This window comes from Oryx dammah, unplaced genomic scaffold (assembly GCF_014754425.2).
Source record: "Oryx dammah isolate SB20612 unplaced genomic scaffold, SCBI_Odam_1.1 HiC_scaffold_11050, whole genome shotgun sequence".
Classification (NCBI taxonomy): Eukaryota; Metazoa; Chordata; class Mammalia; order Artiodactyla; family Bovidae; genus Oryx; species Oryx dammah.
The window spans coordinates 11,331,761-11,475,939 of NW_024080444.1; the positions used below are offsets into that span (position 1 = coordinate 11,331,761).

General features: G+C 39.3%; 3 protein-coding genes across 5 annotated transcripts in view; 2 read left to right on the forward strand and 1 right to left on the reverse strand.

The window, feature by feature from the left end:
- Positions 1–6,870: 6,870 nt before the first annotated feature.
- Positions 6,871–23,922, reverse strand: LOC120860225 (programmed cell death 1 ligand 1-like). 2 transcript variants are annotated; one of them, XM_040236008.1, is made up of 7 exons: positions 23,880–23,922; positions 19,226–19,291; positions 17,784–18,125; positions 12,045–12,329; positions 9,758–9,865; positions 8,305–8,364; positions 6,871–7,270 (listed from the first exon to the last, which is right to left on the reverse strand). In XM_040236008.1, exons 2-7 carry the CDS (start codon positions 19,275–19,277, stop codon positions 7,248–7,250), a joined length of 870 nt encoding a protein of 289 aa, XP_040091942.1. In that variant the 5' UTR covers positions 19,278–19,291; positions 23,880–23,922; the 3' UTR covers positions 6,871–7,247. The 2 variants fall into 2 exon arrangements, with proteins under 2 accessions (XP_040091942.1, XP_040091941.1); XM_040236007.1 differs by lacking the exon at positions 6,871–7,270 and having other exon boundaries at positions 7,671–8,364.
- Positions 23,923–39,783: 15,861 nt separating this feature from the next.
- On the forward strand, positions 39,784–75,828 carry LOC120860226 (plasminogen receptor (KT)). Of its 2 annotated transcripts, XM_040236009.1 has the most exons (7): positions 40,069–40,175; positions 40,339–40,502; positions 45,456–45,583; positions 48,071–48,157; positions 69,983–70,113; positions 70,694–70,803; positions 75,440–75,828. In XM_040236009.1, exons 4-7 carry the CDS (start codon positions 48,077–48,079, stop codon positions 75,559–75,561), a joined length of 444 nt encoding a protein of 147 aa, XP_040091943.1. In that variant the 5' UTR covers positions 40,069–40,175; positions 40,339–40,502; positions 45,456–45,583; positions 48,071–48,076; the 3' UTR covers positions 75,562–75,828. The 2 variants fall into 2 exon arrangements, with proteins under 2 accessions (XP_040091944.1, XP_040091943.1); XM_040236010.1 differs by lacking the exon at positions 40,339–40,502 and having other exon boundaries at positions 39,784–40,175.
- A 60,794-nt stretch (positions 75,829–136,622) lies between these two features.
- LOC120860227 (insulin-like peptide INSL6) overlaps positions 136,623–144,179 on the forward strand; it is an 18,070-nt gene continuing 10,513 nt past the window's right edge. Inside the window, exon 1 of the mRNA XM_040236011.1 lies at positions 136,623–136,896. Coding sequence (XP_040091945.1) covers positions 136,623–136,896 — 274 coding nt within the window. The remainder of the gene's footprint in view (positions 136,897–144,179) is intronic.

Sequence of the window (144,179 nt, forward strand, 5' to 3'; positions counted from 1 at the left end):
TTGACCTCCTTTCCCTCTCTGGGTCATCCCTTGGTTTCCCACCTGGACCAAAAAACTCTGATGAGGAACTGAATCCTGGGGCTGTGGGTGAGATTTCACTCCACACTCTAGGCTGCTGCCGATCTCCCTTCTTGGTGAGGTAGTATAAGCCACTCTCATTTTCTATAAAAAGAGATATCCTAGAGAGGGCACATCGACTGAAAAGTGGAGATCAGTGATCTGTTTACTGATCATATTTACTTGAGTGCAAATAGATATTCAGAACTTCCTGTCCATCCAACTGCATTGTTATACTATAGAATCAGCATTCAGATCACAAATTGGTGGAAAACAGTCAAAATACAATAGTTTCACAACAGTAAGAAACTGAGAAGTGTATATCTTAGCCAATGTTCCACAACTTACTCTCCATTAAAAATTAATGTTACAGTCTTTTATATATATATATATAAAACACTTGAATGACCATTGTATTTTTCTCTCAAGGGAAAATAATTAAGTAAATAACCAGCAAGAAATATAACACAAATTCTTTCAAAAAAAACCACACATTCCCATAATATCACTGCAATTATGAAGTTATTTATTTTTGCCTTAAAAAATTATTTTTGTCTGTGCTGGTTCTTCATTGCTCCATGTGGGTTTTCTCTAGTTGCAGCAAGCTGGGGCTACTCTTTGTTGAGGTGCTCAGGCTTCTCACTGCAGTGACCTCTCTTGTTGAGGAGCATGGGCTCTAGATGCAGGGGCTTCAGGAGTTGCAGCATGCAGTCTCAGCAGTTGTGGCACACAGGTTTAGTTGCTCCACAGAACATAGAATCTCCCTGGAGCAGGGATCAAACTCATGTCCCCTGCATTGGCAGGCAAATTCTTATCCACTGTACCACCAGGGAATTCCATGCCTTATGAACGCTCCAGTTTTTCTTAACTTTCCTGATTTGGTAGCTTTCCAGGTAAATGTGGTGCACTTTTGTGGCACACCTCATCACAAGGCCATGACATTAAATGAGATAATGTGTGTAATCCTAGTGCCTGACACAGAGTACATGCTCAATAAATAGTAATTATCATAATTATTTTATTTTCTTGGGCTCCAAAAACACTGTGGATGGTGACTGCAACCATGAAATTAAGACACCTGCTCCTTGCAAGAAAGCTATGACAAATGTAGACAGTATATTAAAAAGCAGAGCTATCACTTTGCTGAGAAAGATCCATATAATCAAAGCTACAGTTTTTCCAGTAGTCATGTACCCCTTGCCTGGAGAATCCCAGGGATGGGGAAGCCAGGTGGGCTGCCGTCTATGGGGTCGCACAGAGTCGGACACGACTGAAGCAACTCAGCAGCAGCAGCAGCATCATGTACAGATGTGAGAGTTGGACCATAAAGAAGGCTGAGCACCGAAGAATTGATGCTTTTGAACTGTGGTGTTGGAGAAGACTCTTGAGAGTCCCTTGGACTGAAAGGAGATCCAACCAGTGAATCCTAAAGGAAATCAGTCCTGAATATTCATTGGAAGAACTGATGCTAAAGCTGAAACTCTACTACTTTGGCCACCTGATGTGAACAGTCAACTCACTGTAAAAGCAACTGATGCTGGGAAAGATGGAGGGCAGGAGGAGAAGGGGGCAACAAAGGCTGAGATGGTTGGATGGCATCACCGACTCAATGGACATGAGTCTGAGAAAACTCTGGGAGACAGTGAAGGCCTGGCCTGCTGCAGTCCATAGTGTCACAAAGAATCGGACACAACTGAGCAACAGAATGATAACTGCTTCAATTTGGTTAAAATTTAACCTCTTAAAAATATTTATTTATCTGGTTGCACCAAGTCTTAGTTGCGGCATATAGAATCTCCCATCTTTGTTGCAGCATGCAGGATCTTTGGTGGCAGCATGCAAACCCTTAATTGTGGCATATGGGATCTAGCTCCCTGATCAGGGATTAAACCCAGGCCTCCTACATTGAGAGCACTGAGTCTCAGCCAGTAGATCACCAGGAAAGGCCCTAATCTCTTTTAAAATACAGATAATTCTGAAAATATTTAAATTATAATAGGAAAAATTTGGTTTCTAATATTAATTTCCTTGAAACTTAGGGGGCCTGGAATAGGGAAAAATTATAAAAATGAAATGTATTTATCTTCACAAATTTGGTTTTATATATATATATATATATATATATAGTGAAAAAGTTAATTCTGAATTCTAAGTTTTAAAATAGTAGTAACCTATAGATGACACCACCCTTATAGCAGAAAGTGAATAGGAACTAAAAAGCCTCTGGATGAAAGTGAAAGAGGAGAGTGAAAAAGTTGGCTTAAAGCTCAACATTCAGAAAATGAAGATCATGGCATCTGGTCCCATCACTTCATGGCAAATAGATGGGGAAACAGTGGAAACAGTGTCAGACTTTATTTTGGGGGGCTCCAAAATCACTACAGATGGTGATTGCAGCCATGAAATTAGAAGACACTTACTCCTTGGAAGGAAAGTTATGACCAACCTAGATAGCATATTTAAAAGTAGAGATATTACTTTGCCATCAAAGGTCTGTCTCTAGTCAAGGCTATGGTTTTTCCAGTGGTCATGAATGGATGTGAGAGTTGGACTGTGAAGAAAACTGAGTGCCAAAGAATTGATGCTTTTGAACTATGGTGTTGGAGAAGACTCTTGAGAGTCCCTTGGACTGCAAGGAGATCCAACCAGTCCATTCTAAAGGAGATCAGTCCTGGGATTTTTTGGGAAGGAATGATGCTAAAGCTGAAGCTCCAGTACTTTGGCCACCTCATGCGAAGAGTTGACTCATTGGAAAAGACCCTGATGCTGGGAGGGATTGGGGGCAGGAGGAGAAGGGGACGGCAGAGGATGAGATGGCTGGATGGTATCACCGACTCGCTGGACATGAGTTTGAGTAAACTCTGGGAGTTGGTGATGGACAGGGAGGCCTGGCATGCTGCAATTCTTGGGGTCACAAAGAGGCGGACATGACTGAGTGACTGAACTGAACTGATATGTTTCTAAAATATTTAGATAAAAATATATTTGGTCCACTTGTGGCAGACAGTCACATGCTTATAAATGGGACTGGAGTAAAACCATAATGAAAGCTCATGGTCCATTTTCAGGCTAACTTTCCTACAGTATAGACCCTTCCAATGTCACAAAATTTCATCCAGAACCATGACCACCAAAGCCAGCCAGGAAGTCTGGTCAGAAAGGTGAAATATTCTGATGTTAGCTAAAGATTTTTATTGCTTTCATTTCCCAGCAGTAGCATTAACATTATATCACCATTCTACAAAGATACTGATGCTTTTTCATTAGAATCATCTATAATCTGTCATATATTCTTAGAAATAGTCATCATTATCTTTTAAGAGTGTCTGATTTAGAGAAATGATTAAAAGTCTCTTTAAAGTAAGATTGATGACTACATAAGTTAGTTGACACATTAAATCTTACTGTCCCACCCTGTGCCAGGCCTTAATCCTCAACTTTGTTCTAGGTTTCTCACTTCCTTTTCAGAACCTGATGACTGAATAAATCCAGCTTCACATGCATGGGCTTGCATAGCCATGTCTACTGATCTGAGAAGAGTACTCTTGTAAAGGAAAGTCCCTTCATTTCCTTATAGTTCTCTCGAAGATCACTTTTCTGTCATCTCCCTTCCCTCAGATCTTCACAATAGTGATCTGAACATCACAATTTTGACTCTCTTCTTGGTACTATCCTAAAGGAAGCTATCGAGTGAGAGAGGATGAAAATTTTCAATACATTCTTTAAAACATGCTTTTGATATTTTTTATCATATGGGTTGCAAGAGTATACTGTGTAAACATAGAAGCTATGTTTACGTAGCTATGAAAAACAGAACTAAGAACGTAGCTGAAGATATTCCAAGTAATTGTTTGCATCGCAATGTTAAACTCAGTATGTTTTTATAAAACATGTAGGAAACAAGAAAATCGATATGCAGATGAACTGAGGAACAAAATAAATAAGAACATTTTATTAAATTAATGCATGTGTAAACAATGACAAATGCAGAATTAGATATCATCTCTGCCTATATCATTTACAATGAAACACAAGACAAAGGAATAAAGTGCCTTACAAATCCAACACCACAAAAAGGCATTAAGATTTAGGAATGGAATAAACAGACTTCACAACTTGCTGAACCAAAATTCTTGCTTGTACTTCACACAAAACAAAGGATACTGTCACCCAAACAAGGGATATTGTGCAAATGAACATGTATAAAAAGATAACAGGAAAATTGCTGTTGGAGATTCTGTTTCTTCAGCCTTAATATATGGCAAAGCAAAGAATACTTTCCTTGTCATTGATCCAGGTAAGTGAGGAGGGAAGAAATATTCTGGGATCTCCTTGGAGGGCATCTGAACCTTTGGAAAGCAATATCTTAGGAGACCTGTGTAGTGGTAAGAACTGGTTGGATTCAAGGGTTCAGACAGCTCACAGGCCTCATAAGCCTTTTCTGGCACAAATGAGGATCTAGGGTCAAGGTTCTTGACTGGAATCCAAAAAGAACACATATTTTGCAAGTGCAACATCAAAGTCAAGTTTATACTCAAGAGGAAAAAAAAAAACAACCAAGTTCCAGACATGATTCTGTCAAACAGACTTAGCAATAAAGTAATCCTTTAAGGCCAGGTTGACATGGTATATTCTGGAAAATCCATTGTGAGAAACACATTCTCTCTTTGAGAAACACAAAATAAACCAAATCCAAACACAGTCACAGAGCAAGTACTCAACAAAGGCTGGTTGTCTAAATGTAGTAACTATTTGGTATGTACTGCCCTGGGACTGTAGCCTGCCAGGCTTCTCTGTCCATGGAATTCTCCAGGCAAGAATACTGGAATGGGTTGCCCTGCCCTCTTCCAGGTGATCTTCCCGACCTAGGGATCGAACCCACTTCTTTTATGTCTCCCATAAGATCAAACGTGGACTTGATCCTTGGGATGGGGAGATCGGAGAAGAGCAGGGCAACTCACTCCAGTATTCTCGCCTGGAGCATTCCATGGACCGAGAAGCCTGGCAGGCTACAGTCCATAGGGTCGCACAGGGACATGACTGGTGACTCAGCATGCACACACATCTTCTGAAAGACACTAAGAGGCTATGGGAAAGATGACCTAGAACAAACAAGACAGTGCCCAGCCTCTGGGGACTTCACATTTCTTCTATCTACTACATAAGAAATAGTATATTAAATAAAAATAGCAAAGTGCACAGCAGATGCATAATGCATTACCACTTATGTGGAAAAGAGCAAAAATCAAAAATATGTACACATTTTACAAGTATTTCCACATATATTCACAGAATATCTTTAGAAGACAAATGAACAAAAGATCAGTGGTTGCTTCTGGAAAGGGAAACTAGATGAGTAGGAGGATGGAATGGAGACTTTTTAATGTCTCCTCCAGGACTTTTTGCATTTCGAATCATGAACAAGTATAAATTCAAAATTCAGTTGCATTTAAATAAAAAAGAAACCTGCTATTAACAATACCAGGCCCTATATAAATAAGCATCAAATTTCATGGCAAAGGCAAACAAATCAGGGGTAAATACAGTGATAGAAAAGGATTTCCAGAGCCATTTTCCATGGTTTTAAAGAATACTGACATCTCATAAACTGAAGTCACTTTTATTTTTAAAATATTTATGCTTTTCAACTGTCCAGGAACACACTGGCTGGCTACCTAGAGAATCCCCTCCTCCTTTGGAAGCTTTCTAAACTTTCCGCCTCACAACATTTTTCTCCTCTTATACCTTGTGCTATAATGGACCATATTGTAGCATACATTTTCTTACTGATGTCCTTATTACACTATGAGCTCCTAGAGGGAAGTTTCCTTATTTTGCTCATATCTGTAGACTCTGCCTGGCATGGTGATTGAGACGTTAGGGCACTTCCCAAATGTTTGCTGAATGAACATGTCTTAAAGTAAAGCATAGCTGTCAATTATATTCTAAAAGGACGGAAGGTTTAAAAAGTGTTTTTATTAATTCTTTAATGGAGAAGGAAGTGGCAACCCACTCCAGTGTTCTTGCCTGGAGAATCCCAGGGACAGGGGAGCCTGGTGGGCTGCCGTCTATGGGGTCACACAGAGTCGGACACGACTGAAGTGACTTAGCAGTAGCGTTAGCATTAATTCTTTAATAATTAAAAAAGAACATATATATATATATATATATATATAAAACAGAGTTATTTTGCTTAAGAGCAGAGATTGGCACAACACTGTAAATCAACTATACCTAAACTTAAATAAATAAATAAATAAAAGGATGAAGGGTAACAGCTTTGGAAATCTGAAGTCTGCTATGTATTGCCTTGGTCAAGTTTCTGTATCTCCACTCCCTCAGCTGTGAAACAGGCAGAATAATAGTGCTTACCACAACACAGTTGCTACAGGGATGAAACGAGATTATGTGCACACATAGTTGTAAAGCTGATATTTAAATGTAAGAGATATTTTGGTAACTTATCTTATTTTGAGGTCTGAAAATAAGATTATCCAAGTCAATTGAAGTATCAGTGGGTTAAACAAGGTATTAAAATATCTTATACAAACTAATGGTTTGTTCTCTATGATTCTTAAGTACTGACAGTTATAGAGGATATCAAGTACTTTACAAATACTACATTTTACTTGACATGCACAAGTCACTGAGCAGTAAATTTGGTCTGGTGACAAAGTGTTAATTTCTACTACAGCATATCTTCAAAAGAAATCACTCATAGCCACACTCACATGACAAGACCCCACAGACTCAAAATAAATAAAAATAAATCATACTCAAATACTGTGGCAACACTGGGACACTCAATCAACCAGAAGACAAATCAAGACACTGAGTAAAGACAAAGGGCACTTCTGTAGGAACTGACCATTAAATCAGGGAATCTCAACCTGTTTTCCTAAGATGAGTGATGGATAATGTGTATGGAGGTTCATCATTTAGAAGTGTCCTTTCTCCTTTTCACATGTATTGATGAGTCTTCCACCATTTGGAAGTACCAATGTTTCCTTCCACAGTACCTTTATTCCTTCTTCCTTTGTCCTCTTCTTTCTCAGCTTCTGTTTTCAGAGCTTGGGCTTTCTAAGTTCTACATCATCTGCAGCCCCTGGCCCACTGCATATCTCTGGTCTGATAAATCCAAACCACAGGCTGAGAATCCCTGTTTTAAGATCAGAAGTTTCAACACTGGATTACGTCTCCTCAAGCTGTGTAGCTGGAGAGTGAAAATGAGAAACATAAGGTATATTTGCTAGGGGATATAATAAGCTTTCAACAAGACAAAGAATCATTATACTTATGCCCAATTCCCTTTACATGATAGACTGTAACCATCTACCATGGTTTGCCAGGAACTGTCCTGGTTATGAAACTGAAAGACTCATGCTCTGAGAAAACCCTTACCTCTTGGCAAATTGGGATGGTCTGTCACTCTAAGAAGCTCCAAACAACACTCACTAATTAGCTTTACAACACAAATGAGTGTTATGGACTATAGGGTAATTAGACTAACGTTAAACCTGGGCTTATTGTGAAGTTTGGTTTCGAATTACATAAGAAGAATCAGAAACCTTAATATAGTTTTTTTCTTGGTTCAATGATCTTGATTGGGTGAGGTCTTTCTGGACTTCTACAAATGTAGACATTTGTGGTGAAACAGATTTAAGTAAACAGGTTAAGAGTTAGGTTCCATGGTCAGGTTAGCAAGCTTCAAAGCCTGATTTTTGTCAAGACTTGTGTTCTTGAGCAATTCATATTATCTTCTTGATTCTTTGCTTTCTCCACTATAAAACAGGATAATCTAGTATTATCCTGGGATAATAAAAAAATAAATCTTCTTTGATATTGCGGAGGGAGAAGATTGAGGTATTGTACATGAAGCAGTACACACAGTGCCCAATATAAAAGTTTTATCTATCTACCCATCCATTCATCTATCACCCATCCACATAAATCAACTTGGTCCCCTAATGCAGGGAGATGTTAGGATGCAAAGCAAAGGACCTAGCAGAGAGAAGCTGCCTCCTTCTCCCACCTCCCCAAAGGGCCATCCCTCTACTCCCCTCTGCTATCCCTAAATCTCAGACTGTGGGAACTGTTCTTATATCAGAGTCGTGAAACAAATAGGAGCTAGTAGTTCCAACACTCAGCATTCAGTAAAATAAGGGGAGATTATAATGATAGCTTTCCCCTTGTTCTTTAACTTTTTGTTTCCTTTCTTCAACTTCCAATCCCTGCTAAAATTCTTACCATTTTGTTGCTCTGAATTCGTATCTTGGGTGCCACATTTTTCTACATCCATCTTTCTCACTTGAAGAAAAAAGTTATTTTTATTTTCATGTAATACAACTATACATCCCACACAGTGACCCAAGTTTAAATCCTAGGTTCCTATGAAATATTTCTAATTCCTTAGGAAATCTGGTAGACTTCCTTTTTCCAGGGGTCCCAACAGTTTAGAACACATACTTTTGTTTCTAAATTTTCTTCAGGGGTATATACTTTTATTTTTTAATCTTCCCCCACAGATGTACCATATCCTGAGACACTTTATTATACTTTAGTTTTCTAGCCCTTTCTAATGCCAGTTAATGATTTTTCACATGGAAATGCAAGTTGTGGTCACAGCCACTTCCTTGGACAAATCAACACCACCTCAGGATCTTCCTATCACTGAAACTAGTCTGGCTGTCTCAGTTCTCTGTTCATTAAAAGAAGCTGACCTCCACTCCCTCAATTACACCACTTTCCCAGATCCACCCACCTCTTAAGGGGTTGTAGGGAATTTCTCAACAACTTTTGGAATTCCCTTCCATTTTCCACTTCCCTATTTGCCATCAGATAACTCTATACACAGATCATCATCGGATCCTTTGGTATACTTCTCAAAGTATTAGGGAAATGTTTACTCTGAATCATCTTAAAATGAAAGGAAATTATTTGAATAGACACATTTTCCTGAATTTTAATTGTCCCCTTGGGTAAATAGAGAAATATACACATTAAAATTACTTTGAAAACTATATAATACCTTCAGCAAACTGCTCTGTGGTAAAAGTACCACTGTTCTACATAAGGAACTATTTTTATTATTTAAAGCTCCCAGAAGCCAGCTCAATATAACAGTATAACTAACTCAAGACAAATTCAACTGAAACCAACAGGAATTTTAACTCTTTCCTGTAAGTCTGTGGTTATTTGCATGATAGAAAGAAACTGTTTAACACTTGGTCTTCTTCAACCTCCATGCACACCCTTTTTCTCCTGATCTTCACCCTGCAATCCTGCACAGCTTCACTATAACTGCTGTGAAACAGTGGAGTATCTTTGTGCTACCTTGCAGAGGCAAGTCAGGTTTGCCTGCAGCCATGATCCAACTCTCAACCCCTTAGAAATGTTACTACAAGTGTTTACTGCCACCCTCCAATTCAAATGATGCTACAGAACAGTAGCTAAAAATATACTTTGCATAATTGAAAGTTGGCCCTGGAAGGGAAGGCTAATAGAAAGGCATTTTATAAATCACTGTTTCCTGTTAGGGGCACCTGGGGGTAGAGTAGTTTCCTGATACATGGGACTGTCCTGCACATTACAGGAGATGTACCATCCCTGGCTCTGCCCGGCAAGTGCCACTGTGACAACAGTAGCACTCTCATACATTTTTCCACAACCCCACCAGAGACTGTCACAATAAAGGAGATACCATTTCTTTTCAGGCAGAAGATGACTGCCAGGGTCACATGCAGGAACAAGAAGAGAGCTCCCAGAATCACCAAGTGATTCCTCGTTTTTGCTGGATCTAGATATGGTTCTGAAAAACAAAATAAAATGAAACTGACTAAAGATAAAATTTTCTTTGGGAGGGACCAAGAGAATAATCATCTTTGAAGTTTAATTTAGGTTAGCATTTTCTTAAGTACCAAAATTCCTTTCCAGTGAGTGGCTGGAATGGTGAAATACCTCAGATATGAAAATGGGGGCAACATGGAAAACTGGAAGCAGCCCAGGTGTTGGACAGGTGGACCTGGGGTGAAGTTTTGCTGCTACTCACTAGCTTTGAGTTCTCTGGCAAATCATTTAACCAGTCTACAAAATGGAAATGATACTGAAATTTTTGTGAGGCTAAATGTTAATAAAATGCTTTTCATAGGGAGTGGCAGCTCAGTATTCTATGATAGCCTTGATTATTTCACTTCTTGCATTCCTTAATATAAAAGCTAGCAGCCTACTGCACATGGCAAAGATGCAATGTGATGGCTAACTGGCACTCCCAAAAGAGCTCCTTCTTCCCCCATCTGTGGCCATGATTGTAGATCACGGTTTGGTTTTTTTCTCTCCACCGTTTGAACACCTTGGGACATCTAATCACTGGTACTTTTCACTAATCTATCTCCAGCCCCCTGCAGGAAGAAAAGCGGTCTTATGGCACATGCTGCTCAGAGACGAACTCCCACCTCCCACCATTAGCTATGCTTCGTGATTACCTAGTTCAAGTTTTAAAGCCACAATCATAGTCAGTCTTTCTTCTGTAGCTGTCAGTTTACAAAGTCTGGTAATAACTTTATGAATTAGGTGTGCCAAGTATTAAAGAAAAAACCCCCAGGTGACAGGTGAGAACACATATTTCAAACAGTTAGGTGAGTTAACCCTAGGTCTTCCCACAAATAAGTTGTTAAAAAACAGCTTTTAAATGGCAGAGAAATACTAATGCAGCTCCTCCCAAAGTGACTCTTTAATTTTCTAAACTGCTTTTGTTCTTTTTGTTCTTAGGGCTACCTTGGATTGTCTTTTCCTATTGTTTGCCTTTCTATTCAATTTTTGGGTTGTTCTCTCTGAAGTATCAGAGCTTTACTGTCAACATCTAGTGGGGGTGAGGAGAGTGTGGTGAGAAGTGCCTCTGAGAAGACCTCTGGGTTTATATTAACATCATGCTCTCAAGGCTCACCTTCTCTAAAGGTCTGAGCCTCTCACCAGATTAAATCCTGCCTTACCCACTTCTGTAGGAAAGTGAGATAAAAAACATAGCTGATTCTGTGCAAACAAGAGTCTCAAATCATTTTCATGCATTGTAGCCCATGTATTTCCAGGATACTGTTGCCCAATAGGTTATAACTATGTAAGAAAAGTGAAAAGCACAGAAGAAATCAAGTCGCTTGCCCAGAGGAACACTGATTTATGCACTAAGAAGACTACCTCGGAGGAGACAGAATGGGCAGGAAGGCACTCTCCCATCTGGAATAAGGTAGAAAAGTACATCCTATTTGTTTCCTGCCACAGAAACTCTGGAAAGAAGGAAACAGCTGTGACGCACTCAGATCTGGATTCCTAAAACATGGCCTGAGTTGAGTCTTCCTCTCAGGTGCTCCTCTGGATCCCCCTGGCCACAAGAGCATTTCTAACATGAAAAAAGACTGCCTGTTTTATTATCCATTTCCTGCAGAGTGTTAACTGTTTTTTACTTTTCTATGAGCTTCTAATGCCTGGAATGTACAGCATATTGAATAAATGCTTGCTTAATGTTTCAGTTCAGTTCAGTCACTCAGTCGTGTCCGACTCTTTGTGACCCCATGAATCGCAGCACGCCAGGCCTCCCTGTCCATCACCAACTCCTGGAGTTTACTCAAACTCATGTCCATCGAGTTGGTGATGCCATCCAGCCATCTCATCCTCTGTCATCCCCTTCTCCTCCTACCCCCAATCCCTCCCAGCATCAGAGTCTTTTCCAGTGAGTCAACTCTTTGCATGAGGTGGCCAAAGTACTGGAGTTTCAGCTTTAGCATCAGTCCTGAATGTTTACTAAGTAGAAATATGACTCAGATGAATGGAGGTGAGGAAGAAGAATGCATTTTATAAATGTAGTTCATTCATATAAATAGAGTTTATTCATTCATTCATTCAACAAACAATGAAAGTTTATGATGAGCAGGCATCAGGCTACATACCAAGAGACAATACTAGGCACATTTTAATTGAGATGTTCAAAATATTACCTGGGATGACCAACTCAGCTGTGTTGTTTTCCTCATGACCTAATCTCCGAAAAGTGCAGTAGAAAATTTTGTCAGCTGTTGTGTTGATTCTCAGTGTGCTGGTCACATTGAAAAGCTTTTCCTCCCTCTTAGAATTGGTGATGCTGGTTTTGCCACTCAGGACTTGGTGATCGCTACTTGTCCAGATGACATCAGCTTCAGGGTAACCCTCAGCCTGACACGTTAATTCATGTTCAGAGGTGACTGGATCCACAGAAATTGTGTGGTAGATTTTGCGGTATGGAGCTAGGTCATGAACAAAAAGAAGGCATGGCTTTCATTTAACACAGAACTAGACATGTGGCTTTTTGGTCTTGTCAACCTTAGATAGAATACCAATCCAGGCTGTTCTCAGAGAAATAATCTTAAAGCTCAGATGTCTCAGCAGTGGGGAATGTCTGGTAGTTTGGCCTCAACTCTTCCAGTCATACTTGGGCCAAGTTTGGGCTTAAAGGAATACCTATCTTGCTATAAAAAGTATATTGCTATTTTTATTGAGGTCAAAGTAAATGTACAGATTGTTTTAAAAGAGAACTTTCAACTTTAAACCAGTAGTCTTTCTATCCAAATATAAAACATCTCTGTTCATTTGTTCAAGTCTTTATATGTTTCTCAGTAAAGTTTTATAGTTTTTATAAAGGACCAAATTCTTAAATTTATTCCTGGACATTTTCCCTTTGTTTGTAAAGGTGTCTTCATAAATACAAACCTCTCCAGCTGTTCAGCACTGTTTTCTTACATTTTATTTAATAAACAGAAAATTTCTTTTTGATATGCCATTCACTTTTTCAACATTAGGTGAATGATCAGAAATTAGGAATGAAAATAGTATTATGTCATTGTAAAAGTTGATACATGTTCCTGAATGGTACTTTTAAAAGTTTAAGTGCATTTATAGGATTTTAGAATAGTTTTAGATTTACAGAAAAGTTGCAAAGATAGTATAGGGTACCTGTGTACCTCTTCCCCAGTTTCCCCTACTGTCACCACCTTACATTACCATGGTACTTTGTCCTAACTAAGGAGCCAACAGTAGAACAATACTATTAACTAAATCTTATACTTTGTTCCATTTCACTAGATTTTCCCTACTGTCCTTTTGCTGTTCTAGGATTTCATCTAGAATACTATTATGATACTTATTTTTTAAACTTTTTAGCTGGTTATTTTAATAAATCATTTAACTTCGATTAAATTTTAGATCACTAATTTGGGATGCTTTTAGGATTAAGATATCCAATGTACTGAATATTTTAGTAGATTAGTGCACTTATATCGCTTAAGAGCTTTATTTCATGTTTATTCATTATAACTATGTTAACATGTTATTATTCTGTTGGCATAGTTTTTACTCCTAATAGTTTAGTGTTACCACTAATGGTATAAGAATAAAATATTAGAACTTATATGTATTTTTATCATAACAATTAAGAAATAATCTAAGCTTAACAAATTTTACTGACTGACACTGCCCCTCACTTCATGCGCCTCATGAGGGTCTTAAAGGAATAGAGGAATTTTATAACACCAAAGGGAGGACAGTGACTTGTTTGAGATTATTACAGATATTCAGGTTCTCTTATCTAATTTTAACTAAACTAACCTGCTTACAAAATGAACAACTAATAAAAAGGTTTCCCACAAAGAAGATGAGCATTGAAGATATTACCAATAATTTAAGCAAAAACCAAAAGGAAATGGCAGGAGTGATACTTCTTACCACAACTTGATGAAGTAAAACAAGTACCTAACTCTACAGGACAAGGCATTGGTTAAAAAAAAAAACTTCAAGATTGTCAAGACCATCCACTTTGGGTATTGATGAATTTCACCGGAGATACACTCTGCTTTGAAATTAGCTGATGATAGCGAAGCATCATAATTAGTAAGACGTTGAAAATAATGTTTATTAAATTCTCATGTCATCTTTTTAAAATTTGTATTTTTTATATTTATAGATTGTCCAGTGTATTTTCATATGAACCATATGAAATTGGTGGTGTTCAATTTCTTTTGCCTTTAAAATTGTTAATTTCCTATGACATAACCCATATACTAACACAAATATATTCTTTATAAACACACACACACACATAAATATATTAATTTAACATGCTTTCCTGATGGGATAGTTAATCAAAAACATTTGCAGATGAGTGGTTTACTAGATCTGGAGTACACATGTGCTAATCCAGACCATGAAAAGTTAATAGTAGTTTTAAGTCAACATATTAATATAGCTCAATACACACTTTGGAGGTAAAAACACAGAAAATAAAACTTGGCTGTTAAGGGCAGACCTCAGAGCCAAATTGCTTGAGTTTAGAACCTGGCTTCACCACTTAATAGTTGAATGAACTTGGCAAATTACTTACATTTCTTTGGATCTCAGTTTCCTCATCGATGAAATGAGGAGAGGAACACCACATGTCACTGACTCTAAGCTGTTACCTACTCAAAGATACACTCAGATTTCAGAGCTAGTAAAATGTGAAAAATATGCATTTTTAACATGATAAGCTCTGACTCCATAGAGTCATTTGAGGATTAAATGTGGTAGTACAGGCCAAGTGCTTAGAGTGGGGCCTGGCCCTTAAGTACTACAGAATTACTGCTAGAGTTGCTCTTCCTCTTCTTACTGCTACCAAAGTGCACTCACGTGGTATTCTTTAGGAAGTACTGACAGCTCCTGACAAACAGCCTTGGAAATAAATTTTTATATATCCAAACATGTTCAAGTTTCAAAAATTTTAGATTTATCCGATTTGAGGAAATACATCATTCATTCATTCAAGAAAAAATTTTTATGTGTTCCTGTCTTACTACTACTCTTATATGCCAAGTCCTAGGAAAACAGCAATAAATATAACAGACCAAAGTCTCTGTCTTTGTGGACTGTATGTTCTAAAAGAAGAGAGATAGTAACAAAATATATAGGTACATTTATATGATATGTTACACAATATGGGGTCAAATGCTACAGAAAAAACTTAAACAAGACTGGTTGGTGAATTTGGGGGAGAGATGGGGGTGGTAAAGCAGTTAATCCTTGGTCCCTACAAACAAATTAGCTTTATCAGGCTAACTACACTTACTTTGTTCTTTCAGTTGCCTAGTCCTATTTAAGTTCTTGAAAGTATAAATGGGCTCTTCATTTTCCTGGCTATAGGGTTCAGTGTTTAAGGAGAAAATAACATTTTCAACTGAAAAGTCAAATGTCTGAGAATCTGGTATTTAAACAAAAATGAAAGGTGCAATAATACCAAAGTGATAATAATAATTGAGTTAATCTAAAACTAAACTCAAATTTTAGTTTTGAAATGCTTCACCTTTAAAATCCCATGGTGACTGAACTCCCTGGGGGGAAGCTGTGAGACCACATGTTTGCAGTGATGGGAAGAGAAGCTCGACAGCTTTACTCGTGAAATTATTTGCATATGGAGATGACTCAGGAGTTACACTTCCCTGAGTTGTAAAGCTCATGTAAGCCAGCAATGGTTCAGTGCAATGAAAGCTTGGTGTCTGGCTTGCTTTCAGTGCAGCTCAACGTAACCTCCAAGACCACTGTGTGCAAATGACAATGAGATGTTCTGGGACTAGGATGCCAATTTAGTAATTTACAATATGAAATGGAATGGTCAAACAAATCACATCCTCAAATCTGGCTGGTCATCTGTTTTGCTCCATCAAGGACCCCACCTTGGAAAAACCATCAATGCTGAAAGGTTTTCTACTGTGTTAAACTACAGCAAAGAAAATCACAAATCCACAAGGGACATTACAGAGCCCAGAAAAACTGGAAGAACAACTTTACAACAGGGACAGCTTTCCCACTCTCTGCATACTCCCTACAAGCTGATGAGAGACTCTTCTTATGGAAGCAGAAGCTTATACTCTGCACTTCCTTCTAATCTACTTATGCCAGGCTGATACTCTTCCTACCCACCCAAGATCTAACAATGCTGGCTGTTCATAGAGCTAAGTCTTGATCATTTCTTTAATACCTTGAAATATAGTATGCCTGATAGACTGAAGAAAAGTTAAAAAGTTAAAAATCTCAACCTGGGATCCCATCAGCTTGTTTTTATAAATATCTGCTCTGGAGAAACATATGGTAAGATACAATTAAATTAAATCTATTTCATAAGACAAGTGAGATTTTGACAACAGTAGCATTAACTGAGCCAAATTCAGAGGCCCAGTGATACACCATGAAATAAGACACATTCCTATATAAATTTTATTTTGAATGTATAATGATTAGTTACTCTTTTATGATAAACGTAAACTTTTCTTATTCATATTACAGATCTTTGGACTGATGCTTAGGTCAGGAATAGAAACTCCAAGGAACACTAACTCTAGTCACATATTAAAAGGTCACCATGTGAAAGAAAGAAGCAAGTAGATACTCTCAAAACTGTGACTATAGATGGCAGATTCCAACTCAGTATCTGAAAGAAATTACAAAAGGCTATGGAAAGGAGGTCCAAATGACAAGGGTATCATTGCAGTAAGTATGTGAATAGAAGATCCTTTGTGGAGATTTCTTTGGGTGTTTGAACTAGCTGCTCTCGTCTGGGATTCTTTCAGCTCTCAATTTTGTGGATCTTAACAGTGAAAGCAGAGGTGGTCAGCTAAGGTGTTTTCCTTTATTTAGCTAGCTGCTGCTGCTAAGTTGCTTCAGTCGTGTCCGACTCTGTGCGACCCCATAGACGGCAGCCCACCAGGCTCTGCCATCCCCGGGATTCTCCAGGCAAAAACACTGGAGTGGGTTGCCATTGCCTTCTCCAATGCATGAAAGTAAAAAATGAAAGTGAAGTTGCTCAGTCGTGTCTGACCCTTAGTGACCCCATGTACTGCAGCCTACCAGGCTCCTCGGTCCATGGGATTTTCCAGGCAAGAGTACTGGAGTGGGTTGCCATTTCCTTCTCCGTATTTAGCTAGAAGCTATCCCAAATTTTGAACCCAGGTGGCCAGATATCATATTTATAGGTCAGTACCTAGGAATTGGACACTCACAGTTCTTCTTCAAGGCTCTAACATAATATTGGCACAGATTTTTAAGATGAAAGTGTGCCCAGTGAGCACAGTTCATACACTCTTCATTTATTCAATACTTGACATGATTATTTTTTGCCTTCATAGATTGACTTCAAGTCTTTTTGAATGTGAACTTTACAATGGGATTTGTTTTTAATATATGTATTTACATTTGACATAGAGAGTTTCCAAGGAAGGAAAATGCAGGCAGACCTCATAAAACTGAGAAATAGGTACTAAATTTAAAAATTCCTGGAGGAACATACAAATAGTGATTATTACCTTTGCATGCCATGGAAGATATAGTGGCGAAGGGAGGAGAGACATTTTTGTAGTTCATTGTATCCTTTTCCATAGTATGTGAATTATTTGCAAGTATGTGTATACATATTACTTTTATAATAATAAAAAAGTGAAGATTAGGAATTTTTAGGAAAACTGAATGTACTGTGCAACTTGACTGTCATGTTTGGCTCTAGATCTCTGGGGACTATCAAATGAGATGTGCTCAAGCAACACTCATTGGATGAGTGTGCAAATGAATGAATAACAGACTGCTGCTGTGGAAAGTGAAGCTGGACTTCCAAGAACAAAAAGTTCAACACTGAGATATGGTTTTAACAAAGGTTGTGCCTTATTATCTATAATAAATCTTACCATTGACTTTCAAAGTAATCCGCTTGTAGTCGGCACCGCCATAGCTGATCAAGCAACAGTAAACCCCTGCATCCTGCAATTTCACATCTGTTATCTGAAGTGCAGCCTTTCCCAAGGAGAGCTGGTCCTTCAACAGCTGGGCCCTCCCATGGTAGCTACTGTGTTGAACGTTCAGGTCTTCCTTCCCATTCACAAACTGAATAATTTTCTTATCCTCCATTTCCCAGTAAACAACTAACACAAGCAGGTTTAATTGTTTGTCTACTGGAAATCTGCATTCCAACGTCACATTGCTGCCATATTCTACCACATACAGGTCCTTGGGAACTGTGATAGTAAATGCTGAAAAGAAAGATAACCAATCTTTAGAAGATGGAAAACTCCTCAAAAAATTTATAGAATGAGTCCAGGATTTACAGAAGCTTTATCTGGTCACTTACATGATAATTACACTTACGGACTTACTTCCCTGAAATATTTATTTTATCCAGTGAGCCTGAGACATATCTCACTCCCAAGTTAGAATAATAAAATTAGCTAAACAAGTTGTCCCAAAATTCATAAACATACACTACTGTAGAACTAGTGCATGGTAAAGGGGTATTTATAACCAGGAAGACTTTGTTTCATGTGGACATCCCCAGAATGTCCTTTGACTGGACACTTATTTGCCTTTTACATAGTCTAAATCATAGATTCCAATGGATCTCTCTACTTATTGCCCCAAACTCTTAATCAGTTGTCTGGCCAGATGAGTACAGAGATTTAGGGAGCATCTCAGGCTGATGCAGGTACTGTGTTACCCTGACATTCCATGTAAGCTACAATTCTTCCTTAGAATATACTTATTGGATAAAACAGGTCATAGAGCAAGGTGGATAGAATGATCCTGTCCTTATTTAAAACAAATATGTAAAAGTATACACATAGGCCATTTCCCCAGATATTTTCAGTAATTATTCTTGGGAAATAGATAATGGATAATGAGTAATAGATGGGCTTCTCAGGTGGCACTAGTAGTAAAGAATCTGCCTGCAAATGCAGGAGATGTAAGAGATGCAAGTTCAATTCCTGGGTTGGGAAAATCCCCTGGAGGAGGACCTGGAAATCCACTCCAGTATTCTTGCCTGGAGAATCTCCATGGACAGAGGAACTTGGCGGGCTATAGTCTATAGTGTTGCAAAGAATCAGACATGACTGAAGCAACTTAGCATGCACACAAGGAGTAATGGATAGGGGTTAATTTTGTTTCTTTCAGTGTGTCCATACTCCTTATATCTTTGTCCAGTGAAACAGGTTTATGAATTATGTTTATCAACTATAATGAAGGAAGAATAAAAAGTCCTCTCTATAAAAATTATATCCATTTTATTATTTCACTTTTGATCTTATAGTTAAAATATTTAAAATATAGAACCTAATGGAAGGATTTTGTGTCTTACCTTTCAGCAAACAACAGTAAGCCATGAATGTTAAGACACTATATATCCTCATCTTTCTGGAATGACCTAATTATGGAAAACAGAAAAAAGGAAACTCCTTTATTCAATAATTGAATACCCAGACATTATGGGACTTGGCAGTTCTAATTGAAACTGTCTACTGATAACCAGACAATGACTGATTTGTAAGTGTTAAAATGCAGCAGGGAATCTAGAAGTTCAATACCTTCACATAATATCCCACAGTCATATAAATCTAAGTGAAAAAAAAAAAAGATACTATGATGAGACTTTAAAAATTTAATTACAAGGCCTGGAAAAAACTTGTACACACAAAGAAAACCAAGATGAAAATATTGCACCAAAATCCTCTCAAATATCTTATGGGTTTTTTTCTACAGTGTAACATCTCTAGAAATCCAAGCCTGCCCTATACAAAATTTCAAAGCAAGCAGAATCTGACTTCCACGTCTCCCACCCTTCAGTGCCTTTTCCCCTCAGCAGCTGAATACCTTCATCCTGCTGCTACTGCTGCTGCTGCTAAGTTGCTTCAGTCATGTCCGACTCTGTGTGACCCCATAGATGGCAGCCCGCCAGGCTCCCCCGTTCCTGGGATTCTCCAGGCAAGAACACTGGAGTGGGTTGCCATTTCCTTCTCCAATGCATGAAAGTGAAAAGTGAAAGTGAAGTCACTCAGTCATGTCTAACTCTTAGGGACCCCATGGACTGCAGCCCACCAGGCTCCTCCATCCATGGGATTTTCCAGGCAAGAGTACTGGAGTGGGGTGCCATTGCCTTCTCCAACCCTCATCCTACTCTTTAACTATTCAACTCTTCCAGATTATTATCCAAACCATGCCAGTTCTCATCAAGGTGCCGTCTTTCCAAAATCTGTTCTTTTGTCCTTTGCTTATTCCAAATTATAAATTATATTATATTCCCTCAATAAACTGATTCCACTAGTAGCAGGGGGAGTGAGAAGGAGAAACATTTGGCTTCAACCACTTCATACTAAGACGTGACTCACTCACAGCCTTTTTTCAGTGGTATCTGCCTCGATTCTACTCTTCATCGTGTCATCCTGCTTGAAATTCTACCAATTCTTTAATTTAGCAAACATTAATTGAATACCTTTTCTGTGCCTGGCACTATTTTAGGCACTAGAGATATAGCAGTGAACAGGAAAGAAAAATCACTCTCTTTCTTCTAGGAGCATATATTCAGTAAATAGAGAAGATTTGGGTTATAGTTCAGCAAATCTGTTTACTTATTAACATTTTCTCATGATATACATATATTTACACACTTTGAAGAGAAAGCCAGTTTTCCCCCTTAAGAATTTCTGTGACCTTTGTATATATACAAAAAATCACAATTGATCAATTAATCAATGCTACACATATGTAAGGCAGAAGATTTATGCCATATATATATAAATAGCTCTAAAAATCAGTAAGAAAACTACATACAACCCAACAGGAAAATGAGCCAAAGGTTCTACTATACAGTTCAGAGAATAAGAAATACAAATGACATCTAAACAAAGGGAAGGATTCTCTATCTTACCAATGAAGAAAAGATAATAGTTTAAGACACGAGACATAATTTTTCACTTATTTGCTTGATTAAGACTATAAGTATTCCTAATATTTAGTGTTTATGAGGATATGAACAAATGGGTTTCCTTAACAACTACTGATAGGAATGTGAAGTTACATAACCTTTTTTTTTCGGAGGGCAATTTGGTAATCTCCATTAAAATTTTAAATGTATATGCCATTTAGCTTTCACTTCCTCTCTAAGAAATATATCTTACAAAAACAAAAACACAAGCATATGACAACAGACATCAAAAGATTTTAGAGGCCCTATCTGCTACTATCTAGTAGTAAAGTAGTAAAGGCCAGAGATGCTGCTAAACATCCTAGAGTGCCCATGACAACCCCTGCAGCAAAGATACATCTGGTCCCAAATGTCAACAATGACAAGGTTGAGAAACCTTGCAACCACTGTGAGTATTTCAGTATATATTTTTCTTCTAGATTTTCCCCTATGAAGCTTTTAAAAACAATCAGACACATAACACCCACTTTTTAAATTTAATATTTTGATGAATATTTTCCATTTTGCCACACAATATTTATAAGTATCTTATTTAGTGGCCCCATTATGTTTAGTTTCCCTGTTGTTAGGTATAGTATTGTGTTCAGTTTTTAAAATAACATAAGTATTTGTGTATTCAGAAAATATTTGTTAAGTGCCTACTGTGTACCAGGTCCCAGGCTAGGCCCTGAGGATAGATTTTCCCCAAGTAGAACTGCTGATCAAGGAGAAACAGCATTTTCCTAGTTTCTGACACATGTGGATGACTGGTGCCAGTTACACTGTGTCTTCACCTAGCACTTATTTTACATATATGTACACACATATGTGCATATATATATTCTAATTTAATTATTAAAAAAACAAGCAAAGAACTATTGCATAAAACAGAGGCACATTAAATCCACTCACAGATTTCAATTAATTTTTCCAGTGTTTATGACATTCCTTGATGGAGTTCCTATCTCTTGACGAATCTGGTTGAAAATTTTAGAGGTAATGAAAGTTTACTGGAAGGTGAGGGATTAGATCTGATGTTTACCTAAGTCCTCATTATACCTCCTCTTCCAGGGCTCCATTCCTTTGAAGTACAGCTATTGTTAGTGAGGGAATAGTAGGGGGAAGGTAAGAGACCCTGTAAGTAGACATGGTCTTTGACCTCTAACAGTTACCTGGTGTTCAGAAGGTAAAGTGTTTGCCTGCAATCCGGGAGACCTGAGTTTGATCCCTGGGTCTGGAAGATCCCCTGGAGTATGAAATAGCAACCCACTATAGTATTCTTGCCTGGAAAATCCCATGGATGGAGGAGCCTGGCGGGCTACATACAGTCCATTGCGTTGCAAGGAGACAGACACGACTGAGCAACTTCAGTTTCTTTCTTTCTTGACCTCTAAACCCCACATCAGGGCAGTTGGTCTAAGATAAGAACACTAACATTGTCTTCAGATAAGAAACTCAGTATAACTAAATTCCCAGAACAAGAACTGAGACATTCAAAGGGTAAGAAAATGTGAACTAGGAAAGAAGTGATGGTTCATTCAGGACGGGGAAGCAGGTTTGTCCCTGGGGGAACCCAGTATACCAATATGGAACTGATACTACTTCTCTATCTCACCAAGGTAGGGCAGACACGACAGAAAGTCAGGGAAAAGAACTCAGGTTTTCTTAAAAGCAAGGACTGTCGTGTTACCTGTTAGTTCAGGGTTTCCTTTGATTTTTATCTGATGTATATGAACGATTTGATTTTAAAAAATTCCTAGAGTTTGAAAATGTCTCCAAGCAAGGGGAAAACCGACTCAATTAACAGATCAAGATAGTTGATCTAGTAAACCTCTGTGCTCATATTCAGTCTCTTTAGTTGTGTGCGACTCTTTGCGAGCCTTTGTTGTCAAACTCTATTAAACCCAACTAAATCCTGTGCCCTGCCTCCCTCCCTTTAGTCACACTGAGCTATTCTGCGTTTCCCAGGTGTGGCTTCAGTTCCACAGTATTTCTGTGGCTTCCTTTAAGAACACACTCTAACTATTGTCCTGTAACCTCTGCCTACTCTATTCCACTGGGGGGAAAAATGTTGATTATTATTATGAATTTTTTTTAAAGTGTCACAGTTCTAATAAACTGCTGGGCAACTGTCAATATGAACTGGCACAACCTTTCTGGAAGGCAATTTTCAATCTGTATCAAAGGCTCTTAAGTCATTCAGAGTTTGATTAGTAGTTATACTTCTAAGAGTTCATCTGAAGGAAATAATCACCAATGTTCTAGCTTTTATAAGCAATGAAGCTGGGTGAGTGGCTAAAATAGTGAACCTCTAAATAATCTTGACATCCAGCATGAGGGGATTAATTTTGTTTGGTTATCCAGCATCATGGAATGTAGCCATAAAAAAAAATCACATTTTTAGAAAGCAATTTTAGAAAGCTTAGAAACTCATCCACATTAAGCCCCCCAAAACAAGGTGTAATATTGATATGACATCCCTATAAGACAAATCCAAACTCAACTTTGACATAGGCTAGGCTCAAAGTGTTAAGAAATGCTTTAACATTTTTTTCCTCAGGCTCCTCATTCCCTCCTTCAGGACTCCTTTAGTCCTCAGAGCAGACAGACCCCAGAACTCGGGTTCAGGTATCCCGGCTCTTACAGCAGGAAGGGGCCTCAGGAGATGCTGCGGGTGTGAGGACTTACCCAGATCAGACTGCTAGTGAGCGGCTGAAAGTGTACTAGGACTCAGGTGTCCTGACCTCCAGCCCAGAAATTTCCCTCTAGACCCGTTTACCCACCTCAGGACCACAGTCATGAACGCGCAGAAACATGTATGTACTTACAAGATAAGCAAAACAAAATCTCACCTAACGAAAAGCTAAATTTGTTACTTGTTCTTATTAAGTTAGACAAGTAATCGGCTCTACATCACCGAGACCAGCACATGCTCTCCCTTTCCCTTCTCCTCTCTCCATCCCAAAGAAAGGGTCTCTGTGGCAGTCCCGTTTTAAAGTGCCAAGCGAGTGAGGCCGCCAGACACTGGCCAGTGAGCAAGAACGCTCCCTACCTGCCGGGGGGAGAGTCGCGGCTGGCGTTGAGACTTCGGCGCTGTGCCCGGACTGCCAGGGCCCCCCGCAGCTATTGAGCTCCCATGGGTGTTTCTCCTCCCACTTTCTGGCCCGCTGCGTAAGCGCTCACGTGACTGGATTTTCTCGCCCGGAGCCAAGTATGTGAGTTGGGAAATAAGTGTTTTTTCCATTCTTGGAATAAAAAAAGATAGATAAAAGAAACCAAAAGTGAAACTTAAATTCGGCTTCCCGTAAATCAGCTTTTTAAAAGAAAAGTTTCAAAAATGAAAACAAATCATTATCTGACGTTTTAAACAGTATTTAGAAACAAACCAACGTCGGAAATCATCACAGATGTCCGACGTTGGTTTTGCCTTGAGAATCCACACTAAATTCTGCCATAAGGTTTCCCCTTTCTGATAAAAGCTCTTTTACAAGATGTCGGATCATCCTGACATAACTCGATCTACAACATACAGAAAGTAAAACGATATTTCCCTAATTACTCATTATACCTCCTCTTCCAGGCCTGGATGGCGTTGATTTTTTTATTTAGAAAGTAGGTGTATGTGTATGATAGGAAATGTTATTTTTATAACGTGGATTTTGTCACTTCCTCAAAGTTCCTCGACATAGTGAAACCATAACTGCCTTGTCATTAAAATAACTTCCCATCAGGACTGACACCTTTTAAGAATGCTCTGGGGATCCTGCTATTTTGCCTCTTTGAGATCCAGGTTAGGGTAGCACATTCTAGGTATGGGTTGAGAAAATCCTCTGGTAACTCCGGATCACTGGCTGAGGGCAAGCTGAAACCACGTGACTCACACTGAGGAGGCCAGGATTGTTTTAAGCACCACCGAACTTCTGGGTGCGTCTCTCTTGCTCTTTCGTTCTGGCTCTCTAGGGCAGTCTCACTATCCGTCCCTCCCTCCTTTCTTTCTTTTTATAACAATTTTAAATTGATAAATTGGACTCTTCATTGCTTGCCTTTCCTGTTTATTCATCTCATTGGGCAATTCAAAATAGGGATAATGAATGAATATTGAGATGTTCATTGTCATGGTTAGGCACCTGCTTCCCAAGTAAGGCCTTTCACATTCTTAGAATATCACATATTTATTATATTTTTTTTTAACTTGGAAAAATACACAAGATGATGCTACCTTTAAAATCTGGTGGGGGGGGTATGGAATTCTCTTTAGCCTTAATAAAACTGTAATAGACTTGGAGATTTAGCTCAAATCTCTTTGAGACCACATGATGGAATAGAATCATGTTTTTTCAACTTAATCCCCTGTGATATTTTCTATTTAACCACTTTTCATTTTTCTGAAAATGACAGTTAAGACCCAGGATTTTCAAGACCTGCTATTGGGGTCATGATTGTCACACAGGAAAAAGCTGGCTCTAGAGCCACCTACCACTAACTCACTGAGTTTTCTGGAGCAAATAATTTACTGAGTAGGCAGATAAGTAATATCCTCTTAGACAGCCTCTATGATGCATGAATAATTTTTTAAAACTGAGGGCCAGAGGGATTGTTTATTTGTTTTACCAAAGCAGTGTTCAGGGTCTACATAATGATCAGCAGGGAAGGCAGGAGGTGAGTGAAATTTGTCTTTCTCTGAAGCTATTGATGGGAATGGAAGGTATTTACTCAGCTTTCTGCTCGATGATTTACATATTGGTAATCTGAGTAATTAGTAATCTAAGGGTTTGTGATTTTGTTCATCTCACCCACCTGTTTCCACCCTTCAACCATTCATATTTTCCCATACCATTTATTAAGCTTAATGGAGTTTGTATATCTTCTGGAGTTAGAAAAACAGGATGAGTTAAGAAAAAAATAGATTTTTATCACCCCAAAGAAGCCTATGAAAATTTAACAACCAGGGGGGCATTACTCCCAAAACCTTGTTCAGGTTTTGTGATTTGGGGGAAGTGGATAGAGGAGTGCTGAGACAGGAGATGAGCAGTGGGAAGCCACAGCTGTAGAAGTAGTCACCTACCTGATCGTCTCTAGAATCACCATGTTCTGTTCACACCTCTCCTCATTCTGTTCATCTTTAGAGGTGAAAAACTCATCATTGCCAATATCCTGTTTCTCAGAGCATTTCTGAGAGTCACTTGCATCACAGTTGACTTGGGATAGTCATTTAAACACAGATTCCAGGTCTCTGCCACAGGCCTGTTAAATCTGGGGGTGGTCCTGAGAGTCTACATTTCAACACCATCCCCACATGATTTACATGCACACTGAAGTTTTTAAAACTGATAGCATAATGTTTAAGGAAAAAAACTGAATGAAGAATTCTTTGCAATTACAATATAAACCCCCTTCCTTCATTTAGATTGGTTAATTGTTATCAACACTACTCTTCCCTCTACCTCTGCCCTCTCTACTTTCACTCTTGCCCCTGAAACAAGCAACATGATCTATGCTTGTCCTATCCTTAGAGAGATAGATTTCAGGATCTTACAAGGGGGCCTGAAGTGATGCTAGCAATTTCCTGGTGAAGGAGCAATTTCCAGTAAACTTTCTTGATCATTAAGAACAGTACATAATAAAGATACTTAAAAATAATTGACAAACTGCTTTGTTTTCACTAACAATGTAGATAATGAATTTTATTATTATATATAAAGACAACATCCAGATTTTGCCTCATGTTCTATTTCTTGATTACCTAGATTTATAAGCCACAGTTGTATGCTATGCCCATTCTCTCTCTGTCTCACCAACTGTTGCCTCCACCTTTGACAGCTATTCATACTCCCATAGTGAAAGTCAAAGTGAAGTTGCTCAGTTGTGTCCGACTCTTTGTGACCCCATGGACTGTAGCCCACCAGGCTCCTCCATCCATGGAATCTTCCAGGCAAGAGTACTGGAGTAGGTTGTCATTTCCTTCTCCAGGGGATCTTCCTGACCCAGGGATGGAACCCAGGTCTCTGGCATTGCAGGCAGACACTTTACCGTCTGAGTCACCAGGGAAGCCCCATAGGCTGGCGCCAAGCAGATCTCATGGAGCAGAACACTTTAGCCTGGTTATATGATTTGTTGTTGAGTGGCTAAGTAGTGTCCAACCCTCTTGCGACCCCATGGCTGTAGCCCGCCAGGCTCCTCTGTCCATGGAATTTTCCAGGCAATTTTTTGAAGCTGTTGCCATTTCCTACTCCAGGGGACTCTTCCTGACCAAGGCATGGAACCCACATCTCTGGCACCTCCTGCATTGGGAGGCAGATTCTTTACCACTGCACATGACCTGGGAAGCCCTGGTTATATAACTGTTTAAAATACAGGGGCAATTAATATGTGTAGATGCCCTAGGGGTAGCAGCTGTCATCACCTGACACCCATACTCATATGCTTCTCTTACTTAACAATGACTGTTTTTGTCTCCTTCCTTCCTGTCCTGAACTGGAGAAGAGCTGGTCAGGTGAAGAGCTCTTGGCTCCAAAGGGTAGCTCCCAGATCATGGATACTTTAAAAGAAAGACAAGGCCTCCAAAAATGTCCCTTATCCTCAAGGAATTCACAAACACAGATATAGATAATTATGACTCAGATAAGTGTGGTGGAAAGTTGGGAACACTCTATGGTAAATAATTCCAAAGAATCTCGATAAATGAACTGAAGACTGCTAAAAACAGAATCGACAATAGGGAAATATCCTTTCAGAGGATACTGGGAAATATTTTATAGATTTAATATCTTTATAACTAAGTAGCCTAAGTGAATATTGAACAAATGAAAAACTCCCCTAGTGAGTCATTTCACTTGGTTTGAGGACATGATTTAGTTCAAACATCTCTGTGGAATTGCCTCTATATTATTTTATACTGATTCTTGATTTTAAATTAAGAAAAATATGAGTTCTAAAAGTCTAAAAGTCTTCAAAATCTCTACTTGAAAGGGAAAAACTGACTGTTGTTTTCTGGTATGAGTAAATGGTTGTTATTCAAAGGCCAGTTATAGTCACATCCAGGTTACTGGATCTAGAACATAATTAATCTGCCATTCATGATTATAGACTCAGTATAAAAGAATGGGAAGTAGTCTTTTTCTTTTCCCCCACCCTATCCTGAAAGGATAGCCAGACCTTTCAATTCTTGGAGACAGAGACAGAGAGAGATGGGGGGTGGGGGTGGGGCTGGTGGTTCCAAACATAAACTAATAAACAGAAATTCCAGATACTGGAAAGTACTATGAAAAACAAAAAAATAAAGAAAATGAGGAGACAATATACCAGAATGCCTTGATGTGAGTCTCCTTTAGTGTAGTGGCCAGGGAAGACTCCTCAAAGAGGTGATATTTGAGAAATGAATTATGAAGACCAACATGAAATGACTTGCAGGAAGAACATTCCTGGTAGAATGGTCAAGATATGGAAAAACTGAAAAACCAAGGTTTTTCCATCTGTAGCAAAAAACTTGGCAAGTTCTTGGAATGAAGGTCACTGTGGCTGGAGCACAGAGTGAAGTAGGGCTGGTGATCAGATCATGAAGGGTTCTGAACACCAAAGGAAGAAGGTTGGATTCTAATTGCAATGGAAAGCCACTGGATAATTTAAAGCAGGAGGGTTACCTGATTCCAAAACCCATGCTGTGGTCTGAAGTATGGAGTACCGAGGGGCTAGCATGGAAGTTGGGAGACCTTAGGAGCTACTGCCATAGACTACATTCTAAATATAATTTGGAAGTAAAATTAATAGAATTTGTTGATGGATATTAGTGGTAAGAAAGAAAAGGGAATCAGGGATGATAGATATGAGGTAATATGCTGTTCCAGAGTAGGATATTATACCCAGAGTTACAGGTTTTCAAATATTTGTGAGCTCTTTAAGGAAGTCTAAAGATAAAACACAAACTCTTCCATTAAATTATCACTGGAAACTGGTCATAACCTATCAAGAGACTCATAATTTTTTAAGAAGAAATTACAATCCCTTCCAGAAATGGAAAGTTGGTAGTATGCTGAACTGGTCCAAGGCCTTGGTCCTGCTCATGGGACTTAATCAGGGTACAACATGACTGGTCTAGATAATTTTCTATCATAAGCTGAAGAAATTAACTGGGAACACTATGCCAGAGATGAGAGGAAAAATTCTGAGTTATAGGTAGAGCATTCCTTTGACAAGTATGCAGAGGAAAAGTCTCGGAGGTTGAGAAAGACCATCAGCTAAGGCATTAGCATTAAGGTGTGGATGCGTGTCTGTGTGTGCATGCATGTGTGTTCTTTAGGGATGAACTGCTTTACTGCCTACAGGATACGGCAGTGTGGAAAGTAAGGGGAAAGCATAGGTTTCATACGTGCTTGTGGAAGAACAAGCCAACTAGAAACATGTGAAATATGTTAGATAGCATATTCAAAAGCAGAGACATTACTTTGCCAACAAAGGTCTGTCTAGTCAAGGCTTTGTTTTTTCCAGTGGTCATGTATGGATGTGAGAGTTGGACTGTGAAGAAAGCTGAGCACTGAAGAATTGATGCTTTTGAACTGTGGTGTTGGAGAAGACTCTTGAGAGTCCCTTGGACTGCAAGGAGATCCAACTAGTCCATTCTAAAGGAGATCAGTCCTGGGATTTCTTTGGAAGGACTGATGCTAAAGCTGAAACTCCAGTACTTTGGCCACCTCATGAGAAGAGTTGACTCATTGGAAAAAACTCTGATGCTGGGAGGGATAGGGGGCAGGAGGAGAAGGGGATGACAGAGGATGAGATGGCTGGATGGCATCACCGACTTGACGGACATGAGTGATGGACAGGGAGGCCTGGTGTGCTGTGATCGATGAGGTCGCAAAGAGTCGGACACGACTGAGCGACTGAACTGAACTGAACTGAACGACATTTTACAACCCCATGCAGAGGCCCCTGACTCAGAAACTCTTGCTAATTTTGTGTTCATCAGAGTTGACAAAGCCAAAAGAGAAGACCATAGCAGCATTTTAAGAGTAAGATAAGAAAAAAAAAAAAAAAAAAGAGTAAGATAGGATAGTGACACTCTGATCTCAAACACTGAGGTAGACTTGGAAAGTCAGAAGCAACATGGGCATACTTCTACCCCTTGAAGTCCAGCTCTCTCAAGGCAAGGCCCCAGCAGGTGAAGATAAGCAGTTTCCACAAACCCAGTGAGGCCTTATGAGGTGTGAGTTGGAAAAGGTGGTTTTAGTTTGCAGCTGGTATATAGTAGGGTTGATATCAAGCAAAATTATTGGGTATCCTTACTCTGTATGTCACAGACTCCAACAGTTATGAAGATAACCCTCATTTGCTATGTTTTGATAAGGGGATAATTAATGCCTGCTGTAACCAAAAAAAATATTAACCCAGTGAACTCATCAGTTTTCATATGTTCTTGGAGGTCCTAAGAAGAAGATGAGGGAGTTGGCATGGGGAAAATAAAGTCTAATATTGACATGTTGCTCCCAGGTCTGCTTGGAAGAAGTTTAATAGACACTGTTAGGCCAGGCTGTATAGCATTTCCAGGGATCCTTGCCACAGAAGAAAGAGAAAAAGAATAAAGAATGAAACCTGGGAATGGTTTTTTGATGTCTCTGGACGGCCCAAACAGATGTTGTGTCCCTCTTGTGAAGAGCTGCAAAAGAGAAGGAATATATAATAAGTTAGACCATTTTATTCATCAGATTTCAGGGAATGTTTTCAATTTTTTTAAAAAGGGGGTGGGGGGTAGGAGAAATTCCAGGTAGGAGACCAGGCTGAATTTCTCAGAGGTACAGGAGCTGAGAGTCAGTGGCAAGGAACAGGGTTATGTGAGTGGCATAGGCTGTAGGGGAAGGAAGTTATCAGGGATTTAACTACTTCCATAACAGTGATATGGAAACCCCATGTTTGAGAAGTAGGAAAAATATAAGCAGCTACTGTTAGTGGAAAAATACTTGGAAAGAAAGCAATATGTAGAGAAGATTTTAGGAATTTCCTGTTAAATATGCTGTGCAGATCATTTCCAGGGACTGCTTGAGAAAGTTTATGTACTATTCTTAAATGCTTTAGCAGTCTGTTGCTGTTTTCTTAGAATGCTATTACATGCTTGGAGTGAACCATGTGAAGCCTCAGTTTTATTCAGGTTACACTCAAATATAACTCCTCACTGCTCGAAAAAGCTTTACTTGACTTGGCTGAATTACTGTCCTCTAATTATCCCATTTCAACGGCAAACCTCAAAAAATGATTTCTTCATCACTTTTTTCAACTATCAAGTTAACAAAACAAAATGCAGTAATTATAATAAATATTAAAAGTAACAATAATAGTAAAACATGTATCATTTTTTAATATGTCAGACACCATATCTTGGTGATTCACTGCACTGCTGTTGCTGTTTAGTCGCTCAGTCATCTCCGACTCTTTGCGACTCCATGGACTGCAGTCTGCCAGGTTCCTCTGTCCTTGGGATTTCTCAAGCAAGAATACTGGAGTGAGTTGCCACTTCCTTCTCCAGAGGAATCTTCCCAACCTAGGGATCAAACCTGCGTTTCCTGCTTGGTATACAGATTTTTTACCACTGAGTCACCTGGGAAGCCCTCACCATTAGCTAGCTTTAATTTTACAACAATCCTATAAAAAAGATACTATTATTGCCACTATTTTAGAGATGTGGATACTGAGGCACAGAACTTATGTAACTTATCTAATTTTACATAACTAGGAAGTGGTACAAGTGAGATTCAAACCCAGGTACTCTGGTTTCAGAATTCAGCCCAGTTCAGTTGCTCAGTTGTGTCTGACTCTTTGTGACCCCATGAACTGCAGCATGCCAGGCCTCCTTATCCATCGCCAACTCCCAGAGTTTCCCCAAACTCATGTCCATTGAGTCGGTGATGCCATCCAACCATCTCATCCTCTGTCGTTCTCTTCTCCTCCTGCCCCCAATCTCTCCCAGCATCAAGGTCTTTTCAAATGAGTCAGCTCTTCGCATCAGGTGGCCAAACTACTGGAGTTTCAGCCTCAACATCAGACCTTCCAATGAACACCCAGGACTGATCTCCTTTAGGATAGACTGGTTGGATCTCCTTGGTGTCCAAGAGACTCTCAAGAGTCTTCTCCAACACCATAGTTCAAACGCATCAATTCTTCAGTGCTCAGCTTTCTTTATAGTCCAACTCTCACATCCATATGTGATTACTGGAAAAACCATAGCCTTGACTAGATGGACCTTTGTGGACAAAGTAATGTCTCTGCTTTTTAATATGCTGTCTATGTTGGTCATAACTTTCCTTCCAAGGAGTAAGCGTCTTTTAATTTCATGGCTGCAGTCACCATCTGCAGTGATTTTGGAGCCCCCAAAAATAAAGTCTGACACTGTTTCCACTGTTTCCCCATCTATTTCCCATGAAGTGATGGGACCAGATGCCATGATCTTCATTTTCTGAATGTTGAGTTTTAAGCCAACTTTTTCACTCTCCTCTTTCACTTTCATCAGGAGGCTCTTCAGTTCTTCACTTTCTGCCATAAGGGTGGTGTCATCTGCATATCTGAGGTTATTGATATTTCTCCTGGCAACCTTGATTCCAGCTTCTGCTTCTTCCAGCCCAGTGTTTCTCATGATGTACTCTGCAAGTAAGTTAAATAAGCAGGGTGACAATATACAGCCTTGACATACTCCTTTCCCGATTTAGAACCAGTCTGTTGTTCCATGTCCAGTTCTAAACTGTTGCTTCCTGACCTGCATACAGGTTTCTCAAGAGGCAGGTCAGGTGGTCTGGTATTCTCATTTCTTTCAGAATTTTCCACAGTTTATTGTGATCCACACAGTCAAAGGCTTTGGCATTGTCAATACAACAGATATAGATGTTTTTCTGGAACCCTCTTGCTTTTTTGATGATCTAATAGATGTTGGCAGTTTGATCTCTGGTTCCTCTGCCTTTTCTAAAACCAGCTGGAACATCTGGAAGCTCATGGTTCACATATTGCTGAAGCTTGGCTTGGAGAATTTTGAGCATTACTTTACTAGCATGTGAGATGAGTGCAATTGTGTGGTAGTTTGAGCATTCTTTGGCATTGTCTCTCTTTGGGATTGGAATGAAAACTGACATTTTCCAGTCCTGTGGCCACGGCTGAGTTTTCCAAATTTGCTGACATACTGAGTGCAGCACTTTCACAGCATCATCTTTTAGGATTTGAAATAGCTCAACTGGACTTCCATCACCTCCACTAGCTTTGTTCATAGTGATGCTTCCTAATGACTTCACATTCCAGGATGTCTGGCTCTAGGTGAGTGATCACATCATCATGATTATCTGGGTCATGAAGATCTTTTTTTGTACAGTTCTTCTGTGTATTCTTGCCACCTCTTCTTAATATCCTCTGCTTCTGTTAGGTCCATACCATTTCTGTCCTTTATCGAGCTCATCTTTGCATGAAATGTTCCCTTGGTATCTCTAATTTTCCTGAAGAGATCTCTAGTCTTTCCCATTCTATTGTTTTCCTCTATTTCTTTGCATTGATTGCTAGGAAGGCTTTCTTATCTCTCCTTGCTGTTCTTTGGAACTCTGCATTCAAATGGATATATCTTTCCTTTTCTCCTTTGCTTTTCACTTCTCTTCCTTTCACAGCTATTTGTAAGGCCTCCCCAGACAGCCATTTTGCTTTTTTGCATTTCTTCTTCTTGGGGATGGTCTTGATCCCTGTCTCCTGTACAATGTCACGAACCTCCGTCCATAGTTCACCAGGCACTCTATCTATCAGATCTAGGCCCTTAAATCTATTTCTCACTTCCACTGTATAATCATAAGGGATTTGATTTAGGTCATACCTGAATGGTCTAGCGGTTTTCCCTACTTTCTTCAATTGAAGTCTGAATTTGGTAATAAGGAGTTCATGATCTGAGCCACAGTCAGCTCCCAGTCCTATTTCTGCTGACTGTATAGAACTTCTCCATCTTTGGCTGCAAAGAATATAATCAATCTGATTTCAGTATTGACCATCTGGTGGTGTCCATGTGTAGAGTCTTCTCTTGTGTTGTTGGAAGAGGGTGTTTGCTATGACCAGTATGTTCTCTTTGCAAAACCCTATTACCCTTTGCCCTGATTCATTCCGTACTCCAAGGCCAAATTTGCCTGTTACTCCAGGTGTTTCTTGACTTCCTGCTTTTGCATTCCAGTCCCCTATAATGAAAAGGGCATCTTTTTTGGGTGTTAGTTCTAAAAGGTCTTGTAGGTCTTCATAGAACCATTCAACTTCATCTTCTTCAGCATTACTGATCGGGGCATAGACTTGGATTACCGTGATATTGAATGGTTTGCGTTGGAAATGAACAGAGATCATTCTGTCGTCTTTGAGATTGCATCCAAGTACTGCATTTCTTTTGTTGACTATGATGGCTACTCCATTTTTTCTAAGAGAGTACTGCCCACAGTAGTAGATGTAATGGTCATCTGAGTTAAATTCACCCATTCCAGTCCATTTTAGTTTGCTGATTCTTAGAATGTTGATGTTCACTCTTGCCATCTCCTGTTTGACCACTTCCAATTTGCCTCGATACATGGACCTAACATTCCAGGTTCTTATGCAATATTGCTCTTTACAGCACTGGATCTTGCTTTTATCACCCATCACATTTCAGAGTCTACGTCCATACAAGTGTGCTGTGAAATTAGTATTCTTATTCATTACTTTGCCGACTAAGGTCCGTCTAGTCAAGGCTATGGTTTTTCCTGTGGTCATGTATGGATGTGAGAGTTGGACTGTGCAGAAGGCTGAGCACCAAAGAATTGATGCTTTTCAACTGTGGTGTTGGAGAAGACTCTTGAGAGTCCCTTGGACTGCAAGGAGATCCAACCAGTCCATTCTGAAGGAGATCAACCCTGGGATTTCTTTGGAAGGAATGATGCTAAAGTTGAAACTCCAGTACTTTGGCCACCTCATGAGAAGAGTTGACTCATTGGAAAAAACTCTGATGCTGGGAGGGATTAGGGCCAGGAGGAGAAGGGTACGACCCAGGATGAGATGGCTGGATGGCATCACTGACTCGACGGACGTGAGTCTGAGTGAACTCCGGGAGATGGTGATGAACAGGGAGGCCTGGCGTGCTGCGATTCATGGGGTCGCAAAGAGTCGGACTCGACTGAGCGACTGAACTGAACTGAACTGATTCACTGCTGATGAAAACACAGGTACAGAAACTGGTATGAAATGTTCATCTCAGCACTGTCCATAAGAGCAAAACATAGGAACAATCCAAATGTTCATCAATTTTGAATGGATAAACAAAATTTGGTACATCCATGCAATGAAATATTATTCCACCATTAAAAGGAATGAAGTGCTGATAGATGTTACAACTTGGATGTACCCTGAAAACAGTATGCTATTAAAAAAAAAAAAGACTTATGCTATGTGAAAGAAGTCACATACAAAAGGTCATATATTGTATGATTCTATTCATATAAAATGTCTAGAATAGGCAAATCTGTTGAGACAGACAGGAGGAAAGGGGGGTTAACAGAAGAGGGCGACAGAGGATGAGGTGGTTGGATGGCAACATCGACTCAATAGACATGAGTTTGAGCAAACTCCAGGAGACAGTGAAGGAAAGAGAAGCCTGGGATGCTGGAGTCCATGGGGTTGCAAAGAGTCAGACGTGACTGAGTAACTGAAGAACAGCACTGAGACTGAAAGAGATTAAGATATGCCAGAGGCCAGAGGAGAAGTGACACAATGAGGAGTGACTGCTAATGTGTATGGGGTTTCTTTGGGGGGTGATGAAAATGTTATAGAATTAGATAGAGGTAATAGTTGAACAACATTTTGAATAAACTAAAAGCTACTAAACTGTATAATCTTAAATGGTAAATTTTATGATATGTGAATTATATCTCAATTTAAAGTTTTCTAGGCAGGTAGACAATAAGTCCATTGTTGTCATTATATTACAGGGCCACATGATGTCACTAGAAGAATGGACAAAGTCCAAAGTAGGCTGCACAAAGCTCAGTGATGCTCTGCTGCTTCAGATTGTGCCCGGTCTACATTTGAATCAACAGGGTGCCCCATGAATGAAATCTAAGGTTAAAATTCAGAATACAGTCAGAATACAGACAACATAATTCCAGAATAGCTTAATACTGAAGAGTTTCTATCCTTAGCCAACACAATTCCAGAATAGCTTAATACTGAAGAGTTTCTATCGTTAGCCCCATGCTCTCCTTCACAGACTGAAGTTCTTGGCTAAACTTGGTTCCCATTGTAATGGAGAAAGAAATTCATACTCCTTTAGAAAGCATCTCTTTAAAAGGAAATACATCTGAGTACACCCTGAACTTTGTTTGATCTACAATTCTGTGCCAGCTTCAAGTGCACAGCAAAGTGAATCAGCTACATATACACACATGCACACTCTCCCTTAGATTTTCCTCCCACATAAGCCACCATGGAACGCTAAATAGAGTTCCCTGTGCCACACAGTAGGTACTTGTCAGTTGGTCCTCGTCAGTTGGTCCTCATTCCATACATAGTAGTGTTGAATATGTCAATCCAAATTCTCCAATTAAAAACTTTAAAAAACTAATTTATGGGTATACAGGGAAATATTGAGTAATTTTATTGTCCTGAGGTAGGGGGTTTTTCAGTGAGTTATGGATTTTATGCATTTTACGTCAATTCTTTCAAAATATGTATACTATTTAATTCAGTACTTCCAATCAAAATATTAAAAAGCTATATACATATACACACATATATATGAAGGTGATTATCATGATGTTATTTTTTAAGGCTCTGGGAAGTCACTTAATTCTATTTTATAAAGTTTTACATTGGAGCATAGTTGATTAACAATGATGTTACTGACAGAAGCAAAAAAATCAGAAATATCCAATGATGAAAACTGTATACATACTTGCTGAAAATCTTATATATGTTAAAAATGGTATATATGAATGCCATTTAATAACATGAAAATTCTTATGCTATAATGCAAACTGATTTTTAAAAGTACCTGTCTGTATGTGTGCATAGAGCATATACACATACTTTCACAATTCATAAAATCGGAAATAATGCACACACTAGTTAAGGTTATATGTCATTTGGTATTGAAATAATTTTCCTTTAATCTTTTCATCCCACATTCTATGTCTTCAATACCTATGCCAATATTTCTCTCAATTCCCAGAGTAGATATTCTTATGGTCACTTTTTTCACTTATATTTTTAAATACATACAAGAATATTTATAATGTATGTGTATAAAGTGTATCCATTGGGTTTCCATTGGGAATTGGAATTCTACTCAGTTAGTTTGACTAAAGAGATCTTAAACATTAATTAGAAGGCAATTAAAGGGAGTAGGATTAAGAGAACCATCCAGTTGAGGCATCTCAACTACCAATTTGGGGTGAAGAACCATCAGGTTGAGAGTAACAGCAATGGCAAGAAACCCATACCATCTCTAGGCCAAAAAGTAAGGGAAGAGAGCATTCCCAGAGCTCAAGCCACAGAGGAGGGGCTGCTGATCAAGAGCTTCAGTGGTGAAAAGACACTACCACTGCAAGATCCTAAAACAGAGAAAGAATGTATAAAATGTACCCTATTTCTCTTTCCTCCTGCCTCCTGTCTCCTGTGGATGCCTCCATAGTCCAAAACCAAATATAAATCAGCTGAGAAGAGCCCAGGTGATGTTTTCCAAAGAGGTCAACTTCTGGGGTATAGAATAAGGCAGGCAAGAGAGGAGAATAGGTATGAAGGGAGGCAAAAAGAAGACCCAGATAGTTCACCTGTTTTGCCACCCAAGATTTATTTTTCCCTTTGTTCAGATGGAGAGAAACTCATTCCCTAAACATGAGAATCAGAGAGTCCTATCAACTACTGTGTTGCTTTGAAGAGATGTCAATACTCTGACCTAGAAACTAAATTATAATGTTTGTCTCCACCACTACTGTTTATACAAGGAAACAGAGAAAGCAAGGGCATGGAATAAATAATCAATTAACATTTTATATACAGAGCTGAGCCTCCCAGGTGGCTCAGATGGTAAAGAATCTGCCTGCAATGCAGGAGACCTGGGTTTGGTCCAATAATCCCTGCCTCTATAGCTTATTGCTAGGTTAAAAAAGATAAATTGATAATCATAATTTCCTACTTCATTCACTTATGTTTTTCCTGCCCTATACAGTATCTTAGTAGATTGTGATTTTTTTTTTTTAACCTGGTGCGGTGATACAACACTTCAATTCCTCCATGGTCTGAAATTGAAGTGCTCCCAATATTATCAGGTTACTGTAGTTATCTTATGATCATCATTGCACATGGGAGTATTAAGATGTGCCCAGTTAATCCTTGGGTGTCATGCACATTTCTCCTTGCTCTCATTATATAGCTGTAACCCAGTTTCCTCATGGAATTCTAGTTCCATGAGGAACCAAAATGAACAGAGGGCAGTTTCAGCCTCCAATTCAGTGGCACCATGGCTGGGTCCTCTAGTGAAAGCATTTCTTCCTTTTGAACTAAGACTTCAAAATATGATAAACCCAAGGTTGTAGAAATGGTATGCTGGATATTTTCATTTGTCAGAGGTCTTTGTGCCTAGCAAGCTGACTGCTATAGACTATACAGACCTGGCCTCCTTCATCTTCAGGCTTTCTAGTGGATCCAGAAATCCACCAGATTTTTCTGATGAAAGATTTCAGCAGGATATCAGAACATAGAAGGACAGGGGGATGTGTCTTTCTTTTCCACTCTGTCCCCATTTGGAGTTGAGGTGCTAGCAGTGGCTGCAGCTATTGAATCTTACCCTGTTGGGCCAAAGGTCAGCATCTACTGCTTTCCTCTCCTGAACAATATAGCTCCTGTCGGGTAGCCCTCTCATACAGGTACAGCTATGGCTCTCGCCTGGTTTTAGTAACTGCTCCCTTCCATTTGTCTCTTCTGTGAAGGTTCTGCGAGGCAAGGCCCAGTCCTTGTTGCCATCTCGGGGGACTTCAGAGTTAGTAACAGGTTCCCACTGTTGTTGTTTACTACTGTTAATGCTGCGTGCTAGACATGGTGCTAAGTGCTTGAATATAGAATTATCTCAGTTAGTCTTCATAATCCAATAAATTAGATGGCTTTAGACCCATTGCAGAGATGATAAAATTAAGTTTTGCAGAGGATGAAGAGTGACAGTGATGGAGTTGGAGATCAAATCAAATGTAGGTATGCTTATGGCAGAATCTGTGCACTCAGATACTATCGTTATCAGTTGTTATCCTATCTTAAAGGGCCAAAATTCCAAATGGCTTTGCTCTTGTGGTTCCCAGGTCACTCTGGCAGGAGGTCAGTGAGGTGTGCTGCCATAGAGAGCCTGGGAAGGTTAGATGCCTTCTCCACTGATGTGATGGCAGCCAGGACTAAGGGCAGGAACTTTTCTCTTAGACCTTAAAGGCCAGAACCTGGTGAAGTCCATGCTATTTTTCTAAATTATTTAATAACAAAGAACAGAATGCCAACAACTCCTCAAGTATTCTTTCAATGAAGCTGGGAAAGAGGGTGGCTTACTCAAGACAGAAATCAATGGTGGGGGTGAGAAGAAATGAATATCTCTCAGAGCATAAGTTGAGAAAGATGGCTGTTAAAAAAAAAATTTTTTTTTTTTTTGGTTGGTAACTCTGGTCAAGTCTTCTCTGTTTCTTTTCATGTCCTAACCTTTCCCCTGCTTTGATGGTGGGCAATTTAACAGCCAGAGGAGGCTGAGGCTCTAACGAATTAAATAAACTATGTCAGTGTTGAGATTCAAACGGGTGAGGGGAGAGTCCATCCTCAACATAAACCTAATCTATAAGAAGAAAGGCCCTTACAAATATTTATAACTATGGATTATATGTTCAAGTGACAACTTCTCGAAAGATACATTTTCTTCTAGAAATAGACCTTACAAATGGTGGTTGACATCATATGTAGAGTACTGTGAGATGGCTCATTAAGCTGTATGGAGGTTTTAGTTCTACAAGGGAGCATGATTGCTCAGGTTCCTCATGGGTAACTGACAAACCTCAGTGAGGCCTTTACGTGAGATTTTCATTCTGCTTCCTCTGCCCACTTCCCTCAAAATTTGAGTCGCTGGATTTTGAATTTGCCTCTTTGACCTGCCCCTCCCATGGCCTGTCGGAAAGAAAACACCAGGCCGCCTTGGTCAGGGGCGCGGGCCCTTTAAGGAAGCCAAGAGTTGCGCTGTTTGGCTGCCGTGGCCAGCCAGTCCGGAGGTTCTGCGGGGCGAGTCCCGGTCCTCGTCGCCGTCTCGGGGAGCTTCAGGCCTGGAGGCCTTGGCTGTGATCAGTGTCTCCCGCACCTCCACGGTCCAGTGAGTGAGCGCCGGCTGGGCAGGCCAGGCCAGCCGCAGGCTGTTGGGGGAAGGGCGGGTCCTCGTGGCAGCGTCTGCCGGCGCCGAGCTCCGGGTCTTCGGGCTTGCTGGGCCGCTCTGGGTGCCCTTTCCTTGTGAGCGCCCTTGGCTCTCCGGCTTCTAGTGCCAACCTGTATCGCCAACCTTGTTTCGGAGGAGCCAGTTCTCCTCTCAAAGACTCCAGGCCGCTCCCATATCGTAATTAAAGTGGGGGAAGTGGGCAAAGCGTTGTCAACGGAAATCAGCATAACCTTGCAGGAATTCCCAACTGCTGTAATTCGGTCCAAGGTAAGCGGGTGGAGTTTTAAATTAGGGAAAAATCTCCCGGAAGCTGTAGGTTCTGGGCTGGAATTTGCAGGGGAAATGGGCTAGTTTGAATGGAACTCAGAGCTAGAATTTGCTGGGGAAGTGACCTAATTTGAATGAAACCCAAAGATGTATTGAAATGATTGTAATCATGCAACCAGTCATATATATAGGTAGTTGATGCGTCATTCGATCAGGAAATGAGTCACTGCAGAAACTTGGATAACAGAAGTTATAGGTCATGGAATTATTCTTTTTTTTTTTCCAAGTAAAATCAAATACCAGTTCTTAGATGTGACCTGAGGAGGACAGCCCCAACACTTCCTCCTCAGAAATACCCGTACCTGTTGTAATGTGTAGCACAGCTGAGGCAAGGCTGGCGCAAAGAGCCCTTTATAAGATCTCAGGAGTAAATGAGGGAAAAATGAAGGCAGAAGGGACCCAAATCAGGATTCTTAGCCTTCTGAAACACAGTGGTGTCAAAGTTGTAAGTAGCAAGGTATTTGTCACCAATGACAAAGTATTGGCATTTTTTAAAGACTTGCCTTATACAATTGAGTGAATTCAAAATTATTCCTATTGCAAGGTCACTCTTATTTTCTGATACAATGAGTGAGTGAGTCAAAGTCACTCAGTAGTGTCCGACTCTTTTCGACTTCAAGAACTATACAGTCTATGGAATTCTCCAGGCTAGAATACTGGAGTGGGTAACCTTTCCCTTCTCCAGGCGATCTTCCCAACCCAGGGATCAAACCCAGGTCTCCCACATTGCAAGCAAATTCTTTACCACAGCTGAGCCACAAGGGAAAGCCCTCTGATATAATAAGTTCCCTACATATGAACCTTCAAGTTGGCAACTTTCAAAGATGTGAATGGCATGCTTGCATCTTCAATCATGTAAGTTAGTTAATGTATCTGCCATACCTTGTCACGTGTGTACATCCTCTACAAGTAGTTGTGCTTTTGTGTACTTACTGTACAGTACTTTATAGAATACAGGAGTATAGTATCTTTTTTCAAACCCCAGATGTCCGGAAGCAAGCATTACAGAAGCAGTAATACAGCTAGCTGGTACTGTTACCAGCCTCTGTATGTCAGCTGCTGTGCTATATCCTTTTCAAGGTACTGTACTATAAGATTAAAAAAGGTTTATTTTTGGTTTGTTTTTCATGTATTTTATTTAAACCTGGAATCAGTTCAGTTCAGTCGCTCTGTCGTGTCCAACTCTTTTCAACCCCATGGACGGCAGCACGCCAGGCTTCCCTGTCCATCGCCAGCTCCCAGAGCTTACTCAAACTCATGTCCATTGAGTCAGTGATGTCATCCAACCATCTCATCCTCTATTGTTCCCTTCTCCTCCTGCCTTCAATCTTTCCCAGCATCAGGGACTTTCCAAGTGAGTCATTTCTCATTAGGTGGCCAAAGTATTGCAGTTTCAGCTTCAGCATCAGTCTTTCCAATGAATATTCAGGACTGGTTTCCTTTAGGATGGACTGGTTGCCTTTAGGGTGGACTGGTTGGATCTCCTTGCAGTCCAAGGGACTCTCAAGAGTCTTCTCCAATGCCACAGTTCAAAAGCATCAGTTCTTCAGTGCTCAGCTTTCTTTATAGTCCAATTCTTACATCCATACATGACTACTGGAAAAACCACAGCTTTGACTGGACAGACCTTTGTTGGCAAGGTAATGTCTCTGCTTTTTAATATGATGTCTAGGTTGGTCATAGCTTTTCTTCCAAGGAGTAAGCGTCTTTTAATTTCATGGCTGCAGTGATTGTGGAGCCCAAAAAAATAAAGTCTCTCACTGTTTTCATTGTTTCCCCATCTATTTGCCGTGAAGGGATAGGACCAGATGCCATGATCTTAGTTTTCTGAATGTTGAGTTTTAAACTGACTTTTTCACTCTCCTCTTTCACTTTCATCAAGAAGCTCTTCAGTTCTTCTTCACTTTCTGCCTTAAGAGTGATGTTATCTGCATATCTGAAGTTATTGATATTTCTCCCAGCAATCTTGATTCTAGCTTGTGCTTCATCCGGCCCAGATGTAAATTCACATGATGTACTCTTTGGGCTTCCCTGGTGGTGCAGAGGTTAAAGTGTCTGCCTGCAATGTGGGAGACCTGGGTTCGATCCCTAGGTTGGGAAGATCCCCTGGAGAAGGAAATGGCAACCCACTCCAGTATTCTTGCCTGGAGAATCCCATGGACGGAGGAGCTTGGTGGGCTATAGTCCACGGGTCGCAAAGAATCAGACACAACTGAGCGACTTCACTTTCACTTTCTTTCACTTTCACTCTGCATATAAGTTAAATAAGCAGGGTGACAATATACAGCCTTGACGTACTCATTTCCCGATTTGGAACTAGTCTGTTGTTCCATGTCCAGTTCGAACTGTTGATTCTTGACCTGCATACAGATTTCTCAGGAGGCAGGTCAGGTATTGTGGTATTCCCATCTCTGGAAGAATTTTCCACAGTTGATTGTGATCCACAGAGTCAAAGGCTTTGGCATAGTCAATAAGGAAGAAATAGATGTTTTTCTGGAACTCTCTTGCCTTTTTGATGATCCAGTGGATGTTGGCAATTTGATCTCTGGTTCCTCTGACTTTTCTAAATCTGTCTTGAACATCTGGAAGTTCACGGTTCATGTACTGTTGAAGCTTGGCTTGGAGTTACGAGCATTACTTTGCTAGCGTGTGAGATGAGTGCAATTGTGCGGTAGTTTGAACATTCTTTGGCTTTGCCTTTCTTTGGGATTGGAATGAAAGCTGACCTTTTCCAGTCCTGTGGCCACTGCTGAGTTTTCCAAATTTGCTGACATATTGAGTGCAGCACTTTAACAGCATCATCTTTTAGGATTTGAGATAGCTCGACTGGAATTCCATCACCTCCACTAGCTTTGTTCGTAGTGATGCTTTCTAAGGCCCACTTGACTTCACATTCCAAGATGTCTGGCTCTAGATGAGTGATTACACCATCATGGTTATCTGGGTCATGAAGATCATTTTTGTACAGTTCTTCTGTGTATTGTTGCCACCCCTTCTTAACATCTTCTGCTTCTGTTAGGTCCATACCATTTCTGTCCTTTATTGTGCCCATCTTTGCATGAAATATTCCCTCGGTATCTCTCATTTTCTTGAAGAGAGCTCTAGTCTTTCCCATTCTATTATTTTCCTTTATTTCTTTGCATTGATCACTGAGGAAGGCTTTCTTATCTCTCCTTGCTATTCTTTGGAACTCTGCATTTAAATGCGTATATCTTTTCCTTTTCTCCTTTGCCTTTCACTTCTCATCTTTCCTCAGCTATTTCTAAGACCTCCTCAGACAACCATTTTGCCTTTTTGCATTTCTTTTTCTTGGGGATGGTCTTCATCACTGCCTCCTGTACAATGTCACAAACCTCTATCCACAGTTCTTTAGGCACTCTATCAGATCTAATCCCTTGTATCTATTTTTCACTTCCACTGTATAATCTTAAGGGTTTTGATTTCAGTCATACCAGAATGGTCTTAGTGGTTTTCCCTACTTTCTTCAATTTAACTCTGAATTTGGCAATAAAGAGTTCATGATCTGAGCCACAGTCAGTTCCCAATCTTGTTTCTGCTGACTGTATAGAACTTCTCCATCTTTGGCTGCAAAGAATATAATCAGGCTGATTTCAGTATTGACCATCTGGTGATATCCATGTGTAGAGTCTTCTCTTGTATTGTTGGAAGAGGGTGTTTGCTATGACCAGTGTGTTCTCTTGGCAAAACTCTGTTAGCCTTTGACCTGCTTCATTTTGTACTCCAAGGCCAAATTTGCCTGTTACTCTAGGTATCTCTTGAGTTCCTACTTTTGCATTCCAGTCCCCTATAATGAAAAGGACATCTTTTTTGTACATTAATTCTAGAAGGTCTTGTAGATCTTCATAGAACCGTTCAACTTCAGCTTCTTCGGCATTACTGGTTGGGGCATAGACTTGCATTACTGTGATATTGAATGGTTTGCCTTGGAAATGAACAGAGATTATTCTGTTGTTTTTGAGATTGCATCCAAGTACTACTGCATTTCGGACTCTCTTGTTTACTATGATGGCTACTCCATTTCTTCTGAGGAATTCTTGCCCACAGTAGTAGATATAATGGTCATCTGAGTTAAATTCACCCATTCCAGTCCATTTTAGTTCACTGATTCCTAAAATGTTGATGTTCACTCTTGCCATCTCCTGTTTGACCCCTTCCAATTTGCCTTGATTCATGGACCTAACATTCCAGGTTCCTATGCAATATTGCTCTTTATACCATCAGACTTAACTTCCATCACCAGTCACATCCACAACTGGGTGTTATTTTGGCTTTGGCTCTGTCTCTTCATTCTTTCTGGAGTTATTTCTCCACTGATCCCCGTAGCATACTGGGTACCTACTGACCTGGGGAGTTCATCTTTCAGTGTCCTATCTTTTCGGCTTTTCATGCTATTCGTGGGGTTCTCAAGGCAAGAATATTGAAGTGGTTTGCCATTCCCTTTTCCAGTGGACCATCTTTGTCAGAACTCTCCCCCATGACCTGTCCATCTTGGGTGGCCCTACACAGCCTGGCTCATAGTTTCATTGAGTTAGACAGGGCTGTGTCCATGAGGTCATCACATCAGTCCATGTGTACCTAGTATAGTACAGTACTATATACCTGATCATGTTAGTTGGATACCTAGGCTAACTCTGTTGGACTTACAAACAAATTGGACTTACAAACGTCCTCTTGGGATGGAATCTGTTTGTATGTAGGGGACATACCGTATATATTTTGTGAGTTGGAGAATGAAAGCTGAGAATATTCTGGAAACCTTAAGGAACCTGCCAGACTTTGGAAAATGGCTTTGTTAGGGTCAGAAAAGAGGGGAAGGTTGAGAACACTGAACTCCAGGGCACAGTTCACAAGGTGTGGTGTACTCGTTTTCAGGTGTGGTCTCCTTTGGGAACTTCAAGGAAGCTATTCTTCCTGATTAGCTTCTACCTGTAACCTGTGGGAATATCCCCTGATATACCCAAACTACAATCCAGACTGAAGAAGGCAAGGCCAAGAAAGAGGTAAGCCGAAGTCCTAACTTTCCAGATAGTTTCTCTTCCCTAGATGAGGATTGTAACTCCACTTCAGAGGAGAGTCCACCCCCTTATAAATAGAAGCACTCTATGGGACCCAACTCTGACATACAGGGTGTGTGTGTGGGTGGGTGTGGGTGTGTATGTGTGTGTGTGTAAATAGGATTAGAGGACAGCTATTTTCTTTATAAATGTTTGCTGCATATGTAAAAATTCAATTATCTACTCCTACATGCAAAAGAAAAATAAGAAATGGCAACTGTTTGAGCTACAGTTTCTCTTGTATCATGCTTTCTGCAACATTTGTGGGAAAGAGACACCCTCAGTTCAGTTCAGTTCAGTCGCTCAGTCGTGTCCGACTCTTTGCGACCCCATGAATCGCAGCATGCCAGGCCTCCTGTCCATCACCAACTCCTGGAGTTCACTCAGATTCACGTCCATCGAGTCAGTGATGCCATCCAGCCATCTCATCCTCTGTCGTCCCCTTCTCCTCCTGCCCCCAATCCCTCCCAGCATCAAAGTCTTTTCCAATGAGTCAACTCTTCGCATGAGGTGGCCAAAATACTGGAGTTTCAGCTTTAGCATCATTCCTTCCAAAGAAATCCCAGGGCTGATCTCCTTCAGAATGGACTGGTTGGATCTCCTTGCAGTCCAAGGAACTCTCAATATTGTAAAGTAAAATAAAGTAAAAATAAAAATTAAAAAAAGAAAAAAGAGTCTTCTCCAACACCACAGTTCAAAAGCATCAATTCTTTGGCGCTCAGCCTTCTTCACAGTCCAACTGTCACATCCATACATAACTACTGGAAAAACCATAGCCTTGACTAGACGCACCTTAGTCGGCAAAGTAATGTCTCTGCTTTTGAATATGCTATCTAGAGACACCCTGGGGACTGCCAAAATGGGTAATATATTGCTTCTGCCTTCAGGCAAGTTCTGCTCTGCTGTTGGAGACAATGGACATGGGCCTGTGAAAGTGGAGAACGGAGAGAACTTCTGCTAGATCTTTCCACCTTACTGGGTGGCTGTGCCTCTGGTCACAGAATGGAGTAGAACAGCAGCTGAGGGATGGGGTGGGTAGGGAAATCTTGACTTCCCAGGCCTGTTCAGGATTGTGCCTCTCCTCCTCTGGTTCAGCTTCTTATGCCTAACATTGAAGCTGACTCTGGCTTGGAGCCTCCTATAAATCCATGGTGTGTCTCTGGCCAAAATACAGGGAAGCCACTGATGTCTGGCGTGTAATATCCACTCACTTGGAGTCCCATTAGCGGGGATAACCCATTATGTCTGGCATGAAATGCCCTCCCTCTTCCTTCATCTTCTTACCAGTTAAGCTAGAACCCACGATTTTTTTTTTTTTTGGCTGCGGGTATGGAAAATAGGAGCCCTCCCCAGGGTTCCCACAGAATATTGTGAATCCTGGGTAGAAAGCATTAAGAATGACCGCTCTGAGCTGAGGTTCACAAAGTGCTCAATGGCTTACCGAAGAGAATCAGCAACATTGTTGAGGAGGGTAGAGGAGTCATAACTTTCTTGAGCTTTGTAGTGTTCTGAAGGCAGAATCAACAACTAACTGAGGTCTTCTGTACCTACCCAGTTGACTTAAGGACAAAATACTGAGTTCTGGACCATCTAGAATTGCCAGCCCATTTAAGAACTTCTTAAGTAAGATAAATAGGATAGACGATACCAAGTATTCATTTAAAATTTGTGTTTCCCAAGACACTTAAGTATCCTTGGGTTTTCCCCATTTTGAGAACTTTAATAGTAGTTTAATAAGAAAAAAATGAAGCTAGAGGACAATGGCCAATGGATTTTAACAATGGGTGGATGGAAATAGAAAGTGGGTAAGAGAGGGGAAAGGACTGTAGGAAGAGTATTGATATAGTAACCTTGATACACTTAAAGCATAAACGCAAAGAGCACAGAGAAATCAGTGTTCGAGGTGTGCAATGCATCTTCTAAGTCACCCCTCATCAGAAGCAAAAGTTCTGTCATCCAACTATACAGAAGGTAAGAGAGTAGATGGTATTCACCCTGCCCCTCATAAAAAATGAGAGATTTTGTTTGTTTTTGTGTGTTTAGTTCTTCCAGATATACAGTGGGAAGAAAAATCAGGAAATATGAACCTATAGAACAGGAAAAGATTTTGGAAATCACCTAGCTGTTAGCTGTTCTTATATAAGTAAATGATGGCCAGGGGCATTATTCTGTTACTCTAAGGCATTGCTGTACACTCTAAGCAGTTATCTTTTCCTGCTTTATGAAAACTAAAAGCAAGAAAAGACTGCTAGTTAAGTCTGTCCAAGATCAGACAGCTAGTTAGGGGCAAAGACTAGAATCCATAATGTGTTCCAGGTCAGAAAATTTTCTTTTTTTAAAATTTTGTCTTAAGCTCACGGTAGCCTGAAAAATAGAGCATGTGAGGATGCATGTAGAATACACTGCTTTAAACTGTGCTTTTTTACATTTTAGGTCAAGATGGGGTTTATATTTTCAAAGTCAATGAATGAGAACATGAAAAGCCAACAGGAATTCATGCTTATGAATTCCCGACTTCAGGTACATTTTTTAAAAAAAGTTTATGTTGTTACAGTGGTTAAAGTTTCTGTCACGTGTGTTTCAGTGCTACGTTCTCCTTAACCTCGCCAAAGGTAAAATGCTCTTGGTGCTCTACCCTCAAAGACAAGATGAAATGGACTACTAATTATCTGGTGAATGGACTTGTTTAAATCTTTAATCTGGATACCTAATGTAAAAATTTCCATAAAGAAGGAAAAGATAACTGCTTACAGAGTATATGGCAAACAGAATAATGCCCCTCCTCCACCCCACCAAACAATGTCTGCATCCTAATCCCCTTGTCAGTATGTTATGGCGAAAGGGACTTTACAGTGTGAGTAAGCTGATGAGTCTGTAGGGGGAGATCCTGGATTATCCTGGTTTTTCTTGATGGGTCCAAGGTAATCATAAAGGTCCTTATAAGGGAAAGAGGGAGGAAGGAGGATCAGAGTCAGAGAGAGAGAGAACTCTGCAGATGCTATGCTGCTGAGTTTGAAGATGGAGTAAAAAGTTCAGGCAGCCTCTAGAAACTGGAAAAGGTAAGGATATAGATTCTCTCCTAGAACCTCCAGAGGGAATGCCATCCCTCCAGTCCATTCTGAACTTCTGACCTCCAGAACTGGAAGGCAATAAATTCGTGTTGTTCCTGAGTTGGGATGATCCCCTAGAAAGAGGAATGGCTGCCCACTCCAGCATTCTGGCCTAGAGAATTCTATGGACAGAGGAGCTGGTAACCAGCTACAGTCCACGGGGCTGCAAAGAATCAGACATGACTGAGCAACTTTCACTTTTCAAGCCACTGTTTGATAATTTTTTATAGCAACAATAAATTTTAATAGAATATGAACATTTGACACTGGATTTATACAATGGCTAGATAAAAAGATCAAAGCAAAGTAGAAGATTGTCTAGTTGCCTAATATATGTTATTAAAAAGTATTTTAAAATGTATGTCAGATACATGTATATGTATGGCTGAGTCCCTTTGCCGTTCACCTGGAACTACTGCAACATTGTTAATCAGCTAAACCTCAATACAAAATAAAACAGTTAAAGTTTGAAAAAAAATGTTGTATGTCAAAATCAAGTATTAAAAGTTTGACTGAAGTTATTTTCCTAAGATTTCTAACAAAGATCTCTAGGCCTCTGCGGTTCATTATAGCCCTAGGAGTAGATGGTCCTATTGTGAGACATATAGTGACTGGTTAAAAGTGAGGACTAAGCAAGGCAGCCTGGGTTTGAATCCCACTTCCACCTCCTGACTCACTGTGTGGCTTGTGCTCAGTCTCCTAACCTGTAAACTGGAGGCAATAATATAGCCATTGCTATTGTCATTATTATTATGATAAGAGTGTTTTCTACGAGATAAAGATTTCTCTAGGGAGAATGGGACTGTTGCAAAGAATGGGCAACTGAACTGTTTAACAGAATAAAGTGACCAATAGGTGACCAAATGTTAGGTTTATGAACCAACAGAGTGTGTTACATACTCAGAGAGCCCTTGTCCAAGACCTCTGTGAAGGTTTTAGGATTTACCCTACTTGCATGCTAAGAGATTAGCCTATTACTATTCCATGGATATATATGGCCCATGAACAGTAGGAAAAGGCAAAATGATAGGATACCAAAAGAGGAACTCCCCAGGTCATTAGGTGCCCAATATGCTACTGGAGATCAGTGGAGAAATAACTCCAGAAAGAATGAAGGGATGGACCCAAAGCAAAAACAATACCCAGCTGTGGATGTGACTGGTGATAGAAGCAAGATCTGATGCTGTAAAGAGCAATATTGCATAGGAACCTGGAATGTCAGGTCCATGAATCAAGGCAAATTGGAAGTGGTCAAACAAGAGATGGCAAGGGTGAACATCGACATTCTAGGAATCAGCGAACTAAAATGGAATGGAATGGGTAAATTTAACTCAGATGACCATTACATCTACTACTGTGGGCAGGAATCCCTCAGAAGAAATGGAGTAGCCATCATGGTCAACAAAAGAGTCTGAAATGCAGTACTTGGATGCAATCTCAAAGACAACAGAATAATTTCTGTTCGTCTCCAAGGCAAACCATTCCATATCACGGTAACCCAAGTCTATGCCCCAACCAGTAATGCCGAAGAAGCTGAAGTTGAATGGTTTTATGAAGACCTACAAGATCTTTTAGAACTAACACCCAAAAAAGAGGTCCTTTTCATTATAGGGGACTGGAATGCAAAAGTAGGAAGTCAAGAAACACCTGGAGTAACAGGCAAATTTGGCCTTGGAATGCGGAATGAAGCAAGGCAAAAACTGATAGAGTTTTGCCAAGAAAATGCACTGGTCATAGCAAACACCCTCTCCCAACAACACAAGAGAAGACCCTACACATGGACATCACCAGATGGTCAACAGTGAAATCAGATTGATTATATTCTTTACATTCAAAGATGGAGAAGCTCTATACAGTCAACAAAAACAAGACCAGGAGCTGACTGTGGTTCAGATCATGAACTCCTTATAGCCAAATTCAGACTCAAATTGAAGAAAGTAGGGAAAACCGCTAGACCATTCAGGTATGACCTACATCAAATCCCTTATGATTATACAGTGGAAGTGAGAAATAGATTTAAGGGCCTAGATCTGATAGATAGAGTGCTTGATGAACTATGGAATGAGGTTTGTGACATTGTACAGGAGACAGGGATCAAGACCATCCCCATGGAAAAGAAATGCAAAAAAGCAAAATGGCTGTCTGGGGAGGCCTTACAAATAGCTGTGAAAAGAAGAGAGGCAAAAAGCAAAGGAGACAAGGAAAGATATAAGCATCTGAATGCAGAGTTCCAGAGAATAGCAAGAAGAGATAAGAAAGCCTTCTTCAGCGATCAATGCAAAGAAATAGAGGAAAAGGACAGAATGGGAAAGACTAGAGATCTCTTCAAGAAAATTAGAGATACCAAGGGAACATTTCATGCAAAGATGGGCTCGATAAAGGACAGAAATGGTCTGGACCTAACAGAAGCAGAAGATATTAAGAAGAGGTGGCAAGAATACACAGAAGAACTGTACAAAAAAGATCTTCACGACCCATTTATCTCAGAAATAATGTAAGGTAGGCTTACTGTTAAAATCTTTAGACTTCTCATATGTGTCTTGTTTCTATATCATTTTCCTCCTTAAAATATGGGGCAACAGGGGGAGAAGGATTTTAGAGAGAAAAAATAACCCTATAAACATCCTTAATACTTAATATAAGAGGGAAAGCTAAAATATCATTATTCTTAAATAAAGTTACTAAAATGCAGAATAAGAGTGAGTACAGATTTTAAGAAATGTTTTAGCTTGAGATAATATTATATTTGCAGAAAAGTTGCTAAGCCATCAATAGGAGAGAGTTTACGTATACCCTTTGTTCAGCTTTCTTCAATACTAACAATTTATAAAATCATAGTACAGTGACCAAAACCAGCAAATTAACATCAGTACAACACTTTTGACTAAATTACTGATCTTTCTGAAATTTCACCAGGTTTTCTCCTCATATTCCTTTTGTGTTTCAGGGATCCCAGATCTCATATTGTATTTAACTGTTGTTTCTTGTTAGTCTCCTTTGCTCTGTGACAGTTTCTCATTCTTTCCTTTGCTTCCATGATAAGTACTTTTTGTATAAGTAGTGGTTATTTAGTATAATTTCTCTCACTTTGGGTTTTTCCAACTTTTTCTCATGACTAGATTGAGTTTGTGCACTTTTTACACCTTATTCTTAAACCACAGAATGCTGTTATGTCTTTCTCATTGAGTCATATCAGAGAATACTGTTGGTAGGTCTTATTACTAGTAATGTTAAACTTTGGTCACTTGGTTAAGGGAAAGTTACTATTTTTTCTTATTGATAAATATCTTTGACGAGATATGTTGAGAGTCTATTACTGTCTTGCTTCTCCTCAAACTTTTGCCTACTGCTTTTAGCATCCATTGGTGGGATCTTACATGGAAAAATGATTACTGTGCTGTTTGCCTAGTGGCAACTTGTTATTTCCTTCATTCCATTTATATTTGTTCACTGGAAAAGCTATTCCATCTCCATGTATTTATTTATTCACTTATTTATACCAATATGGTTATATGGACATATTATTCTATGGGTTATAATTTAGTACCATGATTATTTTTTTTATGGCTGAAGTTATTTTGTCTACTGGGAATTCCTTCCAGTTGATTCTTATGTCCCTTTGGCATATCCCTTCATTTTTTGCTCATTATCTGTGATCATAAGTTAGTTCATATATATCGTTCCTGTCCCAGGCCTGGAATTAATCACTCATTCAAAGAGTCCTGGTTTTTAGAAAATGGTGTTTAGAAACCAAGATCTGGGCTCTAAGTGTGCTTACTGCTATGGTCATTATTCCTAGATCCTTTCAGCAAAGACATGTATTTATATACCAACCCATGGATATATACAGACTTATACATAGAAGTATTCATTTTCTAAACCATGAGTTCATCCTGCTGCATCTAATTCCAGTGCATTATGATGTTTATTCTGGCCTTTCCTTTTTCTTTGTATTTAAGTTTTTTTTTTCTCAAACAGTGAAAAACCTGGCTCTCATTTTCTACAGTATATTCACTTCAATCCTAGTGGAAACATGAAATAGTTACAGGGTTTCCAATACATATCCTGATGAGAAACAGGTTCACTAACCAGAGAACATTATTTGCATGTTCTTTTCCCTTTTACACTGTCAAGTCAAGCTGTTTTTCTGTAAATTAGATTAGTTCTTCCTAGGCTCCATCAGGGTGATTATTTCATTTGCAATACAGTTATACTTTGTATTCTCTCCATATCCAGGTTGAGTTTAGTTACAGGGTAGGGGAGTATATGAAACAAAACAATATTCTAATAATTAAAGCTATACAAAATGATACACTCAAAGAAGCATCCCTCAGTCCTCATCTTTGCTAACCTATTCCTAATATCCTCTTTATACATCCTTTCCCATGCTGTCTCTGTAAGTGTCTGATCTCCTAGTCTTCAGTTTACCCTTCCTGCATCTTTTGCACAATAGACTGACAGACGTGTATTTTCCTATGTCCCCTTCTATGTTACATGAAGGGTAGCATACCATTGATACCTTTTAGTACCTTGCTTTTTTCATTTAACAGTATATCATGGGAATCATTGCAGTCAGTTCATAGAGCTGTTCCCATTTCTAACAGTTGCATAATGCTCCATTGTGTGGATATAATTTATTCATATTATGTTTGGGCACTGTATTAGTTTCCTATTAGTATGACAAATTATCAAGACACAAAATAATCTTACAGTTCTGGAAGTTTGAAATGGGTCTCATTGGAAGAAAATCAAGCTGTCAGCAGAGCTGCATTCCTTCTGGAAGGTTTAGGGGAGAATCCCTTTCCTTGCTTTTTGTAGTTTCTCGAGGCTGCCCAAGTTCCTTGGCTCATGTCGCCTTCCTCCCTCTTTGAGCCAGAAGTGTAGCATCTTTTTCTCTAAATCGGACTCTCTTGCCTCCATCTTTCACCAGTGACACTTGCGATTACATTGGGCCAACCTGGATAATTCAGGATAATCTCCCCATCTCAAGTTCCTTAGTTAATTACATCTGCCCTTTTTGCCATGTAATGTAATATGAATTCATGGATTCTGAGCATTAAGACATGGACTTATTTTGGGGAGAGGCAGTATTCTGCCTACCAGAAGTACTTAGATTATTTCAAATATTTTGCTGTTATAAACAGTGCTTCGGTGAATAACCTTTGCTTTTTACATTTTTGTTGTGTTGGAGGTATACCGTCAGACTAGAATTCCAGAAGTGGGACGACTGGGTCAAAGGCAGGTGCCTTATAGTTTTGTTAGGTATTGCCACTTAGGTATTTCCCTTCAGAAAGGTTGTACCAATTTGAGAATACCTATTTTCCCAGAGTCTCGCAACAGAATGTGTAGTCTTGCTTTTTAATTTTTGCCAATCTGATAGGCAAGAAATGGTACCTCAGCCTTGTTTTAACTTGCATTTCTTTAATTATGAGTAAACTTGAACATTTTCTCACATTTGAGGGCCATTTATATGCCTTGTTTTTGTGAACTATCTGTTCATTGATTTTTGTCCCTTGTCTCTCAGTTCTTTATACATTAGCAACATTGATCTCTTGTTTGTGGAATATATTGCAAATATTTTCTCCCAGATTGTCATTTATCTTTTACTTTATCATGGGGTTTTTAATGCCATGAAAAAAATTGAAAAATTTTCATGTATTCAAATGAATAATCCTTTATTGCCTCTGCATTTTGAGTCTTTATTTTGAAAGCCTTTTCCTGTATTAAAGTTGAAGAGGCAGTCACCCATGTTTCCCTATGGTATTTGTACAGCTTTATATATTTTAAAAAACATTTAGATCCCTAATCTATTCAGCTTATCTTTGGAACCTACTCAGGAAGGATTAATTTTACTTTAAATCAACAAATGATTAAGTATTATTAGAAGGAAATTACTTGATTCCTTGAGTTAGCTGGTCTTTATTATCAACTTATTAAAGAAATGTGTGTGTGTGTTTAATCAGAGTCGTGTTTGACTCTTTTGAAACCCTGTGGATTGTAGCCCACCAGGCTGCCCTGTTCATGGGATTTCCCAGGCAAGAATACTTGGGTGGGTTGCCATTTCCTTCTCCATGGGCTCTTCCCAACCCAGGGATTGCCCCAATGTCTCCTGCATTGTAGGCAGATTCTTTACCACCTGAGCTACCAGGAAAGCCCTTATTAAAGCAATAAAAACCTGAATATAAACTACAAACCAGTAACAGAATATATGGAACCAGAATAAAATAACAGATGAGAAAAAAAAGAAAAATTGTTAATCTAAATTTCCCTTTGAGAAAGCACATATCATCTGCTGCTAAGTAAAAAGATGAATGTTGAAAGACCATATTAAAGTATAGAAGAAACTGCTTTGAGAAGTATGGTTATGAAAAAGTATTCATAATTATTTACACTTGCCTTAGTGAGATTTTACAGCAAATGTTATTTAACTGCTTAGAGCTAATTAAAAAAAAATCTATACCTTTCACAGTACATATGCTGAAAGTCAACAGGAGGTATAAGAAATACACAGAAGCCTTTTAAAATTTATTTCATATTATTATGAGATTTTCATTGTTCAAACCTACTTCTTATTATTAAGTAAATGGAAGGAGAAAAATAAATACTATTCATCAACTTGGGCTTTCCAGCTGGTTTAGTGGTAAAGAATATGTCTGCCCAGCAAGAGACATGGGTTCAATCCCTGGGTTGGGAAGATCCCATGGAGAAGGAAATGGCAATGCACTCCAGTATTCTTGCCTGGGAAATCCCATGGACATAGGAGCCTAGAGGGCTACAGCCCATGGGGTTGCAGAAGAGTTAGATACAACTTAGTGACTAAAAAACACCAGCAACAATTCATCAAGCCCTGCCCCAACTTCTATCAACCAAGAGGGAAAATGAAAACGGCAGAGTGAAGTCTCTTTACTGTAACACTGCAAATAATGTTTCACATCCATTAGGTATTTTAATAAAGAAATATGTCACTAATACTAGTAACTAATTTTTACTGAGTGCATAGTAAATACCAGCCACTATTCTGAGAATTTTATGTATTCTCATATTTTATTTCATGATAACTTAGTAAGGCGATCCAATTATTATTCTCATTTTATAGATGAGGAACCTGAAGCACAGAGAGGTTAAGTAGCTTGCCTAGAGTCACGCTATCAGTATACCGTGGAGCCAAGATTCAAACCAGCATTTGTACTTTTATATAACTAACTGTAGCATTTGCACAGTGTTCAGCCTTTTTAAGTCTCATTTTGATTAAACCCTAGTTGGAAATGGCAACACACTCCAGTGTTCTTGCCTGGAGAATCCCAGGGATGGGGGAGTCTCGTGGGCTTCCGTCTATGGGGTTGCACAGAGTTGGACATGACTGAAGTGACTTAGCAACAGCAGCTAGTTCCCCAGAACTGTTGTTCTAAGAGATTTGCTGCCTTTCCCCCATCCAGATCTCACAGTACAGATGTCAGATTTCTAAGAAATCAGTTCAGTTCTGCCCAGGCCAGGCCAGCTTCTCACCTCTGTGTATTTTTGCTGCCAAGGAGGTTGGCCTAGGATTGCCCAGTTGAGGAGAAGATGCCCAAAACCTTTAGCATGCTAGCAGTGGGTAAGGGGAGGTACACCCAAATTACTTGAGGCTTTCCAGCCAACCTTTCTTTCCTTTTGAATTTCAGTTCAAATTTTATACTTTCCCTTTGAATTTCAGTTCAAATTTTAATACCGAACCCAGTTAACTTCAGCTTCAGCATGTGTTGGCTAGCTAAAAAAATTGAGGACAGCTGAGATGGACAAAGCACAAAAATCAGTGCACACATCAGGACACCTATGAGGCTACCTGCTTCGTTTCATGGTTTGACGGTTAAGGGTCAAACTTACTCTTGCTTCGAAGCCACAGACCCTACCTTTGATTCTGGAGGATGGTCCCAAAAATCTGTGCCACTGATGACAGGTGATGCATGGAAGGCAGAGTTCAATCAACACCAGTTTCTCACTGCTTCTCACCAAAGCCGCTAAGAATTGGTCAATGTGACGTCACCTTTGTTTCCTACACGTGACAAACTACTGTGGAGTTTTCTAACACAAAACCAAAGTATGCTACCCTCATGAGAAATATGCTGATGTAGATAAAATTGGTATTGCATTAGGTTATGACTTCCTTCTATTATCTTACACACCCCCACCACCCCCAACAGTATTTTAGGACATCTTGGCTATTTCCTGTTATACCTTAAGTAAACAAATGTCATCAATTGCGATTTTGTAGAAAGAAATCTTATTTTGATTTAGCACAAAATCAATATCATATTGCTTTATCCAGAGTTTACTCAAACCAATGATTTTAGGTAAACTTAATGATTTTTACATACCCAGAAACATTTAAACATCAGAGACAAATTTTAACGTCTTTCATGGTCAACATCTGTTCAGCAATTATTTTTCAGGCTATTAGGATATGCTATGTATCCTTCAATTGCAATTCTTAGAAAATCTTGCTACTTTGATATTTAGGGTAGGGAGACTTAATAGTGCAAAATAACAAATGTCCCTTTGAGTTGAGCATTATGTTAATCAATAGATTTTTTTTAAGTCATTTTATATTTTGAAGACATTTAAAAATTCCTCTCCCCAAATATTCCCACTTGACATGAGATGTGGAAAGCATCACAGTAGATTTGATTGGCTTCATCATCCTTTGTTTCCTCCTCCCTGGGCTTGCCTTTTTACAAATATTACCTCTAAGTCTCACAATAACCTTGCAAGGAAGGTATTACTGGCTGCATTTTACAGGCTGAGGAAATTATGGTATAGGGTTTCATGCTTGAGATCAGGTAACTAGTAACCAAAGGAGGCTGATCATCTGGATCTCTTTGGATCCAAAGCCACAGACTCCAACTTGGTTGGTGAATTATGTAATACCACAGAGAATAAGCATTGTAGAGGAAGGGTGAGAATGAAGTAATAATATTTATTGTGCTCTTAGAGCCCATGGGTATAGAGGCCAGGCAGGAAGTTTCTCCAAACTCCACAGCCTGCCTCTTTGACCCTCTCTGCCTGAGCCCACTCTATCTGACCTCTCTGTGGTCTTTCAGATCCTGAAACTGGTCTAACATCAGTTCAGTTCAGTTGCTCAGTTGTGTCCGACTCTTTGCGACCCCATGAATCGCAGCACGCCAGGCCTCCCTGTCCATCACCAACTCCCGGAGTTCACTCAGATTCACGTCCATCGAGTCAGTGATGCCATCCAGCCATCTTATCCTCTGTCGTCCCCTTCTCCTCCTACCCCCAATCCCTCCCAGCATCAGAGTCTTTTCCAATGAGTCAACTCTTCGCATGAGGTGGCCAGAGTACTGGAGTTTCAGCTTTAGCATCATTCCTTCCAAAGAAATCCCAGGGCTGATCTCCTTCAGAATGGACTGGCTGGATCTCCTTGCAGTCCAAGGGACTCTCAAGAGTCTTCTCCAACACCACAGTTGAAAAGTATCAATTCTTCGGTGCTCAGCTTTCTTCACAGTCCAACTCTCACATCCATACATGACCACAGGAGAAACCATAGCCTTGACTAGACGGACCTTTGTCGGCAAATTAATGTCTCTGCTTTTGAATATGCTATCTAGATTGGTCATAAGTTTTCTTCCAAGGCTGCCTTAATTCTGTCAACATGTCAGGTCATTTTCTGGCAATCCGTGGTTTTATAGGATAATTTTACATGGAGAAAGGCAAGCAAAATATAAACAAGGACTTAACTAGGTAGAGTGAGCAAATGCTGGAATTCTAAATAAAAACCCCTCCTAGCCTGATTCAAATGAAGGCTGGCACCAGAGTTTCAGAACCTTCTAGAAAGCTTGCATTCAGTCCCCCACATTTCCACAATGATTATCTGAACCAAAAGATTCCTTCTGAGGGCTAGTGGCCATACTACACCACCATTCCTGGTTGTTTACATTTCAGACCCCTGGAAACTTCACCCTAGCTCCTTTCTCTTCCTTGATATTTCTCCTTGGTATCTTGGTTTTCCGGATATACATTCTGGCTGGGAGTTTTCCATGGGCTCCGTCCCTCAGGGAAGGTTATTCCTACTCACTATGAAGCTATTTTTTCCACTTCATATTCCTAATGGCTTGAGGTTACCTAGGAGAATGCCATCTTATCCTGCAATGTGTGCCAGGATCCCTTTGCTCCAAGAGCCAGAAGCAAACTCCTCTCACCTCCTGCTGATACTTTCTCCCTGGGCTCACTTTGAGTCACCCATTAATTTTCTGTCTTTTTCAGAGAGGTCCCAGAGAGCAGCTGATCTGCAAAGCACAGATGATGGGTGCATCTAGCACTAAGCAATCAGAGTTCTCAATCAGTGTACCCTCTCACCCACCTCTCCACGTTCTCTTTGATGACTCATAAGTCAGATATTGTCAGAGGAAATTGAAAGTCTTCCTGAAGTCTTTTAATCACCCCCTCAAAGCACAGGTCATTTTACACAGAATGAGAAAGAAAACTATCCAGCTGACAGCTAGGAGCGGACGTGGCACTCTCAGCTAGTCCCTGCTGAGACAGTTTCACAGATCACCACCATCAGGCAAGACCACTCTGTAATTATGTTAGCAAACAAAGGTAGGAACATTGTCTAAACTGCAGAATGACCGAACACCCTCAGCCCTGACTAATAGGAGTGCTGCTGCGTCTTTAATATTTGCCATTTAGATCTGCTTGATTTTTTTTTTTTTTTTACCTTCTAGATAAGAAGGCTTAAGATCTCCAATCATGGGAAACACTCCAACTTTCTGGCAGTACCCAGTTCAAACGATCTTTGAACCTCCCCCAGATCACTTGGCATAAGTCTATATGGTATAAATCTTTTTCTAATACCTTCTCACTGAGACTCCTCACAGTTCCCACAGTATGTGTCTCCTTCACTGCAGCAGGTCCATGACATTTTTTTTTAACTAGAGGCATGTTCCTGGTAGTCTTTAGCTGGAGGACACTGATATCATTATGATAATATAAGTATCTACTGTTTATTTAGCACTTACTATGTGCCTTAGCATTGTTCTAAACTTTTGTGTATATTAATACCTGTAAGAATTGATGCTTTTGAACTGTGGTGTTGGAGAAGACTCATGAGTCCCTTGGACAGCAAGGAGATCCAACCAGTCCATCCTAAAGGAAATCAGTCCTGAATATTCATTGGAAGGACTGATGCTAAAGCTGAAACTCCAATAATTTGGCCACCTCATGCCAAGACCTGACTCATTGGAAAAGACCCTGATGCTGAGAAAGATTGAAGGTGGGAGGAGAAGGGGACAACAGAGGATGAGATGGCTGGATGGCATCATCGACTCAATGGACATGAGTCTGGGAGTTGGTGATAGACAGGGAGGCCTGGCATGTAGCAGTCCATGGGGTCACAAAGAGTTGGACATGACTGAGCGACTGAACGGAACTTAACTGAATCTTTGTTACACATCATGAAATAAGCATGATAATCCCATTTTGTTGATGAGGAAACTGAAGCACAGGGGGGTTGAATACATGGTATTCCTGTTTCCCTGAAGAAGGACATTCCCTTTAAGTCTTTAAGCTACAGAACAGGCCAATAAAACACTTCATTTGTCTATCATCTCTAGGACTGAAAGCTAGTCTATTTCCCTAGGAGAAGATCCTTTACTCTTGCCCATTTTAAGCCAAAATATCAAGAGCTGGAGGGAAGAGTAAAAGAGTGAGCTTGTTGCTGAAGAACATTTACTTTCTTCACTGTAAAACACGATCTCCTGCCAAGAACAATGATTGGATTTACACAGGCTTTATGATAGTCTTCATGTAGCCTGTGATATTTGAACGCTTACTATGTGACAGGCATAGTTTCAGATGTTTACTAGTCAATATAATTAATCTCTCAGTCTTCATCACACTCAGTTTCTCAGCAGCTCTTGACATGGTTGATCACTGATCACTCCTTGAAGCACATCCTTTAGTCCCTTTCTGGGAAAGCATTTCTTGGTTTCCGTCCTATTTCCCTGACCACACTAGCTTAGACCCCTTTGCCTCCTCTTCTCCCTGACTCCTGTACATTCCTGGAGTAGCCCTGATTCAGATCACACTTGTCCTCTCTTCTGCATCTACACCCACTTCCTAGGGGAGCTTGTCTAGTCTCATAATTTCAAACACCAGCTATATAACTGATGACTTCAAATTTCTATTGCTAGCCCAGACTTTGGCTATAGCTACAGACTGCCTACTTGACATAGCCACCTGTATATCCACAAACATCTCAAATTAACATATGCAAACCCCAGTTCCTCATTTTGACCCCATTCTCATCCACCAGATCTACTCTTCCTACAGGCTTCTCCATCTCCATAAGTGGCACCAGTATGCTGTGCTCAGGCTAATACAAACCTGGGATCCCTTCTTACTCTTTCCCTTCTCTCACATCCTTTTATTCAGTCCATTAGAAAACAATCTTTAGTTCTAAATTCCAAACATTTCCACAATGCAACCACTTTGTATCTCCACTGCTATCACTCTACTCCAGCCCCCCATCTTTTCCTTGGATTAGTGCTAGTCTCCCAGTGGCTTTCGCAGTTTTTACCCTGTTCCCTTACAACCTCTTATTTTCTTCTGAAGTATATCATAGACACAGTAAAGTGTACAGATCTTGTGTATAGAGGTCAATGAATTTCTAAATACATTTATGCCTATATAATTACCATCCAGATCAATATATATAACATTTGCAACCTAGGAGGCTTCCTCCTGCCTCTCCTACTGTTCAAAGCAGCCACTATCTGGATCTCTGCCTCCATAGATTAATTTTGCCATTTTTAATGCTTCATATATATGGGATCATCCTCTGGAAGAGGGCATGGCAACCTAGTCTAGTATTCTTGCCTGGAGAATCCCATGGAAGGAAGATCCTGGGGGGCTACAGTCCATAGGGTTGAAAGAGTTGGATGAGACTGAAGCAACCTAGCATGCACGCATGCATATATAGGATCATACAGCGTGTATTCTTTTTTTTTCTTAAGTTCATGTCTGTGAGGTTTGTCCACATTGTTACTTGTAGCAGTAATTCATTCTTTTTCCATGGTTTTTAGTATTCCATTATACAAATATATCATAATTTATGTATCCATCCTACTGTTAATGGATATTTAGATGGATTCATTTGGATCTATTATGAGCATTGCTGCTGCGAGTGGTAAAAATATGTGTTCATGGGTTTTAGGTACATGATATTCTTAAAAGTCAGACTGCTCTGTTAAAATGTTAAACCACACTTCTGGTTCAGAGCACTCCAGTAGCTTCCCATCTTCCTTAGAATTTTTACTAAAATTCCAGCAAAGGCCTATAAGATCTACACTGTACTCAAATATGGTCTATTTTCTAAAAACAGCAACATAGGATCTGATTAGAAATACAGAATCATGTGTCCTTCCTTGTCTTACTGAATCAGAATCTGCTTTTAACACATCCCCAAATGATTCATATGCATGTTAGAGCTTGAGAAGCACTGCCCTGGGTGATCTATCTCTTACAGTCACCTCTGACTGCACCTTCTATCACTTTCCCCCTTGCTCATTCCATTCTGGCCACACTTAGCTACTTGTTAGACACCTCAGACACGCTCCTTATTGAGGGGTGATGTGAGCAGGACCTAGTCAACAGTTTCTTTTCCTGACCCAGTTGTAGGCTTATCATGTGACCTTAATTTCCTAGTATGGTATCTAACTTCTTTATACTCATAAAGAATGAACCCAGAGTATAATGCTAAGTGAAGGACATGGGAAGACTAAGATTAAGTAGTGGTGATGGGGATAAGGAAAGAAACAGATCTCAAGGGAAAAATGCATATATAGCCAAGGACACACACACACACATATGATAGGCTGAAAGATTTTTCCATGTCAGAATAAATAGCTGCATAGGAATAATTATGATGATGATACAAATAACAGAAAAAAACAACCATTTTTCATTAAGTCTTGACTTGACCTGAAAGTGGAATTGACAGATCAAGGGGTAGGTGTATTTTAAATTTTAATGTTATTGTTTAGTCACTAAGTCATGTCCAACTCTTTTGTGACCCCATAGACTGTAGCTAGCCAGGCTTCTCTGTCCATGGGATATCCCAGGCAAGAATACTAGAGTGAGTTGCCTTTTCCTTCTCCAGGGGATCTTCCTGACCCAGAGACTGAACCCATGTCTGCTGCTTGGCAAGTGGATTTTTACCACTGAGCTACCTGGGAAGTCTAAATTTTAATAGATGTTTCTGAATTCAGCCATGCTGCTGCTGCTAAGTCGCATCAATTGTGTCCGACTCTGTGCAACCCCATAGACCCCTGTCTATGGGGGTCAGCCCACCAGGCTCCGCCGTCCCTGGGATTCTCCAGGCAAGAACACTGGAGTGGGTTGCCATTTCCTTCTCCAATGCATGAAAGTGAAAAGTGAAAGTGAAGTTGCTCAGTCATGTCTGACTCAGCGACCCCATGGACTGCTGCTTACCAGGCTTTTCCGTCCATGGGATTTTCCATGCAGGAATACTGGAGTGTTGCCAGTACTGGAACACTGGCATTGCCTTCTCTGGAATTCAGCCATGGGGCTCTATTATTTTTACATGTTATTCTCATTAAAACTGTAGTCCTCATGACAACCCAGTAAGGTAGTTACTATTACTTTCTATATTTTATAGATGAAGAAACTGAGCTACAAAGAAATTAAGTGATTTGCCCAAGGACACAGTGTTGTAAGTGTGACATTAGTACTCACTGCAGGCAGTCTGATTGCAGGGCTCACACACATTCTTAACCCTTTCATCATGCTCCTTCATGCAACCATCACCACCATCCATCTTTTTCCATTTTCCCAACTGAAATTCTGTACTCATCAAACAGTATCTCTCGACTCCCTCTCTCCCCAAACCCTGGCAATCATCATTCTACTTTCTGTCTCTATGAATTTGACTCCTCAGGGTACCTCATATTACTGGAGTTTTATAACATTTGCTATTTTGTGATTGGCTTATTTCAACTGGCACAATGTCCTTGAGTTTCTTCCATGTTGGAGCATGTTTAGAATTTTTCTCCTTTTTAAGGTTAAATAATATTTCATGTATATGTCTTGTTTTGTTTATTCATTCATCTGTTGGTGGCCTTTTGGGTTACTCCCACTTTTTTGGCTATTGTGAATAATGCTGCAATGAACTTGGGTATGTATGTATTTATTCAAGTCCCTGCTTCCGTTGCTTTTCGGTATACACCCAGAAGTGGAATTGCTGGATCAAATGATAATTCTGTGTTTAATTATTTTAAGGAATTGCCATACCATTTTCTGTGGCAGCTGCGCCATTTTACATTCCCATCAGCAATGTACAAGGGTTCCACTTTTTCCACATCTTTGCCCCATGCCAATGCTTGTTTTCTGTTGTTGTTCTTCTTCTTCATAGTAGCCATCCTAATAGGAGTGAAGCAGCGAATTTTTTGTTTTTCATGAATAAAATCTGTTCATCTTTTTTTTCATGTTTCTTGTTTTCCTTGGAAAGGTCTTTGACTTCCTAAGGATACACAAGCAGTCTTCAAATTTTCCTTATAATACATGTATCACTTCATTTGGTACATTTGGGGCTTTGATTCACTTGGAATTCATTTTCTATTTAAGATAGGGAGAGCTAACTGAGAGTCAGTGATGCCAATGTCATTCTTGACAGTTCATGCCTTTCCCTTTCTACCATTCTGTCTTTCCTATGGCTCCTCTGCCCCCCAGACCCATCACCAATACTGAGCCACTATTGTTTTTAATATTTCCTATCCTTGCTTGCTAATCAGTACTATCAAATTAGACTTCAGTTTTTATCACAAGAAAGTGAGTATGAATAAACGGCACATAATAAAAAATGTACCTCTTGTGAAAATAAAATATTCAGAAGGATTATAAAAGAAAATCTTATGGCTGTTATCATTTGTCTTATATATTGAGGTGCTCCTATGTTCAGTTCAGTTCAGTCGCTCAGTCATGTCCGACTCTTTGTGACCCCATGAATCGCAGCACACCAGGCCTCCCTGTCCATTACCATCTCCTGGAGTTCACTCAAACTCATGTCCATCGAGTTGGTGATGCCATCCAGCCATCTCATCCCCTGTTGTCTCCTTTTCCTCCTGCCCTCAATCCCTCCCAGCATCAGTCTTTTCCAATGAGTCAACTCTTCACATGAGGTGGCCAAAGTACTGGAGTTTCAGCTTTGGCATCATTCCTTCCAAAGAACAACCAGGGCTAATCTCCTTCAGAATGGACTGGTTGCATCTCCTTGCAGTCCAAGGGACTCTCAAGAGTCTTCTCCAACACCACAGTTCAAAAGCATCAATTCTTTGGCGCTCGGCTTTCTTCACAGTTCAACTCTTGCATCCATACATTACCACTGGAAAAACCATAGCCTTGACTAGACGGACCTTAGTTGACAAAGTAATGTCTCTGCTTTTCAATATGCTATCTAGGTTGGTCATAACTTGTTGGATACATATATATTTACAATTGTTGTCTTCTTGGATTGATCCCTTGATCATTATGTAGTGTCTTTCTTTGTTTCTTATAGCAGCCTGTGAAGTCTGTTTTGTCTGATATAGTATTACTACTGCAGCTTTTTTTGATTTCCATTTGCATGGAATACCTCTTTCCATTCTCTCACTTTCAGTGTGTGAAAAATTGTTTTAAGTTGTTGGTCTTTTAATTTTAAATGCATTTCCAATATCCTGCATATGGACTCTCTTCTTCTCACAGTTTTTCATTTTGATATATTTGTGTGTGGATTATTTCCTGCTTTTACTTTATGTTTATCTCTTTATGTACTCAATTGATCAGTCATGTCCTATTCTTTGTGACCCCATGGACTGTAGCCCGCCAGGTTCCTTTGCCCATGGAATTTTCCAGGCAAGAATACGCGATTGGGAGTGCCATTTCCTATTCCAGGGCATCTTCCCAACCCAGGGGTTGAACCCACATCTCTTGTGTCTCCTGCATCGGCAGGTGGATTCTTTACCACTAACGCCACCTGAGAAGCTCCAGGTGTATCTTGACTGGTGAGCTTTCTCATTCATAAGTTTCTTGTTTTTAGTTGTAGCTTTTTATTTTTCCTCTGGCTTGGTGGTGCTGAATTTTCTTTGCTTTGTCTGTAAAGCTTTTGATTTCTCTGTTGAATCTGAATGAAAGCCTTGCTGGGTAGAATATTCTGGGTAAAGTATCCTTGGTTGTAGGTTTTTCCCTTTCTTCACCTTAAATATTTCATGCTACTTTGTTCTGGCATGCAGAATTTCTGCTGAAAAATCATCTGGTAATCTCATGGGGGTTCCCTTGTATGTTATTTGTTGTTTTTCTCTTGTGGCTTTTAATATTTTCTCTTTGTTTATAATTTTTCAATTTAATTAATATGTGTCTCAGAAATATGGATCAATGGAACAGGAGAGAAAGCCCATAAATGAACTGACACACCTATGGTCAATTAATGTACAACATAGGAGACAAGAATATACAATGGAGAAAATACAGTATCTTCAATAAGTAGTGCTAGAAAAACATGACAGCTACATATAAAAGAATGAAATTAGAACATTCTCTAACACCATACACAAAAATAAACTCAAAATGTAAGACCGATACTATAAAACTCTTAAAGGAAAATTTAGCCAGAACATTCTTTGACATAAATTACAGTCTTTTTTGACTTGATCCACCTCCTACAGCAATGAATATTAAAAACAAAAATAAACAAATGGGACCTAAGTAAACCTAAAAACTTTGGCACAGCAAAGGAAACCATAAACAAAATGAAAAAACAACCAACTGAATGGGAGGAAATATTTGCAAATGATGTGACTGACAGGGATTAACCTCTACAATATACAAATAGCTCATGCACCTTAATATCAAAAAACAAACAACCAAATCAAAAAATGGGTAGAAGAGCTAAATAGACGTTTCTCCAAAGAAAACATACAGATGGACAAAAAGCACATGAAGAGATGCTCAATGAAGCTAATTAGAGAAATGCAAATCAAAACAACAAGGAGGTATATCACCTTACACCAGTCAGAATGACCATCATCAAAAAGTCTACAAGAAATAAATGCTGGGGAGGGTGTAGAGAAAAGAGAACCCTCCTACATTGGGGATAGGACTGTAAATTGGTATAGCCACTATAGGTTCCTTAAAAAACTAAAAGTAGAACTATCATATGATCCAGGGATCCCAGTCATGGGCATATAACTATCCAGAGAAAACCATAATTCAAAAAGATACATTCATCCTAATGTACATTGCAGCACTATTTATTAATACAATAGCCAAGACATGGAAGCAACCTAAATGTCCAATGAGAGAGGAATGGATAAAGATGTGGTATTGTATATAATGGAATATTACTTAGCCACACTAAAGAATGAAATAATGCCATTCACAGCAACATGGATGGACATAGAGAAGTAAGTCACACAGAGAAAAACAAATATCATGATGTCAAGTATATGTGGGATCTAAAAAAAAAATGAGACAAATTCATTTACAAAACAGAAACAGACACACAAACTAAGAAAATAAACTTATGGTTACCACAGGGGAAAGGAGGGGGGAGGGATAAATTAGGAGTTTGAGATTACCCTATATACACTACTATATATAAAACAGATAATCAACAAGGACCTATTCTATAGTACAGGAAACTTAATAGTCTATAATAATCTAAATGAAAAAGAATCTGATAAAGAATGTATGTGTGTATATACATATATATAACTGAATCACTTTGAATCACTTTGCTGTACATCTGAAACTAATACAACATTGTAAATCAACTATAAAAAATTTTTTAAAGAAATAACTAAAACAATTATGTTTACAAAAAGGCTGTGTGAAAATGCATATAGCACAAAAAATCTTATAACATAAAACTCTAATTACACTTATGTTTGTTTCTCAGTTTGACCTTTCTCTCCCTCTCTGTAGCTATTCAGTTTAGGTTTTTATTTAGCATTGTCTTTGAAAAGAAATGACTGCTCACTAGAGGGGTTAAACAGCAGCAAATCTAAGATTTATTGGTCATGACTGGGTCAGGCTCACTTTTCTGCAGAACTCTTAGATCCATACAAATTAGAACAGGAGAACATGCAAAAATAATATCTTTTTCAATTTCAGGAATTAACCATTATTTTCTTATAATAGTGAAATATTTTATTTTTAAATTGCATGTGTACGTAAATATCAGAAGTATCTTTTCCCAGAAATGGATAACTACATAATGAATTCTTCCTACAATCTGCTTTTGTTTTCATTTTTAAATCAAGCTTAAAGAATCAATTTCTAATTTAAATGCTTGTCTAAAATTTCAATTCCCTGGAGAAGGAAATGGCAACCCACTCCAGTATTCATGCCTGGAAAATCCTATGGACTGAGGAGCCTGGTGGGCTACAGTCCATGGGGTCGCAAAGAGTTGGACACGACTGAGCGACTTCACCTCACTTCACTTCACTTCAAAATTCAATTAGAACTGGAAATGATTGCACCATGAATTCTTCCCATTAACAATTTTTATATACCAGACTAACCTTCTAATGTTAACTGGATTCTGATTTTAGCTGCTGTAAAATGTATTTTTGTTCTTAATGAGAGAATCTCCAGATTAACAGCCATCCAAGCTGAGCTCCCAAAATATTTTGCAAAACTGATGAGCTAACATTTGAGCATTGTTTAAAATAAAACAGATCAGCTCAACCCACCCTTTTAACAAAAAATTTTCTGTGGTATATACTGTACCTCCTTAGGGCAAATAAGGTATAATACTCAAGGAGGGTGATATGAGTATTAGGGATAGGAGTGCGTGAAGAGAAATTGGAAAAATTTAAAGAGAAAAAAGCAGTTATCTTCCTCACTTCCTGACACTGCAAGGAAAATTTTCATGGTGTGTTTTAGTAAGAAAATAGAAAATGTATGGAATATAAAGCTTAAAAGTAATTATTTATGATAAGGGATATATAAGTAATCATGGTTATCTAAATACCAGACCACCTTACCTGCCTCCTGAGAAATCTGTATGCAGGTCAAGAAGCAACAGTTAGAACCAGACACAGAGCAGCAGACTGGTTCCAAATCAGGAAAGGAGTACGTCAAGGCTGTATATTGTCACCCTGCTTATTTAACTTATATGCAGAGTACATCATGCGACATGCTGGGCCGGATGAAGCACAAGCTGGAATCAAGATTGCTGGGAGAAATATCAATAACCTCAGATATGCAGATGACACCACACATGGCAGAAAGCAAAGAACTAAAGAGCCTCTTGATGAAAGTGAAAGAGGAGAGTGAAAAAGTTGGCTTAAAACTCAACATTCAGAAAACCAAGATCTTGGCATCTGGCTCCATCACTTCATGGCAAAAGATGGCAAAACAATGAAAACAGTGAGAGATTTTATTTTGGGGGGCTTCAAAATCACTGCAGATGGTGACTGCAGCCAAGAAATTAAAAGACACTTGCTCCTTGGAAGAAAAGCTATGACCAACCTAGATAGCATATTAACAAGCAGAGACATTACTTTGCCAACAAAGGTCCGTCTAGTCAAAGCTATGGTTTTTCCAGTAGTCATGTATGGATGTGAGAGTTGGACTATAAAGAAAGTTGAGCACTGAAGAATTGATGCTTTTGATCTGTGGTGCTGGATAAGACTCTTTGAGAGTCCCTTGGACTGCAAGGAGATCCAACCGGTCCATCCTAAAGGAAATCAGTCCTGAATATAAATTGGAAGGACTGATGCTGAAGCTGAAACTGCAATACTTTGGCCACCTGCTGGGAATAACTGACTCATTGGAAAAGACCCTGATGCTGGGAAAGATTGAAGGCAGGAGGAGAAGGGGATGACAGAGGATGAGATGTTTGGATGGCATCACCGACTCAATGGACATGAGTTTCAGCAAGCTCAGGGAGTTGGTGATGGACAGGGAAGCCTGGTGTGCTACAGCCCATGGGGTTGCAAAAAGTTGGACACAACTGAGCGACTGAACTGAACTGGTATAAATAATGCCAAACCATGTTTTTTCTTCCCTCTTTGATAAATACAAAAATGGAATATGTTATTATAAAATTATTTATAGTTATAAATTATATAATATATAAATAATATAAATTTTAAGAAAGAAAATGCACTGGAAAAGCAGATTACTAACTCTGTGCTCAGATTCAAATATGTATAACCATACTTTTGTCTTTTATTTTGTTCAGCTGGAAAGGCAGCTAATAATGCAGAATGAAATGAGAGAAAGACAAATGGCTATGCAGATTGCTTGGTCTCGGGAATTCCTCAAATATTTTGGAACTTTTTTTGGCATTACAGCCGTCTCTTTAACAGCGGGGTATGTTTACTATTTATTTAAAAATTTTCTTCCATTTCTTTTTGTCTTGCCATGATTATATTATTAAGTTGGCCAAATAGGACTTTGACATAAATAGTCTAACACATGTATGTCAACAAAGTAACTCTTATAGCTTAGTGCTTGGGGGTAACTCTGTAGAACAAGGATAGTAATAGTTAATTCTGCCTTTAGTTTCTTAGATTTCTCCTGTACCTTTCTCCATTTTACAATATAAGTAAGGGAGAGGACTGACTTTACGCCAAGATAGAAGGTCTCTACAAATTCATCTCCACAATCCCTAAGGGATAAATATCAATACTTACATATTTTTAAAATGAGTAATATGAGCCCCAACATCAAATAAAGATGAACAAATCATAGGCTCATACACCCTACCAGAGAACTGCAGAATCTGCTGAGGAATTATGAATAAGGAAATCCTATCTCCATAGAGAATTAAGTACCTTCTGAAATGTAGGATATTCTTCCAAAGAGCAGGTAACTTTTTTGTTTTTTGAGTACAGAGATATGTATTTACAGGTTTTTCTTTTATATTAATTATTTTTTGTTCTTGAATCAGAGCAATTAAAGGGAAGAAGCCCGTCCTCATCTTTCCTATGGTTCCATTAGGCTTTGTCCTTGCCTACCAGTATGACATGGGCTATGGAACCCTTATACACAGAATGAAAGGTAAGTCTTTGGTAAACCAGAGTCTCAATTTCTGATTCATTTTTTGGTTCAAGGATCTAGTCCTCCCAGCTCTCCCTGAGCTACCATTGACCAATATTTCTGCCCCCTCTTACATAGCTCACAAGAGCCAACTGTCAAATGTTTAGGAATTTTGTAAGCTGTTTGTTAAATACAGTCATTATTAAAAATTAAATGATATAAACTAATACAACACTGTAAATCAACTATACTAAAAAAAATTAAAGTACATAAACTTACAATTCAATAAATTACAGAAAATAAATAGTTTGAATTATATAAGAAACATTAATACATACTCAGAACTTATCAGTCTCTAATTTTACTATTATCTATACTCTGAAGTTATGTATATCTCTTCAAGTTATGTATATCTACTGTATCTGTATCTGGAAATGGTACAGTATATAGACACAATAAAATACAGATGCAACTCTGACTTCCATGCCATCCCACTGGCATGTCAGCTTAAAGTTGGTCATGGTGGGAGTATTTACACCATGGAAATCTGCAAATCCCAAATTAAGGCTTGACCTACTATTTTGTTGATTGGGATTGATAAACTGTAGTCTACAGGCTGGCCACCTATTTTTTAAAATAAAGTTTTATTGGAACACAGACGTGCCCATTCATTTCTACTTTTCCATTTCCATGTCAGAGATGACTCACTGAAATAGATATGAAAGTGCCCACAAGCCTAAGATGTTTCCTCTCTGGCCTTTTAAGAAATTTTGCCAACCCATGGTCTAGACTTAAAAAAATGATGAAGAAAATGTTATAATGTATATTAATCTTAAAAGTGTACTGCAAAGCCATCATATTGTGAATAACATTTAAAAATTTAGGAAGTGTTCTAATATTTTAAAACTATTATCTGATTCAACAAAGTTCACAGCATTCTCAAACAAGTAAGTTTCAACATTTGTCCTTGTTTCAGTTTTGTCCTACTTATTAACATAAATAAAAACAGCAACCATCATTCATGTTGAATTATACTCTCTCATCAACTGTTATAGGTGAGCTATGGGTAAAAGAGTTCAGCAAAAATCAATAAAACATTCTTTAAGGATCAATTTGCTATATGGAATTCATGATAAAGAGTATTGTATGTGTTATTATTTATAAATTATGTGCTACACACATTTCATATTAGCAAAATTTATAATAAGCTATGTACATAATAAGCTTATACACATTTTTTGTTGTTTTGGGAAGCATGTTGTTAAATATTCACCAGTACCGTGCTGCTTTCACACTGAACTCTGGCTCTCACTGCCCTAGAAAATAGCACGGCTGACACAGATGCCGTTCCTGACCCAGAAAGACAGGGTTTCCCGTCAGTTCAGGATATCTGTGTCTTTGATTCCCACCACCACATACTGCTCATGAGGATAACTATCTCCCTACTCCTGAAGCCTTCAGCCCAGAGCATACTGGAAACAGTGTTTCCCAAGCCTGCATTTTTGGCATCCTGTTCTCTCCTGAGCTGTAGGCTCATGACTATCCCTGAGGCTCTGTAGGGACCGATATGGTATGGGAAAGGAGAAGGTGCAGATTCCTTTGTAGGTATTGGAAGTAGGGAGTAAAACATTTCATTCACAGACTTAGGAAGATAGAGGAATTACATGTTCTTTAAAATTCCCATTTGACAGAGACAATAACTGCAAAAGAAACAACTGATAAAGGATTAATCTCCAAAATATATAAGCAGCTCATGGAGCTTAATACCAGAAAGACAAACAACCCAATCAAAAACTGGTAGGAAGAACTAAATAGACATCTATCCAAAGAAGACATACAGATGGCCAACAAACTCATGAAAAGATGCTCAACAATGCTCATTATTAGAGAAATGCAAATCAGAACTACAGTGAAGTATCACCTCACGCCAGTCAGAATGGCCATCATCAAAAAAATCTACAAACAATAAATGCTGGAATGGGTGTGGAGAAAAGGGGACCCTCTTGCTCTGTAGGTGGGAATGTAAATTGATACAGCCAGTATGGAGAACGGTATGTAGATTCCTTAAGAAAAAAAAAGAAAAAACCTAGGAATAAAACTACCATATGACCCAGCAATCCCACCACTGGGCATATAACCCTGAGAAAACCATAACTGAAAAAGACACATGGACCCCAATATTCACTGCAACACTATTTACAATAGCTGGACATGGAAGCAACCTAGATATACATCAACAGATTAATGGATAAAGAAGTTGTGGTACATATATACAATGCAGTACTCCTCAGCCATTAAAAGGAACACATCTGAGGCAGTTCTAGTGAGGTGAATGAACCTAGAGCCCGCTATACAGACTGAAGTCAGTCAGAAAGAAAAACAAGTGTCATATATTAATGCATATATATGGAATCTAGAAAAATGACACTAATGAACCTATTTGTAGGGCAGGAATAGAGATAGAGACATAGGGAACAGACTCTGGACATAGCAGGGGAAGGAGAGAGTGGGATGTACTGAGAGAGTAGCACTGAAACATATACATTACCTTATGTAAATGAGGTAGCTGATGAGAAGTTGTATAACACAGGGAGCTAAATGTACTCTCTGTGTCAGCCTAGAGGGGTGGGATGAGGTGGAGGGTTGAGGGGGGAGGTTCAAGAGGGAGAGGACATGCACTCTTATGGCTGATTCATGCTGCTCTATGCTGCTGCTGCTACGTTGCTTCAGTCGTGTCCGACTCTGTGCGACCCCGTAGACGGCAGCCCACCAGGCTCCCCCGTCCCTGGGATTCCCAGGCAAGAACACTGGAGTGGGTTGCCATTTCCTTCTCCAATGCACGAAAGTGAAAAGTGAAAGTGAAGTCGCTCAGTCGTGTCCGACTAGTAGCAACCCCATAGACTGCAGCCTTCCAGGCTTCTCTGTCCATGGGATTTTCCAGGCCAGAGTACTGGAGTGGGGTGCCATTGCCTTCTCTATGGCAGAACCCCAAACAATATTGTAGAGCAGTTATCCTTCAATTAGAAATAAATTTTTAAAAATCCCCATTTGAAAACAGAAGTATATTTTTCACAAAGATACTAGGTTAAAATGTCTTCTGGGGTCAGACGTTATTGGTATCACAGATCAGCTATATAGTGGGCTAAGCTGTGTCTTTGGGTTGCCTAGAAATTTATAGCATATATGACTGCGGAAGATGTATTCTGAGTTCTAAAACACTGATCTACAAATTAACTTTTGGAGTACAATTCTATTTTAAGCTGAAAACTAACTGTACAAATTGATTTACTTATGTTAAAATTCATTTCAGTAACCTGTTCAGTTTCATGTTAGTCATCTGCTTAAGAATTCTTTGGTCTGAGCTCAAATGTGTCTCATTGTTTATATGCACATTAGAATTCTCAGTGCCTCATACAAATTAATATATAGTATTAAGAAATCTCAGCTCTGTTATAGAGCATTCACTTGAAGATATTACTAATGAAGGGAAAATTTATTTTCTAGGAACATTTTGCTTATGCATTTTGGAAATACTTGTATTATAGGCCCTTTAGAATCTATAGAGTATAAAAGTTTAACTTCCAAGATATGTTGTGGAAATGGAAATTTCTTGTTTAAAAAAAAAATTAGAACCCACTAAGAAATTTACCATTAAAAAAAAATATAGACTATAACATATAGCCCTGTTAACTAGTGATCACTCCGAGATACACACTTCCTGTTTAACTGAATTTATCATCAGCCATTCTGTTAACACATACTAAGAATCTGTCATGTGGAAGGTACTCTCACATGGAAACATCTAGTCTGTCGTCAATAGTCTGCAGAATTACATACAATTTTACTATTTTTTTTAATTTACTATTTTAGACTAGGGGCAGGGAACATGTTTGCAGATAGTTGGAATGCTGTGATAATTTATAAATTGTAGCCTGCCCTGTTGGATTTGGAATATAAATTAATTGTGTGTTAAAAGAGGAATACTTAAAGAAAACAATTACCTTTATTCTCAAGGAAAGTACATGGAATATCAACAATATATATTATAATTTTTCAAATATTGCTAATTAGTCTTAAAGAATAAAAATTGGCAAAAGTCACTGGGCCCAAGAAATTACGAGCTATTATTTAAAAGAGGACTTGTTTATAAAAATGTATATATATATGTGTGTGTGTGTGCATTTATTTGGGATATTTATAAGTAGTTTCAAGTCAAAGATTAGCTTTCTTGAAAAATTAGAGTATTTAGTAAACTTTATTTTTTCTCATGTCACTTATAAGAAGGGGCAATAAGAACTTACATGATTTCTCCACCCTAATCCCCTCCTGATACAACTCAAACTTATCATCCTGACTTTCCTTCAAGGAACAAACAATATTACGTGGTATTGTTTCTCTTCTATATTTAAAAATGCTATCCTCTGTCAAATAAAGTCTCTGGAATCTGATGTATCTTATGTATCTGATGTACTCACTATAGTATTTCCTTTGGGAGGTCAGTTCTCCTGGGGACAGTAGGTAAGATATTTAACAGTGAGATCTGGGGGCATGCCTGCATACAGTGTTACAGCATGTCACTGGAATACAGCAAGTAGATCTTCTTACAAAATGCTGATTACCCCTTTGTCACTTTGTACATTTCTGTACTTTATTTAAGGTGAAGCCGAGAACATACTGGAAACAGAAAAGAGTAAGCTGCAGCTGCCAAAAGGAATGATCACTTTTGAAAGCCTTGAAAAAGCAAGAAGGGATCAGAGTAAATTTTTCATAGACAAATGAAATCATGTTTACCCACCAGATCTCAAAACACAGAATTGTTGACTTGAATCATGACCTTTATAACTTTTTAAATGCTTGCGATTTTGATATAATGGATTTCATTTTAAAATAATAATCAAGATGAATTTTGTTAAACTATTTTAAAATAAAATTTATACCATTCACAAAATTATGGAAGTACTCTGAATAACTTTCAGATTTCTTATATATGTGTATGTATCACAAACATCTAAATGTAATGTTATAAAATATATTGTTCTGAATTTCTGAAAGCAAAATTTCTGTTGCTCTCATTTCTCTGTCATACACACTTTCACTATCACATTAATCTCCCCCAGATACTGCTTTTATTTGGATTTTTAAATTGTGTCCTGTCTCCACATGATAGAAAAATACTAATATTAACAATTAACATGTATATTGCACTTGCTATGGCCATACACTCTTTGTTTTGCATAAATTCTTATCCCAACAACCTCATGAGGCAGGCATCATTTCATAGATGTGAAAACTAAGGCATAAAAAAACTGAATTACTTACTCAGGATTATACACAGACAGAACTGAGACATAACCTTAGATGGTTTGCCTCCCGTGTCTACACTCTAAAAGATCTTGAAAAACTTCTGCCTTTAATGCATTCTTGACATGCAAAGAGGGCTGTGAAAGACAAAAGGTAAAAATATTCAAATAATGACTCAGGGTATAGTCGCTAGAGAGGCAAGAAGAAGGCAAGGTTAATTAGGATGCCTACTTTTTTATTTCCACTCACCAAGATATAAAATATATTATATATATTTATTTTATATTATATATTTATATTATAAATATATATTTTTATTTTATAGTATATATTTTATATAATATATAAATATAAATATTTATAAAATATACTCAATTTATGCCGTTTTTACAGGTATAAACCCTACATGTGCTAATTTCAAAATATTAAGACCTACTGTGCATCAGGCACTGTTGTACACACTAGGGCTATATGAGTGAATGTAGAGACAAGGTTGCTATATTCTAGGCAAAGAAGTAAGTTCTAGTGAAGAGTAGGAGATCTGGGGAGAGAATCAATAAACATGAAGATAAGTTCATGTCTAACAGTGACACATGCAAATAGGATGATAAAAGAATGATAAGAATGTTGGAAGTTACTTTGATCTTGGACAGTAGGGACTGCCTTTCTGCAGATGACACTTGAGCTAAGACTTGAATGAGGCAGCCCTGTGAAGAACATGAATGGGGACAGGGAAGGGATCTCTAGGCAAAGGGAAGAGCCAGAGGAAGGCTCTGAGACTTGGCATGGCCAGAGAATGAAAGGCGGCCAGGGAGAATACCAGAAAATGAAATCTGAAGGGAGAAAACTATTATGAATACAATAGTTGCTACTCTCAAGCATCGCAAGATATAGTTTGAAACAAGAATAGTTGTAGAGAACTTGGGCGAGGTCTTCAAGGATATGTTGGTTTTCTCCATGAAGACAAGGAGGTAAAGGGGAGGGGCATTCTGTGCAGAAGACTGATAAAAGGCAGGTCCATGCATGCCAAGTCCAGGGATCTGCTGCTGCTTGTTCAGTTTACCTGGGGCAAGAAGTTCCTCACGTGGGGTACTTGTCATGAAAGGAGCCTGGAGGCACAATTCAGCTCCTCAAAGACCTTGGGTGTAACACTCCATGGTTAGCACTCTACCTTCAGGGTGATGGGCATGAAAGAATCTGCACTGGGGTTTTCCTGGGATCACTCAGTTGCTGAGGGAGGATCCCAGAGCCCAATCAGGGAGGAACTGCAATGGTCACCTGAGCACTCGCTGGGGCCCTAATCTGTCTAAGATGTGGCTCTGGGGATGGACTCAGGAAAATGAAAAGGAATAATAACAGGCCTAGGGAGCTAGATGGAGGTTTTAGAGGAAGGAGAAGGTGATCTCTCTTCATTTAATTCACGTGGATTATCTGGGGCCCGTGGAGAACATAGGAAGGAACTAATTGGGAGGCATACTCGTAGTCTAGTGGATATCTAAGATTTAGCACTGGCTTGTAGACCACGTCAGAATTGGGAATCATTAAGTCTTTCTTTCCTTCATCAGCCGACAAAGGTCCCATCTAGTCAAAGCTATGGTTTTTCTAGTAGTCATGTATGGATGTGAAAGTTGGACTATAAAGAAAGCTGAGCACCAAAGAATTGATGCTTTTGAACTGTGGTGTTGAAGAAGACTCTTGAGAGTCCCTTGGACAGCAAGGATATCCAATCAGTCCATCCTAAAGGAAATCAGTCCTGAATATTCATTGGAAGGACTGATGCTGAAGCTCCAATACTCCAGCCACTTGATGCAAAGAACTGACTCACTGGAAAAGACCCTAATGCTGGGAAAGATTGAAGGCAAGAGAGGAAGGGGATGACAGAGGATGAGATGTTTGGATGGCATCACCGACTCAATGGACATCAATTTGAGTAAGCTCAGGGAGTTGGTGATGGACAGGGAAGCCTGGCATGCTGTAGTCTATGGGGTTGCAAAGAGTCGGACATGACTAACTGAACTGAAGTCTTTCTTTCCACTGAAATTCAATCATGCTGTCCAAATATTCCTGACATGATCTAACCAGGGCTCCCCAAGTGGGTTCAGTCCCCTGTAAGGGTTGACTGGCTAAATAACTTACATGGGATTTGTGATGTGCAACATATCCAGGGCCTAAGCTCCTTCTGAACCACCAGGCCATCCATCTGTCTTGGTTTCTTACATTAGCATTGACCCTGAGTTCACTAATAACTTACTTGATAGAGCCTCTGCTAGACACACTCACATACTCATACTTTTTCTTTAGTTCCTTCCTGTGTTCTCCAGGGGCCCCAGATAAGCCATGTGGATCAAATGAAGGGAAATCACCTTCTCCTCCCTCTAAAACCTCCAAATGGCTCCCCAGCCTTGTTATTATTCCTCTTTATTATCCTGAGTCCATCCCCAGAGCCAAGTCTGGTGTGTGGAGAGGTAAAAATCAAAGCATAGCTATTAACTAATGGCTTTGCAACACAACTGTATTAAAATATAACCTAGTTGTCTTTTTAGTATTAATCATGATCCAAAGCTTTCCTCCTAATTTATTATTTACAGTATTCTTTAATTGAAAAGACAAACATTTATACCCGGATTCTCCTGAGCTGTTTCTTAGTCATTTATCTTAATTAATAATTGTATTAATACATGCTCGGGACTTACCTATTGGTCCAGTGGTTAAGACTCTGCACTCCCAATTCAGGGGGTACAGGTTTGATACCTGGTCAGGGAACTAAGATCCCACATAGCATGTGGTGCAGCCAAAATATAAAAAAAAAAAATAAGAAATACTAAGCCTCAATTACTAACTAGACATCTGACATATCCAAATTCTGAACTACATATGGTTTTTGTTCAGCTAAATTACAACCACAGATTTTTGTGATATTATAAGAAGATTGAGGAAATTATTCTAAGAAAGTATATAATGAGAAGGATAACAAACTATGATCTGAGTAGGAGGAAAGATTTAGAGCTTAAAATAATGTCAGCTTCACCCAATGTCTTTGTCAGTGATTAAGATAAAAGCTGGGGAGAGGGGTGTGAATCTCTTCAGTCCATATGACTGTCCATCTCTCCCCAAATACTGCTGTTTTAACCAAAGCAGAGACTCTCTTAGTGGATGTGGTGGTTAAGTCATGATTTAAAGGAAATAAATATGGGTGCAGAAATTCTCTGCAGCAGAATGACCCTTCTTGGTAATCACTTTATAATAGTAAATATGGAGCTTCTGACATCACAGTACCTGAGTATTTTGAATGTTTAAAATCCATATTTAAATGAGAAAACTGGGGAGTAAACTTGCACAGACTAAAATTACAAATAAATAAAGTTTACATGGAGTTCCACCCAATACTTAACTGCACTTTGCATAGCAGTGTCCCAAATCTACGGAAAAGAGTTTTAATGACAAATACTGAAATGATCATCAAGATCTTAAAGAAGGAGGAAGACCTTTAGAAATGATCTTGTCTAAGCTTCCATTGTTACAGTTGAGTAAATGGAGGCCCTTAGTGATTTACCTAAAGTTTCACATCTAGTAATGGTAGTTTGTTCTGAACATTTGGTATACCTGGGAGAATATTTTCCCCCCCAATACAACATGCTGCCTGACTCTAAGAGAATGATGATAAGGTAAAAAAAAATTTCTTTTTATAAAACCACCACATATACTCAGTCTCAGAGCCTTAGAAGATGCCCTACAGAAGGACATGAGTTAGAAGAGATGGGGAGGAAGACTCAGGTTGCAAAAATAATCTACAACATCATAATGGGAATATGAGCAATCTGAAGTTGAAAATGTTTTCATAGATTTCAACAAGTTTAATGTTTACACATTCAAATGGGATATTCTAGGGCCTTGCCAGAACTATTCTGCTTCACTTTTCTGGGAAAAGAACAATCTCTTACAGAGAATATATTTTCATATTAGTTTTTTGAGAAAATATTTTTAAGTAAAGCCTGTTACTCAGGCAGTGTGGTTCTTCTTGGCCTTGGAGTATGTCTGCTTGGCATGAGGGTTGGAAATGTTCCTTAGCTTTGGCCTTGTGGATGTTTACAGGAGATTTCAGGAATACTTGCATACTACCAACTATCAATTTGCAGAAAGTAGTTTCTAATATTCAAGGCTAACTATTTAGCATCCCTACTGATTTGTCTACTGGAAACTCTGCATCAGTCTTGGATTATGAAGGCTGGAAAAGTACTTGGGCTGCAGGTGCACCAGGAAGCACACATTAACCAGGGGGAGAGAAAGGGAAACAAAAAAAAGACTAGAAATTAAGAAGAGGACCAAGTATAGTTTCAGGAAGGGAGAGAGCTAACCCAAAGCCCTCTCACAGTAAAGAGCTCAAGAATGGCTGCCACAGTTCAGTTACTGGCCTAGATGGGGGAACTGAATTTCCCAGGGACTAAAATCACCCATGGGACCCCCTCAAAGGCCAGTTTATTTTGCTAGGCTAACTTGTTCTTCTGGCTACTTGGATGACAGTAAGAAGTATGGCTGGGGCAACACAAATTCATCATGATCACAGATAAAAGCAAATGGACATCTATACCCCACTGATAAAGATTCAGTAACACTGCTGAGTCTGAGGTCTGGATGACCTTTTTGGTTCACAATTTCTTAGTTCACAAGTGTCATGAAACTGAATGATGGTATGCAGGCAGATCCTTAATCGGAGGTGGTTTTGCCATTTCATTTGGTGTTAGGAGAACAGAGTTAAGGATGTGTCCAAAAGAAGTCACATCCCATGGAAGACTAGCAATCAGAGATTTAGCTTATTGAAGGTTTCAAAAAACTGTATAGAAATAGGTGTTGGATGTATGTGAAAATCAAGGACTACAGATAATAGTAGATATCGAAATGCAATAACAGAAGACTGTGAAAAGCTATCAGGATGTCAGGATAATATGGTTGGGCTTTGAGGAATATAGGTAACAATTTGTCTTTCTCTTCACACTATCTCCACACCATTAAAGTACTGCTGTTGAAGATCTGACTTGAGTAGAAGGTAGAACCAACTTGACCCACCAAAGGGATGTTGAAAGAGAGAGAGAGAAGGTCAAGGAGAGCGCGAGGAACCCAATATGGATTCTGAGATACTTGACAATTTTATATATTCCTAAAATTACAGGAAAACTGGCCTCGGGAATACTTTTCATCTTCAAGGAATTAAATCTTTGAAAAGAGTTCAACTAATGCTACCTGTTTCAGAATGACAATAATAAAAAGACACCAGGAGTTTGAATACAGTCTGTGCCTACAGATAGTTACTTCTCTAAATTCAGTAGCCATGGGAAAACACAGGGTGCTGGACTAAACTTCCAGTCATTTTCCTTGTCTAAACTGGAGGCTCACCACCTCTGAAACAGCTTGACAGTCTACTTAGGCAGGCAAAAGAGGTTCTGTTCAGCTTATGACTTTCATAAGTACTTTTCAGCAATTGCAACAGAGACACCAATTTCCTACTAGAATAGGAGAATTTTAGGAAAAGGAAAAATTTAAACAGGCTCATAAGTCATAGTTAAAAGACATTCTGTTCAACTTCCCATTTCCTTTTCCTCAGAGATATCCACTTTTTTCTCTTTTAGCTGTCTCAGTGTAGGATCTCCCTGAGGCAAATTTTGCAATAACGACCTGACCGAGTCATTTATTTGGCAGACAATCATAGAAATGCTTGTGGGGAATTGGGGAAAAAAAGAAAGGCAGTGAATGAAGTCAGACACAGGAAGCTACCTCTGTGGGTAAAGGGAGTTTAATCCAGCTGGGGAACACTGAGGAAAAGTTTAGAACACACTCCCCTCAGGCCAGAGTTATCCCACACAAGAAGTGAAAGAGTTGGGGTATTTATAACCAACTCTTGAGTTCACTCATGGAGGGCACTCCCTGATGTGTTATTTTTCCAGCATATATGATATTCAGGCTAAGTGTGATCTAGAGGCCAGAGAAAACCTTCAGACAAAGAGATTCAGATGCTGCTGCTGCTGCTGCTAAGTCGCTTCAGTGGTGTCCGACTCTGTGCAACCCCATAGATGGCAGCCCACCAGGCTCCCGAGTCCCTGGGATTCTCCAGGCAAGAACACTGGAGTGGGTTGCCATTTCCTTCTCCAATGCATGAAAGTGAAAAGTGAAAGTGAAGTCGCTCAGTCGTGTCCGACTCTTAGCGACCCCCTGGACTGCAGCCTGCCAGGCTCCTCTGTCCATGGGATTTTCCAGGCAAGAGTACTGGAGTGGGGTGCCATTGCCTTCTCCATCAGATGCTAGAAGCTGGAAGTCAAATCCACTCAAACAGAAATATTAAGCAGTGCTTTTGAAAGCGTTTATATTTTAGTTACTATGTTATTTTGTATAACTTTATATCTTTAAGTAATATCCTGATGTAGTTACTTTTTAATGTTTCAAAATACTTTTTGATACTATTTCTTGACACATTATTTAAATCATGAAGAATTTGCTCTCTTAGTTCTTCTATCCCACCACCTCCAGACACCGGGATCCTTCCCATTCTCACATCCTTCAAGTACTGCTGTGTAATCATTTTTAGTTACATCTGTAGTCAGTGTTCACATTATAAGGATGATGAAAACAGTTCACAGCTATGCCATGATATAAAGTATGATTACCATTCCTTTCTTGCTCAGCTTCCTGTTTTCTCTGGAATTAATCTTGTTGCTGTTTTGGGTGCTTAGTATTTTCTGCATTTATCACTTCTTTAATCTGAAACTTTGTTGGTTTCTAAATCTAGTCCCAAGACATTCATTCACATCAGTTATTCAATCAACATCCTGAAGAAATGTGGAGACTTCTAACCTGCTCTCACCTTGACTGTTTTCCCTCTACATCTGGTGCTCCACTCTCATCCTGAGTTCTCCACCACCATGGTGGAGGATCTCTTTTACTTATCCATGTAGTGGGTCTTTCATTTTCTATATTCTGTATTGTGCTCCCTCATTTGCTGAAACTCATAACTTTCTGAGAAAAAGTGAATGGAAGAAAAATGTTGATACCTTATATACCTAAAAATAACTTTATTCTCATCTGACACTTAATTGATAGGTTTGGCTGTGTACAAAATTTCTGGTTATTAATAATTTTCCATCAGAATTTCTAAGGCATTATTTTATTTTCATATTTCTAAGCCTGTTTCAGTGTCAGCACCCTTGGCAGGAAGCCCTCCTACACAGATTACCTTCTGTACTCTGAGTTGCAACTGTTTACACTGCCACCCATCACATAGACAGACGTTTTCCTCATTCCTTACAGGTGCTGACACACCTGCCTGACCCACTGGGTAGAAGCCCTCCTTTACCAGCTCACGCTCACACATGTCTCCCTGGGCCACCTTCTCATTCTCTCTGACCCCAGTGTGGATGCCCTCCTCACCCTCTCAGGTTCCAAAACCCATATCTGAGCCACCACAGCCTTCCCCTACCCCTGCCAGGATGGGTACCTCCTTTGTTCTGCCTTTCCTAAAGGCTTTAGCATGGAATTATTTAGAAAGAGAAAGGAAGAGGAAGAGTGAAATAATGGAATTGAATTTTAACATATTTCACATAATTTTAGGTGACAAATTTTTTTGAGACAATTTTAGAAACAAAATTACTTTCAAATTGCATGTTAATGGTATTGATTTTTACAAGCCAGATCCTTTTATTTAGAAATTGGATACAGAGATCTTCACCAAAGAATATTCAGGCTAACTGGAGAAAAGTACTCCAGTGAGTTGTTCCAGCAATGCCAGAGGGCACAGAACTAGATTTCAAGGCAAAGCAGCCAAAGAACTGCCTCCTCACCAGAAGACCAAGTAGTGAGCTATCCACCAGATTCTGTATGGGATGTAGATACTCTCAGGAAGTGTGTGGGCCCTTAAAATTTTAGAATGTCTAGTACTCTGCCAATTGAGAACTCAAATCTAAACACCAGCCTTAAAGCAAAATATTTTAGAACTCACGAAAATATGCTATTATACTCAACATGCCAGACCATCAGTCCAATAAGTTTATTTATTAAATGTATCACCATTTCAGCATTTCTAACTATTTGAATAATTCTAATAGTATATATCAGTGTATAATTCTAATAGTGTAAATGAAACTATTCTGTTGTTTCAATCCAGGTTTCTCAACCACAGCAAGTCTGGGCCAGATAATTAACTGGGGTGGGGTGGGGGCAGGGGATGCTGTCCTGTGCATTACAGTATGTTTACCAGTATTCCTGCAGTCTACCCACTAGGTATCAACAGTAACACCCTCTATCCCAGGTGGACAGCCAAAGATGTCTCCAGATCATCCCTAGTTGAGAACCACTGCCTTGAATTTATACCTTAATTATTTTGACTCCCTTCTTTGTTTAAAATGTATCTTTTTCCCCAAAGTGATGAAAAGCTATTGCTTTTTTAGCTTCCTAGGTACACAAAATTAACAGATGATTAATAAAAGATTGCTACTGCCGGTATCAACACAAAATGCTAATTTTAAAAATATTCAGCTTATGTTAATTTCCACTATTATCTCTTCTTCAAATTCTAAGACTTCCTATTTCACTTGTATTTAAATAGCCATATTAAAGGTAACCGAAAGCAAATGAAAATAAAAAACAAACTGGCTTTTAAAAATATATTTCAGGGAGAAAGCTTATCTGTTAAACTCAAATAGTCAACATTTCCAAAACAAGTAATTTAATTTTAAAACTATTTCACTGGTGCTTTAGATCCTCATTTATTCACTTACCTCAGAGTCATATGAAAGATAATAACCTCAAAAGTATTTTGGGTAAAAAGGTTGCACTTTTAATGGTTTTGGCAATGTTCATTTCTCCTATATGCAATGTGCCAACATTTGGTATTTTGCTATATACTAAATTAAAATACTATTCCTGCTATGATTTTAAAATAATATTGTAAATGTTTTTCCTTATGATCTGTTCTTTTTAATAAGTCATTTCTAAAGCTCCAAATTTTCAAAGGGTAAACAGGAAGAGTCCAGATCCCTCAATGTGGTTCTTAGCCAGGGCAGAATTTTATAACTGGTATCATGAACTCCTGATTGCAAAATTCAATCAAATTGCAAAAAGACTTAATTGAAAAAAAGTAGGGAAAACCACTAGACCATTCAGGTGTGACCTAAATCAAATCCCTTATGATTATACAGTGGAAGTGACAAATAGACTCAAGGGATTATATCTGATAGACAGAGTGTCTGAAGAACTATAGATGGAGGTTTGTGACATTGTACAGGAGGCAATGATCAAGACCATCCCCAAGAAAAAGAAATGCAAAAAGGGAAAATGGCTGTTGGAGGAGGCTTTACAAATAGCTGAGAAAAAAAGAGAAGCTAAAGGCAAAGGAGAAAAGGAAAGATACACCCATTTGAATGCAGAGTTCCAAAGAATAGCAAGGAGAGATCACTGCAATACTCAGTGATCAATGCAAAGAAATAAAGGGAAATAATAGAATGGGAAAGACTAGAGATCTCTTCAAGAAAATCAGAGATACCAAGGGAATATTTCATGCAACGATGGGCACAATAAAGGACAGAAATAGTATGGACCTAACAGAAGCAGAAAATATTAAGAAGAGGTGGCAAAAATACACAGAAGAACTGTACAAAAAACAGATCTTTATGACAATGGTGTGATCGCTCACCTAGAGTCAGACATCCTGGAATGCAAAATCAAGTGGACCTTAGGAAGTATCACTACAAACAAAGCTAGTGGAGGTGATGGAATTCCACTTGAGCTATTTCAAAGATGATGCTGTGAAAGTGCTGCACTCAATATGCCAGCAAACTTGAAAAACAGCAGTGCCTACAGGACTGGAAAAGGTCAGTTTCCATTCCAATCCCAAAGAAAGGTAATGCCAAAGAATGTTCAAACTACTGCACAACTGTATTCATCTCAATCCTAGCAAAGTAATGCTCAAAATTTGCCAAGGGAGGCTTCAACAGTATATGAACCAAGAACTTTCAAATGTTCAAGCTGGATTCAGAAAAGGCAGAGGAACCAAAGATCAAATTGCCAACATCCATTGGATCATCAAAAAGCAAGAGTTTCAGAAAAACATCCACTTCTGCTTTACTGACTATGCAAAAGCCTTTGACTGTGTTGATCACAACAAACTATGGGAAATTCTTCAAGAGATGGAAATACCAGACCACCTTACCTGCTTCTTGAGAAATCTGTATGCAGGTCAAGAAGCAATAGTTAGAACTGGACATGGAACAAAGGACAGGTTCCAAATTGGGAAAGGAGTACATCAAGGCTGTATATTGTCACCCTGCTTATTTAACTTATATGCAGAGTACATCATGTGAAATGCAAGGCTGAATGAAACACAAGCTGGAATCAAGATTGCTGGGAGAAATATCAATAACCTCAGATATGCAGATGATACCACCTTAGTAGAAAGTGAAGAGGAACTGAAGAGCCTCTTGATGAAAGTGAAAGAGGAGAGTGGAAAAAGCTGGCTTAAAACTCAACATTCAAAAAACTAAGATCATGGCATCTGGCCCCATAACTTCATGGCAAATAGATGGGGAAACAATGGAAACAGTGACAGACTTTATTTTCTTGGTCTCCAAAATCACTGCAGATGGTGACTGCAGCCATGAAATTAAAAGATGCTTTCTCCTTGGAAGAAAATCTATGACCAATCTAGTCAGCATATTAAAAACCAGAGACATTACTTTGCTGACAAAGTTCTGTCTAGTCAAACCTATGGTTTGTTTTTCTAGTAGTCATGTATGGATGTGAGAGTTGGACTATAAAGAAAGCTGAGTGCTGAAGAACTGATGTTTTTCAACTGTCATGTTGAAGAATACTCTTGAGAGTCCATTGGACTGCAAGGAGATCCAACCAGTCAATCCTAAAGGAAATCAGTCCTAAATATTCATTGGAAGGACTGATGCTGAAGCTGAAGCTCCAATACTCTGACCACCTGATGCAAAGAACTGACTCATTTGAAAAGACCCTGATGCTAGGAAAGATTGAAGGCAGGAGGAGAAGGGTGCAGAGGATGAGATGGTTGGATGGCATCACTGACTCAATGGACATGAGTTTGAGAAAGCTCCTGGAGTTGGTAATGGACAGGGAAGCCTGGTGTGCTGCAGTCCATGGGGTCTCAAAGAGTCGGACATGACTGAGTGACTGAACTGACCTGATTTTAAACACTGTGATTTGCTTTAAAGGAAGAAAGGAAGTAAAGGGTCTGAAAACATCCTTCAAGGAATAGAGAGGCAGATGTAGAGAATGGACTTGTGAACACAGGTGGGGAAAGAGAGGATGAGATGAACTGAGAGTAGTGTTGACATATTTACACTACCATGTGCAAAACAGAAAAGGAGTGGCAAGCTGCTATATAACACAAGGAGCTCAAGCTGGTGCTCTGTGATGACCAAGACTGGTGGAATGGATAAGGGATGGGAGTGTCAGGAGCCACGTTAGGCATTACTGACAAAATGGAGGCACTGACCCAACTCCCTCTCCTTTTACCGCAGGCACGGACCCAGGATGAAGGAGTTGCGCCTTGTGATTCTGATTTGTTTTTTCCTCTCCTCGGCTGAGTTGACTGAAAAGAATATTAAGGTGCTTATTGTTCTTGAGAAGGCACAAAGCCTTCTGTGGCTGTGCTCAGAGAATAATTCATAAAGTTAGTCACTGACATTCGTTCAAGGACCTTTACAGAAGAGTGTTCCAGGATGAGCATGTAGGCCGCAGCTTGAGGCCATGGGAGGGATTGTTATCTGAAACCTATCTGTGAGGGAAATGTTTATGGCAAAGGAGTTTGCTGAATTTTGGGCTTAGGAATAATTAAAATAGTTAGAAGCTAAAGATTTAAGGAATGTTGTAATGTTAGCATATTTTACTATAGCTTATAGAGATTAGGAATTTTGGAGATATTAGTGGTTAGAAGCCTTTTTAGAGAAAATGAGCTCAGAATACTAGGGGCAAACAGGATTTAGAAAGATAAGAAATAAACTGAGGAATGTGGTATACAGCCCAGACATTAGCATGAGTTACTATGTATTCATAAGGACACATAAGAAGAAGTACATAAGAGAATCACTGAGGCAGGAACTCCTTTTGAGGGGCAAGAATGATTTATGGAGACAACAAATCTGGGTCAGGGGGAACTGAAAATGCCAAACCTCTGACCTAATGCTTTTGTAAAAGTATAAAAGAGAATCTTAAGCTTAAAATAAATATGCAGTCCAAAAAAACTGAGAGGCTACATCGTTTCTCGCCAACACTGCCCATCCCTCCAGGCTGATTCCCTGGCTGCTGGAGCTGTACTCCGACATGGGAGCGAGGCTTAAGATGGAGGTGATTTAGGGATACTTAGAGCTGATTTACACTGTTGTATAGCAGAAACTAACACAGCATTGTAAAGCAATTATTCTCTTGTTTAAAAGAAAAAAAGTCATCCTTCAGCTTCAAAGGATGAAGCTGTGTATTATGTAGGTATGTATGTTAATTATAAAGATCCAAACTATTTTTAAATTTCCAAATCAAATAAACATGTTGCTGTGTGGATTGCCTAATAGGCACTAAGGGAAGTTGACACTTTGGGGTGGTAGGAAAGGCACTGTACTTGACATCTGAAGTTTTGTTTGAGTCCTACCATAGACTGTTACTGTGATCTCTGCAAAGCAACTCTGAATTTCACCTCTGTGTGTGTGTGTGTGTGTGTGTGTGTGTGCATGTCTATGTGCTCAATTGTTTCTGACTCTTTGGGGACTCTGGGACCCACCAGATCCCTCTGTCTATGGGGTTTTCCAGGCAAGAATACTGGAATGGTTGCCATTTCCTCCTCCAGGGGATCTTTCAGACCCAGGGACTGAACTCATCTCTCTTGCATTGGCAGGCAGGTTCTTTACCACTGAGCCACCTGGGAAGCTCGAATTTTACCTGTAAAATGGACTAAATACTCATGGAATATCCTTATTGTGTCAGAAAAATGAAATCACATTTGTAAAATTTTCAAGAAACTACAAATGACAGTCAAGTGTTAAGAGCCCAAGCTCTCCTGACAGTCTCAGTTTGAACCCTCACCTCTCTCATAGCTCATAAGACTCAAACATATGACTGAATCTGTGTTCCTCTACACCTCATTTGTAGTTTGATGATATAAATACTTTATGCAGGTCAGAGAACTATGGAGAGGAATGAAAATGAGATAATGCAGACAGTGTTTGGCAGATGATAAGCACTCAATATTTCCTAATACTGTTGTGATATGTTTATTGACATTCTCCAAAATAGGCATATTCCATGTCTATTGCTATTTTCACTCTATCCTATAACTTGATGAGTTGTATTTTACATGGGAGAAACTGACTGCAAAGCCTTCCCTGTTAAGCAGTTGACTATATACCTTATTTCTCAGAAAATGACTATTCTATGGAAACAGTGAATATATTTGAGAATTTAAACTAGAGTCAATGATGTGATAAGGGGCCATATCTGATAGACACATTTCATTGAAACTTCACAAAAAAGGTATAAGCTCAACCAACATTTAGCTGTACATTAAACAGAGGATATTTACAGAAAAGACCATAACTGAAATCACAGCTATCTTCAAAAATCGAGAATATGAAGTATGTGGCTCTGTGGACAAAAAAAAACCCAAAAACCCTGAATGTAGGAAAATGGGGTGTTCAGAGAAAACTGTGCCTTTTAGAGACATAGTACTGGGCATTTAAAGTAGTTGGTTATTGAAACCAGTAGACTCCAACCCTGGAAGCAAGTGAGAAGAAGGTCTCTCCATTCATTGTGATGAAATGAGCAGATATTCTGCACACATCAGAGAGCAGGAAGAGCACCTTCATCAAAAATTAATAAATCACTTCTTAGAAACAACTGAATCACAGATGAAGAGAGTTCATAATCATATAAAAGCACATAACTATCCCTAGAGTCTTAATCAATTTTCTTTTCCACTGATCAGCTTAGCTCAGATGATTTTCTTTGTCAATTGTTTTTGAGTATCCCCCTTACTCAAAGAATGACCTATATAGCCAATCTCACCTATCAATCAATGTTAATATAAAAAGTGTAATTAAACTTCATTTATAAGATGGGCAATTTACAACTTACAATTCTGTTCAAATGCTGCTATGAAAGTAATATTTTTTTAATTATAACTGAATTATGTTTTTTGAAAGCCTTAAAATGTCATGTCTAGCATGCTAATAAATGCTTGAGAATTATTTGAGAACAATTAATAAGGATTATTTGAGATGTTTCAAGGTTGGTAAGTTGGCCAACATTTTAATGTCTTCAAATATATGCAAATTATAAGTGACATTTGATGTCCCTGCATAATAAAGTGTTGCTGCTGCTGCTGCTAAGTCACTTCAGTTGTGCCCGACACTGTGTGACCCCATGGATGGCAGCCCACCAGGCTCCGCCGTCCCTGGGATTCTCCAGGCAAGAACACTGGAGTGGGTTGCCATTTCCTTCTCTAATGCATGAAAGTGAAAAGTGAGAGTGAAGTCGCTCAGTCGTGTCTGACTCTTAGTGAACCCATGGACTGCAGCCCACCAGGCTCCTCCATCCATGGGATTTTCCAGGCAAGGGTACTGGAGTGGGATGCCATTGCCTTCTCCGAATAAAGTGTTAAGGAAGGAATAAAGTATCATTCTTCAGCTTCTATATTCATGACTAAACATTTTCATACTAAACTTTCATGCATTCCATTGTTATTGAAGTAGAATAATTAATGTTTATAAAAACCATTGGTTAGAACCTTAGAAGTACTAGTTACTAAATATATTGTCTTTAACATACATACACATTTGTTATTCACCATGTTAATTAGCGTAGCCTCATATTACTGACATTGGCTCTTTATAACACATCTAAAGTATTGCATAACCTATTTATGATGAAGACCGCTGTAGTTAGGAATTTTAGTTCTATCAATTTATTCAGGATTTCATAAGTAACAAATTCAATGAAAATAATTGGCAAAATCATTCACAGTGCTGCACTCAATATGCCAGCAAATTTGGAAAACTCAGCAGTGGCCACAGGACTGGAAAAGGTCCGTTTTCATTCCAATCCCAAAGAAAGGCAATGCCAAAGAATGCTCAAACTACTGCACAATTGCACTCATCTCACATGCTAGTAAAGTAATGCTCAAAATTCTCCAAGCCAGACTTCAGCAATACGTGAACCGTGAACTCCCTGATGTTCAAGCTGGTTTTAGAAAAGGCAGAGGAACCAGAGATCAAATTGCCAACATCCGCTGGATCATGGAAAAAGCAAGAGAGTTCCAGAAAAATATTTATTTCTGCTTTATTGACTATGCCAAAGCCTTTTACTGTGTGGATCACAATAAACTGTGGGGAATTCTGAAAGAGATGGGAATACCAGACCACTTGACCTGCCTCTTGAGAAATCTGTATGCAGGTCAGGAAGCAATGGTTAGAACAGGACATGGAACAACAGACTGGTTCCAAATCGGAAAAGGAGTACATCAAGGCTGTATATTGTCCCCCTTCTTATTTAACTTCTATGCAGAGTACATCATGAGAAACGCTGGGCTGGAAGAAGCACAAGCTGGAATCAAGATTGCCAGGAGAAATATCAATAACCTCAGATATGCAGATGACACCACCCTTATGGCAGAAAGTGAGGAGGAACTAAAAAGCCTCTTGATGACAGTGAAAGAGGAGAGCGAAAAAGTTGGCTTAAAGCTCAACATTCAGAAAATGAAGATCATGGCATCCGGTCCCATCACTTCATGGGAAATAGACGGGGAACAGTGGAAACAGTGTCAGACTTTATTTTTTTGGGCTCCAAAATCACTGCAGATGGTGACTGCAGCCATGAAATTAAAAGATGCTTACTCCTTGGAAGAAAAGTTATGACCAACCTAGATAGCATATTCAAAAACAGAGACATTACTTTGCCGACTAAGGTCCGTCTAGTCAAGGCTATAGTTTTTCCTGTGGTCATGTATGGATGTGAGAGTTGGACTGTGAAGAAGGCTGAGCGTCGAAGAATTGATGCTTTTGAAGTGTGGTGTTGGAGAAGACTCTTGAGAGTCCCTTGGGCTGCAAGGAGATCCAACCAGTCCATTCTGAAGGAGAGCAACCCTGGGATTTCTTTGGAAGGACGATGCTGAAGCTGAAACTCCAGTATTTTGGCCACCTCATGAGAAGAGTTGACTCATTGAAAAAGACTCTGATGCTGGGAGGGATTGGGGGCAGGAGGAGAAAGGGACGACCCAGGATGAGATGGCTGGATGGCATCACGGACTCGATGGACATGAGTCTGAGTGAACTCCAGGAGATGGTGATGAACAGGGAGGCCTGGCATGCTGCGATTCATGGGGTCGCAAAGAGTCGGACACGACTGAGTGACTGAACTGAACTGGAGAAGGCTATACTGATTTAATTGCTTGGGCAGGCAACATAAGCATTAGGAGTTGTTTAAGCTCCCCAAGTGATCCTATGTGCTATAGTGTTGGTGAACCTTTAGGATGGGGTAAGCATCCTCATTGGGATTGGGAGGCATGAGCCATTGGCTAATCTGAAGAATCACTCATCCTATTCAAGAAAATTTCTAGATTACAGGGTGTGGGGATGGGGATAAGGAGGGTCCTGGGGCAATTCTTACACAATTGCTGCATGGTTTGTAAAAATGTGCAGATGGCACCAATTATTGGCCAAGGCATCCAGTGCTAAGATGAATATCTGAAGTTTGGTCAACCGTGCTGATGGCTGAATCCTGGCCTTTATGAGCAACATCAGAATTAAGGGATGGGATGTTGTTTCAGTACATATATGGAAATTATATCATCCATAAAGTATACTGACTCCCATTGTTGTCCACTTGTGCAGGCTTGCTCAGTCACTTAGTTGAGTTTGACTCTTTTCTGACCCCAAGGACTGCCAGGCTCCTCAGTCCATGGGATTTTTCAGGCAAGAAAACTGGAGTGAGTTAGCATTTCCTCTTTCAGGGGATCTAGTTGATCCAAAAAGACTTCCCAGGCAGCAAGTGGTCCAGCGGAGGGGCACCCCTGCAGCATTGTGCCATCTGCCAAGGGTTTGAGGACAGGGAAGGCCACCTCCTTCCTGAGGTTTAAGTCATTCTACAGCTTGTAGGGTGCTGCTTCCATGACCCAAGGCATAATGGGCAGCTAGATATGGAGGGTCACAGGACCAGGGGCTTTAAGAACTTCTATTCCCAGGAAAGGACAGTATATGGCCAGCAATTGCTATTCTAATAGGGTCTAGGAGGGCAGTTTGTTGCATCACAAAACCATGGGCAATTTACCAACAGAAGGGGCCAGAGGCTCTAGGAGGCACAAAAATAGGTTACTAAAGCCTGTACAGTGAGGATGTCATGAAAGGCACTAACTGGAGTGTCCTTGAATTTCAAATAGGAATGATTCTAGAGCCTTTATTTGGAGGGGGCCCATTCTAGGTGGGCTGATTTGTAAGTCAGAGTATCAAGTGATCAAGTAAAAGTTGTGAATAAGGACTTCATTGAGTCCATAACCCAACAAGGGCTAAAAAATGATAGATTTGTGTCAACCTTGTGGGTTGGAAGAGCGTCAATACCTGTTTCTCAACATTGTCATGATGGAGAAGCCCTCAGTTTACTGAATAATTTTCAGGAGTTAAAAAGAGGTGGCAGGGCTTGCATTCTGTATGTGGCAATAGCCCATATCTTTTGTGAGCTCCTTTGTGAGTATTTGTATGTTCTTAATTCGTGTGCCTAATAAATCTCCTCAGAGGAAAATGTCATCAAAGTGATGTGACACCTTTGCTCTTGGAGGAAGGTGAATGTTAAGATCTTGTTTGCAAAGATAGCAAGGCTCCTAAGAAACCTCAAAAGTAAATATAAATTGTATCCCTTTAGAGGTGAAGGCAAATGGCAACTAAAAAATTGTTGAAATAGATGCTGAATAAGACATATTAGATAAACTGATAATAGCAAAATATTTACCAGTTGCTGAGTGGATAGAATTACTAATTTTGAAAATATCTGGGTACTGGCCTTAATGGACGGGACTACATTAAGGCCGCAATGATGTACCAGGACACGCATGCATTTGTTTGTTCATTCTGGGTTTAACAACAGGCCACACTGGGCTATTAAATGGAGAGGCAGGGGGGATAATCACCTCTTCCCTCACTAGATCTTATCAGCCTCAAATCTTGAGGCCCTATTTTTATTTACATTGGGCCCTATTAATTATTGATATTTTAATTGAGGAGGGTATGGTCAATGGGGTCCCATTTTGTCAAACCAATTTGTAAAAGACTTCATTTTCATTTATCACTCATTAGATCAGAGCATCTTGCTTACTGTTGTCTATTTTAGGGTCATGGGTAAAATAGGGAATTAAGGCAAAACAACAGTTCCAATGGTTAAGTTATACCTATTGATTATTTTATATGTAATAACTCTTCGAGAGTCACAGGGGGTGCCATGTTAATGCTTAGTGGGATCCTAAGGTATAAGTAATTTGAGATCCAGCAGTAAGATCATGAAAACTTGTCCATGGTTGCATTTCAGCAGATACTATAGAGGTTCAAGAGCCAATCAGCACACTACATACATTATTGGAGTAAAACTGGATTTCCAATTACATCAAATTATGATGTTTCTTTCAGTTTGTTTTCCTTTTTCTTTTTTTCTTTCCCTATACATAGGTTCTTGTCCTCCTTCTTTTCTTCCTTTCTTCCTGTCTCCTTCTTCTCCTTCTCCCTATCCATTTTTTTGGTTGGTCACTAGATACAGGTTTTGTTTTGTTTTGTTTTGTTTTTTATGGTGGTGGTGGGGGCTGGGGGGCGGTGCTCTCTACCCTGCTCTTATTTATAAATTTCTTCCTCCAGAAGTTCAAATCAGTATCAGCAGGCTTAGAGCCCACCTCCAAGGTGATGGTTGCTTTTAAGGGTTTAAGGTCCCAAAGCGTAAGGCAGGTTTGAATGAATACCTTTGCTGTGCCACAGGAATGCTATGGGTATTCTCCTCTGTAACTCTGAAAATCAGGATCTTTGTTGTAACAGAAGCATAGGTAGCAGGAGGAGAAGAGGTATTTAAGGGTCCTGCTGTGCTGTCTGCAACTAGGTATGTGAATCACAACATCCCACCTATTGGCTTTTCTCTCTCTCTTTATTCAATTTCCCTCAGAACATTTTGTATCTCCAACCACAAGAAGTCATGGTTTTCAGTTTCTGTCTCAGTCCAATTATCTGTAGTGCAGATCTTCAGGGGGTTGTGGGAAAAGTGGCTACCTCTTCCTGTAGGGAATACTAGTCTATCTCCTAGGAGTCAGGGTTCACATCCAAGAGGCTAATTTCGTCTGTGGCCTGTCTGAGGGCCATCGAGCTTTGTGATTGTCAGATTAGCCCTTTGGCATCCTGGCAATCAGCAACACTAAAGAAAGCTGAGGTACCTTGGAAGGGGTACTTTGCAATAGGATACCAGTTAAGTTACGTCCTCTGGTGTTTTGGGAGAGGCCGGTACAAAATGCTCCCCTAATTTTCCTTCCTCATCAGAACCTGGCGGCAGGCCTTCCTGGATTTGAACCTTGATACACTTGAGGTTCAAAAGAGTGCGCATGACACAAGCAAGGGAAGCAGCAGCACAGGAGACAGGCAGTATCTGCCTGAGCAGCAAGCCTTCTTAAGCAACGGTGGTGCCATGCTTAACCCGGCATGGTGGTGTCCTTCCTTTTCACAGATCTCACAGAGATCCATCTCTGAGCCTATGCCAGAGGAGCACAATCACAAACAATATGTACATGGTCGCCCCCAAGCTGCCAGTTATGATCACCAGGCTAGATGCAGTACCCAGCTGTTCTAGCTGGATCCTTGATAACTGGAACTCAGGAGCCAATCAGTTAAGGTTAGCTGACCCCACCTTTACAGGGACAGAGAGACCACCCACAAATCACACAGATCAAACCCAACAGCATGTCAACCTATGGTATAGTAAATTAACGACAATTCTTGTCTTGGCAATGAGAGCTTTTTAGGGCAGAAGAGTTGACAACACTGACAAAGACACAAAGTATACCCAAAGCATAGGTCTACAGGAATTGGCAATTCTGCCTCACATGGCTTTTCATATAACATGGAATTAGCTGTCCATGAGAAGTTCATTAAAGCTGAACAAGTGCCCTTGGTGATGATTGGGACATATTGTTCATCACACCATTGGTTTAATTGCATCCTTTTTACCCAGTTGGAAAGGAGGCAATCTACCTGAGTTATGGGGATGGTCACATACAATATCCAATACCTGACACTGAAGAGACGAGATTGGCAGCAGTTTATTAGTTGCATATGTTCACAGTCCAGGGTAGGAAGACACTGCATGCCACATGAGGCTACATGGGAGCTGCACCCAAACAGAATAAACAACCAGGGACTGTGGAAAGCAGGCTGTGTAGAATCAAGAGAGTGAGGTAACCCTGGTTACTGTGAAACAATGTAATTGACTTTTTCCCTTGAGGGCAGGGAAATGAAACCCATTACTCAGAGATAAGGAGGAATTGTGCCTATGAGGAGGGACTAAGGAAACTCCTTGGAAGAAAAGTTATGATCAACCTAGACAGCATATAAAAAGCAGAGACATTGCTTTGCCAACAAAAGTCTGTCCAGTCAAGGCTATAGTGTTTCCAGTAGTCATGTATGGATGTGAGAGTTGGACTATAAAGAAAGCTGAGCGCCGAAGAACTGATGCTTTTGAACTGTGGTGTTGGAGAAGAAGACTCTCGAGATTCCCTTGGACTGCAAGGAGATCCAACCAGTCCATCCTAAAGGAGATCAGTCCTGAATATTCATTGGAAGGACTGATGTTAAAGCTAAAGCTCCAATACTTTGGTCACCTGATGTGAAGAGCTGACTCATTTGAAAAGACCCTGATGCTGGGAAAGATTGAAGGCGGGAGGAGAAGGGGACAACAGAGGATGAGATGGTTAGATGGCATCACTGACTCAAAAGGCATGAGTTTAAGTAAACTCCGGGAGTTGATGATGGACAGGGAGTCCTGGCGCGCTGCAGTCCATGGGGCTGCAAAGAGTCAGACACGACTGAGTGACTGAACTAAGGGGAACCTACGGGAACAGAAGAGGGAGATGAACTTGTGTTTAAGCTATCCAAGTCCCTCTTAATTTCACTAGATGTTAAGGCAGCATATAATATTGCCCCTCAATTTTAGGCTCAGTATATCAACATTTATGGTGATTTTAAAAAACAGCATATTTGCAGACCTTTTATTGAGTGCCTACTGTATAACAAGCATGTTTCAGTGAACAGAACTAAGATCCCTATTCACAGAGTTTCCACCTGGTGGCATGATTCTTTCTGAACATTTCTTTAGCACGTATATTGTTATCTGTAGGCAAATAAGAAAAAAATGAAGTTATCTTGAAGAGGAAAAAAAAAAAACAACTAAAATAGTTGCTTAAGTTTACTGATATGCTCACTGCTCAGCACTTCTGTAAACTGGCCTGCTTATCACTGCTCACCACCTCTGCTTCTGTGAACTGGCCTGCTTACTGCAGTCAGCCAAACTGCTTAGGCAGGAAAGTCACTAAGGCCCAGAAGCCCGTGCCATATAAAAGATACCCAGAAAAAAGCCAAGGTGCTCAGTCTCTGGAGGTGATTCCACTGAGCCTGCACTGATGCTAAACAGAGCCTGCCGTTCTTCATCTCCGAGTGTCACTTGCCTCTTTTCCATTGCCAAGACTTCTATAACAATTTACCTTTTCTAATTTCTTAACAAAGAGATTTCCAAAGGGTTGATGACAAGACAACTTTCTAAAGACCCCAATTTCCCTTCACTTTTTGTTTTTCAGGTGATGAAGCAGCATGATAACCTGAACTGAAAACACAAACACCTCACCTCTAAGAGATATAGAGTTAGCAATGTTTTCTGATCAGGCTGCTTGAAAATATACAAAGGTTTACCTCTCCTCCTTCCCCAAATCACAATTAAACAAAGGAAAAAATACACAAGCAAAATATATCCAATGAAGCATTAATTACTATGAGTATTTAGCATAGACAGATTAGAAAAAAATAAGAACTGATTATAAGACATAAAACTTACAAAAAGATATTAGTGGTGAAACATAAAAGAGCAGAGTCTTGTATCTTTTAAAAAGTGAGTTTCTCTGGGATTCACAGGCCAACACCAACTGGATATGTAGAGGTTGGAAGGTAATGCAGGTAGAAGGCCATGAGCAAGGGAATTCAATTAAAGACGAGAACCTCAGAGGGTGTCTGCCACCCAGGACAAAACCTGATGGAAATGCAGATTCTAACCCAGAAGAACAATGGCAGTGCCCAGGAAACTGATAACCTGGACAGGACAAAGGTATAGCCCCAGAGACAGAACACGGCTCCTCAGACCCCCTTGGCCCCTGTCCCTTAACCCCTCTTCCACAAAATGCCTGGAGGCAGGGGTCCTGGTCCCAGGATCCACATTCATTACTTCCTATTATATGATGAGTTTTTAAGTGGCACATAAATAACCTGTGATTAACTATCTACTGGGCTGGCCAGATTTTGCCTCAGGTGGGTTCATCAGTCAATTCAAATAACACTGTTTCTCATATATTTAGCATACCTGACTGTTGTATTTATGTCTAGGTATGACTTCAGTGTTATTAGTACTCAGGAGTCTAGCTGATTGTAAGGCCCTGACTTTGACACATGAATTTGCTTGCTACCTTTAACAGTAGGGCAAGGGTTTTCTGAAAGTTTACTTTTATTTATGTTCGAAGGATTCATTAACAAAAGAAGCTTCTTGTTACACACATAAACAATTTCAGTTTTTTACAGAAGAGTATTTGACTTAATATATACTCATTAAAAGAAAAGAAATAGAACCAATAGAGAGAAGTAACAGTGTAGACCTCACCAAACTGGGCTGACTTATATCCAGACTTAACAGCACTGGGAAGTTCCTCATTAACAGCAGTTTGGAGTCCCACTGGGAAAGGGTCATGGACAATGCCAACACCCCACAAATTAGAATTCAAATTGCCATGTCCCGCTTATAATCCCAGGTGGCAAAATCATATAATCATGTTTGCACACAAAAATACAGCTGGGGTTGTACTGTGACCTTTTTACAATTGTTTGGTTCACCTTGTGAGTCACAAGATTTCCTGAGACTCCCAGGGTTTCACCAGGCTTCCAGGGGCTCAAGAATTTCAAGACCCACTTACCTTTGCTGTCTAAAATATTGCCTGGCTTGATGTGGTTGCAGGCAGGTACTAATTCTGGGCCATATACACACAGGTCACAAGCAGATCAGAGGCCTGCTCTCCTGGAATTCTGAAACATGAACTACTCTTCTTCAATTTTAATATTTCTAACAGTTGGACTTATGATTATTTTGGCTGAAAAATACAGGTATAACCAAAACAACGTGAGGGGTCTTCTTCATTCAGTTCAGTTCAGTTCAGTAGCTCAGTCATGTCCTACTCTTTGCCACCCCATGGACTGCAGCACACCAGGCCTCCCTGACCATCACCAATTCCTGGAGTTTACTCAAACTCATGTTCATTGAGTCGGTGATGCCATCCAACCATCTCATCCTCTGTCATCCCCTTCTCCTCCTGCCTTCAATCCTTTCCAGCATCAGGGTCTTTTCCAATGAGACAGTTCTTCACATCAGGTGGCCAAAGTACTAGAGTTTCAGCTTCAACATCAGTCCTTCCAATGAACACCCAGGACTGATCTCCTTTAGGATGGACTGGTTGGATCTCCATGAAGTCCAAGGGACTCTCAAGAGTCTTCTTCTTCTCCTCCAGCATCACAGTTCAAAAAGCATCAATTCTTCGGCACTCAGCTTTCTTTATAGTCCAACTCTCACATCCATACATGACTACTGGAAAAACCAAGCCTTGACTATATGGATCTTAGTTAGCAAAGCAATGTCTATGCTTTTTAATATGCTGTCTAGGCTGGTCATAACTTTTCTTCCAAGGAGTAAGCATCTTTTAATTTTATGGCTGAAATCACCATCTGCAGTGATTCTGGAGACCAAAAATAAATAAATAAATAAAGTCTACCACTGTTTCCACTGTTTCCCCATCTATCTGCCATGAAGTGATGGGACTGGATACCATGATCTTAGTTACCTGAATGTTGAGCTTTAAGCCAAGTTTTTCACTCTTCTCTTTCCCTTTCATAAAGAGGTTCTTTAGTTCCTTGCTTTCTGCCATAAGGGTAGTGCCATCGGCATATCTGAGGTTATTGATATTTCTCCCAGCAATCTTGATTCCAGCTTGTGCTTCCTCAAGCCCAGCGTTTCTCATGATGTACCCTGCATATAAGTTTAATAAGCAGGGTGACAATATACAGCCTTGACATACTCCTTTTCCTATTTGGAACCAGTCTGTTGTTCCATGTCCAGTTCTAACTGTTGCTTCCTGACCTGCATACAGATTTCTCAAGAGGCAGGTCAGGTGGTGTGGTATTCCCATCTCTCTCAGAATTTTCCACAGTTTCTTGTGATCCACACAGTCAAACGCTTTAGCATAGTCAATAAAGCAGAAATAGATGTTTTTCTGGAACTCTCTTGCTTTTTCCATGATCCAACAGATATTGGCAATTTGATCTCTGGTTCCTCTGCCTTTCCTAAATCCAGTTTGGACATCAGGAAGTTCACGGTTCACATATGTTGAAGCCTGGCTTGGAGTTTTGAGCATTATTTTACTAATGTGTAAGATGAGTGCAATTGTGTGGTAGTTTAAGCATTCTTTGGCATTGCCTTTCTTTGGGATTGGAATGAAAACTGACCTTTTCCAGTCTGTGGCCAATGCTGAGTTTTCCAAATTTGCTGGCATATTGAGTGCAGCACTTTCACAGCATCATCTTTCAGGATTTGAAATAACTCAACTGGAATTCCATCATTTCCACTAGCTTTGTTCGTAGTGATGCTTTCTAAGGCCCACTTGACCTCACATTCCAGGATGTCTGGCTCTAGGTGAGTGATCACACCACCATGATTGTCCGGGTCGTGAAGATCTTTTTTGTACAGTTCTTCTGTGTATTCTTGCCACCTCTTCTTAATATTTTCTGCTTCTGTTAGGTCCATACTCTTTCTGTCCCTTATTGTACCCACGTTTGCATGAAATCTTCCCTTGGTATCTCTGATTTCCTTGAAGAGATCTCTAGTCTTTCCCATTCTATTGTTTTCCTCTATTTCTTTGCACTGATCTCTGAGGAAGGCTTTTTTATCTCTCCTTGCTATTCTTTGCAACTCTGAATTCAAATGGGTATATCTTTCCTTTTCTCCTTTGCTTTTCACTTCTCTTCTTTTCACAGCTATTTGTAAGTCCTCCTCAGACAGCCATTTTGCTTTTTTGCATTTCTTTTTCTTGGAAATGGTCTTGATCCCTGTCTCCTGTACAATGTCATGAACCTCCATCCATAGTTCATCAGGCATTCTGTCTAACAGATCTAGTCCTTTAAATCTATTTCTCACTTCCACTGTATAATCATAAGGGATTTTATTTAGGTAATACCTGAATGGTCTAGTGGTTTTCCCTACTTTCTTCAATTTAAGTCTGAATTTGGCAATAAGGAATTCATGATCTGAGTCACAGTCAGCTCCCAGTCTTGTTTTTTGCTGACTGTAGCTTCTCTACTCTTCATTATATAAGTCAAATAATAGTTCCAGATAGTCAGTTGAAACAAAGTGATCAAAGAAACATGTAATGGTTTAAATAATGTAGGAAACTATTTTTGAGCAGTAGGGGATTTACTGAAAAAGTCCCATCATGAATGAGAAATATGTTTTCATACATCAAGTCCTATATCCATTAAGTTATTGGCAGAAATATTAGTAAAAATAGAATGTTCTATCAATATACTAAAACATTTATCTATGAAACATAGAAACGTTTCAAGTGAAGTGAAAGTTGCTCAGACATGTCTGACTCTTTGCAACCCCATACAGTCCTTGGAATTCTCCAGGCCAGAATATTGAAGTGGGTAGCCCTTCCCTTCTCCAGGGGATCTTCTCAAGCCAGGCATCTAACCCAGCTCTCCTGTACTGCAGGTGGATTCTTTGCCAGCTGAGCCACCAGAGAAGGCCAAGAGTACTGGCATGGGTAGCCATTCCCTTCTCCAGGGGATCTTTCCAACCCAGGAATAGAACTGGGGTTTCCTGCACTGTAGGCAGATTCTTTACCAGCTGAGCTACCAGGGTATCTAGAAACTCTTTAGAACCACAGAGTTTCTAAAAAGAAAAAAAAAATAAAGAAAGAAACTCTGGTTCTTAGTAAAATCTGACTTAAGGGTTCTAAAGGGATTTAATGTTGGGACTAGAATGAGCTGGAACTTTAGAGGACATAATACCTGAGTTCTCATGTGGGGAATGTAAGGGTGGTCCCCTTCCATAAACGGCCAACACATGTTAGACATACGGAAAAAGGGATTCCTAACTGATACATAGAAGTAGTTTCTAAATCACTGGTTACAATACATAGAAATTCAAGGGCTACTTTAAAAAATGTATTACAGTATTCATGGAAGACAGTCCATTCACAACAGCTGATGGAGTTATCCAATTAGGAGAGTTTCCAAATGTGAGGTGTTCATCTACATAGCCAGTCCCCTGGTGTTAGGGAAATTAAAATGGAGGAAGCCTTGTTCGGGCTTAGAAGAAAGAGAACAGGCCTCTAACCTGCTTTTGCCCTGCCTGTACCCTGCTGGATTCCATGACTGCTTGCAAGGACAGCAATACTTTAGATAAGAAAGGGAGTGGGCTTGGAATTTTTGAGCTCCTGGAGGTCTGAAACAAACTACAATTGTTTGCTTCACCTTCTGAGTTACAGTCATAGTCGCGGGAGTCTAAAGAAATCCTTTGACTCACAAGGTAAAACAAAACAGCATTGTAAAAAAGGATGAAGTAAAATCAAGAGGCACGTTTTTTTGTGCACAAATTGATGATGATACCATTCTGTAGCCTGGGATTAAAAGCAAAGCCCCTGAAAGTTGAAGTCTCACCTATGAGGTGGACATAAGTCAAATAATTTTTCATTAAAAAAAATTGAAATTGTTTATGGGTAACAAGTGGTTTCTTTTATTAACAAATCCTTTCAACCGGAAACAGGAGTAAAATTTTCAACAAAACACAAATTAGCACTATGGGCAGCATTTGTAAAACAAAATGCCACTCTTTAAAAAGAAAGAGGTTAAGACCAATCAAGTTTTTATTCCCAGAAGGGAATATCTGTCTTACTACTCATTACCTATTGAATAAGACATATCCATTGGATTGTGTAAGAAATGGGACCCCAAATTAAAGCAGGATGAACCATTTATTGAATGTATCTGGCTTGTGCCAATTGAGAAATGACAAGAATGTACCTCGCTGGGTTGGAGCAATGGATCTTCATTGCTGCCTACCTTAAGGTACATGAAGACAAAATTGGTTGAAGACTCATTAAAATTGGAAAAAGACTTATGTGATTTCCAAAATGACTGTCTCCGTGTTACAAAGCAAAATTCCATTTTAACTGACAAAGTCTCCACTTTCCAGTTCACAGCAGAAAAAGCTGTTGTAAAGGTTGCTTAATATTGAAAGGCTTAATACTGAAAGCAAGTTAAAAAAAGAAAGTTCATCTGTCAATAGTCAGAGCAGGGTAGACTAAGACTCTGATGTTTGGTATGGGAGATTAATCCCTTCAAATTCAGGGACCTGCTGAGACTTTAAAGTTTGGGGGAATACAATGGACTAAGGGACATAGAGAGATTTTACCTGATGCTAAACAAAAGATAGTGGAATTTAAAACTCCCCAGACAAAAAGGTAGGCTCAAAAATGTATATGGATCACTGATTTCTGGAGACTGCATATTCCACATTTGGACCAAAGATTGAGTCCACATTACAAAGTAACTCAATGGGAAGAAACTTTAAGGAAAGAAAAAGTAAATGAGATGGGAGCTTATTTATTTATTTATTTTTCAGTCACAAAGTTGCGTCCGATTCTTTGCAACCCTATGGACTGCAGCATACCAAGCTTTTCTATCCTTCACAATCTCCCAGAGTTTGCTCAAATTCACATCTGAAAGTTCAACTGAAGAGCTTTTAGATAAACTCTATTCAGAATAATTATGCTTTAGGAAAGTCTATCTAAAAGAGTTTTTCCAGATTTTGGTAACTTGAGTTGGTCAGGTTGTGTTAAATTAAGTGATAGAAGTTTATTAAATGGCTAGGTCACTCCTAGATAAAATAAGACAATGAAACATTAATTTCTGAACAATAGGTTTCTCCTATAGAGCAGCAAAGGTTTAGCACTAGTAACAAATATGTTTGATACCATCCTGAGATATTCTCTATAAGAAAGCAAATATTTTTAGAAATTATCACTGCTATTTGTGTTCATCAATTTACAGAATTCTAATACACAGGAGAGTTCATGTTGCTTAAGGAAAGTAGGATGTTTGTTTTTAGTGAAGCAGGTATGACAAATGGAACTGCATTTTGATAAGGGAAAATGAAGTAGGTTTGACTTACACATGTCTATTTCAGAGTGGGAAAATAAAGTTATGGATATAGGAAGTAGTAAGAAAGTTTTGTGGACAAGGCATCCTGATAAAAGGGTTTTATGTATGGTAAAAGTTCTCCTGGAATGTTGAACTGTCTTGGATAACAGATTTTAAATGTCTTTACCTCTTAAGTGATCCATTCTGTATATGCTTTTGATATAATCTTTACTTTCTGTATAATCTTTTATTGTTAGTTTGGCTGAGTGAATAACTATTTTTTCATGGTGATCCATGATCTTATCTGAGTATTCCAAACCCTTTGCTATTTTTGACAGAACCTCCAAAAATAAAATTCTATTGAAGTTCTTTTGACCTCTAGCAGACTTTGGGGTGTTTCAGAGGGCACCAGAGGTATCCCAAAGAAAAATATGAAACTAATTAGGTTATTTGTTATGTTAAAAGTACATGGTAAGTACTGTCAAATAATAAACCTTAGGTTTTATTGTATGCCGGACTGGAATTTGATTTTTCCTTGGTTAAGAAAGCAATGTTTTATTAGAATGTGGCTTTTGATAACAGACCATATGAATTTCTTTGCCTTTAAGTGGTTTATACCAGTTTTTAAAATCTTTTCTTACCTTGGTAAATAACTATTATTTCATAATAATCTATGAAGATTATGGCACAACACATAAAGTTCATTCTCTTCTACAAAAAATGAACCCCCACTTGTCAGGCTTTTGCTATCCTGATATCCTTAGGATATAGCAACAGTCTACTCGTAAATCAAGGAATTTAAAATAGGTAAAAATAGCTGTAAATCAAAGAGTTGGGGCTATGGGAAATCGAAGATGGCTGCTTGGTTTTTCCAGGTTCCCTGACAAACCTCACTTTTTATTTGATGGGAAGAAGCCTCCCCTGGCTGCAGAGTTAATGTTCTCAGGTACACACATACAAATTTTTGTTTCTCACTGAACATTAAATTCTAGTTTTGTTACTTGAGATCTATGTTGATCAAGAGTCACTTCTCAAATAGTTTCTTCCTGCTTTGTTTTATTGCTAAAAAGTTTAATTGAATTTTTCTATAGCTTATGTCAGTAATCTATCTTTAAAAAGAGATCAGTTACCCAAAAAACTACAACCAGGGGACATAAAATTACATGTATCTATCAACGAACTATATGCTAATTGGAAATTATGGCAAAAACAGCAAGACAAAAGAATGTCCTTGGATTTCTGGAATAGGAAATTTCCAGAGGCCAGAAAGAATTATACTAAGAGTAGTAAATTTGCTGAATTATACACAGTATTTGCTATTATTGTTAGGTACCTAAGTCGTGTCCAAGTCTTTTACACCCCAAGGACTGCAGGATGCCAGGTTTCCCTGTCCTTCACTGTCTCCCAGAGTTTGCTCAAATTCATGTCTGTTGAGTCAACGACGCTATCTGTCTCATCCTCTGTTGCCCCTTCTCCTCCTGCCCTCGAACTTTCCCAGCATCCGGTGGACAAAGTATTGGAGCTTCAGTTGTAGCATCAGCCCTTCCAATGAATATTCAGGGTTGATTTCCTTTAGGATTGATTGGTTTGATCTCCTTGCAGTCCTAGCAACTCTCAAGAGTCTTCTCCAGCACCGCAACTCAAAAGCATCAATTCTTTGGTGATCAGCCTTCTTTTCATCCAACTGGTCCAACTCTTACACTCAGACAAGACTACTAGAAAAACCATAGCTTTGACTATATCATCCTTTGCTGGCAAAGTGATGTCATTGCTTTTTAATATGCTCTCTAGGTTTCTCATAGCTTTCCTTCGAAGGAGCAAGCATCTTTTAATATCATGGCTGCAGTTGTCATCAGCATGATTTTGGAGCCCAAGAAAATAAAGCCTGTCATAGTTTTCACTTTTCCCCCTTCTATTTGCCATGAAGTGATGGGATCAGATGTCATGATCTTAGATTCTGAATGCTGAGTTTTAAGCCAGCTTTTTCACTCTCCTCATTCACCTTTATCAAGAGGCTCGTTAGTTCCTCTTCATTTCTTCCCTTAAAGTGGTATCATCTGCATATCTGAGGCTGTTAATATTTCTCCCAGAAATCTTGAGTCCAGCTTGTGATTCCATCCAGCTCAGCATTTCACATGATGTACTCTGCACAGAAGTTAGATAAACAGGGTGACGATATAGTCTTGTCATTCTCATTTTCCAATGCTGAACCAGTCAATTGTTCCATGGTTCTACCTGTTGCTTCTTGACCCACATACAAGTTTGTCAGGAGACAGGTAAGGTAGTCTGGTATTCCCATCTCTTTAAGAATTCTCCAGTTTATTGTGACCCACACAGACAAAGGCTTTAGTATAATTAATGAAGCAAAAGTACATGTTGTGCTGGAATTATGCTGGCAGTTTGATCTCTGGTTCCTCTGCCTTTTTTAAGTCCAGCTTGTACATTTGGAAGTTCTTGGTTCATGTACTACTGAAGCCTAACTTGAAGGATTTTGAGCATAACCTTACTAGAAAGGGAAACGAGAGCAATTCTATACAGTATCAGTTCAGTTCAGTCGCTCAGTCATGTCTGACTCTTTGTGACCCCATGAATGGCAGCACGCCAGGCCTCCCTGTCCATCACCAACTCCCGGAGTTCACTCAGATTCACGTCCATCGAGTCAGTGATGGCATCCATCTATCTTATCCTCTGTCTTCCCCTTCTCCTCCTGCCCCCAATCCCTCCCAGCATCAAAGTCTTTTCCAATGAGTCAACTCTTCGCATGAGGTGGCCAAAGTACTGGAGTTTCAGCTTTAGCATCAGTCTTTCCAAAGAAATCCCAGGGCTGATCTCCTTCAGAATGGACTGGTTGGATCTCCTTGCAGTGCAAGGGACTCTCAAGAATCTTCTCCAACACCACAGTTCAAAAGCATCAATTCGTTGGCACTCAGCCTGCTTCACAGTCCAACTCTCACATCCATACATGACTACTGGAAAAACCATAGCCTTGACTAGAAGGACGTTAGTTGGCAAAGTAATGTCTCTGCTTTTGAATATGCTATCTAGGTTGGTCATAAATTTTCTTCCAAGGAGTAAGCGTCTTTTAATTTCATGGCTGCAGTCACCATCTGCAGTGATTTTGGAGCCCCCAAAATAGTCTGACACTGTTTCCACTGTTTCCCCATCTATTTCCCATGAAGTGATGGGACCAGATGCCATGATCTTTGTTTTCTGAATGTTGAGTTTTAAGCCAACTTTTTCGCTCTCCTCTTTCACTTTCATCAAGAGGCTTTTTAGTTCCTCTTCACTTTCTGCCATAAGGGTGGTGTCATCTGCATATCTGAGGTTATTGATATTTCTCCCGGCAATCTTGATTCCAGCTTGTGTTTCTTCCAGCCCAGCATTTTTCATGATGTACTCTGCATATAAGTTAAATAAGCAGGGTGACAATATACAGCCTTGACATACTCCTTTTCCTATTTGGAACCAGTCTGTTGTTCCATGTCCAGTTCTAACAGTTGCTTCCTGACTTGCATACAGATTTCTCAAGAGGCAGGTCAGGTGGTGTGGTATTCCCATCTCTTTCAGAATTTTCCACAGTTTATTGTGATCCACACAGTCAAAGGCTTTGGCATAGTCAAGAAAGAAGAAATAGAGGTTTTTCTGGAACTCTCTTGCTTTTTCCATGATCCAACAGATGTTGGCAATTTGATATCAGGATCCTCTGCCTTTTCTAAAACCAGCTTGAACATCTGGAAATTCACCGTTCATGTATTGCTGAAGCCTGGCTTGGAGAATTTTGAGCATTACTTTACTAGCATGTGAGATGCGTGCAACTGTGCAGTGGTTTGAGCATTCTTTGGCATTGCCTTTCTTTGGGATTGGAATGAAAAATGGACCTTTTCCAGTCCTGTGGCCACTGCTGAGTTTTCCAAACTTGCTGGCATATTGAGTGCAGCACTTTCACAGCATCATCTTTCAGGATTTGAAACAGCTCAACTGGAATGCCATCATCTCCACTAGCTTTGTTTGTAGTGATGCTTTCTAAGGCCCACTTGACTTCACATTCCAGGATGTCTGGCTCTAGGTGAGTGATCACACCATCGTGATTATCCAGGTTGTGAAGATCTTTTTTGTACAGTTCTGTGTATTCTTGTCACCTTTTCTTAATATCTTCTACTTCTATTAGGTCCATACCATTTCTGTCCTTTATCGAGCCCATCTTCACATGAAATGTTCCCTTGGTATCTCTAATTTTCTTGAAGAGATCTCTAGTCTTTCCCATTCTGTTCTTTTCCTCTATTTCTTTGCATTGATCACTGAAGATGGCTTTCTTATCTCTTCTTGCTATTCTTTGGAACTCTGCATTCCTTTCCTTTTGTCCTTTGCTTTTCACTTCTCTTCTTTTCACAGCTATTTGTAAGGCCTCCCCAGACAGCCATTTTGCTTTTTTGCATTTCTTTTCCATGGGGATGGTCTTGATTCCTGTCTCCTGTACAATGTCAGGAACCTTATTCCATAGTTCATCAGGCACTCTATCTATCAGATCTAGGCCCTCAAATCTATTTCTCACTTCCACTGTATAATCATAAGGGATTTGATTTAGGTCATACCTGAATGGTCTAGTGTTTTTCCCTACTTTCTTCAATTTGAGTCTGAATTTGGTAATAAGGAGTTCATGATCTGAGCCACAGTCAGCTCCCAGTCTTGTTTTTGTTGACTGTATAGAGCTTCTCCATCTTTGACTGTACAGAATATAATCAATCTGATTTCAGTGTTGACCATCTGGTGACGTCCATGTGTAGAGTCTTCTCTTGTGTTGTTGGAAGAGGGTGTTTGCTATGACCAGTGCATTTTCTTGGCAAAACTCTATTAGTCTTTGCCCTGCTTCATTCCGCATTCCAAGGCCAAATTTGCCTGTTACTCCAGGTGTTTCTTGACTTCCTACTCTTGCATTCCAGTCCCCTATAATGAAAAGGACATCTTTTCTGGGTGTTAGTTCTCAAAGGTCTTGTAGATCTTCATAGAACCATTCAACTTCAGTTTCTTCAGCGTTACTGGTTGGGGCATAGACTTGGATTACCGTGATATGGAATGGTTTGCCTTGGAGATGAACAGAGATCATTCTGTCGTTTTTGAGATTGCATCCAAGTACTGCATTTTGGACTCTTTTGTTGACCATGATGGCTACTCCATTTCTTCTGAGGGATTCTTGCCCGCAGTAGTAGATGTAATGGTCATCTGAGTTAAATTCACCCATTCCAGTCCATTTTAGTTCACTGATTCCTAGAATGTCGATGTTCACTCTTGCCATCTCTTGTTTGACCACTTCTAATTTGCCTTGATTCATGGACCTGACATTCCAGGTTCCTATGCAATATTGCTCTTTACTGCATTGGACCTTGCTTCTATCACCAGTCACAACCACAGCTGGGTATTGTTTTTGCTTTGGCTCCATCCCTTCATTCTTTCTAGAGTTATTTCTCCACTGATCTCCAGTAGCATATTGGGCACTTACTGACCTGGGGAGGTCCTCTTTCAGTATCCTATCATTTTGCCTTTTCATACTGTTCATGGAGTTCTCAAGGCAAGAATACTGAAGTGGTTTGCCATTCCCTTCTCCAGTGGACCACGGTCTGTCAGACCTCTCCACCATGACCCGCCTGTCTTGGGTTGCCCCGCAGGCATGGCTTAGTTTCATTGACTTAGACAAGGCTGTGGTCCTAGTGTGATTAGATTGACTAGTTTTCGGTGAGTATGGTTTCAGTGTGTCTGCCCTCTGATGCCCTCTTGCAACACCTACCATCTTCTTGGGTTTCTGTTACCTTGGTCATGGGTTATCTCTTCACAGCTACTCCAGCAAAGTGCAGCTGCTGCTCCTTACCTTGGATGAGGGGTATTTCTTCACCACTGCCCTTCCTGACCTTCAATGTGGGATGGCTCCTCTAGGCCCTCCTGCGCCCGTGCAGCCACTGCTCCTTGGGCGTGGGGTTGCTCCTCCCTGCCGCCGCCCCTGGCTTCAGACGTGGGTTAGCTCCTCTTGGCCGTTCCTGCACCGTCGCAGCCTGGCACTCTCGGCCGCTGCCCCTGACCTCGGATGTGGGGTAACTCCTCTTGGCCGCTGCCCTTCGGGCATGGGGTCTTTCTGGCTTCTGCCCCTGACCTCGGACGTGGGGTAGCTCCTCTCGGCCGTGCTTAGTGCGCCGGTTGCAGCCGCCTGCGCTATACAGTATACCAGGTTCTAAAACAGGAAAATTTAACTGAATGCCAAACGTACACAGTTTCATGGTTGGTAGCAAATGGACTGGTCACTTGGCTTCCCTTATGGGTAAAGGGTAACCAGAAAATTCACTCCAAAGGATTTTTGGTCTGACATTTGGGAAATTGTTCAAACTATTATTGTTTTGGTCTTTCATGCAGATGCTCACATGTTCCAAATTCTGTGGAAAGACAGTATATCTCTTACAGATGAACAAACTGAAATCCAACCAGTAGAAGTCACTCCAGACTCCAGTGACTTAAAAGGTTTAACTTTCTGGTCACACCAAAAGTATCATCATCTGGGAGAAAAAACAATATATAGGTGGGCTCAGGATCAAGGTCCTTCCTTAACCATGCATCTCATTTAATCTGTTATTTTACAATCTCCAACCTGTCAACTTGCCAAAACTAGTCAAATGACATTTGGCACATGGCAAGATGCCTGGGCAAATATGGCAAATTGATGATATTGGTACATTAATTCAAAATAAAGGATTCCAATATGTGTATGCTACTGTAAACACCTATTCTGGATATGTAGTGGCCATTCTCTTTGGGAACAGTCCTGAGTATTCATGGAAAGACTGATGTTGAATTTGAAACTCCAATACTTTGGCCACCTGATACAAAGAACTGACTCATTTGAAAAGACTCTGATGCTGGGAAAGAATGAGGGTGGGAGGAGAAGGGGACAACAGAGGATGAGATGGTTGGATGGCATTGCCAGCTGGATGGACAGGAGTCTGAGTAAACTCTGGGAGTTGATGATGGACAGGGATGCCTGGCATGCTGCAGTCCATGGGGTGGCAGTCAGACCCGACTGAGCGACTGAACTGAACTGAACTCTTTGGGAAAGCTAATCAGGCTAATATTATTAAAACACTGGAGATAATTAAATTATATTGTGTTGTGCTAAGCTGCTTCAGTCATGTCTGACTCTGTGTGACCCTATGGACTGTAGCCTGCCAGGCTCCTCTGTCCATGGGATTCTCCAGGTAAGAAATCTGGAGTGGGTTGCCATTTCCTTCTCCAGGGGATCTTCCTGACTCAGGGATCGCATCAGGGTCTTCTGCATTGCAGGCAGATTCTTTACCATCTTAGCCACTAGGGAAGCTTATCAACTTATATTTCAGTTCAGTTCAGTCGCTCAGTCGTGTCCAACTCTTTGCAACCCCATGGACTGCAGCACTCCAGACTTCCCTGTCCATAAAGACTTCAAATACTGACTATGTTACCCAAGCATACAAAATGTTTGAAGGTGAAAGAGAGAAAGCAACAATTGTTAAAGGTCCCAAAACAGAAAGTTGGGCTAATGGAGGAATGGAGAGAAGGGTGAAACCTGCTAGAAGTCTGGCTGCTACTGTACCAACTTCCCAGAGAGATTTCAGGCAAAGACAACGAAGATATTCAGGAATGTGGCCAAGATTTCATCTACATCCTTATTGACATCTGTAGCTTGCCCACATTTAAGAGAAATGTTCTGAGTGTGGAGGAGGCTCCACTGGGATCAGGACAACCAGTAGGTGAGAGCTCCCACCCTGCCAGTGGCTTGGCACTTTCCACTAGTTGCTGGTGGGCTGCCAACCAATAGGAATGGCTGGCCACGGTGCCTGGCTGGAAATTGCTCACTGCCCTGACTCTGAAGCTGCTGGTGCTCAAAAAAAAGTTCCAGCTTTTGCCTGCTAACTTTGCTTCCTAGTGAGGATTTCACCCAGTATTTCACCAGAGGCACAGAAAGCAGCAGGAAGAGCAACTGGCTGGGCTCAGCTGACAGCAACTGTTGCCCTTCACCTCCTGGCAGTCAGGTTGACAGGACAGGGAGAAGCAGGGAGTGACAAAAGAAGGTAAGTTCTCAAAGGTCCACAGGAGGCAGGGCACAGTCAGGCCACATGACCCAAGCGTCAAGGTCTGAAGGCAGGACTGCAGGCTTGCTGGTAGGTGGGGCAACTGGACATGGCATCTTGACTTGAGATGACAGAGGGCAAACAGTGAGGTATGAGATGGTTATCAAGCTATTTGTACACCAAAGGGCATGGGGCAGAGAAGTATGACAGGATCCTGAAGTGGTAAACATAAAAGCAGACCTTAAATCTAATGATCCTCGTCCTTGGTTTAAACAACAACAAAATGAAACTGGTCTGTGGACCACATCATTGAAAAATTCCTCTTTTATTTGTAAACTTCACTAAAGGGGAGAACCTAGCCTCCCACTTCTTTGAACTGAGTCTAAAAGTTCAGGTGTATGAGAAGGGATTAAAGAGAAAGATAGGGGCTTGCTGGTTTAATAAGAGAAACTGAAGGAGACTAAGAGTCAAGGGACATTTGCCCTATAGATAAGGAGCAGAAACCCTGATCGATGCTTCAAGAATTTGGAAGCTGCAATAGGTTTTCTTTAATATCAAGATCTCAGATTGGAGTATGGCTTAAATCTGATGTTTTAAAAAAACACTTTGTTAGTTATAAAGCACTTATAAAGATAAATTGGGAGCTAAGTTTAAACAACAATGGAAATTTTCACTGAGGTATAGGTTAGTCTAATCAGTGTAATGGGTCATGTGAAAATCAGAGGACAAACTCCATTATGGATAATTGTTTTATATTTTATAACACATGCAATTTATGATAAATCACAACTATATTTTATAGGCTATATGAATATCATATATAGAAGTGAGCCTCATATAGAATCACTATGCACGCTAAGTACATTTACTGCCCTTCTGTGGAACTTAAAACATGATATAAAACTTTTTTACTTTACTTTTCTACATTGTTGGTCAGAGATTTATTGAATGCAACTATCTACATAATTCTTTGTTACTCTTTGTTTATGGTTATTTTCCAACAATGTGTGCATAAATACTACTCACTGTACCCCTTTTAAGAACAGCATAGAATTTTTATTTAGAAGAATTCTATGTTAGTGAGATTTTACTCCAAATTGTACTGATTAAAAAACATTTGTCCTTTTTAGGTTGATTAGGATATTATCTTTTAGACTCCAGAAGTTACAGTTGTTACAAACTGCAAATTCTTTCAAAACAAATTTAAAAAATAATTTTAATAAAGAGTACAATGCAGGCAACAAAAGCATAATTAAACAAGTGAAGCTGTATCAACCAAAAATACTTTTAGCTTTATTGAGGATTTTAATGGGTAAGTCAAAAACTCTTTTGGTTCATGTCACATTGCACTTGAAAATGTGCAGGTTATTTTCAAATATCCTTTGATATTGACTTCTAACATAATTCTATAATGATTAAGGGAACAGACTCTATATGGTTTAAATACCTTCAGACCATGAAATTTTTATACCTTGTTTTATGTCCTTGGATATGTACTAGTGTCTCCTGGCTTATGGTGTATGGGAACTTGAACAAAATTTGTATCCTACTGTTATGTGAAATCTGTATAAATCTTAATTATGTTGAATTGGTCCACAGTGTTTCTCAGGTGTACTACAGCCTTTTACTTTTCTGTCTATTCATTCTATTAATTTTTGAGAGTTTGATATTAAAACTCTACCTAAAAATCTTAATTTATTTACTTAAATGTAATATATAGTAAACTATATGTAATTTTGTGGCTGTATTTTCCAAGTCTCCTGTAAACATATTACCAAACTTTCATAATTTGAAAATTTTTTTTAAAGTAAAGAAAAGGTTCTGTATACATACAATGGAGTATTATTTCACACTTAAAAAGGCAACCTTAACCTATATAACAACATGGATGAACCTGGAGGACATAATGCTAAGTGAAAAATGCTTATCTCAGAAAGATATCTAAAACAGTCTAACTCATAAGGAAAGAGTAAATGGTGATTAGCAGGACTGGGAGGAGGGGAAAATGGGAGTTTCTAATTATTACATATAAAATTTCAATTATGCAAAATGAATTGGTTCTAGGAATCCGATTTATAACACTGTAGCTACAGATCACTCACTCATGCTCAGTCGTGTCCAGCTCTTTTTGACCCCATGGACTGTTGTAGCCTGCCAAACTCTCTGTCCATGGAATTTTCAGGCAAGAATACTGGAGTAGGTTGCCATTTCCTACTCCAAGAGATCTTCACGACCCAGGGATCAAACCCATTTCTCCCCCATTGCAGGCAGATTCTGTACCATACATAATCATGGTGTACTGGTCACTTAAAATTCTGTTCAAAGGCAGATATCATGTTAAATGTTCCTACCAAGATTGAAAAAAAAGATATACATGGGAATTCTATCATTTTTGTGAATTTTCTATGACTTTCAAAGTATTTTAAAACAAGTTTTTAAACTTAAAAAAAAGCCCCAAACAATATATTATGAATAAATGTAATAGAAATAACAAATACATTGCCTGATTCATTAGCTGGCTCAGTGTATGGAAATCAGCTTTTCTATGTATTCAGCAGAGCTCCAGTTAGAGAAAGTTTAAGTTACAGCACAGAGTATTTTTATGAGGACAGATTGAATTGAACTTAGGATATCTTACTGAGGGAAAAGCAAAAATTTCTACCAAAAAATGGTATGAATTCCCATCTGTCAGTGCCAGTTTAGAACTTGAATGAGAGAGAACACTAGGAGGAAAAATAAAATGTTAGAGTATTGTTTTCTTTCCACTGAGAACTCTAATTGTTGAAGTTTGTTGTTGTCTGAGACTTGCTACAGAACTCATAGGAAATGAAGTAGCCTGGACCATTCCTGCCGTGGTGAGTTGGCACAGCCTTCTCTGATTTGCAGGCATCAATAATTACCCAGGAATCCATCTTCCATGCTTAAGATTTCTCTTGACCTCATTGTTTCCACTATTTAAAGAGGAATGTCTTATTAATAAGCTGAAAAGGACAGTTTTGCTGTCCATGAAAAAGAGCACAAATTGCTTTAGGTTTACACTATAATGTAAACTTTATGAATGTTTCTTTCTTTCTTTCTTTGTTTTGGTGCTATAACTCTCAAAACTATGTAATTGGGATAGGTACGGTTGTGATGAAGCACCAGCTGGAATCAAGATTGCCAGGAGGAATACCAATAACCTCAGATATGCAGATGACACCACCTTTATGGCAGAAGGTGAAGAACTAAAGAGCCTCTTGATGAAAATGAAAGAGGAGAGTGAAAAGTTGGCTTAAAACTCAACATTCAGAAAATTAAGATCGTGGCATCTGGTCCCATCACTTCACAGCAAATAGATGGGGAAACAATGGAAACAGTGGCAGACTTTATTTTGGGGGGCTCCAAAGTCACTGCAGATGGTGACTGCAGCCATGAAATTAAAAGATGCTTGCTCCTTGGAAGAAAAGGTATCACCAACCTGCTGCTGCTGCTGCTGCTAAGTCACTTCAGTCGTGTCTGACTCTGTGTGACCTCATAGATGGCAGCCCACTAGGCTCACCCGTCCCTGGGATTCTCCAGGCAAGAGCACTGGAGTGGGTTGCCACTTCCTTCTCCAATGCATGAAAGTGAAAAGTGAAAGGGAAGTCGCTCAGTCGTGTCCAACTCTTAGCGATCCCATGGACAGCAGCCTACCAGGCTCCTCCATCCATGGGATTTGCCAGGCAAGACCTAGACAGCATATTAAAAAGCAGAGACATTACTTTGCAAACAAAGGTCCATCTAGTCAAAGCTATGGTTTTTCCAGTAGTCATGTATGAATGTGAGAGTTGGACTGTAAAAGAAGTTGAGCATCAAAGAATTGATGCTTTTGAACTGTGGTGTTGGAGAAGAAGAAGACTCTTGAGAGTCCCTTGGACTGCAAGGAGATCCAACCAGTCCCTCCTAAAGGAAATCAGTCCTGAATATTCATTGGAATTACTGATGCTAAAGCTGGAACTCCAATACTTTGGTCACCTGATGCAAAGAACTGACTCATCTGAAAGACCCTGATGCTGGTAAAGATTGAAGGCAGGAGCAAAAGGGGATGACAGAGGATGAGATGGTTGGATGGCATCACCGACTCAATGGACATGAATTTGAGTAAGCTCCGGGAGTTGGTGATGGACAGGGAAGCCTGGCATGCTGCAGTCCATGGGGTCGCAAAGAGTCAGACACAACTAAGCTACTGAACTGAACTGAATGGTGAGGAAAGAATCTACCTGAAATGTTTTTGAGGGTAGGAAAGATGTTTTTACTTATATCTCTCATCTGGCGATGCCAGAAACATGGAAACAGTCAATACATGTTCAACAATAGTAAGTATAAAGAAGGAAGATGTCAGATGGTTCCTGAAAGGACCTAGCCCAAGTCCCAACCTTTATGTATGCCCATCCTGGCACACTACTTAAGAACAGACTCCCTTCCTAGGCAACACACAGAACTTGCACTGTTTATGATCCACAATATTGAGACAAAAAAAAAAAAAAACATACACAGTACATTAGTCAGTAGATATATATCACAACAGATTAATAATCTGTCAAAGTCAATGATTTATTAGTTAATGTCTTTTAACCCATTTCTCTATAATGTAAAGGGTTATTGATTTGAAGTAAAGGCTTTCTAGGGAAGAGAAATTATTAAACAGATGTACGAGGAGACTAAGAGACTGGCATCTCCTCCTTTCTAGATCAGAGCAGTTGGAAATTCTGCTGTTTTTACTTTATCCTGAAGCAGTAACTTCCTACCATGAAAATATTTGATAATTTAATTAATATACTTTTCATATACTTAGTCATAGAAGAAAATTACTCAGGTAATAAAAATTCATCCATGGTCAAACTAGCGTTTTTGATGGATAAGATGACTTCAGAAGTGTCAGATTAAAAAAAAAAGTGCTATGATGAGAACATTAAAGGGACATGGGACATGAGGAGAGACAACAATGGGTCCAAGTGGAGTAAAGCAGAACCTTGGTAATATTGGAATACTTTAACCTGCCCAACTATAATAAACTAAGCTTTTTAGATATGAGGACACTTGCTAAGTCTGTCTGATTGTTGAATTCTGTAGAGGCAATGCTTTCCTTTGTGTCTATGCAAAATTTTATAGTTTTCCTGACGTTCTTTGGCATGGATATTTTTTCTCTTCCCCATCTTTTAAAATTAGAAATCATGCCATCCTCCATGACCAATGATGTAGAAACCTTAAAGATGCTGGAATTTGTTCCTACTTTGCCACAAGAGAAGGCAATGCTATCTGAAAGGCAGCCATCAATGAGAGAGCAACTACATTCTGCATTAAAGGATTCAAATCTTAACTCTGAAGAATTTAAAAATGAAGCAGAAGACAACAGAGGTTCAGAACTGGAAAACTCAGGCTCAGAGAGACATTACCCAAAAGAGAGACAGTTAGCCTGGCTAAGAAATGTTGCTATGACGCTTGTACCAAAAAAGACACAGTTCAATTGTGCTGAAATGAAGCTGTGCATTTCATCTAATCTTCACATGTATTCTTGATGACACAGTCACCAATGCCTCTGTCACCCTACTGATTATTAAAATATGAGAAATTATTTTTAGTGTTTATGTTTCCACTTGATATGTAAGAAAGCATCCCATGCGTTATTGTAGTTTCTGCTAATAATACTTATGTGAGAGGTAGTTTATTAATGATAATAATTATGTTATTCCTTTTTGAGTGGTGATAATTTAAAATAACAATAACTCAAAGTAAATAGAAATAGATTGTTTAGTAAAAGGCTATGTCTTGCATAAATGAGTGGACAAAATTTCAAAAATGAGTCTGGTTTGGAAATTTGTATCTGATAAATTATAATCTGTCACCATTTCTCCTCCAAACCTAGTGCCCAAATGTTCTGTCACTATTTAATATAAAGTAAATTATTTTAATAGCCAAAAAAACACATAGAAATTTAAAAATAACTTTACACAATCCCTAAAGCCAGGTACATAAAATGGACCAAAACACTTTTGACAGTAACTCTTAGATCAAATATGCAGAGTCATAAGATTTCAACTTTTATAGTAGACCTTAAAATATTTTTGTGTCTTAATGAGCTATTAATTGCAAAGAATCAGATTGGACTCCAAGTCAATTTAATTTAGTTCAAGCTATATAAACTCAAGTATTTTTCAAACTAGGGTTCTTATATGAACTCTACTGTCTAAAATACTAAAAAGTAAATTATAATCTTTAAGGACAAAAACAAACATACATATAAAAGATAATAAACATTTCAGTGTCATATATTGCAGAAAAACTGTTTTAGCAAGGAAACAAAATTTTTGTTTGCTATTTAAGTATTTACAAACCATTTATGTAATAAAATAATTGTGACAAGCTATGAAACCTTGTCGGTATAGTAACAAAGTTATCATCTTAGTATTCAGTCAGTTTCTTTAATTTATATACACTCTAACTTTTAGGCAGCATTTACAGAAAAAAATGCACTTAAATAGTAATTTAACCTCCATCACCTGTCTGTAAGAAGAATTTAAAAGGATTAAAAACAGCAACTCCCATATTTCAAATTCCCATACATAATTAATCATCCTCAGGCCTCCAACCAAGGCCACCTGGGAAAACTTCATAAAAGGCTGCAGAACCTCAGAGGCCATAAACCCCCTTGGACAGAGCCAAGAAGAGTACTGTCTGAAATGGAAAATCCAACAGAGGAGAACAAGAACAGTGACCAAGAAACCTACAGCCCAGACAGGAAAAAGAGACATTCCCCACACACAAAAGGCATCTCCTCAGACTCTGCCCTGGCCCATGTTCCTGAGTTGCTGCTCCACAAAAGCCCTGGAGTCAGGGCTCGTAGGCCAAGAATCTGTATTCACTGCCTCTGATGATACCACTTTTTAAGCACTACAAGGACAGTCTGTGGTTAATCGTCTACTATAAATAATAAGATAATAAGTTAACATCTTTAAGATATCTAATTCTTGAAGCTGATGACAGTATGTTCACTTTATTTCTCATGTAAAAAATTTACTCTCTTCATATATATGTATCAGATAGGATTGTGTTGTCTGTAAATGACAGAAAGTCCTACAACAGTGGCTGGCTTCAAAGAAGACTGTGGAGTAAAGATCTGACCCTGAATGATGCCAGCAGGCTCCTCATGACTTTTCCAGTCAGCTCTGCTTAAAATACAGGCCTTCCTCCTTATGTTCTTCTCCTCATGAGACCAAGATGGCTGATGCACCTCCAGCTTTCAGGGTACATTTTAGAGTAGAAGAAGACTTAGTGCCAGGATTAGAAAAGCAAAGGCTTTGCCAGAAACCTCCACATGTGTGCTTATTTCACATTGGCCAGACCTGTGTCACACGGCTACTACTACCTGCAAGAGACACTGGGAAATCATTTCTACCACTTAGAGACTAGAGAGTTAAGGTACGCAAGGGAGAAGTGTCTGGAAGGAGACTGGGTCAATCAACCTATAGCTTTGCTTATACTTGCTACTTTTGTACCTACAATGTCTGTTTCAAATACATTAATCTTTAAGTATTAATCTTCACCATTAAGATGAACTCTAGCTGGAGCTGGATCCAAATGGTATGGGAAAAAGAAAGACATCTTTGGAATCCAGTAGACATTGGTAGGAATGCTCTAGCACTTACCAGCAATACGCATGGGCACACTGAATTGTTGTCTTTAAAAGTAGTCTTTCTGTGTTTTGATTAAAATGTCTGTTTTAATTTCTGAATTAATAGACATTATTTTTTACTGAAATAGAGTTGCTATACAATATGATATATCACAGGTGTACAATATAGTGATTTTCAATTTTAATGTGTAATGCTCCATTTATAGTTAATATAAAATGTTGACTATATTCCCTGTGTTGAATAATATTTCTGTAGAATTTTTATTTTATGACTAAAAATTTATACCTCTTACTCCTCTACCTATACAGTGCACCTACACACTTTCCTTTCCCCACCTGGTAACCACTGGCTTGTTCTCTGTAGCTGTGAGCCTGCTTCTTTTTGTTGCATTCCCTGATTCGCTGTGTTTTTATATTCTACATAGGAGTGCTATCATACAGTATTTGTATTTTTCTTATTTCACTTAGCATAACACCTTCTAAGTCCACCCATTCTGCTGCAAATGGCAAAATTTCATTCTTTTTGTTAAGGCAGATTACTATTTCTTGGGGGTGTGTATGTGTGTATCACATCTTCCTTATCTATTTATCTGCTGTTGGACACTTGTTTGTTTCCAAATTATGACAATTGTAAACAACACTATGAGCATTGGAGTTCAAGTACCTTTTAGAATTGGTGGTTTTTTTTTTTTTCCTATATATGTACCCAGGAATGGAATTCCTGGGTAATATGGTAGCTCTAGTTTTAGTTTTTTGTGAAACCTCCATACTATTTCACACTGGTGCACTAATGTACATTCCTACCAACAGTGCTGAGATATCATCAATCTAAATAACACTATACTTACTAAGGAGATTGGATCAATAATGAAGTACCTACCAAGAAAGAAAAACCTGAGACAAGATAGATTCACTGGAGAATTCTACCAAATGCTTTAAAGAATTAAAACCAATCATTCTCAAACTCATACAAAAAAATTGAAGAATTAAAACACTTCCTACCTCATTCTCAGGACCAAAATTATGTAATTTCAAAGCCAGACAAAGACACTACTTAGGAAACTACAGGCCAATATCCTTTACTGATGCCAAAATCCTTAATAAAAAACAGCAAACTGAATTCAACTACATATTAAAAGGATGATACACAGTGACTAAGTGAAATTTATTCCTGGAATGCATGCATAGTTCAACATACGAAAATCAATGAATGTATTACACTACATTAATAGAACAATGGGACCAAAAATATGTAATAAAAGCATGACAGCAGGGGAAGGTGAGGCTGGGACAAATTGAAAAAGTAGCATTGACATATACACACTACCATGTGTAAAACAGCTAGCTAGTGGGAAGCTGCTATATAACACAGGGAGCCCAGCCTGGTGCTCTGTGACAATCCGAGAGGGGTGGGGTGGGGCGTCAGGTAGTATTATGGGAGGGAAGCTCACAAGGGAGGGGATATATATATATATGTGCTAAATATATATATATAGAGAGAGACAGAGAGAGAGAAAGAGTTAGAGCTGATTTGTATTGTTCTATGGCAGAAACCACCACTACACTCTAAAGCAATCATCCCCTAATTAAAAAAAAAATGACATAACTCAATACCATTTCATGATTTAAAACAACCAACAAAAAAGGAATAGAAATATACTTCCTAAGCCTGGTAAAGTCTATATATGAAAAACCCACACTTAACATCATTCTCAGTGAAGGACCCTAAGAGCAGTAACAAGATATTTTATATTTATTTTAGACTAGGGAAATGATGTTAGACAAAAAGCAATTTTGAGCAATTTTGTTATTTGAGTTCAAAATGGGTTGTAAAGCAGTCTGAAACCACAATTTTGTTTGCACCAACCTAATAATTAACTTATGTTGTGAAAAAAAGGTTGTAACAACAACAAACTTTTTCTTAAATATGCATGATATAGAATGATTGTTGATTTCACATCTACATGACTGTTTTCAATGATGCATTTCAGTTCAGTTCAGTTCAGTCGCTCAGTCATGTCTGAATCCTTGCAACCCCATGAATCACAGCACGCCAGGCCTCCCTGTCCATCATCAACTCCCGGAGTTCACTCAGACTCATGTCCATCGAGTCAGTGATGCCATCCAGCCATCTCATCCTCTGTCGTCCCCTTCTCCTCCTGCCCCCAATCCCTCCCAGCATCAGAGTCTTTTCCAATGAGTCAACTCTTTCCATGAGGTGGCCAAAGTACTGGAGCTTCAGCTTTAGCATCATTCCTTCCAAAGAAATCCCAGGGCTGATCTCCTTCAGAATGGACTGGTTGGATCTCCTTGCAGTCCAAGGAACTCTCAAGAGTCTTCTCCAATACCACAGTTCAAAAGCATCAATTCTTCGGCACTCAGCCTTCTTCACAGTCCAACTCTCACATCCATACGTGACTACTGGAAAAACCATAGCCTTGACTAGACAGACCTTAGTTGGCAAAGTAATGTCTCTGCTTTGGAATATGCTATCTAGGTTGGTCGCAACTCTTCTTCCAAAGAGTAAGTGTCTTTTAATTTCATGGCTGCAATCACCATCTGCAGTGATTTTGGAGCCCCCCAAAATAAAGTCAGCCACTGTTTCCCCATCTATTTCCCATGAAGTGATGGGACCAGATGCTATGATCTTCGTTTTCTGAATGTTGAGCTTTAAGCCAACTTTTTCACTCTCCTCTTTCACTTTCATCAAGAGGCTTTTTAGTTCTTCTTCACTTTCTGCCATAAGGGTGGTGTCATCTGCATATCTGAGGTTATTGATATTTCTCCTGGAAATCTTGATTCCAGCTTGTGTTTCTTCCAGCCCAGTGTTTCTCATGATGTACTCTGCATAGAAGTTAAATAAGCAGGGGGACAATATACAGCCTTGATGTACTCCTTTTCCTATTTGGAACCAGTCTGTTGTTCTATGTCCAGTTCTAACTGTTGCTTCCTGACCTGCATACAGAGTTCTCAAGAGGCAGGTCAGATGGTCTGGTATTCCCATCTCTCTCAGAATTTTCCACAGTTTCTTGTGATCCACACAGTTAAATGCTTTGGCATAGTCAATAAAGCAGAAATAGATGTTTTTCTGGAACTCTCTTGCTTTTTCCATGATCCAGCAGATGTTGGCAATTTGATCTCTGGTTCCTCTGCCTTTTCTAAAACCAGCTTGAACATCAGGAAGTTCACGGTTCATGTATTGCTGAAGCCTGGCCTGGAGAATTTTGAGCATTACTTTACTAGCATGTGAGCATTTACCTAGGTCCAAATCAGGCCCCACTAATTATTAGAATACAAGAAATCATTACTAGTGTTCACATTTTTCAAATGTTATGGAACAATATTGTCTTCCCACATGATATTTTCTCTCAAAAATAAATTTTTTCCTGCTAAGGAAGCTGTTTTAAAAAAATCAATGGTATTATTGCATCAATTACTTTTGTATCTTATTAACTTCATAATGATTTAAAAAGCTTTATTATTTAACTGATATAAGTAGCTTTATATACACCGAACACCAGGTACATCCAAAAGTAATAAAAAATGTTTAATATAGCTTGTCGATATAGACTATGTAAACATTAAACCAGAAACCTTGTAATTTTCTACTTGAGCCATAGCAGGTTTTATTTTCCTGCTGAAATAATGTTTGAAAGCAATCAGATTCAATACCAGATACAATTAGATTTTTGTGCCCAAATGAACTCAACTGTTTTTCAAGTTATAATACTTTCATGTTTCTAAGAAATTCAAGTAAATATATTTAAGTGACATAAATGAAGTCACAAAGTGAACAGAACAAATAAATCAATGTTTTTTTCTTTAGGAAAGGAACTAAATTGGAAAAAAAATTCAGTAAAGTTTACCACTTTAGAATTTATAGAACATTCGTGTAAGCAAAATAAACTGTGAGATGATGTGAACATTTGTTAAAATTGTAAACCAGCATGGTACTAATAGTCAATTTCTTTAATCTATATATTGATACATAGTTAGCTAGTATTTTGTTTTTTTTCAGAGAAAATGTACTTATAACAAGTTAATCTTGTCCATCAAATGTCTGGAGATGAAGTATAATAGAAGATGAAAAATCACATTTCCTATATTTCAAATCCCTAGGCATGGCTAGTCATAAGCAAATCTCTCAAGTTCATCATGTTCTCCCTGAGGCCTCCTCCCAAAGAGCTCCTTCTTATTGAAGAAGCAGAGATCAACAGAATGTAACTCTTTAGGGAGAAAGTCAGTATTCTTGCCTGGAGAATCCCAGGGACAGAGGAGCCTGGTGGGCTGCCATCTATGGGGCTGCACAGAGTTGGACACAACTGACGCAACTTAGCAGCAGCAGCAGCAGGGAGAAAGTCAACATTTTTTCAAGAGTTACACTTTCATCATGAAATCTTTGTTGCTGATTTTAACACTTCCATTCATATCTCATTTATTCCCCAGCATAGTTCACTGTCAATGCCAGAACTCCATTTGCTCTGAGGTCCACTCCTTATTCCACTAGTTTTCACATCATACTTAACACTGAAGTTTCACCATCATCCAGTGACTCAGTTAAATTTCATCTGCCAGTACATACCACTACTCCTGCCTATCTTTTCCTCCATTTTAAATGGAAAAGTATCCCCAAATGTAACCCCTCTACCTGTCTGTATGTTATGACCATGGCTTTCCTATTCCTAAAAGACTGTCTATGTGTAACAGGCATGACTTTGTAAGCACAGTCTCTGCTGTGAAAGAAATACTCAACTATTTTATTCTTAACAGATTGATATGTTTAAATGCTGTCACTGAATTGGAAATTTAGCATCAGACATTATTCTAATGGAACTCCTCCATTAAGCTGTGCTTGAAACCCGGGTTTTAGCACCAAAGCACTAAGTCCCCAAGACCCATAGTTTCAACAGTTTCCCCATGACATCTACTATTCTAGCCTGCATGGTGTCTCCATTTAAGGTCTTACCTCTCTTGCTGGAGTCAACAGAACTTTGCCAAATGTGCGTGTTTTCTGCTCAGGGTCTGTTTCCCTAGGTATACCATATAGCCATCTCTTCTAAGGCTCCCCCTCTCCATGTCACTGCCACTGAGCACTGCACAGCAGTAATTCTTTATTTCAGGACTCTAGGCCATCATCCTCTTTCCATTACAAGGAAAATCTTCCCTTTCACCCCTCAACCATCTCTCCTTCTTCCTCTCCATTTCTCTCTTACTTGTCCACTGGGGACACCTGCCTAATTTTGGCCTCCTCCCATATTTAGGGGTCATGGGAAGAGTAACTTTAAGCAACCTCTGTTTTCTGCCCTGCAAAAGTCCATCAGGAAGGAAACACTTAGCCTCTGGATATCTGGTTAAAATTTGTGGGGAGATGGTATAAGAGGTTGAAAGGAAAAAATATAGGGGAAAATGTAATGTCTCAATTATTTTGCCACACTCTTTGACCTTGCACATCATCCTTTCCTTCTGCATGGGAATCTTCCTCTGTTTCTAATATATTTCAGTAAACAAAGAAAACTGTTTTTGCATCAACTCTTCCTCTGCCAAATCAACAGAACTGCTGCTAGCTCTTCACCCCTCATTCCCTCTGGGACCCACTATGAACTGTTCCCTACCTGAATCTTAGCCTATTAAATTCCACACTGGCCTCCAATCCCAAATTTTAATCTTAAATTTGCTTCTCTTATACTTTTCTTTCACATTTCACTCCACTGATGACCCTTCTTCAGAAAATTACCTTTCATTTTTGCTTTTTTGAAAAGCAAAAGGACATCATCCTCTATAATTCTTGTTTTCTCCTTTATCTCTTCTCTCGCTTCTTACCACATGAAATTCCCTCTTTGCTTTGACACTGTATGCCCTGTCCATTAGTCAGAGAGTTGATTTAACTTTATTTCTTTAACTCACAACTCTTTGCTGTTGATTTCCGAATCTGGATCTCCAGGTTGGGTGTCTTAGCATACTTCCAGCCCCATGTTTCCATTTGTTTTGTTAGGAGAATTCCTCTTGAATACTTTATAGTTATCTAAAATTCATCATTTATTAAGCTTTACTGGGGCTTCTCAGGCGGCACTAGTGGTAAAGAACCCATCTGCTAATGCAGGTTTGATTTCTAGATCAGGTAGATCCTCTGGAGGGAGGGCATGGCAAACCAATCCAGCATTCCTGCCTCCAGAATCCCATGGACAGAGGACACTGGCAGGCTATAGTCCATAGGGACTCAAAGAATGATACACAACTGAAGCGACTTAGCATATGCAAAGCTTTACTGTAGGATTAAATTCCCCCATGATTCCTCAATGTCATCAGCTTTTCATCCTCTACAGCTCAAAGCCCTGGTCTTCCTGACATACAGTGGCAAAAAGGCACATGATTTTCAACATTGCTCATTATTAGAGAAATGCAAATCAAAACTACAAGGAGGTACCACCTCACACCATTCAGAATGGCCATCATTAAGAGTCTACAAATAACAAATGCTGGAGAGGGTGTGGAGAAAAGGAAAACTTTCTACACTGTTCCACTATGGAAAACAGTATAAAGATTCCCCAGAAAAGTAGAATTATTGTATGATTGAGAAATCCCACTCCTGGACATATATCTGGACAAAACTATAATTCAAAAAGATACATTTACCCTTATGTTCATAGCAGCAGTGTTCATAAAGGAGAAGACATGAAAACAACCTAAATGTCTATCAACAGATGAATGAATAAAGAAGACATGGTACATATATACAATAAAATACCACTCAGACATAAAAAAGAACAAAATAACACCATTTGTAGCAACATGGATGCAACTAAAGATCATTTCACCAAGTGAAGTAAATCAGAAAGAGAAAGACAAATACCACAAATATATATCACTTATATGTGGAATCTAAAATAGGACACAGATGAACTTATCTATAAAACATAAACAAACTCACAGACATAAAGAACAGACTCATGGTTGCCAAAGTGGTGGAGGGAAGGGAAAGGAATGTAGTAGGCATTTGAGGTAAGTAGATGGAAACTATTACATATAGAATAGATAAACAACAAGGCCTTACTGTACAGCACAGGGAGTTATATTCAACATCATGAGATAAACCATAATGGAAAAGAATACGAAAAAGAATGTATATATTTTGATATATGTATAACTGAATCAACTTGCTGTACAGCAGAAATTAACATAACATTGTAAGTCAACTGTACTTCAATTTTTCAAAAATCCCTGGTCTTATTAAACTCTTCTCTCTCTCCCACATCCAGATTACATAAAACAAGTCATCAAATCTAATGATGGTTCATTTAAAAATCACATTTATGGGTCCTTTCTGTTTATTTCTACTCCTTCCATCCTACTGCTGGGTCTTCACAATTCACTGATACAAAATGTGGACTTGTAGTTGGTTTCTTCACTTTTGGTCTTTCTCCCTCCACATCTGTATACATTAAGGTCAAGTTATTTAAGCTTCAATTTTAGCTCCCCTGGTGTCTCAGTGGGTAAAGAATTTGCCTGCAATGCAGGAGACCTGGGTTCGATCCCTCGGTTGGGAAGATTTCCTAGAGGAGGGGTGTGGCAACCCACTCCAGTATTCCTGCCTGGATAAATCCCATGGACAGAGGGGCCTGGTGGGCTGCAGTCCATGGGGTCTCAAAGAGTTGGACACAACTGATTAACTAAGCACAGCAGCACATACATTATCCATTAATTATTTTATAACCTCCTGTTCCCCATAGGATAAAAAGAAAAAAATCCAAACTCTGTAGTCTGAATTTTAAAGCTCCCTTTGTCCTCTAGCAATATTCCCATCTTCTACTAATCCTTAACACCACTATTATAGGTTCTTTTACCGACGATATGCCTTGCTCACTTCTTTACCTGCCTTTATAGTTTCCATCCTCTCTTCGGATGCAGTACCAGTCCCACTTTCTGACTACCTACTTTTTCATCAAAGCCTAATTAAGTTCTGTCTCCTAAATGAAGTCTTCTAAGACTACTGAGCTCATACAAGTCTCCCCCTTCTACAAATTATTTTACTTAAATTTTCTGCAATTCAACATTTAACCAATGATGTTTTTGCTCTGTTATATTTAAACATAATTAGAATAAGAAGTCTAAGCTCCTGGTGCTTAAAGATACTTCACTTATTTCATTTATAGATCCTAAACACAAAAGACTTCCCGCCACCCACTGACTTAGTGGAGAATCTTTTCTTGTAGGACTGGATCATGACTATATTGACTGCATACTATCCTTTATGTACTAGAAGTAAAAATGATTTTAAATGAGTTTCTCATACTCTAGCCAAATTAACAGTCTGGTACCTCATATATAAAAAAGCCAATAATTATTTTAAAGAACACCAAACCTATTATCTCATTTGATTATCACATTCCAACAAAGTAGCTGCTGCTGCTAAGTTGCTTCAGTCATGTCTGACTCTGTGCAACCCCATAGACAGCAGGCCACCAGGCTCCTCCATCCCTGGATTCTCCAGGCAAGAATACTGGAGTGGGTTGCCATTTCCTTCTCCAATGCATGCATGCATGCTAAGTCGCTTCAGTCATGTCCGAATCTGTGCGACCCTATGGACAGCAGCCCACCAGGCTCCTCCATCCATAGGATCCTCCAGGCAAGAATACTGGAGTGAATGGCCATTTCCTTCTTCACAACAAAGTAGAAATGGCAATAATTATACAGCTAATACGTATCATTATGTGTCAGGCATTGTATTTTCTCATTTATTATTTCATGTGTTACTTACTGCATTATGTCATATAATCCTTTAATAGCACTGTCAGAAGGCACTACTATTATTATCTACCTTCAACCTACACCATGTGTTCTTATGTTCATGACACGTTAAGCAAACCAGTATATGATTTCTGCAAATTTGTATAGCTACTTATTCCTGTGGCAGAGACCAGCTTCTAAGTGTCTTTATTACCAACAGAGTGAACTTTTAAGCCCATTCTGAGGCAATTACTTTAATGTGTGTGCGTATATGCTCTTTTGTTTTTTTTTGGTCTAAATCATTATTTTCTCTAATCTAAGGGTTTGGTCTAAAAGATTTGCTTTTATAACTGGGGCTCCACAGCTCAGGGGTTAGAGCACTGGTCTCATAAAAGATTTGCTTTTATAATATCATGTGCCATTATTACCAATCCCAAAGAAAGGCAATGCCAAAGAATGCTCAAACTACTGCACAGCTGCACTCATCTCAGACACTAGTCAAGTAATGCTTAAAATTCTCCAAGCCAGCCTTCAACAATACATGAACCATGAACTTTCAGATGTTCAAGCTGGTTTTAGAAAAGGCAGAGGAACCAGAGATCAAATTGCCAACATCCGCTGGATCAGTTCTGATGAGATGGATGAAACTGGAGCCGATTATACAGAGTGAAGTAAGCCAGAAAGAAAAACACCAATACAGCATACTAACACATATATATGGAATTTAGAAAGATGGCAATGATGACCCTGTATGCAGGACAGCAAAAAAGACACAGATGGGTATAGCGGACTTTTGGACTCAGTGGGAGAGGGAGAGGGTGAGATGATTTGGGAGAATGACATTGAAACATGTAAATATCATGTAAGAATCGAATTGCCAGTCTATGTCCGATGCAGGATATGGCACGCTTGGGGCTGGTACGCGGGGATGACCCAGAGAGATGTTGTAGGGAGGGGGGTGGGAGGGGGGTTCATGTTTGGGAACGCATGTACACCCGTGGTGGATTCATGTCAATGTATGCCAAAACCAATACAGAATTGTAAAGTAAAAAAAATAAATTATATATATAAAAAAAAGAAAAAGCAAGAGAATTCTAGAAACACATCGATTTCTGCTCTATTGACTATGTATGCCAAAGCCTTTGACTGTGTGGATCACAAGAAACTGTGGAAAATTCTGAAAGAGATGCGAATACCTGACCACCTGACCTGCCTCTTGAGAAACCTGTATGCAGGTCAGGAAGCAACAGTTAGGACTGGATATGGGACAACAGACTGGTTCCAAATAGGCAAAGGAGTATGTCAAGGCTGTATATTGTCACCCTGCTTCTTTACCTTATATGCAGAGTACATCATGAGAAACGCTGGGCTGGAAGAAACACAAGCTGGAATCAAGATTGCCGGGAGAAATATCAATAACCTCAGATATGCAGATGACACCATCCTTATGGCAGAAAGTGAAGAACTAAAGAGCCTCTTGACGAAAGTGAAAGAGGAGAGTGAAAAAGTTGGCTTAAAGCTCAACGTTCAGAAAACTAAGGTCATGGCATCTGGTCCCATCACTTCATGGGAAATAGATGGGGAAACAGTGGAAACAGTGTCAGACTATTTTTTGGGGGGCTCCAAAATCACTGCAGATGGTGACTGCAGCCATGAAATTAAAAGACGCTTACTCCTTGGAAGTAAAGTTATGACCAACCTAGATAGCATATTCCAAAGCAGAGACATTACTTTGTCAGCAAAGGTCCATCTGGTCAAGACTATGGATTTTCCAGTAGTCACGTATGGATGTGAGAGTTGGACTATAAAGAAAGCTGAGCACTGAAGAATTGATGCTTTTGAACTGTGGTATTGGAGAAGACTCTTGAGAGTCCCTTGGACTGCAAGGAGATCCAACCAGTCCATCCTAAAGGAGATCAGTTCTGGGTGTTCATTGGAAGGACTGAGGCTGAAGCTGAAACTCCAATACTATGGCCACCTGATGCAAAGAGCTGACTCATTTGAAAAGACCCTGATGCTGGGAAAGATTGAGGGCAGGAGGAGAAGGGGACAACAGAGGATGAGATGGTTGGATGGCATCACCGACTCAAGGGACATGGATTTTGGTAGACTCCAGCAGTTGGTGATGGACAGGGAGGCCTGGCGTGCTGCAGTTCACAGAGTCACAAAGAGTTGGATACAACTGAGCGACACTGAACTGAACTGAACTGATCTGAACTGATCATCGCCAAACTAAATTCATTGTTTTTGTAATAGTTTTCTTTGACAAATTATGGTTATATAAAGTAGTTTAACAGTTTGTACTCCAGGGACAGACTGACTATTTTTAATCAGCCTTCTACCCCTTACTAACTCTCATTTTAGGCAAGTTTTGTAATCTAAGATGAGCTCCCTCTAGTCTATAAGCTAGAGATAATTACAAGACTATTTGATATGATTACTACAGGATTAAATGGGGTAAAACATGTACAAGCACTTAGATTACTGACATACAGTAATTACTCAACAAATTATGTACAGTTATTATTGTTCTTTCTAAACATATTTGAATATATATTACTTAACATATAATTGAATACATACTTTTTGTATATATTCTTGAATACAGACTTGGTATAAATACCAAGAATAAAGTGTTAATAAGACCAGCATTATACTGGGGAAAACAGACAATTAATTGGACAGAAAGCAAAAAAGTAAATAATGGAGATATTATCTATTAGCTGTTTTATAATCTAGCAAGTATTAATTATAGTTACTATTATTAATTGCACCCACATTTAATACTGCTAAGATAAAAATTTTAAGGACTCAAATCATGGGAATCATATTTCCCACACAAAGATATCAATATAAAATGCTAAAATAACTTGAAAACAAATATTCTAGTATAATTACTAACAATTCCATATTTTTGTTGCATAAATGGAATTTTATTTTATAAATACTCAAATGAGCTCTTTTGGATAGCTCCAATTTTATGACAATGTTCTGGAATAAGCTAGACAGGAAAAAGTGAACGTTAAAGTTACTCAGTCATATCCAGCTGTTTGTGATCCCATGGACTGTAGCCCACCAGGCTCCTCTGCCCATGGAATTCTCCATGCTAGAATACTGGAGTGGGTAGCCTGTTTCCTTCTCCAGGGGATCTTCCCAACCCAAGGATAGAATCCAGGTGTCCCACATTGCAGGTGGATTCTTTACTAGCTGAGCTACCAGGGAAGCAGAGCTAGGACAGTATACTAACAAGTAAGTCATTCAGTAATAATAGCAACTTATTCATTCAAAATAAGTCATTTCACTAATAATTTGTTCAATTCAGTAAATTTGTTGACTCTTGATCAGTTTAGTTCAGTCACTCAGTCGTGTCCGACTCTTTGTGATCCCATGGACTACAGCACACCAGGTCTCCCTGTCCATCACCAACTCCCGGAGTTTACTCAAACTTGTGTCCATTGAGTCGGTGATCCCATCCAACCATCTCATCCTCTTTCATCCCCTTCTCCTCCCGCCTTCAATCTTTCCCAGCATCAGGGTCTTTTCCAATCAGGTGGCCAAAGGATTGGAGTTTCAGCTTCAACATTAGTCCTTCCAATGAACACTCAGGACTGATCTCCTTGCTGTCTAAGGGATTCTCAAGAGTCTTCTCCAACACTACACTTCAAAAGCATCAATTCTTCAGCACTCATCTTTCTTTATAGTCCAACTCTCACATCCATACATGACTACTGGAAAAACCATAGCCTTGACTAGATGGACATTTGTTGGCAAAGTAACATCTCTGCTTTTTAATATGCTGTCTAGGTTGGTCATAGCTTTTCTCCCAAGGAGTAAGCATCTTTTAATTTCATGGCTGTAGTCACCATCTGCAGTGATTTTGGAGCCCCAAAAAATAAAGTCTGCCACTGTTTCTCCATCTATCTCCCATGAAGTGATGGACCAGATGCCATGATCTTAGTTTTCTGAATGTTGAGCTTTAAGCCAGCTTGTTCACTCTCCTCTTTCACTTTCATCAAGAGGCTCTTTAGTTCGTCTTCACTTTCTGCCATAAGGGTAGTGTCATCTGCATATCTGAGGTTTGATATTTCTTCTGGCAATCTTGATTCCAGCTTGCGCTTCATCCAGCCCAGCATTTCTCATGATGCACTCTGCATATACGTTTAATAAGCAGGGTGACAATATACAGCCTTGATGTACTCCTTTCCCGATTTGGAACCAGTCTGCTGTTCCATGTCCAGTTCTAACTGTTGCTTCCTGACCTGCATACAGGTTTCTCAAGAGGCAGGTCAGGTGGTCAGGTATTCGCATCTCTTTCAGAATTTTCCACAGTTTCTTGTGATCCACACAGTCAAAGGCTTTGGCATAGTCAATAAAGCAGAAATAGATGTGTTTCTAGAATTCTCTTGCTTTTTCGATGCCAACATCCAGTGGATGTTGGCAATTCAATCTCTGGTTCCTCTGCCTTTTCTAAAACCAGCTTGAACATCTGGAAGTTCACGGTTCACGTACTGTTGAAGTCTTGCTTGGAGAATTTTGAGCATTACTAGCGTGTGAGATGAGTGCAATTGTGCAGTAGTTTGAGCATTCTTTGGCATTGCCTTTCTTTGGGATTGGAATGAAAACTGACCTTTTCCAGTCCTGTGGCCACTGCTGAGTTTTCCAAATGTGCTGGCATATTGAGTGCAGCACTTTCACAGCATCATCTTTTAGGATTTGAAATAACTCAACTGGAATTCCATCACCTCCACTAGCTTTGTTCATAGTGATGCTTCCTAAGGCCCACTTGACTTCTCATTCCAGGATGTCTGGCTATAGGTGAGTGATTACACCATCATGATTATCTGGGTTGTGAAGATCTTTTTTGCACAGTTCTTCTGTGTACTCTTGATAATAACAATAATAAGTAGTAGTTGTAGTCAGGAATGTGTTCATTCATTCAATAAATGCTTATTAAGGGCCTACTTAGCAGGCACTGTCCTAGGCACTGAATAATAAATATGAAACAAAAATAATTCCAGTCTTTAATGAGCTTACAACTAGTAGAAAAGATAATTACATGATTTTTTTAAAAAATTCAGCATAGTACAATAAAGAATAATTATAACATAAATATGAATTAGGATACAAAGGAACAAGTAGTCAATTCCCAGGGAGTTTATTCACTTACTAAATATTATGATTATTGATATGATTAACATTTACGTATTATTTGTTGACATTGCTATAATTGTTAACATTAAATTATTATTGAGAATTTACTATGTTTCACACTGTTCAAGGCAAAGATGCTGCCAAAGTAAACAAAATAAGCAAAAATCCCTGTGGTGTAGAGCTTACATTTTTGCAGGAGACAGAGAACATGAAGAAGTAAGATATATATCGTATGTCAGTCTTTAATGAAGATGTGCACACTGAAGAAGTGCAAAGTAGGATGAGAATACTGAGAGCACAAATAGAACGGGAGTATAGATTTTTGTGTGGTTCGGACATATACTGGTGCTTCCCTACCAGCTCAGCCAATGGGGTAAAGAATCCTCCCGCAATGAAAGAGACGTAGGAGAAGAGGGTTCAATCCCTTGGTGAGGAAGATCCCCTGGAGGAGGGCATGACAACCCACTCCAGTACCCTTGCCTGGAGAATCCCATGGACAGAGGAGCCTGGTAGGCTACAGTTCATAGGGTCACAAAGAATCTGAAGTGACTTAGAACGGACATAACACATATATTGCTTGAGAGGTTGTTGTTGTTTGGTTGTGTTCTTAAAATATATATATATTTTTCTCAGTATAATGAATAGTTTCCTTTCTCACAGGGATTCCCTGGTGAAGTTCTGCTTAGGACTCATAGCCACTACAGTTTATACATGAATTGTTTTTCAAAGTAGGCAATGAAATTGTGCTAATCAAATTACATCAATCTTTTAAAAGATCTGACTGCCCGTTACTAAGTACTCATGGATACCACTGGAAAGTAGGGCAAAGCTGGGCGAACAAAAACGGAGAAAAGTACACAGAGACAAAAAGGAGAAGGAGTACAAAATAACATTGTAAAGGGAAGAGTTGAGTATCATTGATAATTGCTGGAGCCTCTGAGGCTTCAGTACACTGAAGTTGACTATTCCTGAGACAGCCCCTGACTGCCCCCTTGTGGCTGGTAGGACATCCTTCAGCGCCAACACAGTCTAATAAAATTTCATTTAAAATGACAAGGCAACCTGTAGGGATTGCGCTGTACTTCCCTGCCCTTCCCTCTTGATGTAGCAGAATACTATTTTTCTTAGAAGACAAATCCTCTACAAATTTCTGTCACACTCTAGACTAAAATTGTAGCCGGATAGATTTGAGTTGGTAATGGACAGGGAAGCCTGGCGTGCTGCGGTCCAAGGGGTCGCAGTCGGACACGACTGAGTGACTGAAATGAACTGAACTGAGACCTAAAGGGAGCGCGCTCATGACCTGTCATGCATTATCAATTTATCCCAACGGGAAAAGACAATTGCCTACATCTCCAAGAAGACAGGGCGCTATTTAAAATACAACTGGAAGAAGAAAACTTCTCTCTGGTCTACAGATCTCAGCCAATCAGAGATTAAGCAACACAGCCAATTAGAAGACTCTACATTTTGGACTCCCAGCTTCCCCAGTGGATCCTTTAGTTATCACAGCCGCTCCCACCTTCCCCCTTTTCCCTACAAAGCAAGTTCCTCTTCCTAGTTCTCTGAATTTGCATACGGTCCATGATGGTGCACATATCCTGAATTGCATTCCTCTAGCTATTCCTAAATAAATTCACCTTTGCTGGTAAAATAACTGGCTATTATTAATGTTGACACTATAATTTTGCAATGGATAATCCTTTACAATCCATGGCCAAAAGAACCGATTATCTCAAATACTCTGTTCTGAAGATTGAGACTAAGGCCCATTTCTCCCCGTAGAAGTGGTAGGAATTTCCTCAGGAAGCTTGGCATCTGCCTTTAAAACATGCACACAAGTTTTAATATATCTGACAGCCAACAATTCGTCAGGCCCTGAGGTACAGTTAGAAGCAATGTCACAACCACTGCCTTCATGAAACCTGCAAACTAGGGGAAGAAGTTATCAAACAACTGCACAAATAAATGTGAGCAAACCTACCGAGATAAATACCATGAAGAAAAGGAAAGGTTTCTTGAAAGAGGCGACATCCCATTAGCAAGAAGGCAAAAGAGGCGGGAAATGCATTTCACTAGAGGGAGGCTTTATCCGTTAGCTACGGCCCCATATTTCATTTGATAAATCTTCCTAGTGAGGGAGGAAAGAAAAATGAACCATTTTCAGAACCAACAGCTTGCCACCTGAGGCGTCCTGAGGGCCCTGCGAAATTCGGGAAGCTTGGGCAGCGCCTGCACAGCAGCCCTCATCGCGACTCGAAGTTCTCGCGAGGTCTGGAGAAGACGATCAGAAGGTGCGCACCTCGACTTGAAGTTCTCGCGAGGACCGCACACGAAGAACCGAAGGTCTCCGTGTGCACTTGCGCAGTCGTGCGGGAAGGCGGTTAGAGCGCGCGGCATACCTGGCTTCGGGGCCCAGGGATGCCGCGGTTCCTCTATCTGTGTCTCGGGCTTCTGCTGGTTCGAGTCTCCCGTGAGCTGAACGACATTAGCAGAGCCAGGAAATTGTGCGGCCGGCATCTACTGCATGAGATAGTAAAACTCTGTGGCGATGTTAGCTGGAGCCACGTTGAGAAGGAAAAGCCTTTCACACAGCTGCTTTCCCAGGCCTCAGAAAAGGTTGAAAGCTTCATTCCTGACCGGTCAGAAAGCTCCCAAACCACTTTTCCGGTCTGGAGGAGAGCGACAGACCCAGGTGAAAATTTAAACCAAATGCAGATTTGTTCATCTTTGTACATTTCTTATTCTCGAATTCGCTCTGCCAGCCTTTGAACTTCAGGAAGTGGAATTTGTGCCTGATAATGGCACCCCGCTCCAGTACTCTTGCCTGGAAAATCCCATGGACAGAGGAGCCTGGTAGGCTGCAGTCCATGAGGTCGCTAAGAGTCAGACACGACTGAGTGACTTGACTTTCACTTTGCAGTTTCATGCATTGGAGAAGAAAATGGCAACCCACTGCAGTGTTCTTGCCTGGAGAATCCCAGGGACGGGGGAGCCTGGTGGGAGGCCATCTATGGGGTCGCACAGAGTCGGACACGACTGAAGCGACTTAGCAGCAGCAGCAGCATACATACACAAACTCTGTGAAGCTTTTTTTTTTTAAATTTAACTTCGAGGAAAGAAATGCACACATGTAAAGTCTACAAACTTGTATAAGACTGCTGGAGTTTCCCAACTTTCCCTTCTTGCAGTGCCCTTGTCACCTGGCAAACTCTATTTTGTCCTTTAAAGACTAATATAGGTATCATCTTCCCTGGGAACTTGTGGCTCGAACAGTAAAGAATCTCCTGCCATGCTGGAGCCGCAGGTTCAGTCCCTGAGTGGGGAAGATCCCCTGGAGAAGGGCATGGCAACCCACTCCAATATTCTTGCCTGGAGAATTCCATGGACAGAGGAGCCTAGTGGGCTACAGTCCATGGGGTTGCGAAGAGTCAGATAACGACTGAAGCTGCTTGGCACACACACACACACAGGAATGTATGTTTTATATGAAATGCCCAGCAGAGGGCCAAGCATAGAGTATATGCTTAATGTATATTGAATTTATACAAAATGCTTTTAAGCAGTCTTTAGGAAGAACATTTTTTGTTTTAGATCCATTCTTCTGTTTTTACATTTTGTGACTAATGCATTTTAGTCCCAATACGTTTGCTGTTTTAAAAGAAAGTGCACTTTATTTGTAAACAGTTGTCTAGAGAGTATAGTTTAAGTCACTGCCTTTTACAATAATTCAGTTATTCTGATTTGGGCAAATTTTGTGAAAGTCAAGATTCTGAAATTAAAGGAAGGAGTAGACTATTATGTCAAAAGAGAGACCCTAATATAGATGAGTAAAAAAAACTAAAACATTGCCTAGCACTTTATGAGGACTTATTCTTTTTTATTGTTTTGAAGTATAGTTGGTTTACAATGTTACTCTCTGCTGTACAACTGGTAATTCAAAATTTATAGATTATATTACATTTAAAGTTATACAATATTAGCTATATTCTGATATTCTTTTTTAATGAATGAATAAAACCTATAAATTGATGCTTAGGGAATAAAAACTTTTTTATTGAAGTATAAGTTGATTTACAACATTGTGTTAGTTTCAGATGTACAGCAAAGTGACTGAGTCCATCCATGTTGCTGCAAATGACATCATTTCATTCTTTTTTATGGATGAGTAATATTCCATTGCATATATATATATATATATATACCACATCTTCTTTACCCATTTGTCTCTCAATGGACGCTTAAGTTGCTTGCATGTAAGTAATGCTGCTATGAACATTGCAGTGCAGGTATATTTTCAAATTAGATTTTTTTTCCAGATATATACCCAGGAGTTGGATTGTTGGAACATATGGTAACTCTATTTTTAATTTTTTAAGGACCCTCCATACTGTTCTTCATAGTGGTTGCAGCAACTTACATTCCTACCAACAGCATGAGAAGATTCCCTTTTCTTCACACCCTCTCCAGCATTTATTATTTGTAGACTTTTTGATGATTGACATTCTGTGAGGCAATAGCTCATTGTAGTTTTGAATTCCATTTCTCTATTAGTGATGTTGAGCACATTTTCATATGCCCATTGGCCATCTGTGTATCTTCTTTGGAGAAATTCTTATTTAGTTCTGCCCAATTTTTGATTATTTTTTTAATTGAGCTATATGAGCTGTTTGTATAATTTGAAAATTAAGTCCTTGTTGGTTGCATTATTTGAAACTATTTTCTCCCATTCTGTAGGTTGTCTTTTCATTTTGTTTATGGTTTCCTTTGCTCTGCAAAAGCTTATAAGTTCAATTAGAGGTCCTTTGCTTATTTTTGGTGTTATTTCTATTGCTTTGGGAAACTGACCTAAGAAACCATTGGTATGATTTATGTCAGAATATTTTGCCTATTCTCTCTACTAGTTTTATGGTGTTATGTCTTATATTTAAGTCTTTAAGCCATTTTTAGTTTATTTTTGTGTATAGTGTAAGGGAGTGTTCTACCTTCATTGATTTACATGGGGCTATCCAGTCTGCCAACACCACTTCCTGAAGAGACTATCTTTTCCCTGCTGTATATTCTTGTCTCCCCTGTTGAAGATCAATTGACCATTGGTGTTGGGTTTATTTCTGGTCTCTCTATTCTGTTCTGTTGATCCCTAAGTCTGTTTTTTGTGTCAATACCACACTTTTTTGATAGCTATAGCATTGTAGTATTGTCTGATGTCTGGAAGGGTTATGCCTTCAGCTTTGTTCTTTTTCTTTAGGATTGCTTTGTCTATTCTGGGTCTTTTGTGATTCCATATAAATTTGAGGACTATTTGTCTAGTTTTGTGAAAAGTGTCATGGGTCATTTGGTAGGAATTGCATTAAGTCTGTAGATTTCTTCAAACTCAAGAGCATAGACTATCTTCTTATTGCTTTGAATCATCTTCAGTTTCCTTTATTAATGTTTTATAATTCTGAGGTTATAGGTCTTTCACCTTCTTGGTTAGGTCTATTCCTAGGTATTTTTAAATGTGATTTTATTTTATTTTTTAAAGTATGGTGCTTATTTATTTATTTTTTAATTTTTATTTTTACTTTATTTTACTTTACAATACTGTATTGGTTTTTGGCATACATTGACATGAATCCGCCACGGGTGTACATGAGCTCCCAAACATGAACCCCCCTCCCACCTCCCACCCCATATCATCCCTCCGGATCATCTCCGTGCACCAGCCCCAAGCATCCTGCAACCATAGACTGGTGATTTGTTTCTTACATGATAGTATACATGTTTCAATACCATTCTCCCAAATCATCCCACCCTCTCCCTCTCCCTCAGAGTCCAAAAGTCTGCTCTACACATCTGTGTCTCTTTTGCTGTCTTGCATACAGGGTCATCATTATCATCTTTCTAAATTCCATATATATGTGTTAGTATACTGTATTGGTATTTTTCTTTCTGGCTTACTTCACTCTGTATAATCGGCTCCAGTTTCATCCATCTCATTAGAACTGATTCAAATGTATTCTTTTTAATAGCTGAGTAATACTCCATTGTGTATATGTACCATAGCTTTCTTATCCATTCATCTGCTGATGGACGTCTAGGTTGTTTCCATGTGCTGGCTATTATAAACAGTGCTGCAATGAACATTGGGGTACATGTGTCTCTTTCTCTTCTGGTTTCCTCGGTGTGTATGCCCAGCAGTGGGATTGCTGGGTCATAAGGCAATTCTATTTGCAATTTTTTAAGGAATCTCCACACTGTTCTCCATAGTGGCTATACTAGAAGAAGTAAATAAATGTGATTTTAAAAGGGATTTTTAAAAAACTTTCTGATAGTTCATTGTTAGTGTAAAGAATGCAACAGATTTCTATATATTAATATTGTAACCTGCTACCTTGCTGAATTTATCAGTTCTAGTAGTTTTTGTGTGGAGTCTTTAGGGTTTCTATGTAGAGTATCATGTAAAGACAGAAACAATAGAAAGCATCAGACTGAATCTTGATCATTTTCTATCATCAAAACCACCTACATATAAATTCGTTTTATCCTGTTGTAATTAAGGAATTATCTCTCACCAAACTCTCAGTTGTACTTCAGTTTAGGTGATATTCACACTTTAATGTGTATATGAATCACCTCAGGAATGCTGTTAATATACAGATTCTGATTCAGTAGGTCTGGGGTGGAGCCTGAGTTTACTTTTTATAAGCTCCTGGGTAATGCTGATCCTGTTAGTTGGATAATGCTTTTTAGGTAACAAGGGACTAGTTCAGTTTTCTATTTCTTCATTATTCTTTTCTCTCACAAGTGCAAGGTGGACTTCCCCTTTTTACTTCATGTCTGGTGGGCGTTCCTCTCACATCAAATGCTGTGCTCTCATTACCTATACGATAGGTATTCAGTTCAGTTCAGTTCAGTTCATTTCAGTTCAGCCGCTCAGTCGTGTCCGACTCTTTGCAACCCCATGAATCGCAGCATGCCAGGCCTCCCTGTCCATCACCATCTCCCGGAGTTCACTCAGACTCACGTCCATCGAGTCCGTGATGCCATCCAGCCATCTCATCCTCGGTCGTCCCCTTCTCCTCCTGCCCCCAATCCCTCCCAGCATCAGAGTCTTTTCCAATGAGTCAACTCTTTGCATGAGGTGGCCAAAGTACTGGAGCTTCAGCTTTAGCATCATTCCTTCCAAAGAAATCCCAGGGCTGATCTCCTTCAGAATGGACTGGTTGGATCTCCTTGCAGTCCAAGGAACTCTCAAGAGTCTTCTCAAACACCACAGTTCAAAAGCATCAATTCTTCAGCACTCAGCCTTCTTCACAGTCCAACTCTCACATCCATACATGACCACAGGAAAAACCATAGCCTTGACTAGACGGACCTTTGTCGGCAAAGTAATGTCTCTGCTTTTGAATATACTATCTAGGTTGGTCATAACTTTTCTTCCAAGGAGTAAGCGTCTTTTAATTTCATGGCTGCAGTCACCATCTGCAGTGATTTTGGAGCCCCCCCAAAATAAAGTCTGACACTGTTTCTACTGTTTCCTCATCTATTTTTCATGAAGTGATGGGACCAGATGCCATGATCTTCGTTTTCTGAATGTTGAGCTTTAAGCCAACTTTTTCGCTCTTCTCTTTCACTTTTATCAAGAGGCTTTTTAGCTCCTCTTCACTTTCTGCCATAAGTGTGGTGTCATCTGGATATCTGAGGTTATTGATATTTCTCCTGGCAATCTTGATTCCAGCTTGTGTTTCTTCCAGTCCAGCGTTTCTCATGATGTACTCTGCATATAAGTTAAATAAGCAGGGTGACAATATACAGCCTTGACATACTCCTTTTCCTATTTGGAACCAGTCTGTTGTTCCATGTCCAGTTCTAACTGTTGCTTCCTGACCTGCATACAGAGTTCTCAAGAGGCAGGTTAGGTGGTCAGGTATTCCCATCTCTTTCAGAATTTTCCACAGTTTCTTGTGATCCACACAGTCAAAGGCTTTGGCATAGTCAATAAAGCAGAAATAGAAGTTTTTCTGGAACTCTCTTGCTTTTTTCATGATCCAGCAGATGTTGGCAATTTGATCTCTGGTTCCTCTGCCTTTTCTAAAACCAGCTTGAACATCAGGGAGTTCACGGTTCACTTATTATAGGTAATTTTAATTCAAAATTTTACCTTCAGACATCCAAGCTTGAATTTATGATTGAGAATGAGTTTGGAATCCTTTTTCTTGACCAAGCAACAATAAATCCCTGGTGACCCAGTGGCTAAGACTCCATGCTCCCACTGCAGGTGGCCTGGGTTCAAACCCTGGTCAGGGAACTAGACCTCACATGCCACAACTAAGACCTGGCACAGCCAAATAAATAAAATATTTTTAAATCAACTTTAAAACTTGTAGCTGGTTAATCACTCCTTTATTTCAGGTGTTATTCACAATACCCCAAAAGAGTAAATGTCATTAATTCAGTGAGGAGTGATCTGCAGTGAAACAAGATTTGTATGAAATGGAAATATATCTGATCATATTTCAGGATTGTCATACACATTAAACATGTTAGTATGGGAACTATATAAAGGACAGTTTGTAAAAGTGGAAATATGTGGCAATGAAACCATGGTTTTTTTTAAATATATGGAAGAAGAAAATGAATTTAGGTTATCAATATGAATTTGTATTCGATTTTAAAGAATTCTTAATCTGTAAGGAAAGATAGAATGTAATCTATTAATTTCCAGTGACTAATTTATTAATAGAAGTTGAAGAGAGGCATGTATTTCCAAAAGAGAATTCCAAAATAGAATATATAATTATGTCATTTCTTTTGCATGTGAATGTTGCTGAAAAGTTGATTAATTTTTATTTAGCTTATATAAGCAGAATATATTTCTATGTTAGGTCAAATCAGTTATCAATAATTTTAATCTAATAATTTATTTGAGTCTGACACAGGAAATGACAGTTTGGTACACTGATATTCAAAAATGCCTTCTTCAGAGCTACTCAGACATAAGTTGAATTTGAGATTTTGCACTTCTTGTTAATGAATCCTGAATGTATGGACCTTGTTGCCACAACCTATTTCAGAGTGTGGCAGCGTGAAACTAATGTCATTTCTAAATTCAGAGTAAAGTGCTGCCTAACTCTTAGTGCTAGGTGAAATTATTGAAGTTTCATTACCAGTATTTCATAATCCATACCCCTATTCCAGTTAATAGGCTGGAGTCCCTTATTCCTGGTCTTCATCCATCTGTTCTTGTTTTTTACTAGTACATGAGAATTCCTATGTTCTTATATCCATGCCAAGAATTAAAATTATATATATTTTAACATTTTCCAGTGTGATAGACATGAAATAAAATCTCATTTTTGTCTTAACTTGTTCTGGATTTGAGTACCTCATCATATGCATATTAGCCTTTTGGGTTCCTTTTTTTAAAAAAAAAAAACTTCCTATTTTTCAGAAATTTTATTTCTATATTTTGCCCACTTTTGTCAAAGTTGTCATCTTCCAGTTAATTTGTAAGACTCATTCAAAATCTAGATACAGTAATAGTTATAGGTTTTAAATATTGCAAATATGTCCTCCTGTTCTGTCATCTATTTACTGGTGTTTTTAGATAGAAAGTCTTAATTTTTATGCCATTAGACAATAACTGTTTCACCTTATTGTTCATCCTTTTGAACGTTTTGGAGGTCCTTTGTTGTTTCTCTATTTATTTTATAGTTTTACTTTTCTCATTAGGTCCTTAATTCTTCTGGGGCCCATTTTTAGTTCTGTTCTGGCTAGAAATACTATCTTAATTTTCTCAAAGTCTTACTTTTCTGTACATGAGGAAGTATTTTTCTGAATATCATCTACTGAACAGTCATTTTTTTCCACTGATTGTAGAGTCACTTTTATTGTTTATTAAGTTTGTCTGAAATTCTTACTTAACTGGTCTTTTTGTTTGGCTTTGTGTTATTACTACACTGTTTTAGCCAACTTTTTCACTCTCCTCTTTCACCT

What these genes read in the sequence shown, in the direction of transcription:
- LOC120860225 (XM_040236007.1), bottom strand. Translation starts at nt 19,277, where the DNA reads ATGAGGATATATAGTGTCTTAACATTCATGGCTTACTGTTGTTTGCTG. An exon ending in GATTACTTTGAAAGTCAATG is followed by an intron (nt 12,330 to 17,783) that starts GTAAGATTTATT and finishes TTCATGACCTAG; the next exon opens with CTCCATACCGCAAAATCTAC. An exon ending in CTTCTGCCTGAAAAGAAATG is followed by an intron (nt 8,365 to 9,757) that starts GTATCTCCTTTA and finishes TTTTTCTTCAAG; the next exon opens with TGAGAAAGATGGATGTAGAA.
- LOC120860226 (XM_040236010.1), top strand. Translation starts at nt 48,077, where the DNA reads ATGGGGTTTATATTTTCAAAGTCAATGAATGAGAACATGAAAAGCCAA. An exon ending in TTATGAATTCCCGACTTCAG is followed by an intron (nt 48,158 to 69,982) that starts GTACATTTTTTA and finishes TATTTTGTTCAG; the next exon opens with CTGGAAAGGCAGCTAATAAT. An exon ending in CCTTATACACAGAATGAAAG is followed by an intron (nt 70,804 to 75,439) that starts GTAAGTCTTTGG and finishes ACTTTATTTAAG; the next exon opens with GTGAAGCCGAGAACATACTG.